This window comes from Besnoitia besnoiti, chromosome III (genome assembly GCF_002563875.1).
Source record: "Besnoitia besnoiti strain Bb-Ger1 chromosome III, whole genome shotgun sequence".
Classification (NCBI taxonomy): Eukaryota; Apicomplexa; class Conoidasida; order Eucoccidiorida; family Sarcocystidae; genus Besnoitia; species Besnoitia besnoiti.
In genome coordinates, this window is record NC_042358.1 from 1581596 (window position 1) to 1698666 (window position 117071).

Genomic DNA, 117071 nt, shown 5'->3' on the forward strand with positions numbered 1-117071 from the left:
GTTATGCGTCGTCCGAGCTCCGACCAGCCACGCGCGTGACGCCCCGCAACCGGCGCGCGGTGGGGAGCGAGAACCGAGCCTCAGAAAACGGGCGGAAAGACGTGTCCAAGACACACAACATGCACGACCGAGCCTCGTTCTCTGACGAGCCTTTTTCTGTTTTCCAGAGATAATCGACGACCGACACTGAGTGTCAGTGCAGCTTTACGGCGATCGGAGATACACTGCTGAAGACAAGAACAAATCGCTCGGCGTGTAGCCTCCTCCCCTCAAGTCTCGTTCGCGTGGCCTTCTTTGCGTTTCGGCCGAACCCACGACGGCAGCACAGAGAACGGACACCGCTCGATGAACGCAAAACGCCGGATTGCTCTTTCGCTTATTCTCCCTTCCCTCTAACTCTCTCCCTCTGCAGGCACGCTGGCTTCTCAACGATAGAACAACGCAGAAAAACAACACGAAGATCAGGACCTGACACGGCGGCTTCAATGCCGCACTTTCGCTGAACCGATTGCAACTATGAAAAATGGAAAACACGCACAGAAAATCAAAACAAATCAGTTTGTCTCGGTCTTTAACGCCTCTACTTCGTTGGCGACAAGAAAACCTCAGTGTCCCTCACTCAACTCTCCCCTTTTTTTGTTTTTTCCGTGTGGGCAGAAAAAAAGAAAAACACGTGAAGGTCTTGGTACATGCCCTCCGTGCATCAGGCAACCCTTCGGCTGTCCAATCATTCATTGCCTTGGGCTGCTCGGCTAATATGGGAAGGTTCTGCAGGCTACGCGCATCCGGCGTGGGAAGAACGCGTACTTCGCCCACCTGACTCGATGCATGTGCTCTGCTTCTTGGAGTTTTAATGTAACAGAGTCTGGCATATCTGGCGGAACCGTTCGTTCCGGTACGGTGTCTGTCGAGCGATACGCGTGAGCTGTGCAAGGTCACAGAGATTTATGTTCAGGCATTTTGGACCCACTATAGAGCGAGACCGTGACCGGCGAAAATCCAACATTTTCGTTCGCTGGAAACTAGCTCTGCAACCAGGTCGCGGCGTATATACAGGCACACCCTAGCAAAAGAGCGCGCGGTGAGAGCGGTTGAGCTGTATTAAGATGTCTTTTGTGCCAAAACTGCGTTTATCTCTTTTCGCTTTTTCTAGCTGTATGGCCGGTTTCCTCTCTCTTGTCGCCCAAGGCGTTTTTGAGTTGGATCGGAGGTCTGTACTTCCTTTTGTCTGACTGCGAATTGCTGCAGCGTCGGTATGCGCGTGTCTCTTTCGCCGCTAGCTTTATCTCAACACGTCGCGCTTCCGTTTTTGTTGTACATCGGGTACGCATAACTAATGTAATGCGCTTTTTCCTCGGAACAGCAACTAGCGACGGTTCAGGAAGCCTGAGTTATAATTCCGGGTATCGTTTTCGCTCACAGCCTGGGCGCCGCGTGCAGCTTTCTCCGTACTTCCCAGTCCTTTGCGAGAAAGCAGAGGAGAAAGCGAGAGGATATTATGTTAAGAGGCGGAGAAGACAGAGCAAGGTTGCAGAGGCGCTCTTTGCGGGAAACCAGTGGAAGTCTTACGAGGCTGTTCACTGTATCGACTGTTTCCCTGCTTGGTCGGTAGGCAAAAGACAAACATGCCTCGGTGTGTCTTCTTTCACGGCCACCCCAAAAATATTCTCTCCAACTGAATCTGCTCTGCTCCTGGCACGCCTGTTGGCGGCTCACTCGTTTTTCTGGTCTATCCTTCTCATTTATTTTGTAGAGAGGGCGCGCCTCCCTTCCGTGAGCTCGCCTCGCTGCTACTTTCGTTGATCGTGCCGCTGGAGTCTTTTCTCTGCGCCCGCCTCGCCTCTCTTGTTTCGTGTGCTCTGGCGTGCTGTGCTCTCCAGCTCCGCCCATCCGTTATCTGTAAAGGAAAAACATCTTGTTGCGTCAAGAGGTGACGCTGCGGATGCTGCTCAACGCATCTCTCCCTCTTCTCGCGTTCGTTTTCTGACCGGGCCTCTACCTTTCTTTGCAAGGAGCAGCGTCCCTTCTCGGAGTCTCCGCACACACCGCTTCTCTGCGCGGTTCACGGTGCTCTCGCTTGAGAAAACCTCTTCTTTTCGCATTGGAGCCATGGACGGAGACTCTCGCTCTCCGCTCGCGTCGCCGTCGGACTCGTCGTCTGCCTCGCATCCGGAGGGAGAGCGCGCACGTCGAGCCGACGGCGCAACAGAGGCAAGCCCCAGTGACGACGCGCAACCGAGCGCAGGCGCCGAGAAGGAGCGAGGAGAGGGCGCGGAAATTCCCGTAACCATCAAGCTCATCAACGGCCAAACGACGGACGTGCGCGTCAACTCGGCGCTCTCTGTCAACGAGTGGAAGCAGCAACTCGAGGCCGTCTTCCACATCCCGCCCAACGAGCAGCGGCTGGTCGCCGCTGGGCGCGTTCTGCAGGTAAGCCATCTTCCTCCAACGCACGCTCAGCAAACTCCCAATCTCAGGAGAGGGGGGGAGGGGACGCGTCCTGACCCGCGCGGCGAGCTCGGGAACCTTTTGCGCGACCGCCTTCTGCGAACCAAGGTCGCGAACGCTCTCTGCTGCGCGTGCGCGTGCAGCGCTTCTCGCCCTCGGTCCATCTCTTTCGATGCCTCTTTCCGCGTGTGTGCGTGAATGAACGCGGCCGTTTAGTCGGCACCGCGCGCGGATGGCGGGGGGGGAGAAAGAGGGGGGGGACTCCAGCGTTTGATATGGCCTCTCACAGTGAGTGAAGTTTGCGCGGATGTCTTTCTGAGGTCTTCTCGCGCGTCTCTGCATGCGGGAATACGATTCTTCCCAGGACGCGCGCACCGTGAGTTCCTACAGCCTCTCGCCGAACTCCACGGTTCATCTGCTTCGCAATCGCAGCGCGGGCAACTCTTCTGCCGCAACTGCGTTTTCCGCAGACCAAGCGGCGCGCGGCATCTCTAGTAAGGCGACAGACGTGCATACGAAACATCGAAAAATAGACCGTTTCCTTGTTAACCGCAGCAGGCAATGTGTGTGTGCACGCCCATATATATATATATATATATATATATATATATATATATATATATATATAGGGTTTAGGGTTTAGGGTATATATATATATATATATGCACGCGTAATTATACATATGTATATAGGTACACACACACTAGCGGTATCCATAGTATGCACATATTTATAGGTATGTACCTGTGCGTTTGATGTGGGGACAAAGCACTGGAGGAGCAATGGCGCACAACTGGGTACGCGTTGCTCTGTCTCGGGGCGCTTCCTGAGGCGCATGCCTTGCCGCGCGACCCACGCACACTGCCTCTCGCTGCGTGCGCGATGACGACTCCGCACAAGAATCTGTAACAGCCGTTTTTACCTCAGCCCATTCCGTCCTTCTGCGTCCTCGATCGCCTCCACGTGCGAGAGGAGGGCGTATTCCAGGGCCGCTATCCTCTGCTCACACGCTCGTCGCAGATCGCACCCCTAGGTGCAGCAATGCCACTAGATGCGCATCATGCGCAAGCACCAAATGCAGGCGCCACTATGGCGTGGAGTGCGGCGAGACACGGCCTTTCAGAGCGCGTTGCCTTGCATGCCTTCAGGTAGTCAGATGCAGGGCTTGGCGCGAGCTGCGGACTCGATCTCTCCGCTCGGAGGCGACGGCTCGCAGCAGGACGTTTTCCAGCAATTTCTGCAGTCTTCGCTGATGGAGCAGCTCACAAACAACCCCGATTTTCTTCGCATGGTCATGGAGTCGAACCCGCAGCTGCAGCAGCTCCGGGAGCAGAACCCCGAGCTGAATCACCTGCTCAACGACCCCCAGGTACTTCTTTCTCGCACAAAAAGAGTGTTTGTCTAGACAAGCAGGCCTAGAGCAAGGGCATGCGCTGGGGGAAGCACGCGCATCCTTTTCGTGCCTCCGCCTGCCCGCGCTTTCGCACGCGACTACGCGGTTCTGCGTGAGCCGCTGCCGCAGAGTGAGCTGTTGCGCGGCGCTGTGGGCAGGCACAGTGTCATCCCCAGTAGAGGTCTCTAGGAGGCGCACGTATTCGCTCGTTGTGACGCGGTGGTGCCTTGAGTATCGTCGTGAACGCGTGTGTGCGCTGGTGAAGCACGAATTCGTGAAACAGCGGACTGCGCATGCAGTCTCGCGGCGCACAAGCGCCATCCGTACCTGGCATGCCTGCAGACCCGCCTACGCATACCCGTACACGCGTGGAGTGCTGTAGCGCGCAAGAGGGCGCTTGGACTGCGCGTATGGTTTTTTTTCAGGTGTTCCGGCAGTCCATTCAGATGGTGCGCAATCCCGCACTCCTCCGCGAGATGATGAGGAGCACCGACCGCGCGATGGCGAACATCGAGGCGTTGCCAGGGGTAGGCGAGCGCGAACTTCTAGGACTGCAGTGTCTTGCTTATCTGATTCGCGTTTCACGCTGGGAGGGCGCGCCTTTCGAATCTCGACCCGAAGGGCGAGCTCTTACGGGCCTGCCTGTTGCCAGCGCTGAGGCGCAGCGCCGTCCACGCTCAACAGCAACATTTCGTTCCCCGGTGCTGTCAGCTTTATCAGCTTTCCCGCGAGGATTTAGATCCTGACGCGTGGTTCAGATCCCGCAGGCTTCTCAGCGGATCCCAGGCCCCTTCAGCCGTTCAGGGCCGTGTGAAGTGCGTCGAGTGTATGGAAGGGACGGGTAGGGGAAGGTGCAGTCCTATGCGCACCGAACTTTTGTTTTGCGTCTTTGCCTGAGGCCCGACTCGCGCGAGGTGCAGGCTGTTTGTGCGCGGCAATGCCTTCGATGCTGCGCGGTCGTGTCTTTTTCTTTTCAGGGCTTCCACGCATTAATGAGGATGTATCACACCATTCAAGAGCCCATGTACGCGGCGACGATCGACGCAGCGTCCTCGAACGGCCTCGCCGGCTCAGCAGGCGACGCGGAGGCGCAGCGGCAGGCTTACGAGCGCGTGCGCAACTCTACAGAGGCTGTGGAGGAAATGCCGAATCCCTGGGGTAAGCTGCGGAGCGAGCTGCCGAGTGCCTTGTCTTTTGCTCGCGGCCGATGTTTGAATAAGTTGCTCGGCGCGCGGCGGAGGGAAAAGAGGCGATTGAGGAAGCGAGAGTTGTGAGACGAAAGTGGATTTGCTCAGGAGTGGAGAGTTGCCGCTGCAGCACGCTTCACACATGCACTCGCAGCGAGAGCGAGAGAGAGAAAGAAAGGGGTTTCACGGCGCGAGAAATGGCTTTATCGATCCAACTGAGTAGAGAGCGTCAGCGCGCGGGCTAAAATCGAATTTTTCGAGCACGCATGCGAATCGAGACAAGGACCGAGGAAGCGAATGCAGACTGCGGCATCTCGAAAGAAGAGAGGAAAGAGGAGGATTCACAGTAGCGAGGCAATTTCTGTTGGTGACGCTTCTGAAGCACGCCAGCTGTTTCCTTCCGACGAGGCCCGGTGCGGCGCGCTTAGCCTGCGTGTCTTCTCGCGATTCTTTCTTCTCCGCGGCACGCTGCACTCGTTAGCTGCGCTGAGGCTTTCTCCACGTTCGGCTTTCTGCGCCTTTCTGCTTTTTTTCTCAGCGCCGCTGTCGCCGAGTGCGACTTCGGGCTCCACCGCCTCGCCTCCGGATCAGCTGAGTGAGCTCATGGGTGGCGGTATCTTCCCGACGACTCAGGCGAGCACGGAACAAGGAAATGTAAGAACTCGGGAGAGTCCCGTCCGCTTGACACGTGTGCGACTAAATATCGTATCATCTGATGTGTTAATGTATGTGTATTATTACTCCCTATGCAGGAGTGTGCGAATGTGTGTTCACCATGAGTCTCTGTGCGCATGGCGCAGTTCACGTGGGCGCGGCATGTCACCGTAGAACCGGCCTGCGAAGCGAGAGACGCCATCAGGCTATATGTACTCGTTCTGCAGCTCTGTTTCCGGCTTCGATTTCCTGTTGAAGCGCTGCGTGAATATTTCTCAGAGTCGTCTGTCCTCTCTGAGTCTGCCTCCTGTCCCTGTGCCCTGCAAAGCTGCCTCATGCAGCCGTTTGGCGACAGCAGGGACTGTGTCTTTTGGAGTGGTCTGCCTCGTTGTCGGCGTCTGCTTGTAGTCTTCCGCCCTTTTCTGTGGCGTTTGGGCTGTTGCGTTTCGTTCATCTTGGTTGGTCTCTCGCGCGGGCGAGCCGCGGGTTTCATCTTCTGCCTTCTTCTTCGCTGTCTGCAACGCCCCCTCTCGCAGCTTCTGGGGGCCTCGTCGGCGCAGCCTGCCTCCGGCATTCCGCAGTTCAGCCCTTTTGGCATGCCGTTCCTCGCACCGCCAGCCGCTTCAGGCGCACTGCGCTCTGGCGGGCCTTCGCAGGCGGCACCAGCGACTTCCTTCTCAGCGACTTCCTCCTCAGCGACTTCCTCCTCAGCGACTTCCTCGAGTCTGAGTGCGCGCACGGGGTCGGGATCGTCCCCCGCGAGCGAAAGCTCCAGCCCCGCGCGCGGCTCTGCGTCCGCGCCTGTCTCTTCTGCGGCGGCCTCCGCCGGCGACGACGCCTCGCTGAGACTCCTCATGGACCTTCTGGGGAGCAGCATGCGAAACTCGGGCGACGTTGAGCAACTTGAGCAGCAGATGCATCGGTAAGCGCATCCATTTAACTATCCGTATCTGTCTATATATCTCTATTTGTCTATGTCTACCTATATATCTTTCTACCAGTCTGTCTAGTTATCTATATTGTGCTTTATCTATATCTATCTATGTATGTTTTTAAAGATTCGCATGCTTTGCCGATATGTGCTACTCGATGCGCGTGCGTGGTGCACAACAGTGCAGCATCTGTCGTTTTTCTCTGTTTCGCCTTTTCGCTGCGCTTATCCACGTCTCTGTTGTCACGTGGCCTGGGCACCGTGTGTGGCGGCGTTCGCGTTTCCAGGTAGTTTCTCTCCTGCGTCTCGAGACCGGCGTCGCGCCGTCATCCGCCTGATGGGGATGGAGAACTCAGTTCCTCACTTTGTGTCGCTTCCTCGACGCGTTTTCTCCTCCTTTTCGTGAGGTCTTGGGAGCGAAGAGACGTGCTTGCGCGTGGTGGGGTGTGCGTGTGTCTTCCGCGCAGCTTTGGCCTGTCAGGCAGCGCGTTCAATCCCGGTGAGGCACAAGCCTCCACACAGGCGCTGTTTGGCGGCTCGCCGTTTCTGGGGATGTTTCCGCCCTTCTCTGCCGGCGCGACGTCCTCCCGGGAGACTCCCTCGACTTCTACTTCGAGGGTAGCCCCGGCCGCCGTGCAGGCCTCGACCCCGAGTCAGGAGACTGCGGAGTCGCAGTCCGAGAGCGCAGGTTCGTATAAGAAACTCAAGATCTGTAGTTTAAAGAGCCCAGATTAAGGATGATTGAAACTCAAATCGCGACGGCGGTGCCCTTTTGAGGACTCTCCCTTTCCGCGGTGTGCGGGAGTCAAGGCGAGATTTGCCTGCTCCGTCTCCACACAGCTCGCCGGTCCCCTTTCCCCTCTCGCCCCCTGTTTGCTGCGACGACGCTAGTCTAGCTATCAGGAGACCGCGTACTCTCTCGTAGGTCTGTGCCAAAGTGTGTTGGCGCGTGCCCGCATCTTCGCGTGTCTCGAGGACTGTTTTCTGTTTTCGTCTCAGACCACAGCCGATACGCGCTGCAGCTGGGCACGCTAAGGGCCATGGGCTTCACAGACACTTCGCAGTGCGTTCAGGCGCTCGACTCTGCGGGAGGTAGGTGGATTCCACTTTGAGCGGCAGGCGACGCGAGCCGTGACAAATAATAGTCTTGCGAGCTGTGAACACGTCTCGGTCTCGAAGCAAGGAGTGCTGTGCGTCGCAGTGTGGGTCTGCGTCTGTGGCATTTGTGGGCTTGGCGTGCGCTCTTCGCGCCGGTAGACGCTCATCTTCTGCGATATTTACGTGTGTGGCGTGTTGTCTGTCTTCCAGGGAACCTGAACAGAGCGATTGACATTCTCCTTTCTCAGCAAAACAGGCCGTGACGGCCAACGATCAAAGAGAGGGGTTTTGGTGGAGAGAGGGGTCGCGGGGTGCTGAGAGCCCTCCATCGATCCAAAGAAGGCAGTTCGTTATTCTTGCGGGTTTGGTCGTTCTGTACACGAGTAAAGAGGGAAGATGCGTGCTTTCTGCCTCGCCACCTCCAGCGCGAGAGAGACTAGCACAAACGCGACGCGTCTCAACTCGCGCACAAGCGCGCAGTTCTCCGTTCGCCGCGCTGGCTACGCTGGAGTGTATCTCCACCCGAAAGAATCCCTCATCCCCTGCTGGGCGCGTCCGCGGTCTTTGAACCGCGAAGGCCAGCGAGAAGACAGGGCCGCGGGTTGGTCTCACGTCGGCTAGCAGCGCGCGATTCACACCGTACGAGCCCACAGCCTCAGCATCTGATGCGCTGCACACCTTTCGTGGGTGCGCTCGAAAACCACCGAAGAAGACGCCAGCGGCAGGTTGCGCAGAGGGAGGGGGTTTGCGCAGTCTGTTCTGAGCTCAAGAGAGCCCCAGCCCCCCCACCCCTGCAGCTTGACACAGCCCCGAGCTCGCCTCGGAATCAGCGACTTTGACACACTCGCGCCGGCGCAGTTTCCAGCCACGCCGGATGGGCATTCGGAAGATTGTGAGAGATGTTCAGCCTCCACACGAGCAAAGAAAACGGCCTCGATGCTGTCTGGCAACGATCAGCACGTTGAGGGAGTCTGTAATCGTATAGGCACGTACACAAATATATATATATATATATATATATATGTACAGTAGAATCGGACCTAGAAAGAGAGAGGCGCATCCATCATCGTGAAATTCTATCTGCATCTGCTGTAGCAGCGTGCGGCCAACTTGCCGTTTCACGCGCGCATTGGGAGCTACATTTTGACTTATCGCCTCCGCGTAATTTTGCACAGCGTACGGCAAAGTTAATCATCCTGAGTACATCAAGGGCAGCCCCTCGGAGAATACGCCTGTATTTCCGTCACAAATATACAAAGATATGCATTCACATAGGCGCACAGGGCATTTCGTGAGCGAGGACTAGAGGCAAGACGATTGTACGTGGACCATGCGCAATCCACTCCCACAGAGTGGAAGCCTGTCTATAGATTTGCATCTATATATGTATTTATTCATGCCAATTCGAATAGGTTCATGGTATCCATCTTAAAAAGGAAGTGTTTATTGCCGGGAAGGCAAGGAAAACAGGAAGGCACTGACGGGTGTCGCTTTTCGCTCTGCGGGCCTGACCCTGCAGCCAGAAAAGGGAATTTAGCGCGGCGCCGACAGCATTGACCAGGTGGAATAATTCGTTTCCCGCTCGCAGCCTACGCAGCGACACACATGTGGTTGCGCATGCATTTTAACCACCTGGAATGTTCGCGTATGCCCGTTCTCCGTTGCTCTCGGCTACCGCTGAATCGCGAGTCATCCCCCCCCGTTTGAGGCAACCCCAATTGGGGCGGCGTCACTCTCTTAGTTTCTTGCCGCCTGTCGTTGGAGTTCCAGTTTCCGCAAAACCTGCTCTTCAAATGGGGGACTAAAACACAAAAAATGTTCTACGATAGACACCATTGTGGAGCCTCAGCCACAGTTCCCTCTGTTGTTGTATCTATTGACGCCGGCTGCCGGGTATGCGCAGTGGGAGCGCCGACGCGTCTACGACCGGATGCGTTTGACTTCGGATCCCCAGACACGCCAATAATGCGCTGGCAGGCTTCAGACCCGTTTCCTCTGCCTGACTGGAATAGGGGAGCACCCATCTGGAATTGCGCTTGTCTATTCGAGTCCGGTCGCCGGGCGCTGGCGGGCAGGAGGCACGTATCGGCGAGATCGTCGCGAACTTTTCTCCCCGAGGCCCCGACGATGTGGAGCCTAGGAGGCACCAGTATGGTCCTGAACTGTTTCTATGGCTACAAGCGACTCACGATTCATATTCTTTTCGTCGTCGCAGTGCAACAAACGACCCGTCGTCCAGATTGGCCTGCACCAGATGTACATACACTGTCTGCACGCGAGCGCTTCGGTCGGTGGAATATATTCGAAGTGAAGCGGAGCTTTTTTCGCGCGATCTCCTTCCCTCAGACAGCCACTTCATGCCTCTAAACCTAGTGGAAACCGTTACTTTTTTGTGTGAAGAATCGTTTTTGTTTTGCTTGCCGCGTGCCATTTGCGCGGCCGCGTTTACGCGGCTTCAGGCCGTGTCGATGCATGCACGAACTGTGCATTTGGCCGAAGAGAGACACTCTCCATTGAGCTGGGACGATAAGCACTCTCGTTTCACCTTCGCAAAACGGTTCCGCTTTTTTTTTTCCGAGTTCCGCAGAGCAGGTGAGTAGTTCGACTTCGAGAAAGAGGAGGAGATCCACAGTCTCCTAGGACTCCGTACTTACAGGCCGTCTCCCGTCACGCTGGTTTCCGATACCTACCTGCGCGGTTTCCTTTTTTTCTTCTCTCCCGTCGTCCCCCTCGACGGCACATCTTCTGCGCTGTTCTCCTCCTTCGAGAGTAACCTCCTATAACATTAGTGCTGCGAGGATTCTCCCATGCATGCGTGTGTCCCTTCGGCTACTTGGCAGAGACACCCGTCCATAACGTGGCCTTCTCTTCTCTTTCGGTGATCCTTCTTTACTCTCCAGCCGCCGTCGTGTAATCCAATTCTCCGGTGTCGTTGCCGACGCATGCGCTTCGGCTTTTCCGCGATTTTTTCGTTGAGGAGAGTTGCCGAAGCGCCGCTCAATCCGCGCTTCCCTACCCGTCCACGTTTCCGCTCTCTAGTTGATTCCGCCGGGCCTTCCCTGCGGCGGCGGTCTCCTCCTTCCTCTCTTTCTCCTTGTCGCCTGGCGGACTCGCGAGCGTCCTGTGCAGATTCTTTGTCTGGGACCCGCTGGCTCGCGCGGCCGAAGGCACTATGCCGCGTCGGGTGTCTCTCTCTCTGGGGGAGAGCGAAAATTGTGAGAAGGAAATAACGGCGAAAGCGATCACAGGCTGTCGCGGCCACGAGACATAAGAGAGGGAGGTCCGCGACTCCGCCGCACCCAGGCCTTTCTCCTGTCGCGCTCGCAGCTTTTCGCGACTTCCGACGTACCGCTTTGGCCTCGCCTCCTCTATCCTCCAGGGCGTCTCTCTCTCTTTTGCCTGCCTTCTTCCGCATTCCCATCGTTTGCTTCCGCACCTTTTCCCTACAGCCCAAGTCTTTCGCTCCTCTTCTGTCTCGCTCCCGCGCCTTCTATTCTCTCTCGTTTCGCTCCAAAGTCTCTCTTTGTCGGGCAGGGAGTCCAGGCGCGTCTCAGGGCTTCTTCCGTGGGTTCGAGCGAAAATCTGTGGTATAGAGAGACACGCGGGGGCCTCCGGCGTCCTGCGTGACTTTCATCTCGCTGCATTCCGGTTTCCAACTCGTTCGTCTCGAAAGAATCTTTGATTTAGATCGCGACCTCACCATGCCGGGGCTGATCGGTCGTGGCGGCGGAGGCTTCTCGGTAGGTGCTTGACCGTTTGCGGCGTCTTCTTTCCGCTTTTTTTCTCCTCTGCGTGTTCTGCCGCTGGCGCTCATCTGCATATTTTGCGAATGTCTGCGCGTCTCGCCTTTTTCCTCTTCACGGCTGCCTCTTTCTCGTTGGGTTCTCCTTCCGTCTGCTTGACTCTCGCGATTCTCCCTCCACTGCTGTCGCGCATCTTGAACTTCGCCGCTTTCGCAGGTGCTACGCTTGCCTCAGCACATGTCTCTGCGCGACGGCATGCAGAGGCGTGTCGCAGAGGCGTCCACCTCCGCGAAGACTGGCGTTCCACAAAGGCAGGCTCTGCTCTGAGCTCCTTCGCCGCAGTCGCCGCTGGGGGGAGCGCAGATTCGGCGCGGGAATTTGTTGCCCGCTCAGATGCGGCAGTGGGCGTATGTCCTTCGTTGCTTGCCTTCGATTCGAGGCCATGCGTGGCTGACGTCTGAGGGTTTCTGTGCAGGGCCCTGACGATCGTCCCCGCGGCATGTCGGACTTCGCGCGGTCGTTCCAGTCCGATGGGCCTCCAACGCCTCCAGACACGCCTTCGAAGAACTTCATTCGAGGTAAAACTCGCACGATGCGCGGACTTCCACACCCGGGGCTAAGGCCCTGCGCGTGAACAGCAGCACACCGCGTCCATATATCTGCCTGCATTTGGCTGCCATGAAATTTAAACGTGCACGGAATACTCGCTTGCTGGGCAGATCTCTGGATCGAGAGAGACAACTGGCGATCTGAGTGTGATACCGTTCTTCTCGGCGAGCAATTTTCGGGGATGCTTCAGAGTTTGAACCCGCACGAAACTTGTGCGTGCGTGTGTGCGTTTTGTTCTGTTTCCAGGCGGAGTCTTCGATCCGAACTCAGGTCACACTGGCGTCATTCGAGAACCGCGAAAGGTGAGAGAGGCGCGTCTCGGCTCGTCGGCCGCTTCAGCCCAAAATGCGCGCCTCTCTCTGTGACGGGCGGCGCATGGCATTCCCGTCTCTCTGCGGTGCCTTGAGTTTTGTTTCCAGCCGAGAGAACTCGGCGCTCGCTTTTCCCTGCATTCGCGGCTCCCGACCCGTTTCTTTCCACTTGTCTCTTTTTCAGCCGGGAAGCCTGTGGCTCCCGCCGTCCTCCAGCGCCTCGGGCGCCAATCCCGTAGCCGCCGCGGCGGCTGCGGCGGCCGCCGCAGCGGCTGCGGGAGGGAGTTCGGGGCCGGGCGCCTCGCCGTCGACGGGCAAAAAGCCCGCAAAGGGGGGACAGAAGAAAGAAATCGACTCCTTCCTCGAAGGTGAGGCAGCAGCTTCAGTGCGCGGCGCGTCTGTCGTCTCTCGTGTCGCGTGTTGAGCAGCCGCGCGACACCCACGAGGCGGCGTGCCGCGAGCTGCAAGGTGCTGCGACAAAGAAGCCCGACGGCCCTGTGGCGGCGCGGTTTGGGAGGGGGGGGGGGGTTGCCCAGCCAGATTGGAAACGAACACAAAACATAGGGCGGGGCGGAGAGAGGCAGGAGCGTAAGACGCACGCACGCGCCCAGCGAGAGTAAACGCAAGTCATTTTGTCTGACAGATTGAGCAGCGAGCGCCGGCGTCAAAGGTTTTTCTTTGCGTGGGGAGAGGCGGCGGCGCGCCCCCAGTTCACCGAGACGGGCGCAGACGAAACCACGCTCGTGTCTGCGCGTGCGGATGCTTTGCCCGCCTCAGAGATCAAGAAAAAGCAAGAGCTGATCGACAAGAAGAAGCAGCTGTACAAGCAGCTCTCAGAATCGAGAACAGGTACGCGATCGGCCTTTTCTAAACTCTCTCGCCTGAAGTCTCTGCGCTGGCGGAGATGCCGCACCCTTGTCGGGAGCGCCTCTGCGCCGACGTCTCAACCCGCTTTGGAACTTTCTCTCGTTGGCGCTGGAGCTGTTGTCTGTGGGCATCTCACTGTGGCGCAGAGAGAGTTCGGGGTTTAGGGCCTAGGTTTAGGGTTACTGACTCATCGCCATCTACTTTCGTGTTTCTTCGCGGAGGCGGATTCTCATGCGCGTCTGCGGTGGGGGAAACAACACAGAGAGATGTTTTGCGAGGGATCTGTCGCGCCTGCGCCAGAAGCCTCGAACTGAGGAAGCGGCGCAGATTCGTTTTTTCATCCAGCGACATCTGCGAGGACAGTAGTGCTTTGTTTGTGCACATGCATTCGTGATTTGCTGTGCGTTGACCTGTTTTCTCTCTGCAGAGGAGGAGCGCGTCGTTTTGCGAGCGCACCTGACAGCTATCGAGGTAGGTACACCGTGCTTTGACGTCTCAGAAAATATTTTTCCTAGCATTTTGTGCGTCGGTCTCGGCCTCCTCGTGTTCGGTTGCATTCACAGAAGACCGCCGCCGGCCGCCGTGTGTGAGGGACTCGCATTCTTTCCAGCATGCATACAGGTGCATCTGTTCAGGTATACGTGTATTTGCACGCCTATATATAGATACATATTTATATACATATAAATGCACACAAATATATATATTGATCGGTATGTCTGAGTGTGGTGTGTCGCTTTCGCGAGCGGCGCCCTGTTCGTGTTTCAGACGCTCGCCATGCGCGTGTGGTTTTAGAGACTCGTGCACCGAGAAGCACTTCGGTGTTTCTTTTTCTTTCTTTTTCAGAATGCGACGCGACTCCCAGGCGCGCCGCCGGTGGACCTTGAGAAGGAGTCCTCGACGAACTTGTATCTCGGCAACTTGTCGCCCGAAGTGAGGAGAGACGGGGGGCGGAGACTCGCCATGAACTTCGTCCCGTGCTCCTGAGCCTATATTCACGCTCTGAGAACCTTCTGCGTCTGTCGAAGTGTACAAATATATATATATATATATATATATATATATGCGGATACCCTTTTGTATATTTTTCACGCACGTGTGGGTGATGCGTACGCGTGCGTAGGGCGGTCAGAGGGTCTGGCGGATTTGCATGCGCCCGGAGTTGAATTGCAGCGTTGGACACTCTTGAGTGAATCTCTCCGTCACCCCGCATTTCAGCTGTCCTTCTGTTACTTGAATGTGTCTGCTTGCATCTGCTTCTGCGTGCCTTCGCGGCTCTGATTTCACACGCGTGCGCGCCTTTCTCTAAAGCATGCGTGCGCTTTTCTTTTCTGTTTTTTTTCCACAGATAACAGAGGAGTTTCTGTGTCAGCAGTTCGGCAAGTATGGCAACATCACCTCTGTGAAAATTATGTATCCGCGCACGGAGGAAGAGAAGAAGCGAAACCGGAACTGCGGTTTCGTGTCCTTCGAAAGCCGGCCGCAAGCAGGTGCGTTGCTTCACCACGTTATCGCGAAGCTCGTTCGTTCCACGCGGAGACGAGCTCCGCGCGCCTCTCTGGGCACCGCCTTCCTTCTGCGCCCGCGGCTGTGTTCCGCGCGGTCGCGCGGGGCGTCTCTTTGTGGCGACTGCTCTGCCGACATCTTCGTGCCGCCTCTTGCTGCCTCCTCCGTGCGGTCTCCGCGCGCTCGCGGGGCGCCTTCGGCTCTACGCGGGTTCCGTTCTTCTGCGCGATCTGTGGTTTAGTCTGCTGCGGCCGGGGTCGCCCTGCGGTTTCTGCGTCGCTGTGGCTCTGAGATGGCGCCTTTGGAGCTCTGTCGCGCGAACCACCCTGCAGTTCGTCTCATTTTCCTTTTGCTCTGCTCAGAGGCCGCGAAGTACAACCTGGACGGCGTGTCTTTTTATGGAATGGTCATTCGCATCGGGTAAGTTTTTTTTTGAGTCTACGTGGGTGATGCCGCCTTCCTCTCTCGCGCGGCGGCACTCAGGGCTGTCTCAGTCCCGTTTTCGTCTTGTTTTCTTTTCTCCTGCTTTTTCCAGCTGGGGCAAGTCCGTGGGACGCCCCGTCGTAGCCCCGTCGCCCTCGCAGCTGCTCGCAGGTGAGGCCGCGCGAAGAGTTCAGCGGCGCTTTTTTGCAGCCCAGAAGTGCCTCCCTTTCCTCTCGCGGATGCAGAAGCACTCACGGGCTTCTCCGCCTGCGCGTGCCTCTCCCTGCAGCTGCGGTTTACGGTTTAGGCGTAATACAGGCTCGCGGCGGTTCGCTGAGAGACTGCCGCCTCGGCTCCATGAGGGAGCGACGCGCGCATTCCGTGGGAGAGTTCGTTTTTTATGTCTCCTCTTGGCTGTTTGCAGCTGGTGCCGACGCACTGAACGCTTCGGCGAGCCCCGTGGGAGGAGGAGGCTTTTTCACGCCCGGCAGCTCCGGTGGCAAGTCGATTCCCTCGCCGCCCTCTGGAAGCCACCCCCCGCCTCCGCGCTTCCGCGACCGCCGCGATGTGAGCCACAAACCGACACGTCAAGTTGGCAAGACGCGCGCTGAAGGACGCGAATTTCGTGGTTTCGTTCGCGTCTTGCAGGGCGTGGACTGTAGGACGCCGCGGCGGGAGGGGCTTACCTGTCGAACTAGGAAACGTAGATCGCAGCGCGAACCGTGTGGGGAGTTGCCTGCATCCCCTCACGTGCCTCGCGTCGCGAAGGCGCGCCGATGGGGGGAAGGGAAGGGAGGGGGAGTTTCTGGCTTACAAATGTGCAAGTTCTGGCGATGGCTTGCTGCCGGGCCGCCGGCGGCCCTAGAGCGCTCTCTGCGGCGGCGGTCCAGCGGCGGCAAAGACCTGCCGCGAGGCCCTCAAGGCGATGCATGCGTGACTCAGACTTGGGACATGCGAGAGTTTCATGACCTGAGGGAGGCGTTTTTCTTCGCAGGACGTCGGCGTGATTGAGGTCGTCGTGCCGAAAGATAAGCGGCGACGCGTCGTCATCGATCTCCTCGCGAAATACGTGGCGGAGGTAGGCATCTTTCTCTTCTAGATTCGCTTCCGCCTTCCTTCTCTTTTTCCGCTGCTGCCCTTGCGCTCTTCTCTGGTCGCAGGAAGGAGAAACTCGGTGATTCTCCCTCGCGGAGCCAAGTCGTCGATGTCCGTTTCTGGCGTTCATCTGTCCGCGTCGTCTCATGCTCTCCCTGTAGTTCGCAAGACTGTTTTTCACATTGTTTTTCTTCTTCGCGGTGCAGGAGGGTCATCCGTTTGAGCAGCAAATCATGGAGAAGGCGCCCCGAGACTCGGAGGACGGTACGGCGCTTTCGCCGCGGATGGAGGCGCCGCGCTTCTTCTCTCTCTTGAAAATGACGATGGGCGTATTGTGGCCGTCGTTCTAGATTCTGTCTTCTTCTTAGAGTGGGCGCGGCTGTTCATACTCGCGAATGACTTTCCGAGTCGTCTGCTTTTTCTTTGGCTTTTTTCTCCATTTTCTTTCTCGAGGGTTTGGCCAGTCTCTGCAGGATGCTGCAAGCCTGCACCGACGCACGTTTAGCCATCGGATCCAGCCAGAGAGTTCTGTAAAAACTCTGTCTAAATGCCTCGCGGAGGAGGGTCGTGAGTCCTGTTTTTATTCCTGCGCACATGTCTGTTCGCACGCCTTTTTCGGAGACGATTGATTTTCATTTCGAGTGGCTCCCCCGTGTCGCAGCAGAGCTGCCCACAATAGAGCTGTTTCCATGTTTCTGGTTGTTTTTATGTAGGCAAATTCGATTTCTTGTATGATCATGACTCCCCCGACAACATCTACTACAGGTACGCACACGTGCTGCGAAAAGCGGGCAAAGGGAAAGCTCATCGCCGAGAGACCTCTCGAGAGAAGTCGGAGAAGAAGCGATTCACTTTTCTCTTTCTCTCAGCTAACATTTCTTTCGCCTTGCTGCACAGACATTTACACGTATACATATATTCAGTGGACATACATGTATACATATGTACACGTATACGTCTATACACATATAATTATGTACCCCTGTACCTATCTTCAATATACATGTATACACATATACGTGTTTACATACACATACATATGCGTGTATATATAATATAATATATATTATATACGTATATCCATATGTACGTGTATATGGATATTCATGTAAGTTTGTACGAGGTGCCTTGCGAAAGGGCCTGTACGTGTCGGCGCGGAGAGGATTTTTTTTAATTTCCTCTGCTGTCAGGTGGCGAGTCTTTGCCTACTCACAAGGCGACACGCTTCGCTCTTGGCGCACAGAGCCTTTCCACATTTTCATCGGCGGGCGGAAGTGGAAACCGCCCTCTGAGAAATTCTTTCAAGAAAAGTACGCCCTTTAACCTTTACCTACACCTGCAGGAGCTCTGCAGCAGTCAGAAGGATAAAAGCAAGAGAAACGCGTAGATCTACAATTATTGTGGCTGTATGGCTAGCCAGAGACATATTATCTGGCTCGCGGCGGGCTGCCCCGTGTGCCCGTGGTTGTTTCGCCCTGCTTCGCACCAATGCCTCGGTGTCGGCGCGCTGCGTCACTCGCCTACTGCATGGCTGCGGTTTTTTTGCTTTTTCGTGACTTTTCGCGAGCGCGTATTTCAACGCTCTAGGGGCGACGCCTCGATGCCCTGAATCTCCACTCCCGAGTGCGGAAAGGTGGTTAAAGTTTCGCGGGGGCTGCCTGCGCGCCCTTTAGAGATTTTTTCTTCTGACTGGGCTGCGCGCGGGGTACGCAGACGCGTGCCTCTAAACATTTGTTCTTTGCTTCCAGACATCGCCCCAAGGCAGAGCGAAAGGACGACGGCGTGTAAGTTACAACGCAAAGCACGCAGGGTGTACTGCCGTCGCGCCTGGTGCGGATACGCTTGCATACGTATCCACACATGCTCGTATGAGTATTCGTGTATACACATAAACCCTAAACCCTACGGCTGAGTAGAGACGACAGCCTGTTGCAGCCGTGGGGGCTCTGCTGGCCGCTCGATAGACGGCGCGCTGGCCTGTAAGTTCATGCAGTTTTCTTCAGTCCGAAGGAACACTTTCTGTGCCTGACAGCATGCTTCGATTGTATCGTTTCACGGCCCTGACGTATCTTTGGAAGTTCTGAGGTTTTCTCTGTCTTTCCAGACATGGAAGCCTTCATATTTCCCTTTGTCCTGTTCAAACCCGTCGTTTTGTCAGTGTCCACGATCCACTTCTCTCTAGCTGCCGCGTTGGGCGATGCTTGCTGCGATCCAGAGGAAACGTTTTCTTCTTCGTGATCGGCGTCACGGTGAATGGAAATTCGTGTCTCTCTGTCGACTGTGCGCCGAGCGGGGCTTCTTGCTGCTTGGGAATTCCTGATCTTTTTTGTGATTTTTTGTTCCTCTCCAGTCACAGTGCGGCGAAGGGCGGCGAGCGCCTAAGCAGCGCAGACCGCGACGCGCTCGAAGACTTCCTTCGCGACATCACCCGCGAGAAGTAAGGACCGGAGTTGAAACATATCGGATGTCTTGGTCAAAGCTGAGACAACTGCTCGTCTTTTCCTCGCTTTGTGCTCGTAGCGCGTAGGTGGCTCGTCGGGATCGCGGCCCGCGGATGTCCCCTGCATGCACTCGCTTATATATTCTGGTGCATATATATATGTATATATTTGCAGTCGAACTTTCTCACTTCAAATAGGCGCCACCAGCTGACGAAAAATATGTGCCGATTAGTTCATTTTGGTTACTTTTCCAACGCTTTCCTAGTGTGTTTTTTCTGTCTTGTGCTGTTCTATGCGCTCACGATTGTTTTGTTTCTCTGCACTTCCGCGTGACCATTTTCTTCCGCGCGGCCATCTTTTTTGTTCAGGGAGTCTGTGCGGAGCGCGATGATTTTTTGCATGGATCACGCCAACTGCTCGGCAGAGATCGCGCTGTGTCTCTACGAGGCCCTCACGCTGCCTGAGACGGAGCTCGACACGAAAGTCGCGCGGCTTTACCTCCTCTCGGATCTCTTGTTCAACTCCTCCGCGCCCACGCCCTCGGCCTGGTCGTACCGCGCGAGCATTGAGAAACATCTGCCAAAGATTTTCATACACTGGAGCAGCAGTGAGCGCCCTCCCGAGCTGCGCAGGACCCGCCGTTTGTTTCCGGCTGCCTCGCGAAGGAGATCAGCCAGCAGGAGCGCGACACACCCGCCTCGTGGAAGGAGTTGAAGCTGGCTCGTTTCTTGAACTGAGCAGACAAAAGCACGCGACCAGCAAAAAGGTAGCGTCTAGGGCGCGGGTCTTTTTTTCCCGCGCTTGACTCGGGTGTGTGTTGCCGTGTTTCTTGCAGTGTTTTGCGGAGATACGAAGCAGAGCGAGGGGGGCGGTGCGAAGGAAAACGGCGAGCCGAAACCCGAAATGGATATAAGGAAGAGATACCAAGTCCGCCGCCTTCTCAAGCGTCTACTGCGCATTTGGACGACATGGGCGGTGTACTCACCCGCCTTTCTCCGAGTAGGCGTCACGCGCGCTGAGGCTTTTCGAGGTCGCGCGTCTTTCAACGCTCATACTTTGATCGAGTGTTTAAGGTTTAGGGAAACGTCGCGCGCGCGACAAATCCGGGGCATCTGCTCTTATATTAACATCAGTCTGCACACATCAATATGCTTCCATGCATCTTTCAGTGCATGCACATGTATACATATATATATGTATCTGTACGCATATGTGTTCGCTTGTGTGTGTATGTGTGTGCGTCGTGTGCGATGTATCGACCTGTGTGTGTTCGCCTCTAGTCGCGCGGCGCACGTTCTTGGGTTCTTTCGTGAGTGAGTTTTCCCGATTTTCTCCGCTTTTTTTCGTATTAGGGGCTGGAGGCGTCTCTGTTCAGCGCGGACTTCCCTGCGCAGTTGGAGAAGCCCGAGGAAGGCGAGCTGCCGCCGGAAGCGGCAAGCCTCGTTGAGGAGGAGCTCGACGGCGAACCGCTGGTAGACGCCGAAGCCAACCTCCTGGCAAAGTACCCTCTGGCGCTCCGGGAGCACATTCTGGTGAGAAAAAACGAAAAAAAGGGGGGAAGAGAAAGGGCGAGAGGTTAGCGGCGGCACGCCCGAGTGGAGAACGCCCCAGCGCCGTGGCAGGCCACAGCGAGTCTGAAGGCTCGGCGTTAGAGCGAAATGCTAGAAAAAAATCCTACATTCCTTGATTCCTGAGGAGTGAAACTATCCCAAAAAACTTTCTTGTTGGAATAAAACAACCGGAATTCAATTCTAGACTGCTATTAGGCGTGAAGTTTTGCGTATCTTGTATTCATGTCGAAAAAGGTACACGTCAAGAACTTTTCGTCGAACTGAACTCACCGGTAAATCCCCTATCACCTCAGCTTTCCGTCTGTCTTTTCTCCTGTTTCCAGCAATGGAGCCGGCTCGACAAAACCGAGCTAGAGAAAGTTTGCCTGCAGCGAGGCGTCGCGAGTCGCACGGCTGCGAGCTCGTCTACTGCGGGCGCCGTGGACCGCCTGGCCTGCAGCAAGTTCTACTGGGACCTCAAGACCGAGGTGAGTCTCTCGGCTTATATTCAGAGAAGCGGTCAACGCTGGGAGCTCCGACAGACAGGGACAACGAACGCCAGACGCCTCCGTGGAGAGGCGCGCGAGGCGGTGCTCGGAGAAAGTCGCGAATAGAGGCATTATATGCACTTTGAGGTCGCCCTGCCATCCCAGGGAAGGCCTGAGTTTTTTCTAGATCGCGAGCACCTGCATACCTGTCCTGCTGCACATATACCTGGCGAGCCGGCGGAGACTGTGTCGCCCATTAGGCTAGTGCGGGATGCGTACGTTTGTGCGGTTTAGATATCTGCATATGTAGCTGCTCGCTGCGCTCGTGTTGTATCCCCTTCTTGCCGGAGAGGCGGCGATACGGGCCTCCTGAGTCACAAAGCATCCACATATGCACGTATGTGTATGTGGGTCTTCGCGCGCAGTCACTCGCACTTCAAGTCCCACATTTATATATATATATACACACATACGTGTATGTATGTATGTAGGTATGTCGTTGGGGTGCGAAGAACAGTGCATCGGTGCGTTTTTGTGTTGTGTTTTTTTTTCCTGTTTTCCGGTTATTTCAGGCCGAAGACGCACCACTGCAGCTGTCGTCTCTCGACCACGCGGCAGCCCTGCGGGCGGCGACGGGCGAGCCTGCGGGTGCCCTCGCAGCCTTTTGGACTTCCGCCGCGCCGCTGAAACAGGTGGAGACTGAGGCGGCGCCTGTCGCGGGCGAGGCCGCGGAGAAGGGCGAGGCCGGCGCGGAGGCGGAGCTCGAGAAGGACTCGCCCGCGTTCGAGAAGGCGGAGATGAAGAGCGAGTCGTCAGACGACATCTTCGACTTGCCGCCGGAAGAAGACGAAGACATCTTCCCGAAGGACGACGACAAGAAGAAGGCGGAAGCAGACGCCGCAAGCTCCGACTTCGAACGCAACAAAGCGGACGAAAAGAAAAACGCCGTGGACCGCATCAAAATGCGACAAGTCGAACTCCAAGTGACGCAACTCCAAGTCGAGTTGGAGGACAGAGGTAAGGCCGCGCCTCCGGACCAATCCATTCGCACACCAGCTGCTAGATTTGATGCACACATGCATCCTTCCGTGTTTATTCGCATATATATATACATATACGTATGCGTATATATGTTTTTTCATGCGCATGCGTGTCACCCAGCGCAGCACGTCCACGGGCTGAGGCTCAGTTGGGAGAGAGGACGCCTGCGTGTAAACGTATTGAGTTTTTTTATTGTGGAGTGGTTCATCACGGCGGGAGTTTCGCAGTTGAGCCCGTTCTGAGCGTCAGGGTAAACCCTGCGCAGGGTTTCCCCAGACGCATGCGCGGCATGGGACGGCGAGTGTTGCGTCTCTGTGCGTGAGTGCGTTGACGCGGGTCTGCTTTGTGCACGCGCCTGTTTCGCAAACCTGTCGGCTTCTTCGCGTGCTGCCGTCTGTCGCAGGTCTGAGCAAAGAGGAAATTCAGGCGCGATGCGACGAGCGGCGCCAGCAGCTGCTTGTGGTGAGCTGAGAGCCGCGCGCGCGAACCCAGGGCGAGGATGCGGCGAGCTTCTTCTCTCCAGTGCGTCACGTTTCGATTCGCGAGTTTTTTCTGTTTTCTGGAGAAAGAGTCTCCATTTGTGTCTCGCGTTCTTCCCTCAATTGTCGATTCCTCTCTTGCAACGCAGCCGGGCACGGGCGTGATTTTACGGCACCACTGCTCGAGGCCCTCTGTTTTTTAAATTTTTTTCAGGAAATTCAGAAACAAGCAGAGGGGGAGGCAGCCCAGGTCGAGAGCGACACGCCGAAGGAGGAGGCACCGAAAAGCAAGCCCTCGTCGCGGCAAGAAGATTCCTCCAAGGTCCGTGGCGTGTCGAGGATACAGCATGATCAGAGCTGCCAGCGCTCGCTTGGGCACTCGCTCGACTGTATCGCACACATTGTGTGCGTAGGACGCGCCTAGACTCCTATTCTTCTCGTGAACGCTGAAGCTGTTTCAGATTGGGACTGTAAACTCAGAGCGAAGAGCTTTTGCTCGACTTCCTCTGGTCGTGTGTGCCTCTCAGGCGTCTTGTCCGGTGCATGGATAGGTTTGAAGTCTTCTATTCGTGGCTTCCCTTATCGTTCTGCGGCTATTCCAGCTGAGCTATCGACGTATCTGTACGGGTCTGTACGCGCGTGTCGGTCTATCTAGCTGATGAATTCGAAGACCGAAGATCACGATTTGTTGTTTTCTGCTTTCTTCCTGTGTGTTTGCAGCGGAAAAGGTACGCCGTCCTCGGGATGCGCTTCCTTGCGGCGCAGGACCCGATGCCGCGCATAAATATGCGCATCGCGATTCATGCATCGCAATGATTCCATTTATCTTCAGTCTATGTGTCTATATCTTTGTATCTATTTATATCTATAGATCTATCTATGTCTATACTTACATCTCTATGTATGTCTTTTATATCTATCCGTCTATTAATCTATCCCTTTCATATCTGTCTATCTATCTTTCTATCTATGTGCACACACAGATGTGCATACGCACACGCAGATGCCCAGGCTCTGCACACACACGGTCTCGTCATTTGAATGCCAGATAGAGCCAGTTCCAAGGGAAGACTTGAGACACATCTGCAAATTTAGATGCGTTTTCTCAGTTTCTTTACGGATATGGACGATTGTTTCTTTACGGATATGGACGATTCTCTCTCTAGCCAGCCGCGACGTCCTTCGGTGTCTCGTTCCCCCTCTATTGTATGCGGAGGGATCTATTTGCGTACTTAGTCAGCTTGCTGTATGGCTCTCCTGCAGTTTTCCGTTTCGTGTATTTGTTTATACACTGCAGGGTAGGCTGCTGATTAGAACCTAAGTCTTCCCTGTCGCCGGATAGCAATGCCTTTTTTTTGTTGTCTGCAGGCCCTCCGGAAACTCCTCGCTGTCGCACGCGAGGCCATCAAAGATGTCGTGCCCTTAGCTTTTTTCTTTTCTCTCTCCGTGTTTCTCTTCGAAAGAAACGTTTTTCCACTCTCCAGCCCCTTGTTTCGGTTTCCCTTCTCTCCTGTTGTTCGCTTTGCCTTCGGTCGCCGATTTCGCTTTTTCCGCGTCTTCTGTTCGCTTTGACTCTCTTAGTTGTTTGTCTCTTTGCGCATTCCTTCGCTGTCTTCCTTAGTCCTGAAACCTCAGGACTCTGCTCCGCCCGCTCTTCGCGCGCTGCGGCGCGACAGAGCTCTTCTCAGCGACCACAAGAAAAGCGCTTGAGCGCCTCTTCCGTTCGCGGCGAGTCTCACCGTCGCGTCTGCAGCGCGGGCAGCGCGGCAGGCTAACGAGCGCGAAAAAGGCGATACGCCGGAGAAGAGACAAACACCAGCTGCCCAGGGATGCCAGGGGCATATTTTACCTCGTCAGCTTTCTTTGATGAAGAGCATTCATCAGGATGGAACAGAGGCAGAGAAACACGGACACTCTCGGAAGTGGAAAACAGAGCAAGAGAACACGAACTCATAAACATATATATATTCATATAGATCTATATGAATCTATATATGAATTGACACTTATATCTCCCGCTCCCGTCGCCGGATGTGGAAGACAGATATACGCAGAAACAGATGCAGACCTGGAAGGAGTGATCTCTGGTAAAATGAGCGCGATGCTTCAGCAGTAGGTCGGAGCTCTAAAGAGATGCCTGTAATTATTTAGAGTTCACAGGTAACTACAACTAAGAAGACGAAGTTACACGATTAATTAAGGATCAAACAAAGACATTCACCATTTAAACCCGTAGTCCGAGGTGCAGTGAATCGGAGACGTCGGTACATTTTTCTGTCTCAGCGTAAATGCGGCATAGATAGAATCACAAAGTGCCGCGGAAACCGAAGGTGGAGATATTAGAAGCCGGCAAGAGAAGGCTGAGAAAGCGACGTGCTGCTGTAGCGCTCGCGCGCTCTAGCGCACTGCCTGCGTGGAGGCACGCTTACAGTTTCCAGACGCTTTTCGACAGCATAAGTTTTGAAGGAAGGTTGCGCTGAACCCTGAGAGAAGGGCTGTCTGACGAACTTTTTAGTGCGTCTTCAATCTAGAAACCGTTACCAACCCGCCAAACACACACAGAGAGGGCGCTCCCGCTTTTTGCGGGACTCGACTTCATGGGGTTTCGTGCAGTCTCTTTGGGGGCAACAGGCAACGCTGCCCACACTTCCTCGGCTCGCGTCCTCCAACTTTGCCTCTATAAGAAGTTTCTTGAGTAAAAATGCATAGATGCATACAAGCAAATACATGAATTCTTATTTGAAGTCGGGGGTAATGTAGACTCACATAGAATGACTATCAGGTAAAACGGCGCGGCGAGCCGGAAACTGAGGCTCTCCCGCAGACAGTCAAGTTTCCAGTCCCACGTCTCTTGCAGCGTATATCCACTCATGCATACACAAAGGTTGCTTTTGCATCTACTGATGTCCATAAATACATTCATATATATATTCATATATATATACATATATATGGATCCACATATATATTCTCAATACATCCGTCGGGTGCATATGTACTACATTTACTTGTTAGGGATTGTGAATCTCTTTTCACTGACGCGATTTGGCGTCCGCGAGTGCACTCTCTCGGCGTTTCTTTTGTTTTTCGCAGGCGTCTGGCGTCTTCAGATGCGCTGGCCAAACGTCGCGTCGAGCGCGAAGCCCGCCAGTCCGGGGTCTTGCCGCGCGGTGAGCTCGTCTCCAATGTCTCTCACGGGGTTCGCGCGCAGGGCGCCAGAGGTGAAGTACTGAGGCACGAATTTGGCCTTCAGGTGCGCCGCGCGGATCACCAACACGTAGCCGAAAAAGAGAAAAACGAGCGAAATCAGCGCCGCGGAGAAGACTGGAAACGTGCTGAACACCGCAAAGATCGACGCCGTCAGGTAGCACAGCAAACCCATGCGAAAGAGCAGCATGCAGTGCCGATACATCTTCTCCAACACCTCAATCGCCTGAATACAAACAACGAAAGCAAAGCGCCGCAGTGAAAAGAAAGGCGAGAGAGAGGAGGCACGTATTCACGCAGACGCTTGCGTATCGAGCCCCGACCAAGCAGAGACATGCACCTTTATCAAATTGCATCGATGTGCATGCACAACACAATATATATGCACGCATATATACATGTATATATATCTACGTAGAAGCACAGTAAACTGGCGCATGTCGAGCGACCGGACACGCGTCTGAGAAGCTCCGGCATTCTGGAGAAGGACGCGCAGAGGGTGCCTGTCGGCCTCGAAAAAACAGAGTCGGGTCGGGAAGAGCGTGGCGTTTTCGAAGCCGCGCGTCTGCTGGAGAGGAGATCCACGAGCGGTTTTCTCCTCGATGTGTCCTTTTCCTCGGCGTGCGTCCTCTCTGAGACACGCCCTCTCGCGGAAGAGTAGCGACCTGGCTGGAGGTACGCAGCTGCTTTTGAGTCCATTGCACCCATGTATGCGTAAATATCTATATATTTGCGTATGAGTACATATAAATGTATACATATATGCTTGTCTACACGTAGGTTGCGCAGATGCTCAGTGAAGCGCGCGGGTTCGAACCCGAGACGCCCGCGGCGAGGTTCGCTTCGAGCGATACACTTCCAGATCTCGGACGTTGCGCAGAGACGGTCGCTTCTTGTCACGCGATCACAGCGATCCGAGCCGCGCACTCGCGCAGCGAGAAAGAAGGCCGCGGCGCCAGACTGACCACAGTGTAGGACTTGCTTCCTCTGCCTGTGAGGGCGCGGCCGGGTCCCCAGAGGCAGCAGATGACGCTGACGGTGAGGAGAACGAGGTTGCATCCCATGGCGCCGCCCGAGGCGAGAACGAAGAGCACGTTTGTCCGCCGCGCTTCGCGAGCCTCCGCCGTGTTGAGGAGCATCACAGACGAGGCGAAGCCGCCGAGGAAGGCAGCAAGCACGCCGAACTTTTTGAAAACCTCCATCCAGTAACGCAGCTCAAGGTGACGAATCTCCAGCGTCTCGTAAGCCAGGTCCGCCACCACTCGCGCTTTGTTCGCCTGCAGCATGTTGAAGACGCATAGAAAGGGAGGCGCAGCCGCGCACAGAGGAACGGGGCGCTGCAGACGCACCAACGGAGAAAGGATCGAATGGAGAGGCGGCAGCGGAAAGCAAAAAGGTCGCCAGCAGACAGACGGGGCACGCGAGCGAGAGCTAACGAAGACAAAGGGAGCAGAACTGCGCACGTAGAAGGATGTGAATAAGGCAACGAAGGCGGAGAAGAAACGCCACGCGAAGGAGAAAACAACGCAGGAAAGGAACTTGCCAAGCTGCAAGAAAGAGACCTAAGAGGCCGTTTTAGGGCTCGAGGTTTCAGTAGGCCTCGGTTAGTTGCTTGTTCCTCAGACGGCGTGTCTTTCGCTCTGGGCGAAGGCCCCACGAGCCCGAGAGAAGTCGACGCTGAGAGAGCGAGGAAAATGCAGGCTCCTGAGAGGGAGCGTCATCGTTCGAAAAAGCGGCTGAAAAAGGGGACGTGAACGCTTCTTGGTGAAGAGGCGCGGAGCGAGCGGGCACTGAAGGCGAGAAAGGAGAGTGAAAACGAGACAGGATTTAGACAGCAAGATGCAAAGATGATGAGAGGAAAATGAAGAGAGAAAGACGATGCAGAGATGGGACGAGGAGGCAAGACAAGATGGAACGAAGCGGAAGACAGAGAGACCGTTAAAATGAACCGAAGGGGGGGGGGGGCGCGAGGGGCAGCGCGATAGCGCGAGGAAGATTGCGGAAAACGATAGGCTTGAGATGCTCACGTCTGAGGAGCTGGAGAGAAAAAGTTGGAAAGAATAGCGAGTTACCAAAGGAAAACGCGCCTCGATAAAAAAGAGGAAACTCGCATTCCTCCTGGCTCGTCGGGACGCTCGCTGCACGCTGGCGTGTCTTGCCGCTTGCTGCGTGTCTTCTCTGGCCGTCGGGAACGCAGAGAGACCACAAACGGACTAAAGGAAGAAAAGAAAGTGCGGAAAGTTTTGGCGAAACGAGGAGAAGAACGACGTTAAAACGAAGCCGAGCGAGACTCGTTGGCGGCTGACTCATGTTTTCTCACGGCCCTGCAGCTCGCGCGCCGCGGGTGAACGCAGAGGGCCCCTCCTTGCTCGTTGGTAAACCTCCAGAAAAGGAGAGTTTCTCGAGGCAGATCTCTGCCAGGCGAAAAGAGGAGAGCGGAGCTCCAGTCAGACTTTGAGGAGAGCTGCATTTTGAAATGCTTTCCGATTTTTCTCGATTTTTCGCGGCCGCGTCTGGCCGCCGTTTCCCTTGATGCCGTGAGTAAAGATCCTGCCGCTCCGAGCATTAGCCGAAAATCGAGATAAGCTACCGCATATTGCATGACAGGGAAAGCCCTATTTGTCGCTTGGAGACTGTCTCCGCGCCGAGCACCTCTCGCCGAAGTCCCTTTCTTCTCTAAGAGCCGAATGATTCTTTCTTGTCTGATTTTTTAAGGCTTGCGTCTCCAGGCGAGCCCGCGCGTGCGTCCGTGGCTTCGGCGTGCCTCAGCTTGCGTCAGCTCGACGCCTAAAAGGTTTTCTCTGCATGTGCAGGCCGTGTGTTCGTTTTCCACGACTGGATGTCTTTTTTTCTCCAGGAAAGTTCGTTAAAAGAACAAAATTCGCCTCAGGAGCCTCCGGTTGAGGCCGCAGAGTCCCCTCTCCGTCCTCATCCCTCCGCTGCTGAGGCTGTCACGCTGGCAGTCTGGAAGGCATCGAAGACAAGCGAACGCCGGCCGAGGAGAAAGTTTGTTTTTGCGAGTGAACAGAAGAGAGGCATCTTTTGTTTTGTGCGACCAAGCTCGCGGGAGACACCGAGCCGATCCGCCCTTTGTAAAGAGGCAAATATCGAGGCTTGAACCGCCTGACAAGGCGACGAAGGTCAAGCTCTCTTTGTTCCTCCGGCACTGCTGTGTAGTTCGTTTTTTTTCGCTCTTTTTCTCCCCGCTCGCTCTTCTCTTCTTCAGCTCCAGCGTCGTGTCTCTCCTGCCCAGACTTCGTCTTCACTCGACTTCCTTTCCTCGCCCTTCCGCTTCGTCTCCTCTTAAATCCGCCTTTTTCGACTGCGCCTGCGGTCGCCTCCGCGATCGTCCTGAGCCGCTTGGCACCTCTTCGTCCTCAGAGGCGCCAGTCTCTTCAATCTCTTCTGCTTCGGCCGGCGCTTTACTGTGCTTTGTGTTTGCTCTTTCGTTCGTTTTCTTTTCCATCTTCTTTCTCCGTCGATGATATGCCGGCTCTAGGCGCGGGCGAGTCTCCCTGCCGCTCGCCTCGCTGTCGCGCTTCTTCTTTTTCGCCTTTTTCTTCCTTTTCTATCCAGCCATGTCGGACTTCAAAGCGCTGTGCAAGCGGCGTAAGCGAAAGGGCAGCTTCAGGCGGCATCGCCCTGCAGCTGTCGACTTCGTCCTGACCGGTTACTGTCGCCCATAGGGCTGTTTCTGGGGAGTAAATACTACGACTTGGACTACTGGTTTAGCTCTCGAGGGTCTTTGTCAAGTTCATTTGAGCTTTTCCTGCCTACTATGTTAAATGCGTTAGGCATAGCGGTATCCCCCTGCCGCATTACTCGCTTTGTACATATATATATATAAAAGAAATATGCACATCTTACGCGTTTGTGCGCCTCTGTGCCAATGTGTATATGCGTGTTTGTGGTCGGGAGTGGCGCGGTTTTGCTCTCAGGTCTGCTGGAGGAGATGATTCGCCAGTCGACTCGAGGGAAAAATTACATCGTGATGCTCGTTGACGATCGGAGCTTGCGCATTCTCTCAGCCTGCTGCAATGTCTACGACGTCCTCGAGGAAGGCGTCACAGGTCTGCCCTTTTACAAACAAATTGAAAAACCGCAAAAATCGGGACCATTGAGACTACGAAGCTATGGTTTTGGGCTCGTGAGTGTCTCTCAATAACTAGCTGAGTGCTTGTACGATAATTATATCAATGCAGTACCAATAAAGGCTATTAAACCAGCCTGGGATCATAAAAGTACTATGTATGGTAAGATTGAGCGTGGACCTAACTGAATCTTGTTCAATAACAAGGGAGTAATGAGCCGACATGGAGGTGCTGATACAATCCGATTTTTAGCATATTATGCGGTGTTAAAAGTAATCCCATCCAAAACCGGTGGTTTGTTAGTATTTATGTTATCAACATGTCAATGAAATATCAACAACGATGAAACTCATTTGGTTAATTTTTGGGGCAGTCGCGCGCCGTGGCGCCAGTCCGAGAGAAAGAATTCAGAAAAATTGTAGAGAAATGGTGTTTTCGTCCCTAGTTGGTCTTTCCTGCTGTTGGCTGCGCGGGGGTTTTGGCGCGACTTGCAAACCGGATTCCGAAGCCGAAAAAAGCTTTTTCCGCGTCTTTCTGGCGCCTAAAGCGCTGCATAGAGCGGATGCAAGGTCTCCGCTCGTTTAAATATACTTTTCTTCAGGTTGCCCTCATTCGCGTCGCAGCTTGCTCTCGACGAGGGGGATCTCTAGACGTTCGTTTTTCCTTTTCTCTTTTTTCGACGATTTTTTGCAGTTATCGAGCCCGTCTCGAAGCGGCGACAGCCGCTGCCTGAGCTCGATGCTCTCTACTTTGTTTCGCCTGATGCGGGTTCCATCGACGCGATTCTCCGCGACTTCGAGAGCGAAAAGAATCCTCAGTACAGCCGCATTCAGATCTACTTTACCTCTGCGCTCCGTAGGTCTGGGATGCCGAAGCGTCTCGTGCTGGGAAGCTTGCCTTCAAAAAGTGACTGTGTGTCTTTTTCTGCGGCTCTGCTCGTTCTCTGTACCTCTTGGCTTCTGCTCCCTCGACGCTCCTCCTCATTTTCCTCCCCCTTCTGTCTCCCCGCGACTTCGAGCGCGGTGTGCGCCGCCGGCGGTGTCTTTTCTTTCCTCTCGTGCGTTTTCTCCTCGACTTGCGCGGCGTGTGCGCTGTGCGCTGCTGCTTCTTACGGAGCCCGCTATCGCCTGTGTTTATTTTTTCCTTCTTTCTTCTGCAGCTGCAGGCGGCTCGGTGCTGCGGAAGTTCGCAGAGTGCCCACGCATTCTCCCGCGGATTCGCACCTTCGTCGAATTCAACCTCGACTTTGTTGGTGCGTTCGGCTCGAGATCGAGGACCAAGGAGGCGCTCCGGAGATCGCGAGGCCCCTACCAAAAACGCACGCTCCCACTGAGTAGCCTTTCTTGAGAAGACCACGCTTTCTCTCGTTGCGATTCTCTCCAGGGGATATCTGCGCACAGAGGACTGGAAATTTGTAGACTCTGTAGGGTTTGCATGCGCGGCCGCAGAGAGTCTGCCGGTGTGTGTATCTGGGCTCTTCGTGCGCTAGCAAGGATCGTGAATCGAAATGCGTCGCTTGTTTCCCACGCATGCAGTCTGCAGAGCGGCGCGCACCGCAGGGCGGCCGTTGATTGCGCGTGCAGGGAGGGAGGGAATGGGTCAATCTTGTAGCTGCGCAAATAAACACAAGCAAGGAGTAGTCTTCGTTTTTACACACGCACGTCCGGGACTGTGGGGACCTGTTGCCGGCGGCGCTTCTCTTTTTCCATTTTCAGCTCAAGAGCAGAGGATTTTTCACTTTGATCGCCCGACGGACTTCGTCGAGCTCTTCCAGGAGCCGCGCGCGGAGCGCCTGGACGAAATCGCCTCGCAGGTAAGTCCCGCTCTCGACGTGCCGTTGCTGTTTGGCGCTGGAGAAAAGCGATCCTGCGAGGGCGCACGCGGCCGCCTGATTCTGCGCGTCCCTCGCGACAGGGCAGGCTCTTTGCCTGCAGCTTCGCTTCGCATTCGGCGCGTTCGCGAGCGGAATCCGCGGGTCGCGTTCTCTGCGTTTGCGCGCGTTTTCAGCTTTTCACGGTGTGCGCGACGCTGGGCGAGAAGCCGGCGATTCGGTTTCAGAAGAGTCTCCGCGGCGTGGCGCGGAGCGTCGCCGCTGCGCTGCACGAGAAGATCAGATCTGCGGAATACAAGGTAAAGCATCAGAGTGAACAAATGAAACACAGTGTGATTCTGGGGCCTGTCTCCCCCTCGCTGCTGTCTTCCTGCCCTGGCAACTCAGGGGGCGATGCCTTCTTTCCTATTCACGCGTTTCCATTCTGCCCTTTTTGTGTTTTTTTCTCTCATTTTTTCTTTTTCTCCGGCTCCTGCGAGTACGTTTTCTCCCTCGCTTCCACACTCGCTGCTCGATTCGTTTGGGCGGATTGCTGCCAACCAATAACCTTGTCTTTCTTCGGCGCTCAGACTACGGACTCTGTAAACTCAACGATTCTTATTCTCGATCGATCCATCGACTTGGCTACGCTCTTTGTTCACGAATACACCTATCAAGTAAACCAGAAACTCAACCTGGAGGCTGCGAAGGGACCTCTGAAGTCGGCGTCGACGTGCGGCAGCTGCAGTCTTCAGCTTTCGTTTCCGCTATTTCGAGGCCAGCAGTCCGCCGCCGGTTCGCACGCGCGTGCGGAGGCGTGTTTCCTTTCTTCCAAGTCGAGACAGTTTTGGTTTTAGACAGCGAAAATGGCGAAAATGCCTCGAGTTCCAGAGAACGCGCTTGCGACTGTCTCTCTCCGGAGGCGTCCTTCTGCCTTATCTCTGCCGTCTGCGGCCGTGAACCTCTCAATCGGTGATTCAGCAGTGAGTAGATGGGCGGACTGGAAGCTGGAGTCATTAAAGTGTTGATTCAGTGTGTTCGTAGAATCAATCCGGGTGCAAAATCTACGTTATCAGCTGATCTGCCATCCAAGGTATGAGGTATGCGCGTTTCGTGGTTCGCTTTCCCTTTTTTCGCCTCAAGAGCCGCGCGGGACTGGACGATTTTCGATTTCTTCGCAGGCTGTCGTCTACGATCTTCTCAACATCGCGACGAGTGTGCCGCTGAAGCCGCTGGCGACGGATCAACAGGAGGATGAGGAACTCGTTCTCAAAGAAGATACTTTCCAGTGAGCACGCGCCGAAATATCTTCAATCATGCGTCGCTCCCTCGAGTTTTGCAATGTTTTTTCTCTGTGCGGGGCGAACGCTTCGGCGGCAGAGTCGTTTGCTTTTCGTGTGGCTGTGGTGGATGGCTGTTTGTTCACTTTCCGTTCCTAGCTCTAGGTGAACGTGGTGCACGCAGTGTAAAATTCACATGCGTAGATGCGTGTTTGTGCTGGGAGACAGAGACACTCTGCGGGAAGGTCGGGGGTTTACGAGGGCAGTTCGCTAGCAAACACTCCTAAGCCCTAAATCCAAACAAAGCACTTGAGATGTGTTTTATTTTCACTTCCGAGGCGTATCCTCCAAGTCTAGAAGCAAAGGGCCACGGAAGGCGCACGGGTGACTTCTTTCAGCTGCGCCTGATTTATTGTCCAGACGCACGCGTGAACTCTCGCATGCACGCACGGATGAAGAAAAGGCGACTCCACTCCCGCGTCTGTGCGCAGATCTACACGCGGCGAATCAGTCGCGTATGCGTACTCAATCTCTGTCTTCCTCTCTCTATACATGTAGAGATACTTGGAAATATCGGTAACACAGATATGCGGCTATATGATGTCTGCATGCATCTGGCGCAGCGTGTCGAGAATTCGGATTGTTTTCTCAGGTACGAGATCGTGAGCAACCTTGGCAAACGCGAAAAGAAACGCGTAAGTCCCCATATTCCACGCCGAGACGCAGATGCATCTGCGAGCCGAATCAGAGTCGACTCCAAGGTCTTTGTGGGGCCTTGTCCGCTCAAGGCAGCTGGAGCCCGCCGATGAAGTTCGAGTGTGTCTCTCCTACAAAGAGGCACTCAACTTCCGGCATGCAGCGCGAGTCCGCACAGCGAGATGTTTCTCTATGCCTTTCAGCTCGTCTTCGTGGACATGCGCCTGATCTCTTACAGACATGTGTGCATGCCATAGCATAAGAAATATAGCTGGAATTTTAAAAATATATGAATATATAATATGTGTTAATGTGTATGTGAATGTCCATGCGTGTATGTATGTGCGGCCCTGTTCACCGGCACCTTCATCTACGCACAAGTGTCTGCAGAATCCCTGTTCTTTGTTTTGTGTCCTGTCTCGTTTTCTCTGCGACTCCCGTCCTGTCTAAGCCTCTCCTGTCTTTTTGCTTTTTTATTTCAAAGGCGGTGCTTGGCGAACAAGACGAGCTCTGGGTCGCCTTCCGCCACAAGCACATTCAGATCGTGAACCAGGAGGTTCAGGAAGAAATTCAAAAATTCATCAAAGAAAACGCCACCGCCCAAATCCAGAAAAACGTGAGAGACGCGCCTCCAACGCATTACGTGCTGTGCGCGAAACACGCTAAGCTCCGATCCCGAGCGTCGTTGAGATGCATGTTCATATTTATATATATATATATATATATATATATATGTATATATATTGGATATGTGTTGACGCATACATTTATTATCATATGTGCATGTGTAGGTGAAGTTCTTGAAACGGGCGGTTGTCCATATACAAAAATGTACCTGCAGCCCAACAGCTTCAAATGCTCAAGGACTGAGTTTTATTTACGTATTTTTATCTATTCCTTGATTTTTGTATGAGGATCGAGTATGTGTGTGAGTGATCTAGCAGAGAAGAGAACGTTTTTGCAAAAACGAAGTCTAGACTCTGCTGCCGCTAGCCACTGCGGCGACCTGCGTAGCTCGTATGAATGCCGCATTGTGCTTTCTAGATTCCCTCTGCACTGACTTTTTTTGCCGACCTGCGCGAAGTTTTTCGCGCGCTTCCTGTGTCTTCAAGACTGCGCGAAATCCACGCATGTGGCCGTTGAGGCGCGCCGTCGAGCGTTCTTGTGCGTTGCGAGTTTCCACTGGGAGTGTTTTTTGCGCGTGCTGCCTTCAGGAGGGACAGGGAGCGACGCTGCAGGCGATCCGCGCTCTCCCGCAGTACCAAGAAATGCTTGCGAAGGTTGGTCAACGCGAGAGGCGCGGCTTCGAAGCTCGTCGCTCGCTTTCAGCTGTTTAGGGTTTAGGGTTTGTGGACATACCAGAGTCAGTGACAGAGGAGATCAGTTGCCCGGGAGGACGGACGCATGGAGATTCACAAGTCTCTGTTAAAGCAAGCGTGCGTTCGCGGACAACCCCAAAAGCGAAAAGAGCTTTCCGTCGAGCAGGTGTTGAGCCCGTGCCTGGTGCTTTCGTTCTCTCGCGTGCGCGTGAAGCGGTCTACGATTTTTTCGCGACTTGTTTTCGTTTTTTCGCGAATTTTCCGGCTTTTCCTTGCAGTACTGGAGCCACGTGTCGCTGACGGAGAAGTGCTTCGACCAGCTGCAGGAACGGAATCTGATGCAAGTCGGGTTGCTTGAGCAGGTAAAAACCTCTCCGCCTCTCCAATCACCGAAGAGGCGCGTGTGCTGTTTTTCCCCGGGGCATGCGCACTGCACTCCGACACACCTTGAGCGCTGTCGCTGCGCCCGCCTAAACCCTAGACCCTAAACTCCTCGACGTCTTTCTCTGCAGCTTTGGGTGGATTGGGGTCCATTTGAGAGAGAGATAAGGACGCTTGTGCTGGCGGGAGACCGCCGCATGCCCTCGGAGGAGTTTGTCGCTCCGCCGGCGAGCACCGAGCTGCTTGAGAAATTCGACTGTTTTCTGATTTCCGGCTTTCGCAGGACCTCTGCTGCGGAGTGGACAAGGACGGTAGGGAAGTGAGCGCCTCGAAGCTCCTGGCCTCTCTCTCGAATCACCTTTCCGACCCGGCGACGAGGTAAGTTGAGGTCCAGTCATGCCTGAGTATCTCAGAACATGTGTCTCTTTGCCAGCCTCGCGTGCTGTCGCCCTGTCTCGCGCGATCTTTTGAGAAGGTCTGAGTGAGCGTTTAGGCGGCTTTCTGCATGCATCCCGTACGAGGGCGAATTTCTGTGAAATTGCGTTTTTTTTTTTTAGAAAGCACAGCGTGTGTCGGCAAAGGCAGCGTCTAACTGCCTCACAACCCCCACAAGCTCATACAGAGTGAAAACGTCTATTTAATATTTCTTTACGCGCAGCTTTCAAGACACACAGTTTTCACGACTATGTGAGTATGTCCGTTGGTGCACCATCACGCCATATATGTAGCAGGATGGTCTGTGATGCTCAGACGTTCGCTTTTGCAGAGAGGCGCCGCAGGGCCGGGCTGCGCTTTGCCTACATCAAAAGGTGGATTTTTTGGTGTCAGAGAGCTCTGTTTAAGCTTTTTTTTCTCTTTCTTTGAGTGCGGGTTTTTTTTGAAAGCTGAGTGCCCGATGCGCTAAGTCCAGGGGTTGTTTGCTTGTATTCTTCGCCTCTTCAGAGTTGATGACAAACTCCGCCTCCTTCTCCTGTACTTCACGCACATGAGAGGGGTATCGCCCAGCGACCAAACGCGAGTAAGCGGAGACAACAGGCAAAGCAGAAAATGCTACAAAGAGAGAGAGAGAACGGTTTGCAGTCCAAGATGAACAAGAAAGTTGAGTCCAGATGGAGGAAGGCACGCGTGGCGACAAACGTCGACACGAAGTAATAGGAAGGAGCGGTTAACATTCAGATCCCGTCGCTCAGAAAAAAAAAGATTCGAACCCCGAGACTTTTCTCCTGCGAAATGCTCCGCTCCTCACAAGTGGCCTCTTTCGCGGCCTGCGTGTTTTGTCAGTTTCTCCTGCCTCCACTGTTGCGCCTTTTTCTTTTGTGTGGCCGCTTTGCAGCTTATCGAGGCAGCACAACTGAGCTTAACGAGCGAGCAGACGCTTCGCAAGTTTCTGAAGCGTAAGTCACCCGATGTTTGCTGCTCGATGCGTGAGCCTCTGAACGTCCTCCCCCTGCCAACGGCGTCGCCTTTTTTTTGAGTGCGCGAGTTCCTCTCATCTGCGGCCCGCGTCTTCTCTTCGTCTCCGCCGCGTGTACTTCATCGCCGGCGACTTCTTCGGGATCTTTTTTCCGAGTTTCTTTGGCTGTTCCTGCTTCCGCTGCAGCTGCTCTGTATATCGCGTCGCCGCTGCTGTCTCGTTTGCGATCTGGCGGACATCCTCTGCGTCGGTTTCCTGTGTCTTTCCGTTTTTTGTCAGCTTTTTCGCTCCGCTGTCGATGTGGTTGCCTCTTTTTTCTCTGGTTTCTGCTCGCTGGCTGCCTTGGCTCGGGTCTCGGGGCAGTGGGGCCTTCCGAATGTCGAATTCGGCTCGTTTCAGTCGCGCGTGTTTCCTCTCCTGTGCGTGTGGTACAGTCGAGCTTCTGCAGCAGGACTTCGACGATGATGCAGGACAGGTTTGTCGAGCGTTGCTTGCTGTCGCGTCTCGTCTCTCTCGTTCCACTCTTTCTCTTGCCCACCGCGTTCGGTTTCTTTTATGGGGTTCGCACCGCAGTCTCCCTCAGTTTCATCGGTGTGGAGGGCGAGGCTGCCATCGCGAGAGCAGCGGTGCGTCTCGAAAGGAAGCAGGTCGAATTCGTTGTGTTTGACTGTTTGCATCGCATGCCTCGGCTGCGTCTCGCCTGGTGCACGGAGAGATTTCCTTTTGTGGGTCTCTCTTTCTCTGCATGCATCCCAGCGACTGGCTCATCGCATGGAAGGCGATCGCGAGCGCGTCAAGTACTTCAAGCGCCGCGCGAAGGCGGCTGCCTACGAGCTCTCGCGCTTCGAGCCTTTTATCAGAGTCCTCATGGAGGTGCGCCTTCCCTATTTTAAGAATCCCCACGACCGCTGCTCCCACTCACATTTATCGATGCATCAAGCGTATACGTATATTTAAATAGAGATATATACGTGCCTGCGTCGTGTAGCTATCTTGGCGAAAGCGCCGGCTTGTGGGCGCAGCTCGACAAAGAGCTTTTTGTCCTGTTTTTTGCGTGTTTTTCTCGATCGAGAGTCTGACTGTACGTGAGGGCTGCCCGACTCTGAGGCGGCGTTCTCTGCAGGGCCAGTGTCGCGTTTCCGCTGGTTGCAGTGCGGCTGAGAGACACGCCCCAGGGTTTTCTTCTGCAGCAGAGTGGTAGGGAAATTAAGTGCGAGAAATGGACAGGGAGCCTCCGCCTTTCGGGTTCTTGATTCCTTGGTGAGTTCGCGCCGTTGCTGGCGGCGGAGTGCCTGCCGTGCCTCGGTGTCGCGCATTCTCCGAATTTTTCAAATTCTTTTGCGTGTCTCTTGCGTGTCTGCCAGAAAGCGTTGGCGGGCGACCTGCACGGCGGCAACTACCCTTTCGTCGAGGAAGCGCGGTAGGGTTTTCCTTCGAATCTACCAGGAAGAAGAGGTTTCGTCGAGCTGGCAGAAGTGAACAGGAGGCCTTCGGTGGGCCCGCGCACCCTCGAGTCCACTTCCTTCCGCAGCACATGCGCCGCAGGAGCCTTCTTCTTCGTCAATGCGTTGCGGCGAATCGCTGTGTGTGATTTGTGAGCCCTGAAGCGCGCGAATGAGCTCTGCGTGCGCCGCAGACAGACCGGAAACAAGCGAGGGATCCTTAAATCTGAACGCCACGCGTCTCCGCGATTTCGTTGAAACAAACAAGCGTTGGACGCGCTGCTCGTATGCCTCCGCGGGAGCGCGCAGCAAAAACGACTCTTTTGAAACGCAGCTGACACGCCAGCGCCCGAGTCTGCTATGCGCGAAAAAGAGCTTCCGCAGACGAATAAGCGCTGGGGAAGGGTGTTGGCTGTGTAAGGCTTAGGGTTTAGGGTTTTTTTGACGTCTCGAGGGAGTTTCTTCCTTGGACGTACTTTTTTTTCCTCCGCAACTTTCTTTTTCTTCTTCTCCTCAGAGCACCCTCGAGAAGCCAGACGTCACGGAAGTCTTCAGGGACAGGTAACTTGGCCTGGGCAGATGAATTTTTTCTTCGGCGTCGCTCCACATCTCGATAGATAGATACAGAAAGAGGTGTGTGTGTGTGTATTAATGTTTCTATCTCCAACAAATTTCACCGAGGAGATGAGCGTGCGTGTCTCCGCTGCCAGAGCGAGCTGCTCTGCTTTTTGGGCAGCGCCCGTGTCTTGCCTTTGGTTTCGTATCGTTCCACGGCCCTTGGCGGCGAGTGGAAAATAGGTCTCCAAACATCTCGATAGAATTTCGCTCGCTGGTGCGTTTCGAGCTGAACGGATGCAGCTCGAGGCTGCGAAGGAGTGCCGCCGGTTTCATGCAATCGCCTGTTTTTCACTATTCAATGACGCTGGATTTTTTCTGGTTTCCTCGCAGAGCAAACAATCGGGCGCGCGACGGAGTGGGACTGGAGCTCCACGTGGAAGTCTTCTCCGCGGGTCGGTTTTCGAAATCCTCGAAGAAGAGAAGATATCTGAAGAACTGAATCTTCGCGAGTGCTGTTCAATCGCGCAGGCAGTTGCATTTGGAGCCGTACATACCCGCTCAAGCGCACAGTGTTGCCCTGCGAGCTCGAGAGGACGGAGGCGCTGACGGTCTACTTGGTTTATGAAACCCGTCTACGTAGAGATACAAGACTATATACTTTATAGACAGCTTGCGTGTTTCATGTAAATAACAATGTACGGAGTTACTTGCTGCACGCTGTGGTGACGGATGCAGTGTAGAGCTATCTTTTTCTTCCTTTTTCTCTTTCTTCCCCTGCATGCGTTGGCTCACGCCTTTCTCTCCGTTTCTCCCGCGGCTTGCGACACACGGCGGCGTTTTCTGCGGTCAGCGAGAAGATGAGGAAGACGCGCGAGTTCTTGTGTGACGATAATTTGGAACTGAGGCTTGGCTGCTGGAAGAGCGTCGCGCCGCAGCATCTTCTGCGTTTTCCTTCTCAGGCGTCGACTCCGCCGGGGCAGGATCGCCCGCGGGACCGCCTAATTGTTTTTGTCATCGGCGGTATCACGCACGCTGAGATGCGCTGCGCCTACGAGGCCTCCAGAGAGCTTGGCGCTGACGTCATTCTCGGTGAGAGGAAGAAGAAAAATCACGAAAAATATGTCTGCGTGCGCAGGCGCCTCTAGCGAGCAGTTGAAAGGCCGGTGGGACAAGGGATGCGCGATTCGAGTGGATTCTGTCTCGCGCGAGGGAACTTCGGGGCAAGGCAGAGAAATCGAGGCGCCGCAGAGAGCACAGAGGTGAAGGAAGCATTCAGCGAGGGCGGGCAGCGAAACTGGAGAAAAAAGCAGAGAAGGGAGAGAGGCCGAGAGCGACGAAGAGAAGAGAGAGAGGAACTGACACTGAGGAATAAAAAAGACAGGAACTATTATCGAAAAAGAAACAGAGAGAAGCAGAGCAGCAGCCGGTGGGCGGGACGAGCCGTTGGAAGAGGTTCAACTTTTTTCAGTTCGTTTTGAGTGTCTTTTTGTTCCTGTCTGCATGAAGATGTGTGTTTCGGGTTGGTTTGTGTCTCTGTCTTGCCTCCTCCGCTCCTCGGCTCAGTGCCTTGCGTTTCTTTCCTTAGTTTTCGGCCCGCGGTGTCTGGACGATTGTTTGTTGAGCCGCCGCTGAGAGTGGCGAACACTTTTTTTTTGTGAATCTTCAGGCGGAACGAGCATTCTCACGCCTCCCCACGTTTTGCAGCTCCTAAAGGACGCAGGCTCCGACAAGCCTGGAGACCGCAGATCCTAAGTGTTTCTCCCCGGTTTCTGTCTCTGCCAAGTCTTTCCCCACCTCGCTGCCTTCGGAGCGCCGTGCCGTCTGCTCTTCTCCACGCTTTGAGCGTTCCGCCTCGTTGCTTCGCTTTCTGTTCTTTTGCCTTTTTTGCCTCGGGGTCATTCTTCTAAAAGTCCGTCTCGGCGCCGGCTCCCTTCTCCGCCGTCGCCTCGGTTCTCTACATGTTTGCTGTTTTCCTTCGCTTTTCAATCTTTAGCGCGCCATCTCTTCCATGCGAGTTCAGTAGTGACATGGATGTGTTCCATCAGTGTCTGACTGTTTCTTACTGAAGCCGCGAATCTCCTTTTTCCGGTCCTCCTCTTCTCGGTTCAACTGCATTCTGGCAACATCCCTGCAAAAACCGAATCCTCGATATACGACGATATCTTCCTCACACCCCCGCGTCACGAAGGCACTTCAGTATGTTTCCGCGTGGACTACTCAACAGATCTCTACGAAACGCACACTCCGACGCCGACATTGTTTCAATGGGGCCAGCACAAAGAGACGTTTTCTTCTTCCACGAGCAAGCAGCCGTGAGCGCTGCGCCTCTCCATAATTGGTCGCTCCGCTAGATTCTAGAATCACGAAGGCATGACGGCTTGCAAGCCATCGCTGCTGACTAGCTCGTGATATCGGACTGAAGGCTTTTTCCGGCCCCAGCCGATAGAGGGTCGTTCTCACGTGACTCTCAAAAAAATTTAGCTCGAATGTTGCGCCACCACTGATCAAGTAGCGGCTGCGCGTTGCAGCAGGAGCCCGAATCTCGGAGACCTCTTCCGCGCGGTGTCTCTGGTGTGCACGTAGCACAGAAAAGTACGCTTCACTGGAACGTAGTCAATTATGTCGGCGGCATGGAAAAACAAAATCAGCGAAGATAACAAACAAGCGGATACATGGATTCAGAGGATGATCCTGCTGTGCAGGACTACACGGATTCAGAGGATGATCCTGCTGCGCGGGACTACACATCGGATCTGTGAGGGGTCCACCCAGATGTCTGTACACCTCTTCTACCGCGACTCAGGTGTATGTACACCTCGCGTGTGCGCCTTCGGCGTGCCCCGAGAGGTAGGGAGACCTAGTACCTTCCATTTCCGAGTTTCTACGTTCTGTCCGAGCCAGGCAGAAACGGCGCGTCGCCCTTGCCGAGGGTGCGCTGCTGCGTTCGCCGCCAATCTGCACACGTGCTTCCGCGAGGACGACAGCCTAGGAGAAGAGCGACTCTCACGCTACGAAACAAACGAACCGCCACAGCGCCGTGGCGGAGCGCTCTCTCTTCCGCTGTGACATCTTCCGTCTGGGCTCTCTCCACCTGTCTTTGGATCCCCCGTCTTTGCAACGACCTCTTCTAGTTATCTCTGCCATCCCCTCCAATAACAAAAAAAGTACGTACGCACGCGTATGCATGTCATTCGCCTGTTCCGTGCGCCTCTCCCTCCCCTGGAGACCTCCCAAAGCGACGCGGCAAGAAAGACAAAACCAATGCATCGAGGAGTGCTAGCTCGGACAACGCCCGCAACTCCGTCCTCATCATCTGTGCGCAGGTCGGACTCTGCTCAAATCTGACGCTGGCCGGCCAGCAGCTGTGTCTACAAAAAAAAGATTCGTTCGCAGGCAGCTCCGAGTCGCTGCTGCTTCATCTGAACAAATTGAAAAGATGCAACTTTGAGCGCGTGTTGATCCGCATGCGCTGCCCGATTCAGCTTCCCGCTTCTGTTTCGGGGCAGCGAGCTTCTCCGCCTTGTTATCGTGGCGGAAGAGGCAAACCAGCGTCCTCGCTCTTTGCAGTGCGGCTAGAAAAAAATCGGTTGTTCAGCCTCGCCGGAGCAGACGCCCGGGGAAACCAGGCCGGCGACAAGCAGTTGGTCTCCTCCCTGTCTCGACGAGAAGAATCTCGCTTTTATCGAGTTTCCCCGTGATCTCTTCGCCAAAGGGACATATCCTGTCTCTCCTCGTGCCTCGGATCTTTTGAGGCCTCCACCCCCACGTGCTGCGCTAGTCTGTGCTGCGCGGGTCTACGGTGCGCTCGTCTGTGACGCCTACGAGCCAAGGTGCTGTTCAAGGCAGGCGGGTGGAGAGGCGCGCACGAGAGAGAGAGACGAAACCCGCTCCGCCGCGTTCTTGGCGTCTGCGGCACCGGCGGGGAGCCGACAGCCGAGTCATCATCCGTCGCTCAGCTCGCGGGAAAAAGCCGCTCTGAGTGCAGGGTGCGCGAGCAAAGAAGACGACATCGACGCGTGAGCAAGCCAGAACGCTCGCGGATGCGCGCTCTTTCCGTCTCCCTCTCCCCTTCTCTCTCTTTCTCTTTCTCTCAGTTCTTTTCTGAGGGAATAAGTGTGCCGAAGACGTGATCCCACAGCTTGCTACTCACGCCGAAGCCGAGCAGTGGGTAGCGGTAGTGGTGACGCATGTGGTAGTTCTTCATTTCGCGAATGTGACTGAATCTCTCCAAAACTGCAAAGTGGTGCGTCGAGTAGTGAATCATGTCGTAGCCCACGTAGCCCAGCATGCCACCCGGCCACGCCGCGCGAATCAGCCACGCCGGCACCACGAGACTCACCAAGCCGTATACAAAGACCGAAAGGACGACAAACAGCGCAGGTGGAACCACGAGCCTGAACGCAAAGAACAACACACCGCCCCTACAAGCAATACACGACAAGAAGGAGCCGTGGCAGACGCGCAGGCGCATACACAGACACATACATGTGTATATATACACAGGAATATAAATATATATATATATATATATATATATATGCGTATGCGCAAGGTTGAGGTTCAGCATGTCGTGCGAAGAAACGAGACGCTGGCGACGGTGCGTAGCTATGCACATATACATACATACATACATACATACATAAATACATACATACATATGTATCTGTATATAGATATGTATATGAATGAGTATATACTGAAAGATACTGCGGACACGCACGACTTCGGAAGCTGAGGAGAGGCCGTTGAGGTGCGTGGAGGCGCGTAGGATGAGTGGATGCGTCTACTCCGCGTGTCTTACCTCAGCGGATCGAGCGGCAAGAAATGGTGCACGGCGTGCAAGAGGAAGTGGACTACGCGAACGGGTCGGTTGTCGGGGAGCCAGTGCTCGGGGAAGTGGAAGACAAAGCGGTGGAGGAAGTACTCGACAAAAGTCCAGGCGAAGAGCCCGAAAAGCACGTAGGCGGCGCAGGCGACCGGCGAGTAGATCTTTAAATTCTCGCAGATCATGAAGAAGACAACCGGCAGCCACACCAGCGGCACCACCCACCACTGCGTCTTCGAGAAGGGCTCCATCCTGCGGAAGAAAACCGAAAACAAAGCAGCGCGAACGCGATTCAGAGCCACTCGGCCACGCGGCACACCCCCAAGAAACCGAGAAAAAAACGACGGAAAACGCGACAAAACACGGCAACAAAGACACAAAACCAGCGAGGCGGATGCAAGGCACGGGCGAGTCGCCACGGGGACGAAACGAGCGCGAAAAAAAAAGCCGAGGCACGGGGCATCGAGCGAGGGGAAGAAAACTGTCACAAACGCCGCGAGCATCGCCCGCTGAAATCACGTTTCCGCGCCAGGCTGCAACGGCAGCGACCAGTTTGACATCTCTCTCTCCTCTTGTAATCGCACTTTCCGCCGTTCTACGCCTAGAGCAAGCACTGCGATCCGCGAACGCACAAAATGAAACGCCTCAATCGTCTATCAAACGGCATCGCCGCGCGGCTCGAGCTTCCATTCGATGGCAAGCACCACTGCCAGTGTCTGACCCTGTCCGCGTGTCTCTTTCTTGTGACTTCTACATACACATATCTGTAGGCGTGCGCGCCGCAGATGAGAAGGAAGAAAAGCGCCAAAGCGGTGTTTGGCAGGAGACGGCGATGGCGTTCTTACCATGCGTATGGCATGAGGGGGAGGACGCCTTCCTTCATGTAGGGTGTATCAACAAGGCGTTGGTACTGCTCGCAGTCCAGTTTCCATACTTGCGGCAGCAGCGGTTTAGAGAAGTCTACCAGTTTGTGGGCGTCGCGGTCTTCGCCTGGCGCGGAAGGACCCCACAGGCTCACGGCTTCAGTTGATGGAGTCAGTTTCTTGACGCTTTGCTTCCCGCGGTAGCGCACCGCAGAAAAGGCTCTTCCGCTGTATGCGTCTCCGCAGACGCACTGGTCGCCGACTTCCTCCACGTGTTTCGCGCGCCGCTCCTCGACGACGCCGACGCGGAGGGAGTCCAGCAGTCTGAGTGCGTTGATCGAGTGCCCAGCCTCTTCGAACGGTTCCGTGATATCCTGGCCATAGAGGTCTTCCAGAATGTGCGACCCGCCGGGATGCGAAAAGTGCGAGAGGTCGTAGACGCAGTTTTTAAAAATAACCAGGCACTTGCCGCCCGAACAAGGCTCTGCATTACACGCCGCGACTTCGCTCTCTGTGAACACGAGGCCGTGAACCGGGCAGTCTGGCCGCACTTCCTCGCGAGAAGCCTCTCCAGCCTTCCCGCCAACCGCCTTCTGAGCTCCTTCACAAGACATTCTCTCTGCTGTTTCTCAGATTCGAAGAGACAAACAACTTCCTGCAGCACGCCGCCCGTGCGCGTTCATCTCAAAGAATGCGAAGCTCGGGCCGCCGCGGAGCAGCATAGATCTTACGCGGTGCAAACTGATGTGTGCGGAAGTGACGGAAAACCTAAACAACGGAGGCAGGCCTCAAATTGCCCGCACCCGCCCAGTCCGCATCCGTGTCCGGCGCGGAACCTGCTGCTGAGTGCTGCGCAGAAAAAGCCGCACGCGGCGAAGTGTCCAGCAAAAACGACCGCCAAACGATTGTCCGTGGTGCGGATCGCCGACCGCGGGTTACAAAAAAAAAAATGGTCGCGAGAAAAAAGCAAAAACGAAGACAGGCACGCGCAAGGAAATACGAAGACGCACAGCGATCACAGACTGGAGTCCTCCGCGGTGTCTTCCCGGGTGGGCGTGGACGACGGATCGCCCGCCTGTCTGCTCAAAAAAAAAACGCCAAAGAAAGTGCGATAAGAAATGATGCCCAAAACGCTAGTGCTTAGATTCAAAAAGGCGATCCGATGCGTCGAAAGTGACGGATTCCGCAAGCCGCGACCGTTCGAAAGCGGGCCGCCTTTGCATCAGACGCCTACTGTGTTGCATGCAGCCAGTCGCTCCCACTTCTTCCCCGACAAGAAGCTTGTCGGCTTGAAGTTGAGCACTTTCCGCGCTCTTACTAAAAGACTGACGGACGCCAGAAAACTGACGCTGCAAAATCGCTGCGCAAGGGCCCGTATTGGTACTCGACGCTCGCCTGAGGGCTCCCCTCTAAATAGCTAAGATAACCCGTACGTCTGTCTCCAGATGCACCGAAAGCATCTAAAAAAGCAGCCAACAAACATACAAGAAAAGTCACCGGGCACACCGAAAGGAGTCCGTCCGGCGTCCACGTTTTAGTGTAGCGTGTCCGCAGTCTCTGAAAGCCGCAGTGCACCTGACGCACACTCAGAAACAGTTCTGGCGTTCGATAAGCGATGGTACCTGCGGAATTCGCAGCTGTGCGACTGTCGCACTGTTTTCAGGGAAGACACGCATTCAAGAGGGAACGCCTCATGGTTAGAGGTATGTACTGTGGAAGCGCCCCTTCCACACCTGGTCTTGTCCGCGAGTCAGTAGTCAAACCATTTTGCTGTTCCTAAAACAAGCCCGATCGATGGCGCAGTCGACTACTATACCTTTTCTCCGTCAGAAGTCTCGGCAACTGGACGTGCACGCGGCAGCTGATCGAGTCCTGGACGACCCCTTTTCCATTCAAGGGGGCTGACGAGCCTGTCCACCTGCAGAAGTGGCCGGCTGGGCTTTAACATGCTGGTGGTCTCAGTTGATGTTCTTTGTGACTGCGGCGAGCCGCCACTACTGTGGGCTTCCGAAGGCACCTGGAAGTCTTGATTTCCAAGCGTCCAATCCAATAAAATGAGTCTCCATCAAGCACGATATCGGTGTTGGCACACGCCGAAAATGGAGGAAACTTTTCGAGCGAAACTTAAAACTTACAATATTCTACGCTTACTTTTCACGTGGTTTTTGTGTAAACATATTAATACAGTAGGTGAGTATTTTCAACATTCAGCTGTTATTGGTGTCTGCTTGAGAGACATGTGTCAGGCGTGCGGCCATACCTCCGCCTGGCGGCGCCGAAAACGTTGGCTCTTCCGATGGCGCTGCACGGGCAAGCCGTGTCGTTTCACTTAACCGCTCTACGGGTGCGTCCACGAAGTACGAAACTCAAGTTGCCTGTGTTCTTTTCGAGCCAACCGCAATGAGAACGATGAAACCCGAGAAAAGAATGCAGAAAGCACGCAATCAGACGACCTGCGAGACATCAAGGTTTTGTCTTGATTTGTGGAGCGACCGTCGCGTCCTTCCTGCTACAGTTTTTGGGGGAATACTGCTATAGAACTCTCTGAGCTTCAGTTATTCTTCAGCCGGTTCAACCCGTGCATTTCAATATCGGCAGCAGGCAACAGAAAGCGGAGATGTAAATTGAAGAAAAGCTGTCAGCATCCGAGGGTGTTCCCTGGGAGTCCCCTGCCCAAGTACTATCCGGGCCTTGCGCCGCTTAATTTCGGAGTTCTGAAGGCATCCTGCGCATTCGACGCAGTATAACCGACAGCAGAAAAGCAACGGCCTCCATTTGCGCCGTTCTACGTGCGTGGTTTGTCAGGTCGGTGTCCGGTGTTGACCATCTGTAGCGCCTCGCAAGGGGTCACTGACATGCACAATAAGAGGGTCTTCCATCATGCGAACCTCCACCGCCAACGGCGAAATCACATTGGATGCTATGACTTCCGCGCCACGCATTCTCAGCTGACGCGTTCATCCACCTCGCGAGAGGTCGTTGACGCAGCTTGACGTCGACGGCGCCTTAAATCAGTCCGGGTTTTTCGCGTACGACGACTCGTGGCGATCGCCTCCAGCAGTACGGTTGCCTATGTGTCCAATGAAAATACCGAGCTGGACAGGGCCAAACCATCCAAATGCGACTCACAACTAGTTTCGAGTAGGCTGATGAAGAAAAAACAAAGAAACAACTCGGATTCGCATACCTGAAATGGTAGTTTTACCGCTTCACTGTAGGTTGGGTTTTCGCATGCGCGTTTTTTCGTGTACTGCATGCAAGAGCAGTCTTGAGGCATTCAGAATTGACTTGCCCGAGGAAACCAACAAAGAAAAGCATACTCTGGTACAAGAGTGGTCACCTCCCTCTTTGTTAAGATTAGCACTTTCGCCACTGTATGGGCCTACTTCGTGCGCTGCCGGTTTTGTGCCCCGGAGAAACGGCTGCAAGGAACTTGTTTGACGTCCTTAGATCTCTTCGTTGCCCAAAGCATGCTGTCATGTCTTGCCGCCTACTGCCTTTTCTATGCCACAGCAACGCGCCGTGGCGTCACGTGGAAGTTCTTTCCTCCCCGCTTAATGTCAATGTTACCTGAGCGCGAGTCATCGCACGCGGAGGCGCGGCTCAACATGTCGAGGGCACTCTGAGCGAGGCTGCGAGGCCCTTCACTCACGCCTGCCCGCCAACAGCGGCTCTTTTTCCGTTCTCTGCAAGCGTTAGATCAAACTCGCTCGTTGACGAAGCACGAGGTCGAGGTCTGCTCTAGCCGGCCTTCAGCGCACTCATTCGCCGTTCAATCAGGCCAGCTTCAGCCCCCCTTATCCGGAAAACGGCATACGCATGAACGTATATCTGTATATAGTATGCTAGTATAGCAAGCCCTATACAGTGTTTCTGTCCGTGATGAGGTGTTCCTTGCTTCCTCCGCCTCTCCTGGTGCGACGGTGCAGCATTCCTTCTGCAGATCTTGCTTTCTGCCTCCGCTCTGTTCCTTTGCGCCGCTGTAAGCTCTGCGCGTGAGCGCTCTCAGGAATCTGCGAGCCGAACCCTGGAAGGCCGTTCAAAAATAAATATATAGAATCTGACCGAGCGCGGAGGACGGTTTAGGAGCTCACCGCAGCCTCCGAATCCGAGTGCGGCGCGGTTTTTTCCCCGTTGCATGGCGCGCCCGCCTGCGACGCAGACGCGCGTGAAATCCGCTCAAAATCTTTTTTTTTCTCGTGGAAGATTTTTTCGAGTCCTTTCCGCCCCGATGGTACTCGTCGCGCTGTGGCGGAGGCTGCCGTCGGGTCTGCAGCAAGGTCTCGTGCGCATCGATCGCTCCTTCGGCAGAGTGAAGGAAAAAGTCTGTAAATTTGACAGAAGGACTGGGATCGTCACCGTCGGTAAGCTGAGTCCACAGACTATGGCCAGGATGTGGCGCTTGCCCTGACGATCTGCATTCTGTATTGCGATTGCATCGTACGCATCAGTGTCTCTTTCGGCCTCGCTATGATCCCCTGCGTTTCCTGCTTCTTCTGTCACTCCTCTTTTCTGCGTCTCTTCGTCTGTTCGCGTTGTTCCTACTGTGCCCCTACCGCTGCCTCCAGCACGGGTTGATTTCCTTCTCGCCTTCTGCTTTTTTTTCGCGCGAGAGGTGCCATTTTGTGCGTTATTTTCTTCTGAGGTATTATTCCCTCAAGAGCGGCAATCCCGAGCGTCTGTTGCCTGCGAATATTTTTGGATCATTTCGTCGATAGCCAAAGATAGGAACGCTCTACGGCTGCAGGTCTTTATATGAAGATATTCGGTTGCTCCCTTGCAGCTTACGTCCTCAGAAGCGGTAATCTGTTTGTCGCTTTCCTTCGGTCGGAGTCGTGATTAGAGAAGATGCAGCCAGGCAACGTGCACCTACTTTTTTCGGCTCACTGATTGAGGGTGCTACACTGCAACCGTATTCGCCTGCGTATACACATATATACACATATATATCTGCACATCTGCGTCTGTATTTTTATTTATTTTACATGTCTATATTCGGCTCCAGGGCGGTAGCCTACATGCGTAAGCAGAGACCCTTGTTTCGGTTTCGCCTTTTTCTGCGTGCTCAGCAATTCCGTTTGCGCTGGTGATGGTTACAACGGTGGGCACCGGCACGCTGGTGATTGATCGCCAGTTTGAGCTTCGCTCGCTGCGGCGTCAGTCTGTCTCGCAGCGGCAGCACGAGCAAGAAGAGCAACGCAAACAGTTCCTCCAGTTCCTCGCGCAAACCGACCCCGCAGAACGCCTCGATAACTCCGTCCCAGTCCCCCGAGACAACTAACCAAAGACACATGCATGCATGCCGGTTATATATATACATTTATATATGTGAGTGTGTATTTAGTTATATGTGTGTTTGTGCTTGTTGGTGGATCTACATGCATATATGCATCTGGGGCTGAGGAGAGTCGGTCTTGCATGCTGCTTTGTGTGTGCAGGGAATCGTTCGGGTGTAGTCTCTTTTCGAAAAATTCTACGGATAGCGTCGTGTGTAAGGTGCCGATACCCTGCGGTGCGTGCGGATGCGATTTCTTGTTTTTATCTTATTTTGTCTTCCGTTGACGCTCTCGCGTTTTCCGCCTCGCTTGTCTCCACTGCGCCTTCTGTTTCGTCTCTTCTCGTGTCTCGTGACCGTCTCACGCGCCGGCGTCTGTAACTCACGGTTTGTCTACATACATTTGTGTGGCTACATCCGCATACATCGGTGAATGTATTCGTTTGCATCTGCGTTTATTTTCGGTCCGAAATAGCGTTTTTTTCAATCTGCATTCCGCGAAAGCTGCGTGTGCAGTTGGTTGAACGCGCATGCTTGCGAAAGCCGGCCTGCACGTCTCCTATTCACTCAGCACTGGCGCACACGCATGTAATCGCTTTTCCGTGCTGAAGCGCAAATCTCTCAGATGTACGGAATATAGTTTTTGCTGTCTGAGACCGCGCGCCCGCCTCAGTGGAAGGCCCACGCCCCTCGCTGATAGCGACCTAGGTAACGCGTTTATCGATGCACCGAGACAGAGGATTCACGATAGAGAGAAGGGACACGCACGTCAGAGTGCGGATTCTGCGTGAGAACCCCGCGGCAGACGCAGGATCCGTCGAAAATTTCCGCAATCTGCATGGAATGGCGAGCGAAAGAACGGCTGGCGTCCATGCCCGTGCATCGTGCGGCGGAGTGATGAAGAGGAGACCGCGGCTCTCTACGGTGCCCCCGAGACATTCCGCATCGGGAGAGGCACGCCCGCAAGGAACGGGCGACAGCTTAAGAACGAAAACAAGAGAGACAGAGCGTCGGCAGGCTATGCAGCAAAGCAGATTTCTCCAGAAGGGTCTTTCTACACCTTGAGAGATTTCTAAATACACCATATATATAGATATACATCAATGTCTCAATCCACGCATATCGTCATTACATATATATATATATATATAAGGAGCCCGCCAACCGCTGTTGACTCAGGGAAACCAGCTGCACATGCGCTTCCCACATATAGATCGCGTGTGTGGATTGATGGATGTATCCCCCTGTATCTGCAAGAAGATACTTAGCTATGTCACGCTGCGTAGTAAGCAAAGCACCGTGGTACGCATGCACTTTAGACAGCCAGGGGAGAGGGGTTCGCGTCAGGCTTTTTGCGACTTTCGTTTCGTATTAGCCGGAGGTCAAGGCGTTCGCCAGACGAGGAACCCCGTCTGCCCGATATAGAAGTAGAGATAATGATCAGTTTCGTGCGTCAAATTAGAGGCGAAGTTCCTCCCGACGATCACGTGCCAAGCTGTGCTGCCGCCGGCTCCTTCGGCTCGCTTCTGAATTTGTTGCTTGAGATACGTCGCCACGGCCTAAGTGAAAAATCGCGCAAAGCAAGCAACCACGGCCCCCACGACTGAAACAGCCGGGAGGAAATGGCCCTGGAGGTAGCAGGCCCATGGCGACGCCTCCACGGCATACGGGGAGAAACCGAAAGGGGCGAGGGGAGCTAGAGGCAACGCTGAGAGTGGAATTAGGAGATCAAAACCGCTAGAAATGAGAACGAAGGAAAAGTGAGTGAGTCGGCGGCGGCAGCGCAGAAGCCACGCTAGCAATCTCTTGCAAGGAAGCCTGCTCTCCCATATCAATATATATATCTACATGGTTACATCTACTTGTACAGATATGTGTGGGAAGTCTGTACTTCCAACCGAATACATACCTGTGTATGTATATATATATATATATATATATATATATATATATATATATATATATATATATGTAGCAATGCTGAGAAGGAGGAGGATGTCTGGCGTCACCCGACAAGTACACTCGGAGCGGAAGGCGCGTGGAAATTCGGTTCGCTGCGTGTGGCTATCTATGTATATACACTGAAGTGGTGCCGGAGCTGCGGAGACTATGTGACGTGGGAGAGCCTCATCTCCGCCGTCAAAGCAGAGCCTCACCTGCTCTGTCGAGCAGATCTCCAGGGCTGCAAATTGCACAGATATCAGAGAAATCTGAGGCTGTTTGCGCAAACAGACGCGACGTAGTGTCTGAAGACCGCATGCACTGAATAGGGCGCGCGGAAAACAGAGAGAGAAAAACAACAAAAACTTCAGAGAAGAGGAAGTGCATTTGCAACACAGCTGCGGGGTTGAAGGGATCAGGTTCTCTCTACGGAGACAGCCACAGAAATCACCATGTGAACAGATTAGGAAGCTCACGCAGCGCACGTCAGCGCATCCCTGGGATCTGACTACGCGCCGCGCGAGCAATGAATTTTCAGAGGGTTCCGATGCATTCTATACTCAGCGATTGACGTCAGAGCGGAGGCACGCGAGCAAACATGGGACTGTATGCAGCAGAGCATCCGTAGACGCTGCGTGAATCTCGTTGGCGGCAGTTATTCCGCGCGCCATCTCTGGACGCATCAATAATGAATACGTGCATATATGCATGTGTTTCTTTGTGTATGCACTTTTGAGAGGCAAGAGAGTTCAAATCTCGCGAAGTAGCTTCGAGGGAATGATTGAGAAGGGAAAGGGAGTAATGAGAAAACATGGTTCAGCGCACCACGCGGACACAGCGTGCTCGCTCCCGTGTTCAGGACGCTCAACCGGCAAGCGGTTTCGCAGGGAAACGAGGAGAGTTTCGGCAGTTCCTTTTACCCTGCGTCGCCTCGTTTATGAAGAAATCGACTTCCGCGGGGTCCATGTCCGCCTGGCGGACGACAGGCTTCGCCAACGACATTTTTGTTTCAACGGCGCCAAGGTGGTCGTTCCAGTATTATGTTTGCCTGAGTCCGAACAAGACTTGAGCTTCTCACCCTTCCGCAAGAACGGCGCAAAGCTGAGACGACTCCCCCTAGCTCTGCTTGTTCGCCGTCCTCGCTGGAATCATGAACGCGACCGAGAAAGCTCGTGGCTTCTCAACGGAGTTGCGCGAGGCGCAGAGTCAACGCGGAAACAGAGGGCGCGTGTATGGAAACCGGTACCCGTGTTCTACTGTGCTGGCGGTCGGTCTGCGAGGCTCGCGGTGCCAGCCTGCGTCGTCTCTGCGTAGTTTTTCAAAACGGAGCACGTCGCCTCTCCGGCACCTCGTAATATGGATGAAAAGGAGAAACGCCGGCTGCGAGATAGCCGCTGAGCCTGAGGCAACGACGCGGCGCCGAACGAGAGAGATCCGGGTTCTAGCGCTCTGTGAAGTTTGCGGGATCGTCTAACAGAAGCGGAGTGCCGGGGAACTCTACCTCCCTTGAGTTATTTCCTCAAACAGACCTAGTCGCGCGGCAGAGGATTGTCAGAACGGCACGCGGAACCGAAAGATTCAGTGAGCGCGTTTGGAAAAGTGGGGGGGAAAGTACTGGGAGGCCAGCCAGCGGCAATTTGCTTCCTCGAGGTCGAACTACTGTCCAAGAGTCTAGAGAAGGTCAGCTGACGTTCAGAGCCGGCGAAGGCGGTGCGTTACTTGCGCTCAGTCGAGAAATCATACGTGTAGAACGTGATACGGGAGTTAACGTACAGAGGTGACTCGCAGATAGATTGATACCCTTCGTTTAAGTAGGCTCACGACATCAGGACCTCACAATGGGCTACAAATTACAGAATAAACGGTCGAGAGATGAGCGCGCCTCCGCACGCCTGACTCGCTCTTTTTTGCTGCTAACAGAGACGGGATCTTCAGCTTGCTTTTTGAAACATGAAGCGCACCTTGAAATTTAACTGGCACTCGGGAGTTGAAGACGAAAACGCTGCATGATACACACGCGAAGTCCAGTGGTACCTCAGCATCTTTGATTTGAAGATTTCTGGCTGGGAAAAAGACACATAGACTTGGATCCAGATTGCGTGTGTGCGAAGAAACAAATGCGGAAAAAGAAAAGAAAGGTGTTGAGCGTCAGTGCGCTTCAGCTAAGCTTTGCGTCCAGTTCTTTTCTGTTTGAGTTCGGGGTATGATTTCCGGTTGCTACTGCAAGACTTTGTCTGCAAAATGCGTATCCGTGTAGGCTGCGTTGGACCCGACACGCTCATCTGTGGAAGCCGTCGTTATGAGGCAGAGTGCGTTACAAAGCCGCAAGAAGGCATTCGGCGGAAGCACGAATACAAGGTCCGCAGAAGTCGATCGGCCGCTGCTGTGTACTGGTACTGCCAAAGGTGCATAACGCGCGCGGGCGAGCGTCGCATCTGCTGGCACAAAGAAGTCGCGATGAGGACTAAACGATGAGCGGGAGCAAGGAAAACTGGATATTCGCATCGAGGTTAACAAGGAAAACTGGATATTTGCATCGAGATTAACAAGGGGAAAGGAGCGGAGAGTTGGTCCGCTGCGTGTTCTGCATGAACGGAGGGCCCCCATTCTTCCCTTCCGCGCATGCAGAACTCCTCACTATTGAGATCGAGTTTACGAGAGATTCGCTCGTCGGCAGCGGTATGTCAGCCAAACACACACACCGTACGTCTGCGTACAACCTGCAGACTTCCTCTTGCCCTGAGAGTCGTAACTTCTCGTTTTTCGCGCGCTGCTAGCTTTGTGAAAGGTCGCTCTGGCCTCAAACGGACTCAAACACACAACGGGAAGCGATGAGTCGAGGAGACGCCGCGACTATACGACACAGTTCGCTCTTAGCCTAATTCCAAGTGCTCGCCATGCGCCGCAAGCATGTGTGTCTTTCCGATGAAGCGATGTATGCGTTCATAAACTGAAGCCGCAGGGCAACCTAAAATCGACTGTGGGCTCTGAGATACGATGAAAAACAAACCATCACGGGGCAGAGACCGGTCAGACAAATGCTAGAGGGCTTCATCGCTCGAGTCAACCCCAAACTGAACGGAGTTTCCATCGGAAAACTCTCTGAAAGCGCGCTGTCGCATCTCTTCGCTTCTATCAGCGTGTTTCCTGCGCCTAAACAGAAGAACTGTGATTGGGCTCAGCATCGCCAAGGGACGTCTTCAAAGGTGCCTCACTCCCTACTGGTGCTGACGCGTCGACTTGGAGGAGGCGGCGTAGCGTTTCCTCGCTGCAAACAATGGAGAGTTTTTCAGACGAAGAATCCGAAGTTCCAAAGTACACTATCGTCACCGAGAGCGGGAAGCAGCGCAGCTCGCGGGAGTTCACGGGCTTCGGAAAAGCAACTTACCGATTCGATGAAGAGAAAACAGAGGAGTTCGAAGGCCACTACCTCAACGGAGTCAGAGAAGGAAAAGGTAAATGCCTTCTCAAACGACGCCTCATTGAGACACGTCCGCAGTCAACGCTCCGCAGCAGCCTCCTACCTTTCCGGCGCGCCATAATATGTTTACCTCGACGTATGTATATGTATATGTGTGAATATTCATGTGGGGGTGTGTGGATCCTTGCGTCTTTATTTGTGGCAAGCGAGCCCGGTGCATTGTTTGAGGCTCGTCTGCCTTTTTCTCCGTGTTCAGACGGCTGCCTACTGCTGCCTCATCTGAATCTTTGTTCACGTCACGTATACATAAATCCATGTCTCACTGCAGAGGCACAAAGTCGCTGCCATGTTGTAGCTCCGGCGGCTGGGTTGTTGCCGCTGCGTATGGAGTCGCCTGTTGAAGCAACCGAGCGCCAGAGGTGAAGGGGGCTGTCGCGGTAGGGCTTTTGGAAGTACGCGAGACGCAGAAACAATTGCAGGCACCATTTATGATGAGAAGAGAGGCGTTTTAAGCCCTTCATTGCAAGCGTGTTCCCGAACAAAGTAGTCCGTTCGTAGTCATTCAGGCACAGCAGCAACTGTGGATCAAACCGCGTCTATACGGCAAAAACTCACCTACACACACGCTGCGTCCAGGCATGGACTTTTCGCGAGAGGCTTTCCAATCGTTATTCCTTCCGGCTGATTTGCACCGAATGTGTGGAGCGCCCGCGACGGTGTTGTAGATGTTTGCCGTTGAGTGTTGCGCGAAAAAAACTGCCACTGAACGCACGCAGAACTGTTGAGTTTCGCTGTCTCAGGAAAGTACTGGTACTGGAACGGGGCCTCCTACGAAGGCGACTTTCAGCTCAACAAGAAAAACGGCATTGGACAGGCGAGATACAAAGAGCAGCCGCCCCATGACGTTGAAGGTACGCCTTCTAGATCGGCGTTTCCGAGTGTATGTGGTGAATACATGTCTACGAAACTGAACCAGGGTATATGCATATCTCTGCTCATGCGCTTGTATGTATATCCGCGCGCTAGCGGACACGTCCGGACGTTCCTCTGTCTCGCTATCGCTGTTGCGAGTAGAGGGAGCAGCTGAGGGGTTCGGAGTTAGAGCGAGGCAACGCACCCAAGGAAACGTTTGATTGCGTGCAACCGCATGCGTCAACCTTTCGCAACAAGGCACCTTTCTTCCTTTCGCGCGCTCTGTGCGCTCTATGCCTTCCTCGCCGACGACAAGCGGTGTGCTTACAGAAGAGCCCGACGAGGCGGCCGCAGCGCCCGAGACGTTTTCGACGTATTTAGGACATTTCCGCGAAGGACAGCGCGACGCAAGCGGTGCCCTGCTCTACGCAAACGGCGACATGTATATCGGCGGCTGGAAAAATGGCAAAAAATCCGGCTTCGGGCGATACACATACGCCTCAGACAAGTCGCAGCTCATTGGCGTCTGGCAGCAGGGACGCCTAAAGCACGGTCGATGGATTCTTCCGTCGGGAGTCTACTACACAGGCACCTTCAAACGAAACAAACCCGTCGGCAAAGGCGTCTGGATCTTTCCTCGCAGCGGAAATCAGGTTCTCGGCGAATACCTTCAAAAGGTAGAACTTACTGCGCGCCAGAACCCAAGCAGCAAAACCCGACGACAACACGCCGCCACAATTTACCTATTCAACATATATATAGGCACTTTTACATATGCATGAGCAAACAGAAAATGAGTCTAAGTCAGACGTTTTAACGTCATGAGAAGGGAAGCTAGGAGCGGTCTAAGTAAGGACGCGCCACCGCAGTTAGAGAAAAAAACGAAAGGCTACCCTCACTCACATTGCTGCCGCCGCGTGACAGGTCCCACACTAGGGATCTTGAGTAAACATGGAGTCCTGAGCTGCCCGCTTCCCGAGAATATAGTTTCAGTCGAGCACAACAACCACACTAGAGCATACATACATAATTATGTCTTTCTAAAGATGTATTTATATGTATATGTGTGATTCAGACTCGAGAGGCAACCGAGGACGAAGTCGAGCGAGACGACGACAAAGAAGACGCGCTCCCTGCTGACGAACTTCTTGAAGTTGAATCCATTGAATTTTCGTGCCGCTCCTGCACCGCGCTAAGGGAAGGTTGACGGCCTGAAGCTTGCATCGTAGATACAAGAGATTGAGATGAGACAGCGTTGCAGACACCGGAGACAGCCTAAGCTACAGGAACCCTATAAATCCTTCGGTAGTCTGCCAGACACTGCTGATCGCTTCCGCCAACAACACCCGCAGTTGAGGGTGTAGGGTTTCAGTTTAGGGCTTCGAAAAACGCCATCAGAAACAAAGGAAAGAAAAAAGGTTCGCCTAAACCCTACAATAACGGGAGGGCTCCCTCGCGGATCCTCGTTTGTTTTTTTCACGAAAAACCACGAGGCGCAAGAGCTTCGGCACCAAGTCGGCGCGCGTGGCGCTTCAGAAACTCCTGTTACGAGATACAGACAATCACGTTCTTCATGATTGCGGTACAACCCCCCCGTCACCCCGTTGGACTGCTTAAGAGGGCAAGCTGTGTAGGATTCGAATATCCCGCATGTAGGCAACAGCGATACCGCACGCAGATCTCTTGCTCCGCGACTGTCTCTCTCCGGGCTTCTCAGAAACGAGCTGACTGTCAAGGTCCTTGTGAAACACCTCCGAGTTAGTTATACTTCCAACAAACCGAAAGAAAACTTAAGACCCGCTATCAACTGGAATATACATACAAGATTCGTTGTGTCTCTACGAAAACGCCATGCGCATTCTCTCCCTGCATATACATATAAATGTATATCCTCTACATAACCACATATAGTACGCTTTTGCAGTACGGGCGGATTTTTTGTCGCCGGAGTGCTGTAGCGACCCTCTCGCAACTAGGTCTGCATTCCCGTGGAAGAGTTCGACTCTTTAGTGGCGCAGCATCTATTGTTTATTCGTGTCTTGTACCGACGTGATCTGTGATGCGGACAAGCTGCAGAAAAAATCAGCCTTGAGGCCACTCGTGGGGCCTCCTTCACAGGTCCACTCCCGCGCAGGGCCATGTCAGTTCGGAAGACAACTGTGAAATGATTCGTTTTTGCAACGCGTCCGTCCTTTCCTCCTCGGGTGGACGACGACAGAAACAGAAACTCTCGACGTAGCTCCTCTTGTACAGCGTATGAGGCGACTCCGGAACAGAAGACAGCAGGAAAAAGCGAAAACAGAGACGAAAAAAACTCGTGGACGCGACGCACCGCCTTGCTGCCAGGTGGCATCAGCGCAAGACGCGCGCGCACTCAAGGGCAGCCAAGAAGCGATCAGCCATCGGCGCGATTATTCCAGCGACCAGTATTCTCTGTCCTTCCTTCTGGGCTTCTGGAAACTCACACACGCACACACAACCGAAAAAATCAGCGGAACCCCAGATACTTCAGTATCTGCAAGCTCGAGCCATCTCTAAACAAACGCGCAGCAGAGGGGGGGTGTAGGCGACCGTGGAAGGCCAAGGACATGAGAAAACACGCGCAGCTTCGCGACACAAACACAAGCAACAGGTCCGCAGCTCCATCTACATGGATTTTCGATCACGAAACCAAGTGTCTGCGGGTCCATACACGCGCACATTCGGCTACGCCATGCATGCACATATGTGTATACCCATTAGAGTGGCGCACGTGCATGCCCTGGCAAAGAGGACACATACGCCACCGCGAGTAGACTCGAGAGAGATTCAGAGAGAGCCACCCGACGCACTGTGAACTAGCGCAGGAGCGAATTTCGCTCGCCACTTACGCCGGGGCGCTTCTTCTTCAGCGCGTCTCGCTCCGCCAACTTGGTGTTGACGTAGTAGACGAAGACCGCCAGGGCGATGACGACCAAGAGGAGGACGATGAGAATGCTCATAACTGCACAAGGCGGAAGGCAGCAAAAAGCAGGAAGCTATATGCGTGCGGAGTATGGAAATGTGGAGAACGTACACTGTGGGTGCTGCATAGCTCGACTTGCACGCAACGACAGATTCGTATACGCTCTCATTGAAGGACACCTGAGTCCGCCTTCAGAAGAATGACGTCAGTTTCAAACTGAAGGGGACACAGGAGTTCACCAGGGCGAGCCGCAGCCCGAGCGATATACGTATGTATATGTATCTCGCTGGGAGTAGCAGTTTTCGAACAGCGAGTTTGGCGATGAAAACCAGACCGTGCATACGGGAAGACGGACGGAAGATAGCAATCCAAGCCAAGAAACAAGCCCAACAAAGACGAGGAGGACGAAGGTGTAAGCACGAAGGGAAGCGCGACGAAACAAGCACCGGAGCCTCTCTGCACTGCCTCTTGAGTGAATGGGCGGTCCTTCACAGGCGAGGCGGCGACGTCAAAACACAGGAAAGAGCTGAAGAGGAGGAGGAAGCGGACTCGCCGTTCTCCTCTGTGTAGCAGCGGAGCAGGAAGACTCGACGATGTCGCATGCAGTAGTTGGGAAAAGGACAGCAAACAGCAAAAAAGAGCCGTGTTCCCCATCCTTTTCGAGTAAACCCGCTCTTACCTGGAGAAGAGACCGCCATTGTGGCAAACCTTTGAGGAAAAGAGAAGCTCTGGGCGGAACGGGAAAAAGCTCGAGAAGGCACAGCCCACCAGTATAGACATGCAGCCGACCAAGGGGTTGCCGCCGGTGTAGGGACACCGAAGAAATCCTCACAAATAATGAAAAAACCGTGCTTCTGACGCATCAAACAGAGATCCGAGCAACGAATGGAGAGATAGAGTGATGGTGAAGAAGAAATAAGACAGATAATCCCAGAAGCAGGGAAGAAAGCGGCACCACAAGGGCAGCTAACGATTAGCCAGCGCCCAACCCCGAGAAGAGCAAACCCCACGTGTAGATACACCTGCGCACTCCTACACTACAGACGCACGCAAGCCTTGCCTCGTTTGAGTTCGCTCGAGGCGAAAAATACTTGGAAATGCACGCAAGTAAAAGATCGGACGGCGATGAGCGAAAGCGACTTCACGAATACTAACTGCGTGCTGGAATCCGTTATTGTTTTCGTGCCGAGGACTGCCTGTGCGGCCGCGGGAGACCCGCAATCTCGAGTGCCGGCGTAGCGGAGCCGACCGCAGGACAGGAGGCGCGCCACAGTTGTTGGTGTGCTCGTGCGTGAGGTTCACGGGTTTCCGCGTGGTTCCCTCTAGTTGAGGAAGGGGAGACGAAATGTGGATCAGCACTAGAAGAATTTAGGAGGCAGCTGAAAACTCCCAGACCGCTCGCCACGCTGCTGCTCGCACCGTTACGCTCTGGGTTTGCCTACGTCTCCCGGGGAGAAAGAGGCTCGCTGAATTTATCCCAGACTCGTTTCTATCGATCCCGCCACAAAGTTACGTGTTTTCTCCGAGGCCAGTGAAGGAGCACTCCACGCGTGGACGTGCGCGCACGACCCTGAAGGGCCACTTTCCCGATTTTTGACGGCTTGCCTGGGGAAAAAATCGCTTTTTGTCGGCGCCGCCTGACACCGAATCCACGGCAGGCGGGCTGGTTTTCTGGGGGCTGCAGTCCAGGGAGCGCGCCACGTGACTTGCGCGGCAATGGACAGCTTGCTCGTTTTTTCCGAGGCATCTATTCCATTTTGCATGCTCTCTGTGGTCGACAGACCCGCGCCCGCGCGCAGTGTCTCGCCGCGTCTTCTGCCCCGCGGATGGATTTTCTTTTTCTGCATTTTTACTTCTAGACTCGCGAGAGAGTGTCCCCGTCAGTGCTTGGCACGCCGCGCCTTCCTCCCGCATCCCGTGGTTTTCGACAGCACAGCAGAGGGGGGGCTCAGTGGGACTGCTGTGGCATTCCCGCGAGGCAGGATCTTCCGCGGCCAGTGCCCTAACATTCGGGTTTCGTGGATATTTTCACTCGCTTTTTTACGTCTTGCCACCGCGGGCGCTCCGAGGTGCTTTCGCTCTTCTCCTGTCAGGCAAAATCTGGAGAAGCGAGACTCACCGGCCGTGCGTTGACAAAGCAGGCGTGCCCTCCTCTGCGCGTGGCTCTCCCGCGGGAGCGCCCCCCATCAGCCACTACTCGGATCGGATTTGCTTTGCGGTGTGTCGGCCGTCAAACCCAGGGACTTCTTTGTGCCTGCCTTGCGTATTTTTGTCCGTCGTCTCTTTTTCCTCTTACCCCCCTCTCGCGGGCTCCCGTTTTCTCACTCGTGCGCGCCTCGTCTCCGTCGGCGTTCCCTGCCCCCTCCTCTCCGCCCTCTCTCGTGGGACGGCTCGCCCCAGTTGTTTTCCTTCTTCCATCCGACCTGTCCGTCTCCTGTTGATTCTCGCCCTCTCTCTCCCTCGGAATGGAAGCTGTCTCCGCGGCTCCTGCGGCCGCTGCGCCGGAAGTTCCTGCCGCGGAGCCCGCGCCTGCGCAGAGTGAGGACGCCGCTCCTCCGGCGCCGGTCGCTGCCGGCGAAGAGGGCTCGACGGTGGCGAGCCCGCTGGCTGACACGGGGCAGAAGGAAGAGTCTGTCTCCTCGCCGCCGTCGGCGGCGCATGCCCCGGCGGCGCTTGAGGTCTCGGGGCTCTCCGCGGCGTCGAACCGCGAGACGAGCGGCTTGGGGACGCAGGAGGCGCCAGCGCACGGCTCGGGAGGCGTTCTGGGCTTCCTGGCGAGCCTGCTGCCGCGGAGCGATCTCCCCGGCGCGAGGCAGAAGACGCCGTTTGGCTTGAACCGCTACGTGCTGCTGTTGGTCTACTCAGTAGTCGTCTTCACGACTGGTGCCGTCTTTTACGGCTGGACGGCGTTGTCCGGGATGATTTTCCGCAATGACGGCTTGGCGCACCTCTGCCCGAAGAATGCGTCCGGGGAATACGAGCCCGACATGAGGAAGCAGGGGCAGTTGTTCATCTGCGATGAGCAGGACGCAGCGGTGCAGAAGCTATACACGATGACGTTCGCGGTGGCGTGCGTGATGAGCGCGTGCGCCGGGACGCTTCTTGACTGGTTGGGTCCGCTGTTCACCGAGATCTTGGGGCAGACATTCAACTTGGTCGGCTGGCTCCTGCTTGCCTTCTCGTCTCCCGACTTTCCTGCCTACTATATCTCGCTGGTGTTCATCGGCCTCGGCGCAGACTCGTCGCTGCTCCCCACTCTCTGCGTCCGCCGCCTCTTCCCGGGCTCGACTGGCTTGATCATCACAATCATTGGCTCCGCGGCCTCGGCGAGCTTCGGCATTCCGTTGATTCTGAACTCGATCGTTGAGAATCACGGCGCGAGCGTGCGGACGGTCAGTCTCTGCTACTGCTGCGTGGGTCCGGTGCTTGGCATCCTGATTGCGATCTTCCTCATTCCGCGGAGTGGCTTCGCGCTCGACGACGCGGGCACGACCTTCCGCGAAGAAGAGGAGATGCTCATCACCGAAGAGGAGGAAGCTCGCCACGGGATCGTGCCTGAGCCTGCGCCTGGCGGCTTTGAGGACGGCTGCGTGGGGCGCGGAGGAGGCGAGCGCGAGTCGAAGCGCGAGAAAGCGAAGCGGAAGGCCAACCGACTCGCGCGCGACGTCGTCGGATCTTCTTTCTGGAAGCAGCTCCTGTCGATTCGCTACTGTCTCATCGTCGTCTACTTCGTTGTGGTTTCTTGGGGGACATCCTACTACCAGCAGGCGGCGCGCCGCATGTTTTCTGACGCAGTCATCTCGGTGCTTGAAGTCCTGCTGCCGCTCTCCTTCATTCCCTGCATCATTCTGGGCAAGATCGCAGACATGGTAGGCATTTTCAAGGTGCTGTTTGTGATCAACTCCGCCGGCCTATTGACCTACGTCTTCTCGTTCTTCGATTCAGACGGGACCGGCTATGCATCCGCCCTCTGTTTCATGATCTACATGTCGCTGCTCACGAGTCAGATGTTTGTATACATCGAGGCGACTTTCTCGCCGAACCACTTTGGCAAGCTCATCGGCATCGGCACTATGGTCGGCGGACTCCTCTCGCTCGTCTCCAACTGCCTCTACGAAGACGTGACCGTGAACCGCGAAGGCGGCAACCCGCGCTCCATTCAAATCGCCATGACCGCCCTCCTCTGCGTCCAGTACGTCTGGATTGCGACCCTCGCCATTCTCCACGTGAAAAACCCTAAACCCTACGCCCCGCGACAAGTCGAACCGAGCAGCGACGCCAGCAAGAAGGCTGAAGAAGGCGAAGTCCTCGTCTAACTGAACACAAAGCGAATCAGGGAATCAGCGAGTCCGCAAACGGCGTGCGCGCAGGCGCAGCGACAGGGACAGGTAGAACCACGGAGAGATGAGAGGCCCTGCAGGCCACGAAGGGATACGCCGCCGCTTTCGAGGTTGGGCCTGGTTGAGAGAGGACGCAGGCGGATGCGGAGACAGTCGAGGCGAAAGTTCGCACGTGCATGCAGGCTTTGGCCGCGGAAAGACGCGCCTGAGAAGAGAAGACGACTGTTTCCGACGCGGACGCGTGTCGTGCAAGAGAACGCAAAAGCTACAGGGCAGGGGGGGGGAGGGGGGGGAGGGACGGGCGTCTGGCGTGTGTGTGAGGCTTTCGTCTCTCTTCAGCTCTTCTGCTCTGTCGCGACATCGGCGTTTTTGGAGTCATATCGCGTGTGGAACAACTTGCGCGTGTGGCGCGCATTTATCGCAAACGAAGTGTACCTGCATTTCGCGGGGCTGTGCGTGTGTATTTCTGCCCAATGAGCACTGACCTATGCGGTGCCTCGTATTCATATGATGGTGCACACACCGTCACCCCACACCCTTCCGTCTCCCGCGTGTCGAGCGTCCCGCTCTCTGCCCCGCCCCCCCCCCCCCCTCGCCCATGTAGCAAAGAGACAGAGGGACATAGGGACACGTGTGTCTTCTCTCGCATCGATTGTTTAGGGTTTGGCGATGCGAACCGTACAGAAAGCAGGAAGTCTCGCGAGCACGTGCGATGCAGTTGTAGACACGTAGCTCGCGCAATGATTCAAACACTGTCGAATGACTCGCCGGCGGCACGCCCCTGCGCGGCGCCACAGTCCCCAGTCGCGCTCTCCTCTCCTCTCACGGATTCCTGTGCTCACTCATCTTAACAGGAAGAGGCACTCCTACTCAGATGCTAGTCTGACCAGTGGCAGCGTACGTGGAGTGATAATCTCTGAGAACGGATTCTTTTTCAGCTTTTTCTGGGGAGCTCCTGTTCCTCTTTCTCCTGCGCCCAGCCGGGCCCTCAACGGTTTCTCCAGCTCGGTCCTGAGCCATCTCTCCACATATGTATGTACACATTAATGTAAACAATATATATATATATATATATATATATATGTATATATTGGATGGATAACTTGGCACACATGCTGCTGTCCATACGGTTCCTCCTGTTCGCTCCAGAGCCATCTCTCCTCCCACGTATATATATATATATATATATATATATATATATATATATATATATATATTACATATATATGAATATATACATGCATAGCTTGGCACACGTGCTGCTGTCAATACTTGCCACTTTATATATATCACCTGAGCCATTGCAGGGTTGCGCGCACGCGTTTGCAGCCTATGGCGTACCCGCGCGCACATATTTTCATAATCCTGGACGCTACAGGGAGGATTTCAATAGAGAACAGCAAGCCGCGATACAGCCGAGCGGGCGTCCGTACCGCGACTCCTGGGTCCCTACCATATCAGCAGAAATATTCCTCGTTCGCGAATGGGGTAGACGACTATTTCTGCTGCGTAGGGGGTTACTTTAAAATACGTGCGTATCCCCATCCCAGTCACACGGGCGCGGCGTTGAAAGTTTCACGCGCGCAGAGATAACCATACACATACGAACAGACTGCATATAAATAGCGGCGTTGGTGCACGGAAGATGCATGCATATTCAGGCTGCGCGCATATACTTTCAGAAATTCTTCCTTCGAAAACGAATGAGGCTGCCTCCTCGCACCTATCAGCTCGACAGACGGGGAGCCTTCCAACTGCATTGGTAGCACGGCCCCATACGCTGTCCTATACGCGATTCCTGTGTCAACAACCTCTCTCTTTTGCTGGCTTGCGCTGCTTGCCTCCGTCCGCAGTGCTTCCCACGCGGATTCTGTGCACAGTGCCGAGGCCCTCGCCGTTAAAGCAAACCCGCATGCAAATGCTGATCCTGTATCCCCAGTCTAAGTCCTGCAAGCAGTCACATCGTGCCTTGTATCTACGGCTTCTTTTCGCTCGAGATCTTGATTGTTTTACGTTTTTTCTTGAACGATACACCAGTGGCCATGCTTCGAGAGAGAGAGTCTCGGTTTCCTCCTAGCCGAAGCACACTGGCGGGCGTCTAGTCCTTCACAAGGACTTTGAAGGGTTCTTGGTTCGAAACCACGTTCCCCCAGACGCACACCGCGTCGGCAGCCCACCAGCGAAGGCCTCACTTTCTCTTTTTCTGCGTTTCTTGTTTTCTCTCCCAACGTTTGAAAGAAACGACATGCGACGCGCTGTGCAAGGTCTTTCAGGCCGCACCGGGCGCCTGTCTGCATGTTTCCATCCCGAGATCCTCTCTTGCCTTCGTCTTGTCTCAGGTCTTCGCGAGGAAGTCGTTGACGAGCTCCGCGGTCTGCAGAGGCTGCTCGGCGTGGAGCCAGTGGCCTGCGTTCTGCACCACTTTGCACTCCGCATTCGGGAAGAAGCGCCGCATCGCAGGCCAGTCGCGTTTCAAGTCGACGTAGGACGAGTTCGCCCCTTTGAGAAACAGCGTCGGACCCTCGAAGACTGGCGGCGGCGCGCCCCCCCTCGCTTCGGTTCGCGACGCTTCGCTCGGCTCTGCTCCCTCGTGGGGACATTCGAGAGGCCAGCGGAGCTGCTGCGTCTTGAGCATGTGCTGGATGGCGTGGAGGTTCATTTCCCACTCGAGGACGATTTTTTCATCGTTTTTCAGCGTTTTGTCTCGCGAGCGCGACGGCGGCGCTTGCTCCAGCCAGGGCGCCTCTCCACTCCGCATTCGCGAAGCGCGCCGCTCCTTCACGGCGGTCAACAGCCACTGCACCATGCGCGGCGGAAGCGGCGAATCTGTTGCCGCGAGCGTCCGCGCGAGCTGCTTCTTGTCCTCAAACGCAGACATCGGCAAGTCGCAGAGGATCTCCACGACGCGGCGCGTGCTGAGACCCTCCTCGCCGCGAGCAGGTCGCCCCTCGGCTCGCGCCCGCGGCGACGAGTAGTCCACCGGCGCGATATCCAAGACTACCACACCCCGAATCACCGGCGGCCGCGTGGAAACGCCCTCCTGTGCACGATGCAACGCCGCAAACATTGCCGCCAAACCCCCCAGGCTGTGACCCACCAACACCACACCGGAGTGCGCGCGCGCGGTCGTGGAGCCCGACGCGGTCGCGGAGGGCGAGGGGGGCGCGAAGAGGCTGGGCTTCGTGTCAAGCATGTGGAGGAGATCTTTGCCCAGATCGGCGATGCTCATCGCGTCCCTCCAGGGCGACTCCCCGTGGTTCCTTAAATCCATCGCGACGATTTGCGGAGAGTTGAGCAGCGCCGCGAAGCTCCGCATGTTGCGCTTGCTGCCCAGGAGTCCGTGGAGGACGCAGAGACTCGGCGCCTCGCGCCGAAGAGGCTTGACGCGACTCGGAATCACGTGGAACGCAAGATCTGCTGCATCTGGAAAGGAGGACTCTCCAGTCTCTGCTGCCTCGCGAGGCGCAGCGCCTGCCTCGCCCTGCGGAGTGGAGGACGAAGAGGAGGGCGGCTGAGAGACAACCGACGCACACCGAGCGGAGAGCCGCAGCGCAGCACACGCCAGAGGCACGCACAACGGGGCGACCGGCGAGGCGCAAGATGAAAGAGAAGCAGACAAAGTCGAGAGAGAGCGGGTCAAGGTGGGAGCTCCAGAGGCCGCGGACGGAGGCCAACACGAGGAAGAAGACGTGGAGGCCAGGGGACGCGCAGCGCAAGCCCCTCCGCATGAACGGCTGGCGCAGCTCGAAGCCTGCGCAGAGGCGTGGCGCCGAGCGAGAAAAGCCTCTCCCGGCAACGCGGCACACCCTCTCGCAGTCGCGTGGTTCCTGATGGGATGAAGAGCTTCAAATAGGAAGCAGGAGACCTCCCGCGGCGGCGGAGCGCGCCGCGACGCGAGGGCGGCCGCGACCGAAGAGGCACGCTGCACGCCGAGCATTGTGAGGGCGTCGCGGGGGACGCAGCCTCGAAGCGAGAGCTGAGAAGACATAAGAGACGAAGACGAAATTGGCCCCGCGGAAGGCCCGAGAGTCTTGGAGTTGGCCGCGACGCAGGCGCGGAAGGAGGGCGCAGGGCGGCAGAGAGGATGGCGAGGGAGCGGCCTGACCCGCCCGGAGACGGGAGGCCAGCGGAGAAGAAGAAGGAAGAGAGAGAGAAGAAACAAGCGAGACAGAAACAGGGGTGCGAGACGGAGAGAAGACAGGCGACGAGAGGACGAGATCCGCCGCTTCATCGCAGAAAAAACCGTGATCTGCGCGAAAGTGGAAAGAGGGCCTTGAAACGAGAGAAAGTCACGTGCACACGGGCAGAGAACAAAAAAAGGCGCCCTGGAAGAGGAGTACGGACACGGGAAAAGCAGAGCTCCGAGCAAAAAAATCGTCTTTTTCTTCTCCTTGAATGCGTTTCGAACTGGAGGGAGCTTTTCCGCAAGACGGAGATGCGCTTTCCTTTCAGCGTGCATGCACGCACATCGCGCACACGCAGCTAGTGACTGCTTGGCTTTTCTCGATGTCTGGCATTCCCGTTCGGTTGTCTTCCTCGTTTTGCTCTCCTTTCTAATTCGTTCTGAGTGATAGAGAGGAAGAAGGGAGCTGGAGGCTCTCCCGTCATTCCGCACTCGCTGCAGACAAGAGGGCGAGGCAAGTCTGCGACGAACTCGCAGTGACCTGCGCCTGTGGCTGCGACTTCTTTGCGCATCTCCTTTCCTCTTTTCTCGCTTCCCAGGTCTCCTGCTTCCTTCTCTCCCTTCTCCTCCTCTTCACTTTTTTTCTATTTTATGTCTTTTTATCTATCCGGCTCTGCGAACGCGGCAGAACGTATTGCTGCTGGGCGCTAATACCTCGTTGTAGCCGCGCCGCGGCGAGCTCTCGCTTTCTCTCTTCCGTGCTCTTGTCTGGATTTCATCATCCTTCGCTCATTCGCTCTCTCCTCTCCTCTGGATTCCCCTTCCTGCGGCTTCTTATCTTGATTTCGTCTTTTGTCACTGTATCCTCTTCCTTTCCCTCTTCGCGACTCCAGCTTCCGCGAGGTCTCTTGTCGGCTGCCTTCCAGGCGCTTCGCTTCTTCCCGTCGTTGTCCCTTCCTCGCCTGTTCTTCTCTTTCTCTCTCTCTCGACGCCTGCTTTCTTCTCGGCGCGAATGCCTCTTCTCCGGTCGCCGACAGGCCGCACCTAAAAGCTCCCCTCTCCGCCTCCGCGTGCGCTGCCCCCTAACTTCTCTTCGTGTCTTGTCGTTTCATTTTATTTTCTTCGTTCTCTCAGAAGGCGTTGCAGCTTTCCCTCCCAGCACAGAGAGCCAACGCGAGAGAACGAGGAGAAGACTCCTTTCCTTCCTCGTGGCTTAACGAGGTTTTCTCGAAAGCAACATGCTGCAAGAGGACGGCGACGCAGCCGCTCTCCCCGTCGCGGAGCGCGCAGACGGCTGCAGCCGCAAACGAGACTTCACCCCTGAGGCCGAAGGCGACGAAGCGGAGCAGGAAAGCAGAAACGGAGAAGCAGGCGGCGACAACGCCGCTGCAGGGAAGGAGTCTCGAGAGCGAGGTGCGGAAAGATTCGCAGGGGGAGAACATGCGGAAGTCGCGCGAGGAGACAGCGTGCCCAGCGAAGGCGACGCCGTGCTGCAGGCTGCCGCGCGCACGCTCGATGAGAAGCTCTTCACGCCGGACTTCTTCCAGCACTTCTGGGAGAAGCAGCCGCGGCTTCTCCGCAGCGAAGAGATCGAAAACAACCCCTTCACCGGCCACGCATTCGTCTCCGAGGTAGGCGTCTCTGCGAGCGGGACGCGATGACCCAAGAGAGACAGGGACGCAGCAGCTGGACACGAAACCCGCTGGACAGGCATGAGAGAGAGCTTCAGGGTTTGGTTTTGTGTTTTTTGTCCTCGTGCCTGGTGGTAGCCACCCTTCCGACTCAGTCTCGTCGTGTGGCGTCTTCTTCGCGCCTCTCGACTTCGTCTCTGTCTGCGTCTGCGGATTTTCCTCGACTCTGGCCTCCTGCGCGCGTCTCTGGCTGACGCATCTGTCTGCATCTGGTTCGCCGCGCGCACGTTTCTTTCACGAGACATCGTCCGGTTTCGCGTCTCGGCTCTCGCTTGAGGCTTCCGCTCTCGCCGTCCCGCGTCTCTTGTCAGCCCCTCCTCCCTTCTGTATGGAGGTCGCACTGTTTCCCGTCCCGTGTTTTTTCGTCTGCACGTGAGTCGAGAGTAGCCTGTCGGGTCTCTCGTTTCTGTTTTGCTTGCTGCTTTATGCGGCCCTTTTCTCCTTGCATCTTTCTTTCTTGCAGGCAGACATGGCCTGCATGTGCTACCGCGGCGCGGTCGCAGAGACGCTGAAAGTCTTCAAGGTGAGAAAGGCCTCGCGCCTCTTGGCTGGGCTCGCCTCTCTTCTCTCGTCTTCTCTTTCCACTCATTTCCCTCTTTATCTCTCTCTTCCTCTCTATTTCACTTTCTTCTTCTCGCTCTCTCCCTCTTTCTCTTCCTCTCCATTTCTCTTCCTCTCTCTTTTCTTTCTTTCTCCCTTTGTCTTTCTCTCTTTTCTCTCTCTTTCTCTTTCTATCCCTCATTCTCTCTCTATCCCTCTTTCTCTCAGTCTGCTTTTTTCTCTGCATCAATCGGCGCGCGCAGTGCGCCTCTCGTCAATCGTGTGAGTTCTACGATGTCTTTTGTGCTGCCCTGAACTCCTCGCGCGTCTTCTTTCCTTATCCTTTTCCCGCTCAAGAGGCTACGCGGCGCCGTTCCTGCGGCGTTTTTTGGCGTCTCTCTGCTCTTTCCTTTCAGGAGGGCGTCGCCTTGGAGCCGCCGCGCGTGCCCTGGCTGGAGGAGCCTTCGCCGCTTCCGACGTACAGCGGCGGGTCGTTTTCTCCTTCCACGTCTGCGGCGACCTCAGCGGCGCCACATGCGTTCACCGAGAGCGGTCGCCTGCTGCAGCCCGTCGCGCGCTACCTCGATGGATGCAGCCTGGTGATCAATCAGGCGGACAGGACCCTGGAGAGACTTGAGAGACTCTGCCTCTGTTTAGCTGAAAAGTACTTTACCCACGTCTTTGCCGTCGCCTACCTCACGCCGCCGAGGTCGCACGCAGTTAAACTCCACACCGACGATCAGGCAAGTCGCCGCGTACTCAGCTGGCAGCCGCGCATGCATGCCGTGGCGCCTCGGTGGATGCTTCACCCGGTGCAGCCTCAGTGTTTTCAGCCTGGAGACGCGCTGGGAGCAGAGGAGGGGGAAGGATAACCCTCGCCCTCTGGCGAACGCATTTTCGACTCTAGAGTTGCCTCCATGGGCTCGCTCTCAAGTCGCTGGGGCGTATGCCTGCGTGTGTGTGCGGCGCGTCTCTGTGCGCCAACAAAGCGAAAGTTGAGACAGCACTGGAGTTCGTCGGTTTACCCCGCTTCTCGTCTCGGCCTCAGGCATCGCTGTGTAATGTATGTGTGTATGTTTGCCTTCGCAGGGGAGTCTAAATACATACACATACAAATATATACATATATCTATTTAGGCATATAGCTCTGCATGCGTGTGGCCTGGAGAGAGTGCCCGCCTTGTCTCTCGTCGCGTCTTGGCTGAAGGATGAGGGAGTTTGACCATGTCTCGCGAGTCTTCGCATATCTCGATTCTCTGTTTCTTCGCTCGCGCGCACTTCCGGTATCCTATGCTCTCTTTTTCCCCGTCTGCTCTTCAGGACGTCTTCTTGCTCCAGCTGTGGGGGTGCAAGAAGTGGAAGGTGTATGCGCCGCCGCAGGAACTTCCACTGAGCGACGAGATGCTCGGCAAACGCGAGCCGTTTCCGCAGGTACCTGCCCTCGCCCTAGCTTTCTGCATCAGACCTTCTCTCTGTCTTCGCAGAGTCTGCCTCATCTCCGGCTTCGCGCGGCACGCACTGCAGGCTGCGCCCATCGCCTCTCTGCTGGGTTCTCGCAGGTGCCTGTCTGTCGCTGCTAAAAACTCGCCTCAGATCGCCGTTTCCTTCTGCATCGCGGTGTCCCGTCGCGCTAGAAGCAGTTCTCGTTTTTGGCTCGGGGCTGTCCTGCATTTCTTCAGTTGCACCGTGCCGCGCACTCGACTTGTATTTTCGCCGTGAGTGTGTTCGTCTTGACAGGATCCCGGCGAGCCGCTGATGGAACTTGTGTTGCGAGAGGGCGACGTCCTCTACATTCCCAGAGGGTAAGCGAGACGCGCAAGCATCGCAGTCGATCGCGTCGCTCCAGCGAGATTAGTGGCGCATGCGCGGAGTCTGCCTTTCGCGTCTGGAGGACAGCGCGCCCATTAAGGAGGATTACTATATTAGTCCCCAGACATGCAATACCAGTCAGGTAGCCACTCATATATGCTTAAGGCAGCTAAAAGTGCTGGACGTCAGTATCGCAGAACTCGTGTTTGCTCGGAAGCTGGAAGACGGAATCGCTATTGAGCGCCAGGGTTTCCTGAACGTAAAGCTCGAGAGGCTGGGAGAGCGTCTGACGCGCCTGAGAGAGTTCACCGTGTTGAGGCCAATAAAGTTTGCCTGGAAGGACGTGTGAGGGAGAGTGCCTGCTGGTGGCCTTCCGCTGCAGCCAGCGGAGGGACTTTAACGTCTCTGAAAGGCGCGAGGCCTCGAAAGCACACACCGTCTGTGAAAAAATTAATTCAGTTAACTCGGTAGATAGGGATACGAACTAGCGCGATCGCCCGCTTCCTCCCGACGACTGGCGAGCCTGAGACTGCGGGGCTGTCTGTGTCTCTCAGGTTTCCGCACGCAGCAGAGACGGCGGCCGAGCCTTCGCTTCACCTGACTATCACGGTCCCCTCCGCAGAGTATGCCTACGTGAGTCGCGAAAAATCGTGGAAGAAAACGTGAAAAAAACGAAAAAAACCCTGCGTTGCGCACACGGTTTGGCGAAGCAGCCAGCAAGAAAGAGAGGAAACTCGCTGGGATGCGGACCCCGCCAACCGCAGAAAGGAGATGCGGATTTCCCGCAGTTGAGCATGCGGCGAAGAGCCACACAGGGTAGGGCTGACTGAAACAACGGCGCGTCGTCGCGACCCGTTTATAGGCCGACCGGTTCTTTCCATTTCCGCTGTTCGCCTTTTCCTCTTCAGGTGACGTGCGTTGAGCGCCTGGTCAAGCGGCTCATTCTCCGCCACCGACTCCCTGTGGAAACCGAGCGGCGCTGCCGGTCTGCGCTGCTTCTCGTGGGTTCCGTCACGCAGTCTGTCTACTCGTGTTTGCACTGATTTATACATTCGTATATGTAATATGCGTTTCCATAGGTGTGCCTTATCTATGTGCCTGTATATTCGGGTGTCCATCGCGACCCTGTTATCTCTCCATGCATAGGCATGTGTGCAAGGATACCTGTCTGCCTTCATCTCTACCTATATATGCATGCTCATGTATACGTTATGCGTATATATATATATATATATATATGTCTATATGCATGCATACCTGTATGTATAAATGTGTGCACATGTGCATCCATGTATACACATTTGTCTCTTTTGACTCCGTTTTCTGTCTCTGAGCTTCCATGTGCATGTGTGTGTCCTGTCAGCATCTTGTGTATATATATATATATATATACGGCTGTGTCTGGGCGGCTTTAGGAATTTCTGCGGCTCGGTCGCGTGTTTTGTGTTTTCGTGAATTTTTTTTTTCGTTCTCTGAGCCGTCGCGCAGAAGGCGGTTCCGGGGCGCTCGCCGCAGGCAGAGAAGGAGCTGCGCGAGTGCATGACGGAGTCTGCAAAGGGTCTCGCAAGGCTAGTCAGCTACGAAACCTTGGCGGCGTCGCTCAGCGAACATCTGCGAGAGTAAGAAAGAAAACGGGTTGGGGCGGCCTGCTCGCCGGGGAACTCGGTTTCGACGCGCGCAGCGGGGGCGGCCGCGAGGCTTCTTCGCTCGCATTTCAGATAAGAGAGCTGGGTTGATGATAGAGGACATAACTACTGACAAATCCCCGTTTTTTGATGGAATTACCTTCAACATTCAGCTAATATGATATAAAACGTCGCCAAGAGTCGCCTGCATGCGCCTGCGTCAACTGTAGACGGCGACAGATATTTCTGTCTTTTTGTGTGTTGCCTGCGCAGAATCAACGCGATGCAGGCGCGGCAGTTTGCGCGGCTGCAGGCGTTCCCTGTAAAGGCCGCCTTCGCCGAAGACACCTGCGTGCGTCTGTCCCCCGGTAGGCGTTTCCTGCGAATGTCGAATTCGACTCGGAAAGGTTGCAGGCATCTCCAAGGAATTCCTTCGAGCTTGCCAGGAACGCAGCTCTCTGAAAAGCCGAGCCCGAGCGATCGTTCTCTCTCGCGCGCTTCTCTGCAGAGACTGCGGCGACACCTACGCATTCATATATATATATATATATATATATATATATATATATATATATATATATATATATATATATATATATATATATATCTGTCTATTTATATATACGCGCACACTTGTATATACAGGTATATCTCTGTATTTACCGGTATTGTTGGACTTACATGGCAGTATGTATTGTGGCGTATTACACGTGAGAAGCGGCATGGATGCTTTGATGTTGCTGTGGCGATTTCGTCGGCTGCGGGCTCTCATCGTTTTGCGTTGACCCTGAGGAGAGATTTCTGTCTCCGCGTTCGAAGATGGCGCCGGCCGCTCAAGGCGGAGTTCTAGTCTGTCTGAATCGTCTCAGTTTTAGGGTTCAGGATGTTTCATGCCGCCGCTGGTTTTCAATTTTACTTTTTTCCGCCTGCAGGACTCACATGTGAATGCGATGATGGCAGCTGCGAGGCGACTTTCTTCAAGGGAACGCAGAGGTGCGTATGAGCCTTTCCTTTTTTCTATTTTCATAGCTGTCTCTTATTTTTTCTCTTTCGCACTAAATACGCACGCCGAGAGAGTCCTCTGGGGAGCAACGGGCGAGGTATACGCGCTGTAGTCTAGTGCTGCGGTATGCAGGCCTGGATGATCTGTCCTGAGCTCACCGCGTGTTTCTTGGCCGTTGCTCCCTTGTCCCACTTGCTTTGTTTTTCTCTTTTCTTCCAGTCTTCGAATGAAAATCCACACGTCAGCGTCGAGGATGATTCGCGCGCTCGCCAGTAAAAAGCCACACCGGGTAGGTTTTACTCCTCGCTTTGTTCTCGAGCGAACGCAAAAAATCGCGGCGGATACTCGTGTCTGGTCACTTTCACTTCTCTTTTTCGGCGTCTTCACCTGTTTTTCGCATGTTGCCTGCAAGCGAGCGGCTACAGCAGCCTTCAGATTGACGCAGAGAGGATACGCCCGGCAAGAGGCTGTCGCTGTTCTTTGTTGCTGGTGTATCAAACCGCCATGCAGGCGCACATGCATCTCCGCCTCCATATTACATATATGTATATTTATTATATATATTATTAATGTGTCGCCGTGTGCGCGTGTGCCGTGCTGCACTCCCGCGCCACATCCTCGCGTGACAGGCTTATCTTACTTTTGGTATTTAGCCGCTCAATTTTCTTTTTTTCTGGTTTTTTAGGTTTCCGAGCTGCCCTGCGACGATGCGTTTGAGCGCCTGTGCGTCCTCCTCGTGTTGCACAGCAAAGACCTTGTCGAAATTCTCCCCTAGCGTCTCGCAGTCGGCTAGGAGTCTCTCGTCTCGATTCGAAAGCAGGCACGATTTCTCACGCAGTTATGCAGAATTTTGACTTTTTTTCAGGGCAGCGGGTCCATCGCGCTTCTCTAAAGGGCCGCCTCATATTTTCGCGGCCTCCTGTTGCACGCATATATTTACAAGCCGAGAAAGAAGACATATCTCTCCCCGCTCGGCTTAGAGTGCGGTTTCAATGCTGCGTGGACACCTGGAGTGCGCTGCATGCCAAACGCTTCCAACAGGCGCCTCTGCTGGTCTTTCGTTCCCCCTCTCTTCGCTCGGTGCTCTCGGCGTTCTGTCCAGCGCATCACCCGCGGTGATGCTCTCGAGCCGATGAGCGCATGCCTGTGTGTTCGCATACATATACATACACATAAATATATATAGTTCAGAGGGGCGGGGTTGCGAGTCGGCGTGTGCAGCGAAATGCGGCAAATCTCCTACGCCAGGGAGCTGATGGCTATTGGCGCTGGCAAGGAGGGCGCTCTTCGCCGAAGATAGCGAGTTTCGTAATCTGTTTTGAGTTTTGCATTATTTTCAACTTCCGGATTTTGTTCGGCGGCGCCGACCGAGGCACTCGACGCTCGACAGGCGCTGGAACGGGAGTCTCTCAAAAATCGTTCGGCTCCACAGTCTGATTATCCTGCGAGAAGACTTTTCGCATATGTGGACTCGTGCAGACTTCTCAAGCTATTTTCGTGTGATTAGATGCCGCTTGGTGGGCCGCTGGTCTCTGCTCGAGGCGCCAGAAAGAAAAAAAAGTAAAAGTGACTCAGACGCAACTGCGTGCATGGAGCCGTATATCTCAGTGAACGGAATAGTTGCTTTTTCTTGCTACGAATAGCTCCAGACAGGTACTTTTGCAGTTTGTAGAACTGCACGGGTAGCGTAGAGTGGTGTATCTGTGGAGCCTCTACCTTCTTGTAGATTCGAGAGTATTACACGTCTCGTCTGCTGCTGTGCGAGGGCTCTTGTCCCCACACGCAGCATTCCTCGGTGCATCGGCTTGCGTTTACCTCTGAAACGACGCAGAAATGCGAGTGAAGAATATATTCGATTTTGTACAACTGAACTCTCTAAAAAGGAAAGTAGCTTGTTTGTGCGGAGTTTTTGAGTGCACTCGCTCGTTCAGACAGGGCGCGGCCAGGCCGAGCCCCTGGCGGACGGCACTCGAGTCATTCTCTGCAAAAAGCGCCTCAGCCAGGGTCTTGCCCTGGAAAACCGGCGAAGCGCCGAGAAATTCCACCGATACACATTCCGCTGACCGGAGGCGGCGAGCTCCGCCGAGCCTCGGAGCCCTACAAGCGGACACCTGCCTCTTGAATACGCACATATACATATATATATATATGCATATGTGAACGCTTATACTCCCCCCCACACTGAACTTCAGAATGTTCTCAGCGTGTGAGAGCGCGTCTGTTGGCACAAGGGCGTCTCGCGAGAAGTTTTCACTCACGCCGCGCTCGCGAGCCTCCACAAGGCAGACGCATGTCATGCTGAGACACACGTGAGAAGGCGGCTCAGATACGGACAGTGAAGAAGAGAGAATGGACTCCTGCACACTCGCAGAGGAGGCTGTGCGAGGTCAGAGCATGCATGCGAGAAAGTATAGAGCGAAAGCGAGAGAACAACACTAGCGAGAAGGCTTTCAACTTCTACATCCCACACAGCACGCACAGTCTGAGTCAAGCGACAGCCGCATGCCTGAACTGTAGCTCGAGCTTAGTCCAGTGCGCCTTTCAGAGACAAATTGCGGCGCTTGTCCCATCGTTAGCGTTGACAGAAGGTCGGTTGTACTTTTTTTTTCTGTTTTGTCCTTTTCTGCGACAGGGGACGAAAAAGCTTTGGAGAAGGCAAGCAATGCACCTTTTCGCATGCAATCTGGGGCTGCATGCGCGGCGCGCAAAACTCGCTCCATGCTCAAGTCGAGTATCGAGGAGAACCAAATTCTTTGAAGAAGTCGAATAAAAATATATTTTTCCAGTCCAACAGAGAGAGGAGTTGGAATGCCCTCCTCTCCGAGCTGCCTCTCTCTCTGCGGCCTGTGTTTCCTCTTTCCTCTCCCTCATCCCGCCTGGTGCTGCGAACTTCTCTCCTTCAGCGCATGCTTGCCTTTTTTTCGCGGAGTGTCTGGTTGATTTCAAATTTTTATTCCCCCCTTGCGAAAGCCATGGCGCCTCTACGCAGAGAGGCAACCGGCGCGCCGGTTGTGACGCTCGGGACGTACGATGGCGGCTTGATGGGCTACACCGTCGAGAAAACCGCAGAAAACTCCCTCGATCTCAAGGTTTCCTTCGCTGTAAATGCTCACGTGGTGAGCACTCGCACGCGGAAACAGCATACTCGCGATACACATGCATTTTCCGATGTATGAATCTATCTATACCCTTGCACCGCTACCTCTCTGTCTTTATACATCTGTCCATCGCTGTCTATATTGGTTCCTATACATATATATATATATATATATATATATTTATATCTTTCTGCGTCTATATACTATTTATGTATGAGTATAGATAGATAAATATATGGAGCCGTGACGCTTGCGCGGATAGAGAACAGCGGTGCGTGGGCCTGCGTGCCTCTCTCGCGCGTTGTTTCCGATGCCCGCCTCGGTGTATTTCATTCGGCACCAGTTGCATTTTTTGATTTCAGGGATGCGTGAAGGCGATCGCCAGCAGCCCCAGTCTGCTGCTCACAGGAAGCACCGACGAGAGTATCCGGTATGCTTTTTTTCTCTTTCCTCTCCGTTCAAGCAAGTCTCTCTCCGCGGTCTGTGACGCTTGCGCGTGTCTGGGTGGCGTCCTGGGAGAGAGGGCGCACGAGAGGAGACGCGGCCTCACAGAGCGAGGAAACTTAAGACGAAAAACGAGAGAAAACATGGAATCGAAACGGAGGCAGTGGGATAGAGGACGCGCGCGTGCGACTCTTAGCGGAGGCTGGCTTCCTTCCGCGAGCTCGCGGTCGCTTTTTCTCGCTTCCTTGGCGCCTCGGGGGTGTCGCGTCTCGCTCCTGTCCCCCGTGTCTGCCTCTGTTTGTCTCTTTGCATGCGCGTGCTGGGCTTTGTTCTGCGCCTCTCTCCTCGGCTTGACTTTTTTTTGCAGCCTGTCTGCGTCGGTCTCCACAGGATCTTCAGTTTGGCGACGCGCCGCGAGCTGGGCGTGTTGACCAACACGACTCCGGGAACAGTCACCTGTCTGGCGCTGGTCGGGGACGCCTTTCTGCTCTCTGGCGACGAGCGCGGGCGGCTGAAGCTCTGGCGGGGGCCTGACTGGGCGCTGCTGCGGAGCCTCGACACCACTCAGGCGCCTAAGGCCGCCGGCGCGAAGCGGCAAGCGGGAAGGTGCAAAGGCGCCGGTGACAACGCACACGAAGAAGAGGATGAAGACGTCGCGCAGGGACGCAGAGCCGTGACGAGCCTTGCAGTCCACCCCAGCGGCCGCCTCGCCCTCGTCTTGACCGGAGACGCCAGCCTCCAAATCTGGAACCTCCTCGCAGGCACCTGCGCCGCACGACAGGCTCTCAAGGGTGAGCAGCCGACTGAAGCGGCCTCCCGAGACAGCAGGGCTCCTTTCTGAGTTTCAACGCACCTCTGCGCGAGCGGAGAAGCGCCGGAGCAGCCAGGGGCCGGGAAGGCTGCGCGGCTTCGCCGTCCCCCTCCCGACGCCAGCGCGTGTGTCTGCGGTCTGCAGAGGGAGGGGATTCGCTCTCGCGACCTAGCGGCGGCGCTTTCCTGCTGTCTGAGTGTCGAGTTTTGCGCCACTTTTTTTTCAGGCAAGTTCCCCGTCGAGGGCGTGAGGTGGGCTCCGCATGCGGACGCCGCAGTCTACGGTCTGCTGTCGAGCCGCGAAGTCTCTCTTCACAACGTGAGCGACCCAACTCGTTCTGCGGTGGTCTCTGTGGAGGCGGTTGATGGAAGGCTCGCCGGCGACAACGACGGAAGACCTCCGCGGTGTAAGTGAGATGCGGCGCAGACTGCGCCGCCAGCGAGAGCTAGCGAGCCAGGGGAAGACGTCGCAGAGCAGTATGAGGCGTATAGGGCACTTCTTTTCGAAACAATTGGAGACGCAAGCGCCCAGACGCGACTGTCGCGTGCAAGAGCTGAGAGGCGGAGAGAGCGGCGCGCCGGGGTGAGATCTGCGGAGGCCGTTTCGCGCCTTCTCTCGCCGTTTTCGCTGCGCGAATCCTGCACGCCCGTCAAGTGTGGGGCGTGTGCGTCTGCGCGCAGGGACTGCGTTCTGCTTCGCCCTGGAGTCGCTGCTTCTCGTTGGAGACTCCAACGGTTGCGTCTGGGGCGTGAGGCTGCCGGCGGCGCTGCTCGCCGCGGAGGAGAAATCCGACGCGCCTGCCTTGCAGCCGTCCTTCTGCTTCAGGGGATCGCATGCGTCGCGCATAAAGGGCTTGGAGCTCCTCAGCTGCGCGCAGGTAGGAGGCTGCCAGCAGGAAGAAAGTCGGCGGCATCAGAGGGGTGAGGGGGCCGGCGAGACTCCGCTGAAAGGCGAGGCCGTAGACGTCAGTTCGCGACAGAACCACGCCGCCGCTGTCGCTATCTGTTCAGACAGAGGGACACGGACGAGGACAGAGCGCGAAGGCCCAGGCGCAACTGAAATCTGCGCCGGGTTCGAACGCACTGGCGACAGGATGGTTTAGGGCTGATTTGGGAAGAGGTGAAGAAAGAAGGGACAGTGGATCTGAGTTGATGCGATCTAAGGCGCAGCGGTCCCATCTTCCGGTGCGCGTCCTTGCTCACGGTCATGGTTTCTGTGTTTTTGCACGCGTATTTTGTTTTTTTAGATTTCTTCCTTGGCCGCGCAAATTTCTTTCGTCAGTGCCGACGCGAACGGCTGCGTGCATGCGTGGAGTTTCGAGTGCGTGAGTTCGGCCTCGCGCGCTGAAGACGGCAACGCAAAGAAAGGAAAATCTAATCTCCAAGTCATTCAACCGGAAGCGTAAGTCGCCGCCGTCGATGGGAGATCTGCGCCGCTTCGGACACTCAGATTATGCATCTATTCCTCTGCGGATGTGGATACACGTGTGTATACATCAATATGCATGGATATACATGTATATGCGCGAGACTGCCTCTCTCAGGCTAATATATGCATATATATGTACATGAATACATATATACACATGTCTATCTTTGTATCTATATACATATGGTGTTTTCGAACCTGCTGATCAAGCGCGCGGAAGGTTTCTCGATGTGTTGCGCGGCGACTTAGGCCCCGCGCAGGAAGTCGTTGGTCTTTGCTTTCTTCCGGCATGCGAGGCACGTTCGACGCTTCCGTCGAGAAGTGAGTCGCTGCTCGGCGGCGCCTTGGTGCAGACTGTGTCTCTGTTTCCGCGGCGTCTGTTTTCTTCAGGACTGTAGACACCAAATGCCGCGTGACTTGCCTCTCTAGCAGCGCGGCGGGCGCCTTCGCGGGCAGTCCGCGCAGCCCCGAGCGCACGTCTGAGCAGGCAGAAGAGGCAAGCGAAGACGACGCGGAGCCGCTCGCAGGCGAGACGCATACCGGGAAGGCAGGAACGAGGAGCCGAAACGCCGCCCAGGGCTTTCGGCTGAGGTCCCAGGACGGCTGGCGTGAGGCTCCACACAAGAAGGCGACGCACGCCGCGGCTGAGGGGAAGCGGAAGTGCGCGTGGGGTCCTCAGGCCGACTTCTGCGCGGCGAAGAGAAAACGAGAAAACGCTGCCGCGTGTCCCGCAAAGGGCAACGAGAACGGCAAGAGAAAGAAGGAGAAAATGCGGGAAAAAGGCAAGAAAAAGCTGACCTAGAGTTCTGATATCCAGAGAAGCCGACCGCGGCGCAGGGCGACCACAGCTGATAAGCAGTGCCTTCAACCGTTTTGACGAGGAGACTCAGAGACGTCCGCGAAGGCTGCTATCGGCCCTGAGCTGAATGACGCTATGCGGTTTTTTTCTGCGCCTCCAGCAGCTCGCCCCGTGCTACTCTTTCCTCCTGCGTGCGAAAAACCCGCCTCTGCATGCGGACGAAATTGGAATTCGCATTCAAAACACAAGCGGGGTGAGCGGCTACTTCCGGTTTTGCGCGAGAGCGTGAGCCGGCTCTCGAATGCATGTGTCTCTGACCATCCGAAAGCGAAGACCGCACTATATATATATATATATATATATATATATATATATATATATGCACACGAGTATACATATCTATATTTATATGTATACGTATGTCTTTGTAGTTGTATATGTGAGTACGTGCGCGCTGTCTAGCGTGGCTCATACTCTTTCCTGTGAATGCGAGGGAGAGCGGCATGTAGAGGAATCTGTGTGTGTTCCTGTGTCTAGGGTTGTTGCATCGCGAAAAGTTTTTCCTTCCGGTTTCTGTTTCGTGCCGTGTGCGACGCATGCACGCACCGAAGACTAATTCTCTAAGCGAATTTTTGAAGCAACTCCCTAGAAGACGAGAGACGGCGGCAGCCGCGTATTCTCGGCGCAGCGCGGACAGTCGACTTGCCACTGCGCAGATAAAGCGGATAGTAGGGAGGCACGAATAAAAGAACTCCCGTGTGATAGCGCAAAAGAGCGAGGGAGCAGCAGAGCAGTAGGCAGTGATGGACTAGCAAGACGCGATGGGTGAGTGAGCGCGAAAAAAAGCGTGCAGGCAGTGCCTCGTATGGGGCGGAGCGGCAGCGCCGAGAGAAAAGACTTGCGTGTTTCCCTGCTGGGGGGCGTGGAAAAAGCATTTCGGTTTTTGCTCATCTGCGAGTCAGCGAGATCTCTGGTACGCAGACTCTGCGCTGGAAGGAAAGGGAGCCAGATCGCATGCGACGCGCTCTGCGTGAGATGTGCAGCTGTTGGAAAAGGCATAAAGACCTCAAAAATCTGAAAAGGAATGGACCTCACGCACGTGCCGATACAGTCGCAGTCGCGCAGAGCACGCACCCTGCATTTTATCCACATGCATCACATGTATGCAGTGAAGCTCATTGGACTCCCGTTGATTGGCAACCTTTACGCGCGTGTGAGAGCCGAGAGAAAAACAAGTTACAGAAGGAAAAAAAAACGAACAGAGGCCGAAATTCTGCGAGGAAGAAGACGAGGTCCCGAAGCGGCGCCCGGCTCAGAGGCCGTGTCCCCTGTGCGACGCCAGGCGCGTCAGCGGCTGCTCGTTCTGCTCATCGAATTCGGGGCTGGAGCGCAGGCCCTCGAAGATCTCCTCGTGAACCTTCTCCTTCAGGGTCTCCAGCGTCATGCCCTGCACACGAGAACAGGAAATTCACGCACCTAAGCGTCAAACGAGGAAGGAATAGGTATACAAATATATCAGTACACAATTCTGCAGATATATATGGATATGGAGGTACTCTTCGAGCGAGGCTATAAACGGCCGTTCGGGGGTCAGCCGGCTCTGCATGCAGGGAACATGCGAAGGCGATCACGCGGCAGCTGCAACCGGCGCGAAACCAGACCGCATACGGGATTTATTTTTTCTTTTGAGCTTAGAAGTCAGTCGAGCACGAAGCAGCTGCCCACCTCACGGACGAGCTGCAAAAATATCTGAATCAAAGGCAGCAATAAACATATACGCGGGCGGAGGCACGCGACAAAGAAGCAACACAGACAGTCTCTCTCACGCGATGCGCAGAGCACGAAGAAACATGCACATGCACACAGAAGAAAACTCACATGCATAAACATATACATACATATATATGTATGCATTTTGGCGTAAGGGGCGCGTTGGCGACACGTGGATTTGCAGGAAGCGAGATCTGAGTGGATGGAGAATTTTTTTTCTCACCTCAGCGCGGATCGGCTGACCATACTTGGCGTAGACCGTGCCGCTGTCCACCAGCTTGCTCGTCACAGGCCAAAGTTTGTGGGTGCCGTGGACCGCTGCGCGGAAATGAAAAAAACAAGAAAGTAAAAAACACTGAATTGAGATTTCCAGGCTGAGGACACGTGACGTAGAACAGGCACCGCGCGAAGAGCGGCAGACCAAAAAGAGAACAAGAAACGGAGGCGAGCAACGGACATGCGACCACGCGCACCCCACGCGAACGCAGATGCGGCGATGACGGGAGAAAAATAGCCAACGCCGCAACGAGCCAGTGTATCCCCGAACTCCCACCAAGCGAGGCATTCACCCGCACGAAGAGCCTCTCGCCTCGACACAAGCAAAAGAGACGCAGAGGACGGGGTGAGAGCAGAGGGCGCTGAACGAAGAGAAGCTGGAGGAGATTCTCCTACCGATGGGGAGAATTTCGACGTCGGGGTGCTCGAGGGCGAAGCGAAAAAATCCATCTTTGAACGGCTGCAGACGACCCGTGACGCTCCGCGTGCCTTCAGGGAAGACCATCAACGAGCTGCCTTGGTCAAGCGCGTCAGCTGATTGCTGAAAAAGAGACGCGCGGAAGAAGAGTCATCCTCGTCGAACTGCAGAGCAATGTTAAAAAAACTACAGGGGAGCCAGGGGAAGCCGCGGAAAAAACCAGAGAGAGCTCGAGGGGGCTGCACGCGCATCCTCCAGGCTCCGGACTCGCCCAGGAAGCATGGAACGCACACGTGAAGCACGTAGTATGCGCCGATAACAGAGGCGCAGAAATCCCAACCCTGAGATGCCGTATTCCAGCACCACAAATAAAAAATGTATACGTACGTATATGCATGTTTAGGGAGACAGACGCTTGGTCCCCTTGAAGGGCAGGACGCGGCAGGCAAGGCGGTTTCTGTACCTGCATGCACTCCTTGACGGCGCCAGGCGCAGTGCCCCAGCCACCCTTCTCCTTGGTAAACTTCACGCGGACGTACTGCGCCAGCCAGAGGCTCCAGCCGGCGATGGGCACGTAGCACAGCGACTCCTTGATCACGAAGACTGTCGACCACGGAAAGATGACCGAAGTCACCACCCACGGATCTGTACCACACACGCAGGAGGAGAGCGAGGCGAACGGCCTCGTAGAGCAACTCCGTACACGCGCACGCCGCGCAGCTCTCGATTGCTACAGAGAAAGCCCGCACAGGCGACGGAGGTGCTTAGGCAGTTGCATATATGCACATGCATACACACATACACGTACATATACACATGCATATGTTTATGCATGTCTATATGAGTATATATATATATGCATGAATATATATAGACAGAGAGCTGTCTAAGCATCTCATGTGGAGCGGCCGTGAAGGGTTGCCACGAAGCCAAGTGAGGGGGTGCCTCTAGAGAGCAGGCGCGAGCAGAGGGCGAGAGTTCGTGAGACAGGCGTCACACCACTGGAAATTCGGTAGGAAACTCACCCGCTCCACTCGCGTGATTGCACATGATGATAGTTCGGCGCGGGCGGTAGTTCCGCGGGGGCTGGTTCAGCATCTTGAGGCGCCAGAAGGGCAAGAAAATGAAGGCTGCGAAACCACAGAACACACAGACGCGCAGTGAGTGCGGAGTCCCCTCTCCGGGAGGAGAGAAGTCAAGAGAGGAGGCCACGACAGCCGACAATTGTTCGAAGAACGATATGTGCGGGCCCCTGAGCCACATAGGAACGGGAAGACACGCAGCGAGGCGAGGCCGGAAGACAGCGTCTAGACAGCCACGCGAACGGCAGGCCCGGGTCCGGAAAGCGATCCAGGAGGGTGCGTGGGCGCGGCGACGCAGAACGGCAAAGAAAGTCGACAGGAGAGCTGGCACGCGCGCGGGGCGGCGCGAGACTTGCAGCCGGGGATCGTCGACATACCCAGTTCCATGTAAATTTGGAAGATGGAGCTCAGGGCACGACGCGGGAAGCCCTTCACAGTCAGCATCAGGGGCAGAAGGCAAACGCACGCGGCGATTTGCGTGAGGAAGGCGCAGAGGAAGAAGACGGAGACGACGAAGTAGAAGTAAATCGTCATCAACACGCGCAGCGGAGTGGGCGCCATCTTGCCGAATGTTGGAGAACCAAATACCAGAGAGGGGAAGGGAAATTCCCGGCGCCAGCGCCGAAAACCGTCACCGCTAGATTCACTGGCGGGACAGGCGGAAGTCTGGTGAGAGATGGGGGGTTGGAGGGCACGGAAAACAGGTCACAGTGCGAAGCAATAACTGGCGGCAGAAATTGCTGACCAGAGGACTGGCGAGACGCGCCGCCTTTGCCCAAAAGATTTGGAACGAGAAGCGTCCTCTCGACAGCGGGAGGGACTGCGGATGCCCCGCGCCTCGACAGAACATGCACACGAATTCGACAGGCAGAGACCGCCTCGGAAGGCACGCGACCAAAAACTTTCGGGAATGAGTTCGGGGTGAACGCGCCGGAGAAAAGCCAGACTGATGTGCCACACTTGACCGGGGAGTGATGGACGAAGCGGACCGGGATTTTCCGGCTCACTCGCCAGCCCGGCGTGGCACGGCAGAAAGGTAGATGCGGCAGGTTGGCGACGGGCAAACGTCAAGAGTTCACCGAGGGCTGAAACAGACCAGCAACTGTCGAGACCATACGGCCGCACGGAATCCGCAGATGGAATCTGAACATGCGAACACGCAAACATGCCCAGAAACAACGAACCAGAAGACCACAGGCGATCGATGTTTCCGCGAGCTTGTAGTGGGAGATGCGCCTAGGTGACACGGGTGACACACTCCTCCTGAGATTCCGCGCCCTTCGCCAGGATGCCGCGACAGCAGCTGCTGCTAAGGCTGCCAGCGTGACGCGCCGGCGCAGCTGCTTCTTCTTTGTCCGCGTGCATGCACTTGGGAACCACAGTCTTCCGGCGAAGTTCGATTCTGTCTTTGCTTCCGGAAATCGAGAAGCGCCACGACGTTGTGGATTTTCGTTCCAGGGACTCACGCAAAGCGCTGAGATAAACGTCACGCGCGCCAATTCCCGCATTAAAAAAGGGGATCGGGTCCAGGTCTCTCGCCTGCCTTCGTTTCTCGAGGCTTCTGTCAATCAGCTCCATCGAAGGGAGCATGTCCTGACCGTTTTTCTCACAAATACGAGTTCCAAGGACGACCTGAGCCTCCTTCCAGGTGTCTATACACCGCGCGCTTCTGTGAAGGGAGAGCTCCCACTTGATATGTTCTTTCGTCTGTCAAGGCAAGACGCTATGCATCTATCTTTCATGTCTTAGCCTGCTGCTTCAACAAACCGTTTTTCGCTCCTGTCTGGCACTCGCCTCGCCGGCTGCCCTGCATCTACGCTATCGGGCTGGCGTTCTAGCACTTCGCAGGCTGGGAGCTACCGGGCCCTGCGGACGGACGCCCGGCGGCGCTGCAGGAAGCCCCATGACTTAGGGGCGCCAAAGTGGCATTGGCAAGTTTGGATGCAATATCTCGGTCATCTACTCACTTGCTGGCAGGATGACGGACGGAAGCTACTTCCAGCCCGCGAAACGGGGGGAGCTCCATGAGTTGAAGGAGGAGCTGCACTCGTCTAACAAGGAAAAAAAGAAGGAAGCGGTGAAGAAGGTTATCGCCGCCATGACAGTCGGAAAAGACGTTTCTTCGCTTTTCCCTGATGTCGTCAACTGTATGCAAACAACTAACATCGAGCTCAAGAAGCTTGTGTACCTGTACGTTATCAACTACGCGAAGGCGCAGCCGGAACTGGCTATCCTTGCCATCAACACGTTCCGCAAGGACTCATTGGACCCGAACCCTCTCATCAGGTACAGCACCTCGCCAGAAACCGGTCTCCATCAAGGTGTAACACGCAAGTCCCACTCGAGGTTCGGGCCGAGCGTCCGGCCTCCTGTCCCCGGAGCGACGTGTCAGTCTCACCGAGGGCGTCGCTCTCGTAGTGGCGGCTCCGTCCGACCCAGGCGAGAGACTCACGAGGATACTGACGCTGCACATCTCCACGAAGACGTCCGCAGAGGTTCGGTGGTCGGCTGCTTCTGTGCAGTCCGCTGTGTCGCGGTCCTGCACGATGAGTCCCCCGTCCCTCCCCATGCTGTCTAGACTTCTGCCCGCGCCAGCTTCTCGGATATCGTTTCTGGAGAGCATTTTTCGGCAACGTTGTTTCGGTCTTGCGGCTGTATGTGCTGTGGTGCAGGGCGCTGGCCGTTCGGACCATGGGCTGCATCCGTCTGGAGGAAATTACTGAGTATCTCGTTGAGCCGCTCCGAAGATGCTGCAAGGATCCGGACCCGTACGTCCGGAAAACCGCGGCGATTTGCGTGGCGAAGCTCTTTGGTAAGTCTCTCGTGCCTTCGGAGTCGCCTGTGTTTCTTGAAAAACCGATACATCCTCTCGAACGCGGCCCTTGGTCTCAAAGGGACGTGCCGATCGCTGAAGCGGTCACGGCCTGGAGACGTAAGATCTGGCGGACTGGAGTGCTTTACCGGGATGCTTCCGTATCTGCGTCAACTGTGCATGCGTGAACGTCAGGTTGTAGCTGTGGGCTCTGCGGCCGCTGGAAACCGCACTGTATGCTTGGTTGTGCTGAGGGACGGCATTCGTGTAGAAGGCCCGTTCGCGTCTTCGGACCGGAGGCGACTTCCGTTCTAGGACGTGCCCTCGAAGCAGAACGCTGGTGTTTGCTGGCAGTGGAGCGACCTGACGCGTCTAGGTTCCCGTTCCCTGTGGGCAGACTCTGCTTGCAGTCCTCCTTTCTCAGGTTGTGTCTGTCAGTTTGGCAGTCGTGCGTTCTGCATCTTCAGACATTCGCCCAGATATGGTCGGAGAGGAAGGGTTCATTGAGGAGCTCACGACGATGCTGAGCGACTCGAATCCGGTCGTCGTGGCCAACGCGGTTGCCGCGCTCTCGGAAATCTCTGAGAACTCGGGGAAAAGCTACATGAAGGATATCCTCAGTGAGTCTAGGCGTGCCGTTCTCGCCTCACAACCTCAGGCTGTGTCGAATAAAAGATTCCTCAGGTTTTCCGCGGGGCTACGTCTTGTTCCGTCGATGCGGCGAGGTGCGGGAGACGCTGTCTGCCTCCGCAGATCCCTTGTAGCATGATTTGCTGTAGCGCTCTGTAAAGCACGCGCTCCAGGAACAGCAGCAGTTGCATCGCCTGCGAAAAAGGGAAAGTAGAGCTGCGGTGGAGTCCGCCGAGTGCGCGTCGGTCTGCATGTTGGGCTCGTGGACGTCAGCCTGAGCGGAGCGCCTTGGTCTCCGTCCCGCGTAGCCGTATTCTCGAGTTCTTCTGATATGCTTTGCTTCGGCTCGTACCTTCAGACGCGAAGGAATCCAACGTGAACAAACTGCTGGCGGCACTCAACGAGTGCACAGAGTAAGTGCACCCCGGCAGCGACTCTGGCAATGCATGCAACTGCCCGTCGGCGCCTCCCCCCCTCAGCAGAGGTGGATGTGCTGGCGGTTTGTTTGCTGCGGTCAGACGAGGCGACTGGCGGTCGTTTCGTCCGCTGTGCTTTTCCGCGATTTCGCTGAGCGCGCCCGCGCACTTCCATCGTGGCACGCGCAAGCATGCGTCAATCCGTCGCCCTGACTTTTTATCTCTTTCTCTGCATGTGCGCCGCAGGTGGGGTCAGGTTTTCATTCTCGACGCGCTCGCACAGTTCGAGCCCGAAACGCCGAGGGCTGCGGAGTCAGTCTTGGACCGCGTGACCGCTCGGCTCTCGCATGCGAACTCTGCGGGTAAGGCGGTCTAGTCGTCTCTGCGACGATCTTCGGCTGCTTCTTCCGCAGCGAGCTGCGTGTGTGCGTCAGGAGGGGCTTTTCCGCGGGCTTTGTAGGAAGATGCGCGAAAGAAAGCGTGGCCATGTGTGCAGCTTGCCGGGCTGTGTGTGGGTGTGTGGGTGTGCGCAGTTGTCCTCTCTGCGATCAAGGTCGTCATGAAGCTTCTCGACAAGTGAGGCGTGTCTCGCTTCGAAGCGTCACCGCGAAGTCCTTCAGTCCACCCAATTCGCAACCGCGCGTGACGCTTCTCGGGTTTAGCTGGGCGGTTGGAGGCAAGCTTGCGTGCGCTTTTCACAGTCTGGTAGCGCGTAGATGGTTTTCGGCGCGTTCGTAGGCGCAGAGGGGTTCCACTCTATATCTGTGTAGACAGGCAGATGTGCGTGGACTGCGCGCAGCGAGATATGGAGGCCTGGTCGGCGCGAGGATGCTTCGCTTCGTTCGGTGCACCTTTTGAGAACATGAGGGGGGCATGTGCTCCATCTCCTCTGTGCGGTGTCTGTGCTTTCTTTTTTTCCCCTTTTTTTGCAGAGTCACGAACCCCGACGTCGTCCGCGCGGTTCAGCGGAAGCTCTGTCCGCCTCTGGTGACTCTGCTCTCGGCGGAGCCTGAGATTCAGTACGTCGCGCTGCGCAACATCGAGCTCATCGTCCAGAAACGCCCAAACATCCTGGCGAACGAAGTCAAGGTACGCCTGGCGAGCCCCAATGGAGGATGTGAGGACGAAGGAGCAACGGCCTATCTTGCTGTCAACACATGCAGGGAGAGAGAGAAGGGCACGCATAGATGCAGATAGATGTATTCGGGCTGGAAGGAGTCGGGGGGCACAGGAAGGAACCTCTCAGCACGTGCGCTCTAACTAGATGTTGAACACTAGGAAATGCACAAGATGCTTCAGAAGTATATCGGAACGCGGAAGTTGATACCTCTAATTATTTGGAGTACAAAGGTAATCGCAACTAAGAAACCAAAGTTAAAAGATGAATTTAGACCGGGGAGCCAGGCCGCGGCGGACGCGCGGCAGCGAACGATGGCCGGGGGGGGGGGGGGAAAGGGGGGGGGAGAGAAACGGCGAGGCGAACAGTCCTGATGCCTCTTCATTCTCGAGACGGGCCGTTTTCAGGCGGAGCGCCATGCGGCCTCGTGATGGCGAAGCGGCGGGAAAGGGAAAAAGTAGGTTTCACATGAGAGACTAGCGCAAACGCGAGTCCAGCGGTGTTGTATATGTAAAAATGCATACATATACATATATATATATATACTTATATATCTGTGTGTGCGCGTCCTCGAGAAAAAATGGATGCATGCGATCCTGAGAGGGCATCTTGGTTTACGCTCTTTTCTCTTCTTTCAGATGTTCTTCTGCAAGTACAACGACCCGGTTTATGTGAAAATCGAGAAACTCGACATCCTCGTGCGCCTGGCCTCGGAGAGGAACATCGACCAAGTGAGTGCGTGCATGCAACTCCTGCTCTCAGCCTCGTACAGTCTAGTGGCTGCTTCTGCGAAACGCCTTCCGTTTGTCTTTCCAAAAATGTCACAACTCCGTCTTCTGCGGTGCGACGTGTGCGTGAACCTACACGCGAATATCTAAAACTTTTTTACATTTTAGACACCCTCGCTTCCCTCTGCGTCTCCACGTGTGGCGAAGGGCACGCAGAAGGGTCTAGAGGAGCGCACTCGAGAGAATGAGGCACCGTATGTGCATGTTTCGCCGTCGCATGCCTCTCGCTAGGTTGGGAAGTGAGACTGCGTTATTTCTCCTTCAGGTTTTGAACGAGCTGAAGGAGTACGCGACTGAAGTCGATGTGGACTTTGTGCGGAAGGCTGTGCGTTCGATTGGGCGCTGCGCCATCAAGCTGGACGCTGCGGCAGAGCGATGCGTGGCGGTTCTCCTCGATCTGATTCAAACCAAGGTCAACTACGTGGTTCAGGAGGCGATCGTTGTCATTAAAGACATCTTTAGGTGGGTCCGGTGGCCTCGGAGTTCTCGCTCGCCTCTCGCGAGCTTCTCTTCGCGGCTGCGCCATTCCGTCCTGTCATTTATTTCGGCGCTTCACTAGGCTGAAGTGCTGAAAGCTAGGGACGGCGGCGGGTGATGTGAGCTCTTCGCTGTGTAGCTGTTCGCTTTTTCTCCTCAGCACGGGCTCTGGAGGTTCATCTTGTAATAGGCGGCTTTCTTTTGCGGGAAGGTTGGCTCGCCGCGCTTGTGTGTGTGTGTGATCTCTTGCTGCCTTCTCTTTCCTTTCGTCGGCTTCGCTTCTCTTTCTCGGCGTGTGCATCTCTCTGCGCGGATTTGCCTGTACGTCTTGAAAGTGCCGTACCGTTAAATCTGTGTCTGTCTCCTTTTTTAGGAAGTACCCGAACCAGTACGAGTCGATGATTTCCACCCTGTGCAAGAATCTTGACACGCTCGATGAGCCTGCCGCGAAGGCCTCCATGGTTTGGATCGTGGGTAAGGCGCCTTTTGTTCGTTTATGCGTCTCCGTCGCGTTCTTCTTTCTTTTGCACAGATTCGCTCCAATTATCTCGAATCTTTTCTGTGCGAGTCCCTCCCGCGGGGCAGCCACCCGCTTCCGTGTTGTTTTTTGATGGCGGAAACTCGGGGTCTTTATGTTTTCTCGGCTTTCCGGTGGCTTCTCGCGTCATCTCTCCCTCAGCTCGACTGCGCGTGCTTGTGCCTCTAGACCCCGTTATTCCGAGTCTCCAGGAAGAAGGGTGTGCGCAGGGGACGCGCGAGTTTGACTTTTGAGGAAAGCGAAAACTTGCTTCAGTACTCCCTTCTACGTCGCAGCTAGCGTCGACGCACTCCTGCATCTACTTGAAGGGAGGAGAGCAGGCTGCGACATACACATCTGCATTTATTTTTGTTTATTGTAACTTTTGCAGGTGAGTACGTCGACCGCATCGACAATGCTGACGAGTTGCTAGAGACCTTCCTCGAGACGTTCCACGACGAGCCGTCGGTGGTGCAGCTGCAACTTCTGACGGCCACGGTCAAGTTGTTTTTGAAGAAACCTGCGCACACGCAGGATCTCGTGACAAAGGTTCTCAAAATGGCGACCGAGGAAACGTACAACCCGGATCTGCGAGACAGAGGTACGTTTCTCTCCGTTTCCCGCGTCCGCACACTTTTCCGTGTTTCCCCATGTTTTTATTTTGTTTTCATTTTGTAAACTGTGTTGTCCCCTGTTGTCTCTGTTGCGCTGCGTGAGTGCCTGGGCGTCCGAGCGATGCGGGAGCGCCTGTGCAGCACTGAGGCTGCTTGCATTTTTGCTTCGTTGCGTGTCTCAGGTATCCGTGTTTTCATGAGCTTATTCTTTTTTGCGTATATTTTCTCCGCTTTTCTCGCACGTTAGGTCTCCGCCGTCTCAGTCGCCGCCGTCGCCTCTCGCTTCCTGCTTGTCCTGTATCTCGTTGTCTCTCGGTTCTGCGACCCTCCATCGTCCCGGCCTCAGCGTTTTACCCCCGTCTCTTTCGACTTGGTTTTCTCTGCTTTGCTCGAAACAGCTTTCACCCAGTGACTGATCAGGAGCCTTGCCAACAGGAGTCCCGTCCATGAATGCACCGCACAGACGAGCCTCAGGAGGCGACTTTCTTCTCCTCTCTTTAAAATCGGGTGTTGTCGGCGTCTCTTTTCGTTGCAGCGTACATCTACTGGCGCATGCTCTCTGGAAATCCTGACGCATCCAAGAAAGTCGTCTTCGCTCCGAAGCCCTGCATAAACGAGGACGCGGATGCGCTGGATTACCGCACTCTGGACAAACTCATCGGTGGGCCTTTTGCGATTTGTTGGTTTTTTAACGGTGTACAGCGGAGTCACGGATGTGCCGCTGCCTTCTGCATGCGCGTCGCGAGATGTAGAGAAGCACAAGTAGGAACCAAACAAGAGCGCTGCTTCGCATGTGGTTGTAGGATTGGGGTGTAGTTTCTTTCTGCAATCGCGGTTTCGTGGGACGCCGCGGACGCAGAGGCATGCAGCCTTCCGGGTGGATTTGCGTTTTTTTCCGTTCGGAGCGTGGCGGTGTGTTTCGCGCGTTCCAGCGTGCCCTCTGTCGTGAACTATTCACAGCTGTTTTCTTCCTGGTGCGTGGGTTTTCTTCGTTGCAGGAAACATCTCGCTGCTTTCCTCGGTGTATCACAAGGCTCCTGAGACCTTCGTCACGCGCCAAGCGGCGCCCGGCGCCGCGAGGCAGAAGGAGATCACCGCGAGTTCAGATGAGGACTCGACAGACACGCGAGTCGAGAAAGCCAAGCGGGACATGCAGAGACAGCACTACTCCAGCGACGAGAAAGAAGACGGCGACAGCTCCTCAGACGGAAGCAGCGAACAGTCCGACAGGTGGGATGCCGAAAGGGCTCGGGAGGGCGCAAGAGGCGGCTTGAAGAAAAGAGAGAGAAGAAAGCGGCGGGGTAGCTAGGGGTGCTTCGGCGGAAATGCGTAGCCCGTCGAGACTGCGGCATCTGAATCGGGTGGCTAGTCAGCCAGGCTGGAAGAAAAAAAGGAGAGAGACGGGACGGCGGAGAAAGAAGACGACATTCGAGAAGAGAAGTCTGCTTTGTCTAGAGCGCCTCGAGCTGTCTTTCTGTGACTGCTGCGTGGATTGTTTTCGCAGCGACACCGACGGCCCCACAGATCTTCTTGGATTGAACGACGAGGCGCCGCCGAGTAAACAGGGCTCTAAACCCAACAATGACTTTTTCGATGTAAGATCCGTCCTCCGCCATCTCTTTGGTGGGGTTTCGTCCGCGCGTGCCTCTGTTTCGCCGCCTGTGTGGTGACTTCCTCGCAGTTCACTCTCGCCGCGGTAGCCCGCGGGTCTCCTCGGTTCTGTTTCATCGTAGATCCAAGGGTTTCCACGTGCTGCTCACTCGTTTTTCCGCGTTTTTCTCTCACGCTTTTTCTGGGTATCGGCGTCGCACTGTTTGCGCCTGCGCGTATGATACTCGCGATGACATCCGGTCTTGTTGATTTTTTTATTTTCTTTTTATCGTCAGATCTCGTTTTCCGCCGGCCCCGCTGTCGCGAAGCCTGTCGTCTTAACTGCGGATCGCCCGGGAAGTCAGGGTAAAACTGGTCTCGAAATCGCAGCTGCTCTGGCGAGATTCAACGGTAAGGAAGTCTTTTATGTGCTGCTGTCTCTGCTTTTGTTTTTCGGGTTTTTTTTTTTTGGTGCGCAAGTTTCATTTAAAAACGCCTCTGGAGGCCGCTTATGGCGCGTTGTCCGCAGGAGTCTGGATTTTTTCTTTTTCTCCATTCTCCTCTTTTGCCTCAGCGGCTTCTTGGCGGGCTCACGGGTGGTGCAAAGCCGTGTCTTCTCCACATGTCCCTCTCTCACTGAGAGTTTTATCTTCGTTTTTCGCGGGGCTGAGTTCTGTGGGGGCAGTGCCCTTCTGCGTCTGCCTGCCGTTCACCTGTCGGGCGGCTTTCGTCTCGGGCGTCGCTTGCACGCGCATTTCCTGTTTTCTTTTTCGCTCTCCAGGGATGATTCGCCTCCACCTTTCCTTCTCGAATCGGAGTCAGGTGCCGCTCAACGGCTGGGCGCTGCAGTTCAACAAGAATTCCTTCGGCCTCGCGCCGGCTGGACCACTGCAGGTCGGCGACCTGCTGCCGGGAAGCTCCACGGAGACGACGGTTCCCGTCGTGCCGGGTCAGCTGAACTCGAACACTGCTCCAGGGCAGCCTCCCTCTCTCCAGGTAAAGTTTGCGCAGCAAAGCCAAGGAAGTTTGCGGAGAAGCGATGTTCTACCTCGCCTCTGTAGGTGCTAGAAGTCGGTCGACTCGTGCCTGCAGACGCGCCGGGCAAGATGCCGAGACGCAGGCGGAGGGAGCCAAAAAAGGAGGCACAGGGAGATGGATAGACAGATGCACAGAGACGCACCTAGCGCCAGAGGTGTATAGGAAGGCCGGCCCGTGTGGAGAGGGTGCGAGGCAGATAGGGAGTCGGATGCGTGGCGATTGGAGGCGCGTGTCTCTTGCGCCTGCACCGGGGCCGGTGCATAGGGCGCTGACTTTTTGTACTTGCGTTGAGAGGTGTGCGAGTCTCGTGTGAAGCCGCTTTTTGAGGCTCTTGCTGGTAAGTTGTTCCTTTTCGGCCTCAGGTCGCTGTGAAAACGAATCTCGACGTCTTCTACTTCACCGTCCCGTTCGACCTCTGCGTCGTGCTGCAAGAGAATTCGTCGGCTGACAAGGATCTCTTTAGGCAGAGATGGCAGGCCATCGGCGAGGGGCGCCAGGTAAACACGAGGAGCATAAGCTTCTGTCGGCGGCGCTCCGCCGGGTTCGGGGTCGTCTAGAGGCAGCGGCGACCGGCAGCATGCACCACCGCGGCGCTCTTCTCGCCATCCAGAGCAGCAGCTATCGGGCGTTCCGGCAGTCTAATTTGTGTTCTCCGTGTTCGCGATGTTTCTCGGCTTGTCTGCAGCACGCGTTGATGGCCGTCGCGGCGAACTCCCAAAGTGTCCAGGCTGTGATTGCGCAGCTTGAGGCTATCAACATCGCGCTCGTTGCACAGCGCAGCGCCGACACGTTTGTAAGGAAACCACACGCAAAAGTTCTTGAAACGTGCACTCTGCTCATAAATCTGTAGATGCATGCGCGCTGTGGCAGCGTGCAGATCCACGCCGCCGGTGTCGGGGGTTCCGCTGAGGTTATCTTTGAGAGAGTCTCTCCAGTCTCGCAGGGCGTCGTGTGTCTAGAGTCTAGATGGCAAGAATTTTGTCAAGAAAACTGTGTGGAAGTTTGCGCCTGTCTCCGTAGCGAGAGAAGAGTTTACAGTTAGGGTTCAACTGCATATATATATATATATATATATATATATATATATATATATATATATATATATATATATATATGTATTTGTGTTGCGGGTTTTTTTTTTTTGCTAACTACGCGCAGCAAGCAGAGAATGGAAGGCAGACTCGCTAAGTTTAGAGTCAGTGTGTGTTGCGGCGCCGAGTCGACCCCTTCAGGGCCTGTCCGCACATGTAGTCGGGTCGTTCGTCGTCGTCTTTTCGTGCGTTGGTGTGCTGCGCTCTTGCCTTGGTTGTGTACTGTTATGCGTTTTCTCCGCGTTTTCTGTGTTTTCCCAGGAGGCGCTTTATGTGTCTGCAACGACGACAAACAACCTTGTGGTGCTCGCGGAGGTGTCACTGCAGAAAAACGGGAACGCCGTGAAAATCGTCACGCGTTCGGAAGCCGCGGCGCTGGTAAGTCGCCAAAAGCTTGATTCTCGTGGGTATGTGTTACGCCAGAGTTTGGTTTCAGGATATAAGTTGCTTCACCGTACCTGCCACAGTGCATGTGTGACTTCAGACTCGTTTACGAAGTCAACGAGTGCAGCAGGGACGTGTGTGAGTGTATGTGCGGCCGCAATCCTCGACTCGGATGACAGACGCTGCTGCAGCTTTTTCTCGTGTGTGCATGACTGTTTCGTTCCTACGTTCTTCGCGGTGTCGGGCGGCCCGCGCGGCGTTGTCTGCATATGTGAAAGACGAGGCATAGAGTCGCTTGTCTGCTGCCGTGTTGTCGAGTGTTTTCTTCGCGTGTGACCGGCACTGACGCGTTTCGCATGTGCGAGTTTTCGCCTCTTGTGCGTGTCTCTTTTCTGTGCCGCCCAGATTCCGCTGTTCAACGCCACGGTATGCACCGCGCTTCGGCTGACTGTGCGGTCGTAGGGCAGTTTCTGAGAAGCAAAAACGAGGAGGCAACGAAGCCGGCTTCGCAAACATTCGCGTGGATGTGTGTGGGTCACCACAATCTGCTTGTTTCGCGAGGATTCGCGCCTCCTTATGAGGACCTGGTATGCATGCGCAAATAGTAGAAAAAAGCCGCGCTCGCTACTGGCAGCGAAAGTCTGCTTGGCGATCCTCGCACGGGATGCTTTTTGCCGCGTGCTTTCGCTCGGTAGACTACAGGGCGCCTGCAGAGGGTGAAGCGCTGCGGTAGATGCTCCAGTCACTCTTTTCTTGCGTGTTTTTTCCTCAACCGGTGGTTTTAAAAAGAAGCGGACTGCGCACGATGGCTAAAATGCTCAGTAGGTGGCAAGGCTATTGGCGGCAGATCACACGTTGGACACTTGCAGTATGATGCGGAGTTCAAACGCTGTTAGAGGACCTCCAAAAACACGGCTGTGACATCTTCGTAGATCAGATGTTGTCGGTTATGAAATACCGACGACCAAGTGCTGTATTATTGCAGTACACCATCGTCTCACTGGACTGCTTACGCTAGTTCACCGTCAGATGTAATACGTCAGTTGTTTTGCGTGGAAGCTGGGAATCCGCCGCAAGCTGTTTGTACGGAAATTGAAATCCAACACTTTAAGCTGTTCTAAGACAGACGGATTTTGGTTTAACTGAATCATCGCGCCGAGGTAAGTCCAGCGGTGTTGAAAGTACTCCCATCGAAAACCGGGTGTGGAGTTATCTGGGTGCGGTCGACATGACTTATGCAGCTCTGGTAGCGGATAATCAGAAGGCTAGCAAATGCCCAAAATGCTTCAGAAGCGAAACTTTAGCGGGCTCTGCGCAGCTTGTTTAGAGTCCGTCAATGTAAACTTCTGTAAGCGGAAGCCTATTGAAACGAAAAGATAATCCGGTATGAGCGCCTCATCGGCGATGAACCACGATTTGAGCCAGGCAACCCTCAAGCGAAGCTGCGGATGCCTGGCGGACAGCAGGGGTCTTTGTGGAGAAGATTCAAGTTCTCTTGTGCTTTTCATGGCCGTCGTGTTAACTGCATTAGCGTCGGTTGTAGAATAGCCCTACCAACAATAATCTAGAACACTCAACTGCCGTCCTGTCGGAAGGGAGCCGTTCTGGACGTGTGCTGGAGCGCGCAGAGCAATCACAGCGCGGCGACAACGGCTATTCTTGGTATTATAACGGGACATTAGACCGAGCCTGCGATAGATAATCATATCTCAGATGCTAAGACAGTTCCCTGGGTATCCAGTCGAGTGCTCTGCGTTGGGCATTGTAAATAACTCACAGTTCAACCCTATATTATACATCGCATTACACAGAGCTCTGTCGTCGACTCTCCTCCCCCATAGGCGAAATTCTATCCTGCCGCGGACACACAGTGGGACAGCACCAAGGATGGACAGAAGACGCGCGACCGCATCGCTCAGCAAGCTGCCATCGGTATGCATCTACTTATATACGTGTAGGCATCCGCGTCTTAGGCACGTCGCGACATGCATTCAGGCCGTCATTGTTGTGGACAAGTCTGCCAGGCGCGACGAGATGCCTTCAGTAGAAGAGTTGAAGTGGTGCAACTCTCCGTTTCCTACGTCTGGCATGTATGTTCGCTGGATAAGAAGCGCCTCGTTCTTGGCTTGGGTCAGTGCGTTGCTGTAGAGGACGCCACCCCAGAGTTGTGCCTGTCTAGCTATAGCGTATGCATCACTGGAGGAGCCCGGTATGCGTTCTTGTGCATATCCTAGGTTGCATAGTTACGTCGAGAAAGATACCAGATTACCCTGGTTATCTAGGATATAGTGGTTCATGGTGTTGCATTGGTACGATATCTGAATCACTCGCATCCCACGATTAAACGATTTTCGGGAGGCGACGGGTGAGCCACGGACTGACCTGTCCAGGCCCTGCTGCCGCTCTCGGCAAGGTACGAAAGCTCAGACCACACCGGCAAAGCGACGCTGTCTCGAACTGTCAGAGCGTTTCTCACCCAACCAAAGTGGTGGTAACGCTTTGGAGCTGTTTCTTGTCATCATCGATTTCACAGGTTCATTCCGTCTCTGCAGAGAAGCGGAAGCAGGGGGATCGACTAGGGTCGACCGATGGACGCTTCGTCACTGCGAAGAATCCGCGTTTGCTGAACGGGTCCTCTCCTAGAGCGCGGCACTATAGAAAGAGGAGCAGGAAAACTAGCAGTGCAGCAGGAACGAAGCCAGGTGCCACACAATGGTGATTATTCCAAACACGTTTTCCTCGTCCGGGGGTGCAGCTCCGCGGAGGGGCGAGAAACGAGTGCTCCCAACCGCTGGACTGGAGCGACCTGTTCAGTCAAACAGGGATGGCTCTCTTGCGCAACAAAGGCCTCCCGTAATACGAGGCCACCTCAATCACTAAATGAGGGTGAACTGATTCCTCGTGCTACGCCGCTGGGCCTGAAGAAACAGGGCGAACAGGGCAGCTGCAGGCCATTTCCTGGAACCGCAGCTGTACGTCGTTGGGGCGGTTTTTCGTAGACACAACCTGCAGTGTCTACTTTGGTTGTATGCGAGTAGCTGCCAGATGTCGCAAAAAAGTGGCGGACTCGCAGTCGGTGAGTGACGGCCGTATCAGATGCAGCAGCACGTTTTTTCGCGCGTGGGGGGCGTCAGCCTACCAGGTTCGAGCGAGCGCGAGGACCCCGCCCAAACCAGCCTTTGTCTCGCGTAGGCTAGCAACAGAAGCCAAAGTCGAAGACCAGAGCCGCATGTGATAAAAAACGTCCCTCATATCGTGGAAACGCTCGCACCAAGAAGGGACGACGACTGCCGACTCCGCACGGCGCCCCTAGGGGCGATTGCGCGACGAAGTAGCTTGAGCAGTCAGCTCGCCAGGAATTTCCGCGAACCAAACTCTGGCTCGAATCCGCTTGCCTCTGGATAGGTTGCTGCATTGTTCTCGATGTGTGCGTTCCCTGCCTTTGCCTGGGTTTTGGGGGAACTCGTCGGAGCGGGTGGGTGCCGAGCGTCCGCCGAAATCGTCTGGTTTCGCGGCGGGCGAACCCGCGGAAAAGACAAGGATCGCTCTGCAAGTTATTGCCACAGATCGCGGCGATTTTTGGCTGTCTGACTGGCGTGGTGGTTCATGCCATCGCCACTCGACTCTCCTGCTCCCTCCCTAGGGGTATTCCAGCCTCCGCTCAGGCCGCGAGAGGCGACAACTAGCTGCGAACCGTCCCCATCTCTGCGCGAGCAGCCCCCGATCGCTCGGCTGCTCCTCTTGCAGAGCGCAGCGGCAAGCCTGCTGCTGTGGCGCAGGCAGCAGCGCCTTGAAGTCTCTCTGACGTCGATCCTCTTCGAGCAGGCGCAGCGGCGGCAGCCGCCGTGTCGCGCGGGCAGGCTTCCCGAGGCCGCGACTGTGGTATTGCCACGAGCCTGGTACGGACGCCCGCGGCAGCAGGCGTAGTATTTAAATGTGTGACACCTCGGACGTGTAGTACGTGTTGATGGCACATGCTTTGCGCCATGGCAGGAGGAAAACGTAGACCAATGCGTAGTGAACCGTGGGAATAGCGTATCTTTTTCGTCCTGGGCGAATGCAAGGCCAGTGATCACCAAAGGAATTCCCCTTTTCACCCACGGGAAGAAGGGTCCCTGGCTGAGAGATGAGCGCACGCCGCCTCCATCTCTCCTTCCTGGAAAGCCGACTTAGAATGGCGGCGGGCGCGCTTCCTCTTCCCCATGATGCATTCGACTGTTCCGCTGTTGGCTCTCAAGGTCTTTGTGTATTTTAGAGACTCTTCCTTTCTGTCCGCGGATGTACAGATGTAAATCGGTGGCGCATCTCTACAGAAGAAGGCCGCCCAATTTTTTCAGCGGAGAAGAGAGGGTCATGTGGGTAAGCCCGTTTCCTCACTTGCCGCCCGATACTCCGCTCACAGTGCCCGTTCCCGCCGTGTGACAATCATCGTCTCCGCTCCTGTGTTCGCTGGCTGCCTGGCCTCTGCATCCCTCTAACTGCAAACAGCAAAGAGTGTGCGCGCATCGGATTTCCACCTGCACTTCGGGCCGTCGAAATCTGACCTCGCGGGAATTCCGAGAGCGCAGCTTGGGGCAAGACGCAACACGCCCAACGGTTGCAACGATCCGGAAGCCAGCCGCCGACTGCCGCCCTCACGGACCACTAGGCCCCCCCTGCGCGGGGACAGGGAAGGAGACGCACAAATCAGCGAGCGTGGAATCTTTTCCGTGTGAGCGATACACTGGGAAAAGGTTCTCCGACCTGCAACCTGCCAACATGGGTACGTGCTCCGCGTGCACCCGGTATTGTCTGGGCTCCTAGCAGAATGGGCTTGCACACGCTCGCCGCGGTAGCGAGTCGAAAGGCGCTAACGCGCAGCCCGTCAGGCAGGCATCGCGCTGGGATGGTGCCGCGACAGTGCGCTCCTTCGGCCTTGCATGCTGCAGCGCACCGAAGAGCGGTCTGTTTGACGGTTCCTGATCTTCGAAGGAGACGAGCCAAGAGGGTGACGCTGCAGGAAGCAGGCCTTCACTGTTTTCGAAGGCGACTTGAGACCTAGGCTAGTTCTGCGTCACCGGGCAGAGACACGAGTGGAGGGTGTCTCGAGCCCATTGTGGGATTTCTTGAGGGCCTGACTTCCCCTCCGCCGAGACAGTAAATCTGTGTGCCCCCCAGTTTGCCGCGTGAGCGCGCGGTTTGGTACCAGTTGCAGCTGCACTCATGCAGCACGCGAGTCGATTGCGGACGATGTGGATGTGCGTGTGTGTGTGTGTCTTCAGAGGATCTCGACAGCTGCCTAGAAGAGAGCCTACGTAGGCTGATCATCGGTAGTCGGTTTCCGGAGGGCGGCCCAGAGGTGCGGGGCTCCTCGGGATCTGGCGAGTTTTCGCCGTCGTCCCAGCGGTATTTTGACAATGTCGGACGTCGTGCGTCGTATTTCTCCACGCCGAATCCGCCGGCGCACGCGGGTCGGGTTTCGCCCAAGAAGAACGAAGGAGTGGCGCCGCCGCCCCAGGCGCCGCCCGTCCACGACTTTGCTTTTCCGCGGGCACCCCAACAGCCGTTCACGGATTTCTTTCCCGGCGCCTCTTCCTTCCCACCCGACTTCTCCTCGCTGTGCGTCGGCAGCCATCCCCAGGCGCTGTCTTCAGTTTCCTCGACTCCGACGGCGAAGCACGAGTTCAACGTGCCGCGAGCGCGCCGCGACTCTTCAGAGAGCGCCAACGAGGGGAAACTCGACGCGAGCTCCGGCTCGCCACTGACCATTTACGGCGACGGACCCAGAGGCAGCCCCGTGTACGCCCCCGCGTCGCCAGCTGAACACAACCAGCCGCAGATGTATTTTGCCGCGGCGGAAAAGCAGGCCGCCGCCGAGGCGAATCGGCCCGTGCCCACATGCGCTCCCAAGCCCCCGCCGCTGCCTCCGCCATCGAACATGATGTGCAACTCGGCAGGCGCTGCCTCGGCGACGCCAGACCCCCCCCTGCCTCTCTCGCTGCCCGCCGAACTCATGAACAGCGGCCGAGACGCCTGCGTGCTGGTCACCTTGCCGTTGTGTTTGCCTTACGGGAAGATCCTGAACGTGTGCGGAGAGTCCGAAACGAGCTGCTGCAAGCGAAACTACTACTGCATCAGCCCTAAGCTGCACTACGCCGCGTGGAAGCTCTTTGCTCACTCTGGAGGCATCTGTGACACCTACGCCGCGGCTCTCCACGTCGAGGTGGCGATCATTCACGTGCCTGAACCGCTCCTGCCGCAAGTCGCCGAACTTTTCATGAAGCACGCTGAGCAAAGCGACTTCCACTTCGACACGCCTCTCACCATGAAATGCGGCAACCTCCAAGAGAGACCGGCGCCAGTCCGAGCTGGTGGAAAAGTCCTCACGCTCGAATGCTTTTTCAACGACGTAAGTCTTTGCGTGGCGGTCGCAAGCGACTGGACAGAAACAGACAACTGCGTCCCTCGCGCGGGTGTTAGAAAGCCAAGCTCCGCTGGAGCCACGGGTGGGGGGGGGCTGGGATCTCGATTCAGGGGGAAGACGTGGCCTCTTCCCGGCCGTATCAGAGCAACGCGTTTCGTTATTTTTTGCTATGTGCAACTCCCTGCAGCCGCAAGAGCGCAAGAAGCTCGCCGCAATCGAGCAGTGCCTCAGCGGGTTCCGCACCGAGCTGGAGTACATCATCGCCGCTCACAGGCCCCGCCGCTCTGGACGTAAGCCCCGCTGCACTAACCCTGACATAGCCGCAATATTCCAAGGTTCCTCGCTTTGCGCGTGATCTTTAGCAGGCACATCTCAGTGCGTTCTGTGGCGCTGCAGCCCCCAAGTCTGCTTTATGCGGCTGGCGATACTCTGTGTGTCACATTCGCTAACCTAAAACCTGCTGTGTCGCGCGTGCAGACTCTGGGAGGAAGCCGAATATTTGGCGGCTTTCAAGGACTCAGTCGGGTTGGCGGAACGGAGGTCACCATCGCGCGCCTCGCCTGGACGTGACCGTTCGAGCCTTCCAGCAGCAGCGCTCGCATCCGGCTGCTAGCAGCGCTGGAATCCAAGAAGCGAGCGGCTTGGTGGCGGACGTGTGCGCCAGCGAGATTCGGCTCGTCACGACGCGCAGCCACGGCCAGCTGACGACTAAGGTGAGCATGCCTCGCTTTCTACATTTTGCTCTGAATGTTCGGGGACGCGCTACAGCAGCTGCTGCAGCGGGACTCTGCGCCACGGATGCGGACATCCGCGCGCGGTGGTGGGGGGAGGGGGGGGGGGGGTGGCTTCTCTGGACTGGGCAAAGGAGAGAGTGCATGAATTAGTGTATGTATGTGCTCGCTTTCCTCTCAGGCTGACCCTCGCTTCCCAGACAGCAAAGTCGGGACGCGCTGCCTTCTGCGAGCGCCGCGGGCGGGCGGCCCGCGAAATGAATTCCCGGTGCCTTGCCGGAAAGTCTTCGCGCCTCAGCAGGTGCCTGAAGTATTGCCGCTCGTGTTCCGACCCGGGTCTCTGATTAGCCAAGAGCAACAGCGCGCCTGTGTCGAGTGGGAAGTGACGCACCGCATGGAGAGGAACGCCGCCGCCGAGCAGCAGCGCGCCCAGCACGCGGCGCAGGCCGCGAACCAGCTGAACCTCTCGCATTTTTCCAACGGCGGCGGGCTTTCGCTGCCCTCCGTCTCGATTCCGGGTCTGTGTCTGGACAGCGGGGATCTGGGGGGGACGCGCGGTTGCGATGAGGCTGACACCTGCCTCAGCTTGTACGGGGGCAGTCCTGCAGGAGATTCGAGCAGCACCGGAGACAGCGGGGGCAGCCTCTCTCCGCCTGGGAGTCAGGGGCGAGACAGCGGGACGCCTGGCAGCTGCAAGCAAGCGGATTCGCCCGCGGCGCTGCTGAACCGCCTCGGCTTGATGCCCTGGAAGGGCGACGTAGGACCCGACCACGTCCCCTACGCGGGCCTGAGAGGCGTGGGAACTGGAGCCCAAGACCTCCGCAAGGAGGACACTCAGCAGCTGCTCCGAGGCGCCGCGGAAGCGGGGGCCCTGGGCCAGTCCCTGGGCTTCGGGGGTGGATGGCCCGCAGAAGTGCCCCCGCCCGGGATGCCGAGACCGCCTACGGAGCAGGGCGCGAACTTCACGACTGCAGAGGGCTCTCGCCTCAACATGCAGTCACAGGACTTGTGGGTTTTTCTGCCGGCTCTGCTCGACGCGTTGAGAGCCGGAGGCGACGCCGGGCACGACGCTGCGGCGTCTGAAGGCGCGGAGGAGCTCGCAGTTGGCGATAAGAGGGAGCAGAAGGCCAGGTGTCGTGCGCCGGAAGCCATGCCAGGGCACCACGGCGGAGTTGGGGCGATAGAGACGATTGGCGCTTCGGACCGGAATGCCATGTCGGCTTTTTCTGGGGCCTTCGAGGGCCTGTTCCCCGCAGCGCGTGCAGCGGGAATGGAGCCTCCGCCGAATGGAGCTATCCCGTGTCTGAACCAGCAACTGCCTGGCCGCCGCACAGGCGGAGATCCCTTCACCGCTCCTCAGGATGTCCTCAATGGATTCCTCTTGTCCTTGACGTCTACATCGTCGTCCGGCGGTTCACACCAGTGAGCCGGGCAAACACCCATTTTGCGTGCATTCGCTGTGCACCGACGTGTCAGTTCACGTTTGGGGGAGACGTGCCTATCGATACTACTCATGTCTGTTCATCGTACGCCTCGCCGACAACAGTGCGAGGTTGTCCTTCTGGCGATTCTGGTTGCTCAGCAAGAAGTGCGAGTCTCTTGCGTTGAGAAGGAAATGTAGGGTTGGGCCTTAGGGACCTCATGGCTCTCCACTGTCCTTCCTGGAGACGACATCGCGATGCAGGAGCGCTGTCGATCGTGTTCGTGCCAAGGGAGGGAGTGGACGAGCTTTCGGGAATTTTCGAGGGACGTCATAAAAAGAAGTATGTGCGGAGGCTGTGAGCGACTGCACGTCGACTGTGGAACTCGGTTTGCCGCATCCGCGGAGCTACGGATATGGTTGCAACACGTGTTGATTTGGGGTACACGAGGCAGTGAACGGCCTTGTCCGGTTCTGCGGCCAGCGGCGTGAACCGCGGGCACAAAGCTTCCGGCGTGACAGACACGCAGGGAAGCCATTTGTTTCGTCGCGCTCCACGCAATCACCGTCCGCTATCCTCGGTCGATGGAACTAACGTAGAGGCAAAGGTGATTCTATTTAGACTTGACCGATGGCGATAAGCCTGTGCGGGAGTCTGATCCTGTGGCACGCTCGTTCGCCTTGTTAGTTCGAACCAGATACGCCTCTCGCTCGGGAAAGGTTTCGTGATCAATGATTTGTGCGAGGGACCCAAGCCAGGTTTTCTATTCCTGCCTATTGAATAGGGTTGTCTCGCCCCGTGGCAGATACGGAATTTGTTTCTCCGGAGGTCTTCGGCCTAACTTGCACTCGGTTTGGCCGCCTCCTCGTTAGGGAGCATTGTTATTTCGGATTCGTATTGCAACGTTTGATAGAGGCTGGGATTCCTAGTCTCGGCCTCGGGAACGCAGATTCTGTTCATATACCCGTTGTTGCCGGCACCACGCCGAACATGCTCCCGGGGATCCGCCATTTGTTTCATTCCGTCGCACCAATAGGGTTTCTTCGTTGCCTTCATTGTGTTCACACGTGTCTGACGGCGGCTACCGTGGTGCAAGTCGGGCAGCGCCTCGAGCGCAAAGCCCGACTCGCCGCCCAGATTTCTCCGGTACCGCCACAGAATAAATCAGCTGCTCCACGTTTTTTGGGTTCTGCTCCCTTTCCGGTGGAGGGCTTCCGATTCGAAGGAATTCACGCGTGTACGAGAAGACTGCCTTTCTTAGCGCATTCGCTTGTGTTTGGCCGTGGATACATGCTTGCGGTCACCCGACATTTCGGCGCTTCGCGTGCAGTACGGCTCCCAGTAGGAGGATCTCCAGGCTCTTAATATTGGCCCTGACTGCTCGGTCGTCGACACCTTGTTTTTGCTTGGTATGCAAGTCTGCTTTCGGGGGAGAGAGTGGTATCCGGCTTCGCCAGTGTCGGCTCTCAACGGAGGGTAGACCCCAGCTCAGGAGCTTCCCGCGAATCTCCGTCCTTCACCACACAGTGAAGTCTGCTTGTCGGTCTCGGGTGTTCCCCGTCTGCGGCCAGCGAGAATACGTGCACCGACAAGATGAACAGATCCTATAGCGTCACACGTGCCACGCGTCATCTGCACAGCCTCGCGGCCGGGCGAATTAGGCAAGGGCAAAAACTGAGGTTGAAGGGTGGTGCGGTTTGGCTTGGCAGGAACCAACAACTGCCTCTCCGCGACTCCGTTGGGCATGCAGTTCGCAGAACGCTTGCCCGACAAGAGCCGGGTAGAAGCTATGCACGGATGGGACGCCGACCTGAAAATGCTGGGTGTGGTGTCGAGCTATTGGCGCGAGCCAAGAGAGCTTCTGCGCATGCGTGAAAGAGAAAGTCGCGACCCTGCGTGGCCTGTTGGCTCTGCTGCCTTGATGTTGTAACGTCGATGCACATGTACGTCTGCGCAGAAGCCTATGGGATGGTTCCCGAGCTGAAAACAACGCTCGGGTGCTGTTGCATCAGCACTAGGGTTTTCCGAGGTGCCCAGGAGCAGCTAGCTTCACGCTGGGTGCGGAGGAGGGCTGCGGAACTGTGCGTCAACATTACGAAAGTGGTAAGGAGGGGAAGGAGTCTGGACTGCGGGAGCCGAGTAGCGCGGTGCTCGATGTCTTCACGCGCCGCCTCCATGTTTTCTGCAGAAGTCCAGAGTTGTTTGTAGATGCACGGTGCACGGAGGGGCAGGCCACGTGAAGCGAGAGCCTATGAAAGTGAAGTCGCAACATGTGCGAGAGTGCATTTTTCAGACCTCGACAGCGGCATCCTGCGCTCTGGAGAGACGCACACGCCACTGCAACAGCGTGTGGCCATGGAGCTGGCCCAGCGTCCGCCGCCGATCCATTGTAGCCGACCGTCGAGTACGTCGTACTCAGCCCGCAGCGTCCCTCCCAGAGTGAAGTGTGGCAGTTCGCTGTCGCTGAGTGTATCAAGTTTTTCCTGCTGCCCAGTTGGCCATAAACTAGGTCAGCGTTGAGACGGCCGCCGGCGTTTGGGAGTTCCAAGTGCTGTGTGGCGTTGCAGTTTGAAGGGGTTCGCCGCCCCAAGGAGCGGAGTTCGGGTTAGGGGGTGGCGCGATTCAGAGGCGAATGGCTGAAGCCCCAGACTGAGTGGGGGTGCTTGCCAGGGCGGTTTCAAGCGAACCTCCGTTTGATGAAAACTCTGCTCTCAAACGCTATAAGAGGGCTATAACGGCTGGACAACGAATTCGTCATGCGTGGTTGGTGCTGTCGATCTGGCACACGCAGACACTGACTCCGTGGGACGACGTAGCGCCAGTGTGGAGGAGCGACTCCCCGAGACGATGCACGGTTTTTACAGCAATTCGGAATGATTCGCATCGAACTGAATTTGATTTTGGTGTTTTGTTGGTGCGTCCGGGACTCGCTGGATTATGGCCTGGCAGTCTCGCCTCGTCGCAGGCTGCCTCTGTGCCCCTTATGCTGTAAACGGGGCTTCGCGCGGGATCAGTTGTTTTCACGCATTCGCGGTCGGCAAGTGGTATTGGAGTGAACTCGTGTGGACACGAAAAGGGGGGCGCGGTATTGATTCTAGGGCGTCAAGAGGGAGACGTTGAAGAATTTAGGTCTCGGCAGTAGTTCAGCAGGTTTCTTCACATCCTATGACTTGTTGGCTGTATGTGTGGGAACGTCTCCTCGAGGAACCGGCGTGAGTAATGTAGTCATTTTATGGAGGCCCGGCGTAACCCCCACGCAAAAAAAACCTTTCGTTTTGCTGGTGTGTTTTTCCATGTTGTAGACATCACGTGCGCTGTGCCGGTATAGCAGGACAGCGCAGCTACGCAAGGGATTCTACCCGGAACAGTCTGGCGATTGCTGGTGAGAGGGACAGGAGTCATCTCTCCCACGACCGTTGGTAGCTGGTCGCAGTTGCGGATATCTATCCTCGTATTCAGCCAAGGTTCCATGGGGTGTTGTCTGCGGCTGCAAGCTCTTGTTGAGCACGCGAGCTGGGGTGTTGCAGCCAATCGGATCTCAATGGTTGGCCAACACACCTCGTTGTGGTTGCGTTACGCCGGCCGCTGCTGATAAACAGACACATTTGTGTGCACTCATTTCTGTGGTCTAAAGCGATTTATCTGTGAATGTTTCTGGAGGGAGACAGGCGTTCTGCAGGGCGCCAGGGAGGGAAGACAATTGCGACGTGCGTCTTGCAGAAAGCTTCCGTGACTCGCTTGCCGTCGTACATTTCGTATCTTCGAGAGTGTAGAGGAGTAGGTCATCAGGTGCTGTTTCCTAGTCTCCATTGTGCCTACCGTTTTCACTATCAGACGGCGAGGAGGGATCAAGTCTTTTATGGAAAGTCGTGATCCTCGTAAGCTATGAGGTGTCAATGCGGTACCACGCGCAGAATTTTCTTACCAGCCAGCAGTAACAGTCATTCGGATTTTCGACCCCACACTGCAACACTCTAAAAGTTAAGCAGCAGTAGCAAACAGTTTATATTGCCTTCTGCTTGCTATAAGTGAAAGGTAGATATCCTATGCTCACATTTCTCATGTTGTAGCTTCTTTCCATCACCATACGCGGCCACGCCCAAAACCAACGCTTTCCTGCTACAGATACCTCCCCTCCCTGTGCGTGGCCAGTAGATGCGAGAAATTGCTCCAGGTTTACCTCTTGTTCGTAGTATGTCAGAGCTACAGCAGCACGTGTTCCTGATGTTTACGCACATCGTGACGCACACAGTCGTAACTTGCCATTACGCCGACCACAAACATTAGAGAGAGGAAGTGTAGGAGGTTGTGGTCTAGCGAGAGTTGGCCACGTCGCCTCTGAGATCACTGCGCCCTGCCTGCTTCGCCCTGGTTGAGCGCCGTTTTTGTGCCGAGGTTTCACGCGTTCCAGAAAGGCACGCCAGTGGGTTACTCTGCTTGCGCTTTACCTACCAAGGGTACAAGAAGGGTGTACGCTCCTCAGCCGCCCCAGGGAATGCACTATTTTCCTCAGAGACGCCTGCCGCACACAGTTTTTCCTGCTTTTGTGTAGTAATATTAGTAAGACCACGGGCCCTTCGTGGGTCCGCGCCGTGCTTCTGATAGTGCTCTCCGTATGAGCCCGCACGGGTCTCTCCACAAACGACTGGCCAAACTTTCGGTTTTCACCCATGGTGCCTACCAAGTGCTCGACTAGACTAGAGGGTGTGGAGTTAGGGACGCGCCGGCTGAGCGAGGCAGTCCTGTCGCTCCACTACCTCCTTCCCCCCGTTGGCCTTCTCTGTCGCAACCGGCAAGATTTCGGTCTGCCGACGATCGGGTGTAGCCTACCAGTGTGGTTCCTTGCGGAAAACGGCTGTGTGGTCACTCTGAACGCCCTTCTTCATGCCGCTGATCGCGACCTCTACTTGTACGCTGCCTCCCGTCATTGCTGATTGAGTGTAAAACATTCCCTCTCTTCCTGATCACAGGCTAGCTGGAGCCTCACCTTCATGTAGAGGAGCGAGGCTTCGTTCGCGATCCTCAGTCCTTTACAGCCTGTGGGGTTACTTTGCCGCTCTTACACAGGCATTGATGCGTGCAGATGGAGCAAGGATACTTAGCGGAATTGATGAAGCGCGAACGAGGACCGCTAAGTCTGGAACGCATGGGCGTGCACCAGCGTGGCGGCGGCCTGCGCACCAAGTTGCGCAACAGTTCAGTGAGGTGTCTTTACTAAGAAACCAAGTACTGGATGTTTCGACTAGTCTTTCGCCCCTGTCCCCAAATTTGACGAACGATTTGCACGTCAGTGTCGCTACGACCTCCATCAGGGTCTCCGTTGACTTCATCCTGCCCAGGCAGCGTTCACCGTCTTCCGGATCCTAACTGATACGCTCCAATCAAAGCTATCTCTGAGGTCGTGGTCGGTCGAGTTTGTGCTCGCAAAGCGTCTCGGCGTCTTTCTCAGAGACGTTTGTCAGACAGCACAAGAGGCGGGGGTCCGGCCATGCAGAAAAGGAGGTCGCTCCGGGGTCTCCGCGGTGAACAGCTCTCCAGCTGCCTTGATCAGAACCGAAGGGAGGAGCGGGCGACTGACGAGAAGCCCGAGAGGCGCTGCCGCGCTGCAGGGCCGTGCGGCAGGCACGACCCACGGAAGCGTGATGCTGCGGTCCAGCGACCATGCGCGTACCCCTTTCTCCACCGGATGAGCAGATAGACTACGACTAGAGCAAACAGTCTCCCATTCGGGGAATACATCGAACGGCGCAGCGCCACCTCCGGGGCGCTGGGCGCTTCTTGTTCGCTCAATTGAAGCCGGCATGCTCAGACCGCGTGCGCGGCCGCCCTGGAGGCTCAACCAAGGCGTTGAACAGCTCCGGCGCATACGCATTCGCCCCCCGGCCTCAGAGGGGCCCGCGGCGAAAGCACCTGCAGACTGCCGCGTGCCTGCGTTGAAGACGGCCGCAGAAAGCGCACGAAAAGGCAGGACAGCCGGCAGCGACCGCGGCGGAGCCCAACAGCGGGGCTGAGCAAGTTCAGACGGAGCTCGACCTGCATGCACTCCATGGAGACGTCTCGCCTGCGTCACCGCCCTCAGCTGCGAGTGCAGCGCGTAGATTTTCTTTTCATACTTTTTTTGCAGAACCTGGAGTTGTTCGTTCCTCCTGCGGAGCGTCCTCATCTCTTCGGCGAGAACCGCCACTTTCGAGCCCACGACGCGTCCGAGCTTCACGGCATCGCAGACCGCGCGGTCGGAACGGGGAGAGTTAGCAGCTGGACGCGTCTGTGCTGCAGCTGCACCCGCCCCAGAGAGCTTGTGCCCTTCGGCTTCCCCCTCGGCATCTGGCGCAGCTCCAGAACCGTACCAACTGAACTCTTTTTTGTGGGCTTCACGTGCGGCACCCAGTCGCAGCGGCTGGGATTCAGGACGCTCAAATGAAGCTGTGTGTGCGTCTGACGCCGTCAACGCAGAGGCCGTCTTCGTAGGCGAAGAGTTGCCAACGGGCGTCGACCGGCAGTCTAATTGAGACGGACGCAAATCGCTCGCATGGTCTCCCTGGCTCTCGAGTGCCTCGACTGGCTCTCGCAACGCTTCTGCTGTTTCAGCCGGGGTGGCGGCGCCTGGGGGTCTGGCTTCCGCGGAAGACGCGTTGAGACTATTTGAAGCGCCAAGCTGGAGACTCTCTCTGCTCCGCTGCACGTCGTCGGCCCCGGAGCAGACAGCGGGGGAGCTCGTCTCGCAGCGGGGCGCCTCCAAAGAGCCCAGCGCGCCGACGGCTTCGGCCTCAGCTTCCTCGCAATCGCAGGCAGCCGGAGGGGTGCGGCAGCGGGAGGCGCAACTCGAACGCTCTGAGCCCAGCGCTGGCGGCGTGCATGCAGGCCAGCCGCCTTCGAGCGCCTTGCGTCTGAAAGGCCTCGGCCCTCCCCCCACCGTCGTCTTCGAGTTCTCCACTGGAGCGTGAGGTCCCGCCGCTCCCGCAGGAACACGCCTCGCCTTTGAACACTGAGAGCCTACGAGGGCGGGCGCACGGCACCGCGCTCGGTCACCGAGTGGGCCTGGGGAGTCTCCAGCGGTGTCAGCTGCGTCAGGTTTCAGCGCGTTCACTAATCCAGACTTCTCTTCAGTCTTACTGCACTCGCCGCCCCTCGTGACCACACCCACCTCGCCAGTGCTCCCGCCCTGCAGGGAGGACGCCATTGCTCGTGGCGATATAGAACGAGAACTAATGCACAGAGCGCAGGTCTGGAGACTCGTTGAAAGCCTCGCGGGCCGCATCGGTCTGGTGCAAACAGTCCTTTCTGTTGCGACCAAAAGCTGTTCAGCGTCTCTCGCTGACGAGGTCGATTCGTGTGCTTCCGCCCCTTCCTGCGAGCGGCGGCGCTCTCGCGACAGAGCACCGGACGGGGGGACTCGGAGGCTACGAGAATGCGTCACGTCAAGAGGCGAAAGAGGACGGTCTAGAAGGCCACACGATGGAGAGGGAGGACGGCTGCGGTCGCCAATTCCAGAGGGGAGAAGAGAACTTCTACCTTTTTCGTCACGCAGCCGCGGTTGCGCCGTCACGCCGTGCTCCCCTTCGTGCGGCTCCCCGACAGAGCCGCCGTAAGCATGGACGCCCATCATTTCACTGGGCGACCCGTTTAGAAGGCAGGCAGGGATCTCGTCCGGTGTGGACCGCTGCTCGCAGGTGAACATTCTCGGCGTGGACGGTGTGCGGTCTGCGGACATCCCAGTCACGCAGCAGGAACTGGCTTCTGTCCCCCAAAGGATAGACGCCGTGAGGGATTCGCCTCCCTGCCAGTTGCTTTCACCACCGTCAAAACTCGTGTCTGCGCTGCCCTTGGCCTCATGCGGCGTGGGACTTGAACTTGAAAAGACTGGGGCACTCTGCACGGTTTCTGCAGGCTCTGGAAACAACTCGTGCGGAAGTAAAAGCCTTGACGGCGCTCTCTCCCTAAGTTGCTCGTTCCCTTGCACTTTGCAACGACGCCTTGGTTCCTCGCAGCTCCACGAACTCTGCTCGCTGCGTTGCTCTAGCAGCTGTGACTCTGTTCGGCGCACGTTGGCTCGCGCGGCCTCGGCCTCGTCCCCCTGCATACCGTCACTCTCCTCTACCTCCTCTACAGGCTCAGGATCCCTAGACCCTAAATCTCTGCGGGAGTGCATGAACTGGCGGCCCCCATGCCCCGGCACCTGGTGTTGCATCGGTCGCGCGGCAGGCGCCGTCTCCCCCAGGCCGGCGAGCGTTTGACTTGGGTGGGTGGAGAGATGCGCTGAGCCCATTGAAGGCGACGATGGCCTTCGCTGGCCTGCGTGGCGGCGCGGTGAGGCAGCACTTGACTCCAGCGAAGCGTCAGATCCTTCACACAAGCTCTCCTGGGCACAAGAATGCGCCGTCGCACCCACACAGGGCGCTTCGCTGCTCGCTTCTTCGGCGGGAGCCCACCTTCGCCGGCGTTGGCTTTGAGCCGAAGCTGCAGGAAAGCTGCCTCTGTGTGAAGCTGACTTTTGGCGGGCGTGTGCAGGCACCGCGAGGCCGTCAGGATGGATCTCCGTTAGCCTCGCCCGGCGGGCTGCCCTGGAGCAAACGGCCGGCGCTGAGCTGCACCGACGAACTCTGTGTGGATGTCTCAGCTCGAGGAGTGCGCAGGCAACATCCGTGCGGCGCCCAGCTGGACACTTGGGTTCGCTAAAAGTCGAAATCTCCTCATGACGTGAGTTGCCTGCGTTTGCGGAGGCGGGGGAGGTGAGCGTCGCATTTGTCGCCGAGCACAGGGAATCCAGGAATGGAGACGAAACGACATCTTCAGGTCCGTCAGGAGCGACCGGAGAACGAGGAGAAAGACCTACGTCCGTAACCGGTTGGGGACTCGCTTTTAGGAGATACGAAGGAGAGACGCAGTTCGTCGTGGCGCAGGGAGGCCACGCCTTGGCGTCGGCACCTTTCTGCGAGTTTTTAGGGCTGTGTATCGACGAGATGCATGGCAGCGGACCGGACAGAGGCGGCAGAGACAGACAGGAGGAGGGGGACGGCGGGGCGGCCTGTGCCGCGTCATGTAATGCAAAATACCTTGGCGGATGTCCGCGCGCTTTCGATACAGTGCCTCCCGCCTTCGGGGTCTGTCCCCTGCTTCCCCAACAGCTTTGCCGGCAGGCTGAAGCGGCGCCGCCATGCAGAGCCTCTGCTGCGGGCCTGCCTGCGCGGCAACCGCCACCACCCACTGGCATTCCGTCACCCTGCGGGTGGCGGCCCTGTTTGACAACCTCGGTGTGAGGCACGGCTTGCCACGAGGGAGAGGCCTCTCGCGAAGTCGAATTTGCAGAATCTCGTTTGCTTGAGGGTTCAAAATGCCCAAGGTGGACAGGCAGACTGGTGACGCCGCCCCGATCGGGGCTCTTCGGGTTCTGTGGTATCGTGCCCTTCCTGCGAGGGCCGCCGGCCGGCTCTGCGGCATGTCTGACCGCGCCTGCGCCGGCTGTCGAATCCGGCGGCGCCGACAAGCCCCCTGCATGAGCTTGCTCCGCTCCGACCGCCTTGCAAGGAATGTAAAGCGACTTCGAAAGGCCTGGATCGCCTGTGGGCCTGCAGGCCTCAGCTCGAATCGAGGAAGGGCACACCGGCGCGCCTGCATTCATATCGCCAGCGTCATCGAGCGCGTTCCGGCCGTTATCGGGTGGCGGGGTCTGTGGTGTTTCGGGCGCGGTCAGTGGGAAAGCTTCCGGAGCCGCAAAAAGTGACTCGTAACTCGCAGACTCCAGCGATCGGCTCTGGAACCCGCTGGAAGCGCATGCTTCCAGGGGACTCGGGCAAAGCTGGATTTGTCCGTGGCTTCCATGATTCGCACGAAAATAAGGCTCAGACTTCTGCAGAGGCCCATCACGCGGCTCGTCGTTTTGCAGGCAGACTTCACCTCCTGCAGATGAAGGACTCAGCCGATTCTGCGAGGCGCCCGTTGGCGGTGTGCCGCGGGAGCGCCTGCCCCATGCGGAGTTCGTCCAGCCTTCCCACTGGAAAGGCCGCATCGAAAGCGATGCGACTCCTCCGTGCCTGTAGCCGCCCATTTCCAGGAATCTCGCGTGCGCTGGAAGACTCACGCGTAGGGGTGCAGACGTGCAGGGCTCTGCGGATGAGGAACGAGGTGGGCGGCTGTGACGGGCGATGCCAAATTGAGAGTCCGCGTCGCTCCAGGACAAACTGCTGGCAGTTGAGGGAGGCGTGCAGACGAATGCAACGGCAGGCGTCTGTGCGTTGAGCCGTGAAGAGCAGCCGCGCACGACTTCTGGCGAAGGACTCAGGAGCACATGGGGATGTGAACCCTGCTGGTTCCGCACATCAGGATGCAGGAGACTTTGGTAACCAAGGCGGTATGCTACGTCCAGCGGCGGGCGCAGGACGTGACCAGACGCTCCGAGGGCTGTTACAGACTGACGCGAACTCGCTCCGACCATCACGAATCGTCCCTCTTCGCTTTCCTTTTTTCCTGGCATCCCGCTGCCTCCACACCGCATCTGTTCACCAACGTATTCGGGCCACGCAGTCTGCAGGTGACGCGGCTGGTTTTCGCGGTACACGAGGGCAGACGGTTCACAACTCACTCCGCCGATCGCCATAGCCGCCTGTTGTCCAGCCAGGAGGCAATCATAAGTCAAATGCGACAGGCAATTGACGTTCGATGCGGTCATCCACTGGTTGCGACAGCTGACGATCTCCAGGCCTTCCCTGGGCGGTTGCCGCTTCGGATCCTGCGCCGAGCCACGCATGTCTGTCGCCGGCAACATTCTGAACACACGCAGTGACAAACACAGCGCCGCCGTATGCTGTCGGGAGACGCCAGCGCGTCGCTGCGGTTCGCTCCTGAGGCCGCATACTGGCTACTCCCGCGATCCTCCCGAAAAGCCTGCGGATAGTTTTCACACAAACCCGGGGGGGGGGGGGAAGGAACTGTTCGGGAAAGGGGGGGATCCGAAGGTGCGTCCACTCTGGCTTAGCCCTGTTTGCCTTTCCGCAAGGCAAAGTGTGGATTCTCAAAATAGCAAAGCGGGCACCTCCTTGCACACCTACGAATGCGTAATACGTGTTATTGAATAGTGCTTTTATACGTATACAGCTCGTATGCTAGACGACTAGGCGCCGCGAGGTCGACACGCTCTTCCGCTCGTTGCAGCGTTACGAAACTAACGCATACCGTCTATTTGAGTTAGCACAGGAAGACCAACAGCGTCCGCAATCGTGAAGTAAACCGTCTACTCTAAACCCTCGCGCAGGCACAGACGCGCGCCTCGCCCATCCCGCACATTGAAATTCGACCGAAATGAGCAGCAGCCCATGTGGTTCCAGAGCATTTTCCTCACGTTGGGAAATCCAGGCGGGCACCACAGATACCGCTGGTACCGACAGCTGTTCTCGAAAAATGCGTGCTTCAAGAGCAACTCTTTTACGTAGCGTTAAGCCCTCACGGACTTCACGACGCTGGAACACCGACAATTCTGCACTCTCCCCAGCAATTCGTCGGATTTCCCTCCATCCACGAGGCTGCGACAGACCAAGCAATATGGTCAGCAAACTTCATGGCGAGGCCCTTTACCTAAACCATCCTCTTTGGGGCAGCGCGATAGCGAAACTTGAAACACAAATGCCTTTTCATGACATGGCTCGATTTGTTCTGGACGGGTGCTGCGACGTGGGCTGGTGACCGCCTGACCGGCACCGCTATCCAGGAGCTTGAAACCCCCTTCACAGCTTAGTCACACAGCTGCTCTTCATCGTTTCGGTTTTCGCTCCTCATGCGACTGATCTAGAGGACAGCACATGTTTAGAGTAGAATCCACATGCTGTCATTCAATTTTGATATGTGGAACTAAGCTGTCTGGACTGCAGGTGCCCTGAGAAGCGCTAGTGACAGACGTTTTCCCTGGGGACATCGACTTCTCACGCATGCCATCGATTTCTTCATCGGGGCTTCCTTTGTCATCCTCACAGCCCCACACGATATCAACTAAGTAGCTCAATCTATTGATTCATTTGCGACTCCAGCATCTTCCCTGTATATTGAGCACTCGCACCACGGTACGTAGAAGCACGCCATGGATAACTAACAAAGGGAGCTGAAACACACCGTCCCGGCTATCCAGAAGACAAAACAGAGACTATCCATTTCTCGTGCGTTGTCAAACTTGAGCAAAGTTGCATGGGGGAGTCATTAGACGACCTGGTGCAATCCTCAGATAATGGGAGCGGCTTGATCGACGTCAGTACACGAAACGCTTCAACATAGAGACCCTTGCCACCGATACTTAACCCGCAGCGCCTTCCTTGCGCCACCGCGGGAGGCATTACGAAATGCTAATCGAGAATGCGTCTGTGATGTACTGAACGCACCTGTTGTTACTGAAGTGATGAGTACATTTTGTCTGAGCGAAAGACATACTCCACGCTGATGTACAGTGGTTAACTGATGGCGCCATCACAACCGCAGAACGGTCTGTTCACTGCGCACTATCTGGCATGCAACAAGCCAAGTTAAGACCACCTCTACGAGTCTTGTTCATGAGTTAGGCAGAGAACATTCTACGCAAAGTCCTGGGTTTGTCTGGAAGACGCATCCAAGCATTTTCTTTCCCCTACCACTGGTTCCACATGCGGCTGTGTGATGAGGCGGGCAGTTGCGGAATCCTTGGGGTTTTTAGTCTTCATCCTGACGGATAAGAAGAGAGGTGTGTCCGGCAGATCTGGCAGACAGATCTGAAGCGTTCACTACGCTGAAAACTTCAAGCCAGATCCCGAAGGCCGGAGAGCAAGCCTCTCTCCCATGTTTAAGCTGTGGAGTGTTCCCGCTGTCCGCCGCGCCGCCCATGGAGTAGATGCAGGCCTTCAGGAGTCCTCATTACAGAGTTGTATAGTTATCGCCGCCAGATGCTGATACCGGGAGCAACGTTTGGGCTTCGTAAAAGGGCGGTCACAAGCATGCACACTTGAGACTGCGTATAAGAGGGTCCTGCCTTCGACGAAATACCAAAGGCCGCGACCTCTGATTATGAATGTAATGCTATACTGTAGTTTGTATCAACGGAGCAACTTACTCTCAGGTGCGTGGATGTGGAGCTACAGTTTCTGCTTAAGGACCACGGCGGCGCGCTTCGTACTTGTCCTACATGAGCT

The 117071-nt window shown here is 55.8% G+C and overlaps 18 protein-coding genes across 18 annotated transcripts; 10 read left to right on the plus strand and 8 right to left on the minus strand.

Annotated features, from left to right (window-relative positions):
* Positions 1 to 2109: 2109 nt before the first annotated feature.
* Positions 2110 to 7974, plus strand: BESB_045410 (ubiquitin family protein; the record flags this gene model as incomplete). Its single annotated transcript, XM_029362992.1, has 10 exons — positions 2110 to 2430; positions 2813 to 2942; positions 3597 to 3817; positions 4267 to 4368; positions 4819 to 4999; positions 5567 to 5682; positions 6219 to 6604; positions 7081 to 7301; positions 7613 to 7705; positions 7922 to 7974. The coding sequence occupies 10 exons, from the start codon at positions 2110 to 2112 to the stop codon at positions 7972 to 7974; spliced, it is 1824 nt and encodes a 607-aa protein (XP_029220358.1).
* A 2522-nt stretch (positions 7975 to 10496) lies between these two features.
* Positions 10497 to 11132, minus strand: BESB_045420 (uncharacterized protein; the record flags this gene model as incomplete). Its single annotated transcript, XM_029362993.1, has 1 exon — positions 10497 to 11132. The coding sequence occupies one exon, from the start codon at positions 11130 to 11132 to the stop codon at positions 10497 to 10499; it is 636 nt and encodes a 211-aa protein (XP_029220359.1).
* A 280-nt stretch (positions 11133 to 11412) lies between these two features.
* On the plus strand, positions 11413 to 23080 carry BESB_045430 (RNA recognition motif-containing protein; the record flags this gene model as incomplete). The annotated part of the gene is made up of 25 exons (XM_029362994.1): positions 11413 to 11451; positions 11930 to 12032; positions 12310 to 12365; positions 12559 to 12742; positions 13152 to 13223; positions 13669 to 13712; positions 14088 to 14174; positions 14590 to 14731; positions 15110 to 15167; positions 15283 to 15341; positions 15595 to 15737; positions 16165 to 16248; positions 16472 to 16529; positions 16979 to 17030; positions 17456 to 17575; positions 18014 to 18049; positions 18616 to 18702; positions 19075 to 19313; positions 19542 to 19705; positions 20059 to 20238; positions 20601 to 20744; positions 21317 to 21761; positions 22189 to 22247; positions 22479 to 22586; positions 22985 to 23080. The coding sequence occupies 25 exons, from the start codon at positions 11413 to 11415 to the stop codon at positions 23078 to 23080; spliced, it is 2859 nt and encodes a 952-aa protein (XP_029220360.1).
* A 2290-nt stretch (positions 23081 to 25370) lies between these two features.
* Positions 25371 to 26757, minus strand: BESB_045440 (uncharacterized protein; the record flags this gene model as incomplete). The annotated part of the gene is made up of 2 exons (XM_029362995.1): positions 25371 to 25697; positions 26437 to 26757. 2 exons carry the CDS (start codon positions 26755 to 26757, stop codon positions 25371 to 25373), a joined length of 648 nt encoding a protein of 215 aa, XP_029220361.1.
* A 2292-nt stretch (positions 26758 to 29049) lies between these two features.
* BESB_045450 (Sec1 family protein) lies at positions 29050 to 40214 on the plus strand (the record flags this gene model as incomplete). Its single annotated transcript, XM_029362996.1, has 22 exons — positions 29050 to 29080; positions 29410 to 29541; positions 30256 to 30417; positions 30722 to 30814; positions 31278 to 31375; positions 31570 to 31692; positions 31963 to 32049; positions 32554 to 32660; positions 33305 to 33347; positions 33833 to 33964; positions 34563 to 34628; positions 34946 to 35029; positions 35332 to 35426; positions 35991 to 36066; positions 36382 to 36442; positions 36897 to 36937; positions 37219 to 37335; positions 37827 to 37882; positions 38422 to 38465; positions 38853 to 38914; positions 39422 to 39551; positions 40129 to 40214. 22 exons carry the CDS (start codon positions 29050 to 29052, stop codon positions 40212 to 40214), a joined length of 1926 nt encoding a protein of 641 aa, XP_029220362.1.
* A 2338-nt stretch (positions 40215 to 42552) lies between these two features.
* Positions 42553 to 44764, minus strand: BESB_045460 (cytochrome b5 family heme/steroid binding domain-containing protein; the record flags this gene model as incomplete). The annotated part of the gene is made up of 3 exons (XM_029362997.1): positions 42553 to 42856; positions 43264 to 43539; positions 44133 to 44764. 3 exons carry the CDS (start codon positions 44762 to 44764, stop codon positions 42553 to 42555), a joined length of 1212 nt encoding a protein of 403 aa, XP_029220363.1.
* A 3617-nt stretch (positions 44765 to 48381) lies between these two features.
* BESB_045470 (uncharacterized protein) lies at positions 48382 to 49431 on the plus strand (the record flags this gene model as incomplete). Its single annotated transcript, XM_029362998.1, has 2 exons — positions 48382 to 48514; positions 49220 to 49431. 2 exons carry the CDS (start codon positions 48382 to 48384, stop codon positions 49429 to 49431), a joined length of 345 nt encoding a protein of 114 aa, XP_029220364.1.
* Positions 49432 to 50807: 1376 nt separating this feature from the next.
* Positions 50808 to 52368, minus strand: BESB_045480 (uncharacterized protein; the record flags this gene model as incomplete). The annotated part of the gene is made up of 3 exons (XM_029362999.1): positions 50808 to 50984; positions 51582 to 51607; positions 52287 to 52368. The coding sequence occupies 3 exons, from the start codon at positions 52366 to 52368 to the stop codon at positions 50808 to 50810; spliced, it is 285 nt and encodes a 94-aa protein (XP_029220365.1).
* Positions 52369 to 54643: 2275 nt separating this feature from the next.
* On the plus strand, positions 54644 to 56906 carry BESB_045490 (MORN repeat-containing protein; the record flags this gene model as incomplete). Its single annotated transcript, XM_029363000.1, has 4 exons — positions 54644 to 54821; positions 55588 to 55698; positions 56030 to 56376; positions 56775 to 56906. The coding sequence occupies 4 exons, from the start codon at positions 54644 to 54646 to the stop codon at positions 56904 to 56906; spliced, it is 768 nt and encodes a 255-aa protein (XP_029220366.1).
* A 1204-nt stretch (positions 56907 to 58110) lies between these two features.
* BESB_045500 (uncharacterized protein) lies at positions 58111 to 60830 on the minus strand (the record flags this gene model as incomplete). Its single annotated transcript, XM_029363001.1, has 4 exons — positions 58111 to 58152; positions 58570 to 58716; positions 59323 to 59371; positions 60763 to 60830. 4 exons carry the CDS (start codon positions 60828 to 60830, stop codon positions 58111 to 58113), a joined length of 306 nt encoding a protein of 101 aa, XP_029220367.1.
* Positions 60831 to 61108: 278 nt separating this feature from the next.
* BESB_045510 (uncharacterized protein) lies at positions 61109 to 62959 on the plus strand (the record flags this gene model as incomplete). The annotated part of the gene is made up of 1 exon (XM_029363002.1): positions 61109 to 62959. The coding sequence occupies one exon, from the start codon at positions 61109 to 61111 to the stop codon at positions 62957 to 62959; it is 1851 nt and encodes a 616-aa protein (XP_029220368.1).
* Positions 62960 to 65318: 2359 nt separating this feature from the next.
* On the minus strand, positions 65319 to 67214 carry BESB_045520 (hydrolase, alpha/beta fold family protein; the record flags this gene model as incomplete). The annotated part of the gene is made up of 1 exon (XM_029363003.1): positions 65319 to 67214. The coding sequence occupies one exon, from the start codon at positions 67212 to 67214 to the stop codon at positions 65319 to 65321; it is 1896 nt and encodes a 631-aa protein (XP_029220369.1).
* Positions 67215 to 68344: 1130 nt separating this feature from the next.
* BESB_045530 (histone lysine demethylase JmjC NO66) lies at positions 68345 to 74549 on the plus strand (the record flags this gene model as incomplete). The annotated part of the gene is made up of 12 exons (XM_029363004.1): positions 68345 to 68737; positions 69261 to 69320; positions 69754 to 69936; positions 70658 to 70768; positions 71075 to 71139; positions 71701 to 71779; positions 72055 to 72147; positions 72635 to 72765; positions 73045 to 73139; positions 73704 to 73764; positions 73994 to 74063; positions 74460 to 74549. The coding sequence occupies 12 exons, from the start codon at positions 68345 to 68347 to the stop codon at positions 74547 to 74549; spliced, it is 1431 nt and encodes a 476-aa protein (XP_029220370.1).
* Positions 74550 to 76746: 2197 nt separating this feature from the next.
* BESB_045540 (WD domain, G-beta repeat-containing protein) lies at positions 76747 to 80357 on the plus strand (the record flags this gene model as incomplete). The annotated part of the gene is made up of 7 exons (XM_029363005.1): positions 76747 to 76890; positions 77235 to 77302; positions 77707 to 78124; positions 78371 to 78533; positions 78808 to 79004; positions 79374 to 79528; positions 79946 to 80357. 7 exons carry the CDS (start codon positions 76747 to 76749, stop codon positions 80355 to 80357), a joined length of 1557 nt encoding a protein of 518 aa, XP_029220371.1.
* A 1309-nt stretch (positions 80358 to 81666) lies between these two features.
* Positions 81667 to 84461, minus strand: BESB_045550 (acyltransferase domain-containing protein; the record flags this gene model as incomplete). The annotated part of the gene is made up of 6 exons (XM_029363006.1): positions 81667 to 81801; positions 82348 to 82442; positions 82797 to 82941; positions 83282 to 83463; positions 83844 to 83948; positions 84278 to 84461. 6 exons carry the CDS (start codon positions 84459 to 84461, stop codon positions 81667 to 81669), a joined length of 846 nt encoding a protein of 281 aa, XP_029220372.1.
* A 1417-nt stretch (positions 84462 to 85878) lies between these two features.
* Positions 85879 to 95836, plus strand: BESB_045560 (putative beta adaptin protein; the record flags this gene model as incomplete). Its single annotated transcript, XM_029363007.1, has 20 exons — positions 85879 to 86186; positions 86573 to 86712; positions 87180 to 87332; positions 87701 to 87755; positions 88005 to 88120; positions 88292 to 88334; positions 88691 to 88847; positions 89514 to 89606; positions 89929 to 90125; positions 90514 to 90614; positions 91049 to 91258; positions 91807 to 91932; positions 92270 to 92501; positions 92776 to 92866; positions 93158 to 93272; positions 93643 to 93857; positions 94262 to 94396; positions 94585 to 94692; positions 95252 to 95368; positions 95780 to 95836. The coding sequence occupies 20 exons, from the start codon at positions 85879 to 85881 to the stop codon at positions 95834 to 95836; spliced, it is 2769 nt and encodes a 922-aa protein (XP_029220373.1).
* Positions 95837 to 100132: 4296 nt separating this feature from the next.
* On the plus strand, positions 100133 to 103934 carry BESB_045570 (uncharacterized protein; the record flags this gene model as incomplete). Its single annotated transcript, XM_029363008.1, has 5 exons — positions 100133 to 100136; positions 100636 to 101762; positions 101965 to 102067; positions 102255 to 102490; positions 102690 to 103934. 5 exons carry the CDS (start codon positions 100133 to 100135, stop codon positions 103932 to 103934), a joined length of 2715 nt encoding a protein of 904 aa, XP_029220374.1.
* A 5453-nt stretch (positions 103935 to 109387) lies between these two features.
* BESB_045580 (uncharacterized protein) lies at positions 109388 to 114691 on the minus strand (the record flags this gene model as incomplete). The annotated part of the gene is made up of 1 exon (XM_029363009.1): positions 109388 to 114691. One exon carries the CDS (start codon positions 114689 to 114691, stop codon positions 109388 to 109390), a length of 5304 nt encoding a protein of 1767 aa, XP_029220375.1.
* Between the last annotated feature and the right edge of the window lie 2380 nt (positions 114692 to 117071).